The 143,981-nt window shown below is 38.1% G+C and overlaps 4 protein-coding genes across 4 annotated transcripts; 3 read left to right on the top strand and 1 right to left on the bottom strand.

Annotated features, from left to right (window-relative positions):
* Window positions 1-10,496: 10,496 nt before the first annotated feature.
* LOC139708416 (xanthine dehydrogenase/oxidase-like) lies at window positions 10,497-54,801 on the top strand. The gene is made up of 33 exons (XM_071620366.1): window positions 10,497-10,523; window positions 17,006-17,117; window positions 17,922-17,979; window positions 19,044-19,137; window positions 19,844-19,952; window positions 20,453-20,641; window positions 21,654-21,731; window positions 24,349-24,426; window positions 25,496-25,637; window positions 26,055-26,222; window positions 27,176-27,252; window positions 30,234-30,333; window positions 31,266-31,372; window positions 31,867-32,057; window positions 32,622-32,787; window positions 33,232-33,321; window positions 36,723-36,840; window positions 38,320-38,371; window positions 39,261-39,390; window positions 39,704-39,823; window positions 40,463-40,684; window positions 41,757-41,890; window positions 42,462-42,636; window positions 44,799-44,990; window positions 45,649-45,794; window positions 46,809-46,890; window positions 47,842-48,066; window positions 50,272-50,346; window positions 51,294-51,346; window positions 52,161-52,341; window positions 52,557-52,745; window positions 54,042-54,209; window positions 54,751-54,801. Exons 2-33 carry the CDS (start codon window positions 17,058-17,060, stop codon window positions 54,799-54,801), a joined length of 4,020 nt encoding a protein of 1,339 aa, XP_071476467.1. The 5' UTR covers window positions 10,497-10,523; window positions 17,006-17,057.
* Window positions 54,802-63,785: 8,984 nt separating this feature from the next.
* Window positions 63,786-92,502, bottom strand: LOC139708415 (retinoic acid receptor RXR-alpha-B-like). The gene is made up of 5 exons (XM_071620365.1): window positions 92,085-92,502; window positions 72,621-72,878; window positions 68,769-69,012; window positions 67,624-67,808; window positions 63,786-64,030 (listed from the first exon to the last, which is right to left on the bottom strand). Exons 1-5 carry the CDS (start codon window positions 92,500-92,502, stop codon window positions 63,786-63,788), a joined length of 1,350 nt encoding a protein of 449 aa, XP_071476466.1.
* Window positions 92,503-100,447: 7,945 nt separating this feature from the next.
* Window positions 100,448-103,821, top strand: LOC139708413 (uncharacterized). Its single transcript, XM_071620364.1, has 3 exons — window positions 100,448-100,624; window positions 101,673-102,865; window positions 103,796-103,821. The coding sequence occupies exons 2-3, from the start codon at window positions 101,713-101,715 to the stop codon at window positions 103,819-103,821; spliced, it is 1,179 nt and encodes a 392-aa protein (XP_071476465.1). The 5' UTR covers window positions 100,448-100,624; window positions 101,673-101,712.
* Window positions 103,822-108,511: 4,690 nt separating this feature from the next.
* LOC139708412 (uncharacterized) lies at window positions 108,512-133,840 on the top strand. Its single transcript, XM_071620363.1, has 20 exons — window positions 108,512-108,523; window positions 109,327-109,493; window positions 112,080-112,171; window positions 113,090-113,163; window positions 114,062-114,172; window positions 114,539-114,730; window positions 117,169-117,291; window positions 117,755-117,880; window positions 119,215-119,272; window positions 119,802-119,857; window positions 125,039-125,230; window positions 125,604-125,726; window positions 126,179-126,304; window positions 127,573-127,630; window positions 128,183-128,253; window positions 129,545-129,736; window positions 130,292-130,414; window positions 130,857-130,982; window positions 132,626-132,948; window positions 133,532-133,840. The coding sequence occupies exons 4-20, from the start codon at window positions 113,130-113,132 to the stop codon at window positions 133,838-133,840; spliced, it is 2,343 nt and encodes a 780-aa protein (XP_071476464.1). The 5' UTR covers window positions 108,512-108,523; window positions 109,327-109,493; window positions 112,080-112,171; window positions 113,090-113,129.
* Window positions 133,841-143,981: the final 10,141 nt, after the last annotated feature.

The following is a 143,981-nucleotide window of genomic DNA, read 5'->3' as shown; positions in this document are numbered from 1 at the left end:
GCTGACAAGTTGTCAGTCTCTGACAATTTCAGCAAAATCCTTGGTTTTGATTGGCTGAGATGCTCTGGTCACTGACTGTTACCATGGTGATTGTCAGAGACTGACAACTTGTCAGCGCTGACTAACTTGATGAAACACCCCCCACGGGTAACACTGTTATTGATATGAGCTCCGCCGGCGGAACGTTTTCAAAAGTGTGTGGGGGGGGGGGGGGGGAGGGGCATAACAAGCAAAAAAAAGAAAAAAGGTTGTCAGCTCATCTTTCTCATTCCATATCTGGGTTTCTTCAGCTGACAAGCAAAAAATTAAAATAAAAAACATTAAAAAAAACACAGAAAACAAAATTGATAAAGATAAAAGTAACCTTACCGAGCTCGCGCTCACACTTCGAGGTTTTTAGTGCCACTTACGCACTTCCGGTGTAAAAAAAAAAAAAAAAAAAAAAAAAAAAAGTTGGGGCCAAAATGGTGACACCTTATGTATTTGTCTATATGCTGCAAAAAAAAAAAAAAAAAAAAGTGCGGCGGGGGCGAGCCTCCTCCCCCCCCCCCCCCCCCCGGCCCACGGGTTTCGCTGGCCATGATGAGTATATAGCTGAATAGTGTACAATTTAGTTGGAGCAAGGAGGTACTAGGCGAGCTCGCCTAGTACCTCCTTGGTTGGAGATGATTTGAATATGAAACCATCAATCAGTTTCACTAAATCCATGATTACAGATTTTGTTCAAATTTCAACCCTCTGTACAAAATGAAATTTACACAGGTACCATGATGTGTATGTCACTGTCAGTGTGTGCTACAATGACCCGGGAGAATAGACATGAATACCACGAATACCATTTCTTCAGAGCTCTGCTGAAAGGCTTCTGGTCTCTTGCTCCAAGGCACATTAATGCTTTATTAATAATTCGTGATAGACTGCCCTGGGCACTGCTAGTCTGAATTCATGGTAAAGGGTAAAATGCATGCACATGAGAGAAAAAAAAAGTAAGCACATGATTTCACGTGCTTGCACACACTACATTTTAGGATGAATAGAGACTTGCTGGGAAAGTGAAATTTCTCATGAATATGTGATAGAGGATTCAGACCCTGTCCATTGTTCAGGACTATTATTGTCTGGGTGTGTCTAACCACACACTCTCATCATGGACCTAATACTAGTATACATGGACTGTTCACGGCAGTCTTTCTTTGATGTAACCATCGTCACTGACACATGATTATGTGCATCTTAAAGGACAAGTCCACCTTATACATGTGGATTGAGTGAATGCAACAATATTGGGTAGAACACATCAGTGAAAGTTGGGGGGAAATCGGGCAATCCCTTCAAAAGTTAGGAATTTTTAAAGTATCTGCACAGTCACTGCTGGATGAGAAGACTACTAGAGTGTATGATGCACACATGCGTACAACGATATAAGGAAAATACCAAGAGAACTTCCCAAAATTTTACTTTTTGAAAAAGGAGCACATTTCCTCGACTCATCACTGACGTATTTTAAGGGCAATATTATTCCCCTTGCCTTCTGAAAGAGGGAAGTCAAGTATTCTTTTATTATGCGAGAAAAGTGAAAATATTTTGAATTTTCCTTATACTACTGTTTATATCGTTGTACACTTGTGATATCACAAGCCGTAGTAGTCTTTTCATCCAGCAGTGATTAAGCAATAACTTCAAACATGCATAGCTTTTAAACGGATTGTCCGATTTCCCTCAACTTTTGCTGATGTGTTATATTAATATTGCTGCATTTACTCAATCCTCCTGTCTATGAAGGCGAACTTGTCCTTTAATGAGTTCATTCAGGTGTCTGGACAATAACGATTGTATGATCATGTATCGTCACTATACGAATAATAAAAGAATCGTTTCCCTAATTGTTTCGCTGATGTGCTGATGAGGAGCAGCAAAACCTGGGATCATGACAAATTTTGTGTCAAAAGATGTGTAATTGCTGATTCGCACATTTTCGCACACGCATAAGACCTTGCCTAATGGCAAGATATGTTTTGTTCTCTACCATTACCGTCCCTTTTTGCTCTGGAATAAGATGCGGAAAAGTGAGAAATTGAGATCACAAATGACAATCATTCTGCCAAAATGTTAGCTTTCTTTTAAAAACTGCCTGCGTCTCAGAAATGAAATTGTTTGAGGCATGATTTCACAACATACACCACAACTGCACATTCACTTAACTTGATTTATTGTGAGTTATTTTCTTCTGCGCACATAGTTTTAGATTTCTCGAATCTCCGTCTTGTTCTTCTCCCGGCTTGCTGGCGGTGATGATGGGATCAAAGTAGCAGTGAAGCATGATAAAATGTCTTTGTGACGCTTTTGAGATGTACAGGGGCATGGATTAATTAATGATACCATGAATGTCCTTGTATATTAGGTCCATGCTCCCATAGACATCAATTATTGAGCCCTGTGCAAAGTTCAAGTTTTGTACAGAGAGGGGTGAAAATGAAGCAAAATCTGAACCCTATAACTTCAAGATATCTCTTAGATTAAATGAAATTGAATTAAGATTTCATTTTGAAATTACCTTCAACAAAATTGCACACTATTTATTCAGCTACATGTATTGCTCACATCAATGTCAGTGTTATCTGATGTATAGTTTTTTAAGGGTCAAAAGTGGGATTTTTTAGTAACAAATCACTTTCTCGACGTGAAAAAACAAAGCTGGGGCCTGACGCTGGAGTGGGGGGCTCGGGGAGGGGGATCTTAATAACTTCTTCTGGTGGAATCGAGAAACACCCCTTCCCCTTCCTCTTTACGTGCCAAAGAATTACGGGTTTTGTGATTTTACATTCTTTGAATACATTGCAGGTAATGAGGGTGTTCTGTTTTGTCTTGGTCAACACTTTTTTTAACTATAGAGTAGCATCTCTTAAGACCTATCAATTAAAGCTACAATAATCTTAAAAGCAACGATATTTTCTTTCTCAAGGGAATAGTCTCTTCAGTGTTGTCACAACCAGTGCACATGACATTATAGCAGATACAGCTACTTGATTAATCTGTCTCTTATGCACATTTTGTAATTCTGGTGGAATCGATTCAGTATAAATAGCTGAATAGTGTACAATTTAGTTGGAGATGACTTGCATATGAAAACATGAATCAGTTTCACTAAATCCGTGATTAATCTTTAAGTTAAGTTCCAGATTTTGTTCAAATTTGAACCCTCTGCAGGCCGTACAAAAATTAATGAACTTTACACAGGAACCAACGATGTGTATGTGAGTGTGTGCTACAATGACTCGGGAACAATAGACATGAATACCACGAATACCACCTCTTCAGAGTTCTGCTGAAAGGCTTCTGGTCTCTTGCTGCAAGGTACATTAATGCTTTATTAATAATTCGTGATGGACTGCCCTGGGCACTGCTAGTATGAATTCGTGGTAAAGGGTACAATGCATGCACATGATTAAATTAGTAAACACATGTTTTCATGTGCTTGCATACACTACATTTTAGGATGAACAAAGACTTGCTGGCAAAGTGGAATTTCTCATGAATATGTGATAGAGCATTCAGACATTGTCCTTTGTTCAGGACCATATTGTCTGGGTGTGTCTAACCACACACTCCCATCATGGACCTAATATACATGGACTGTTTACGGCAGTCTTTCTTTGATGTAATCATCGTCGCCGACACATTAATTGTCATGATTATGTGCATCTTAAAGGACAATCCACTTTCATATACATGTGGATTGAGTGAATGCAACGATATTTTGTAGAACACATCAGTGAAAGTTGGGGGAACATCGGACAATCCCTTCAAAAGTGTTGAATTTTTAAAGTATCTGCACAGTCACTGCTGGATAAGAAGACTACTAGAGTGTATGATGTCACATGCGTACAACGATATAAGGAAAATATAAAGAGAACGTCCCAAAATTTTACTTTTTGAAAAAGGAGCACATTTCCTCGACTCATCACTGACGTATGTTAAGGGCAATATTATGGGGGGGGGGGGGGGGGTCCCACGAGACCGACACCCACGAGTCATACGGTCCACGAGACCGACATCAATATTAGGTCCATGAGTCATGCAGCCCACGAGTTATACGGCTCAGGAGTCATACAGCCCCTGAGTTCGACACTACGCACAAAAGGCTCACTAAGCAATAAAGGCTCATGAGACCGACACTAAGCAAAGAAAGCCCACGAGGCCGACAGTAGGCAAAAAAAAAGGCCCACGAGACCGACACTAAGCTAAAAAGGCTCACGAGACCGACACTAAGCAAAGAAAGCCCACGAGACCGACAGTAGGCAAAGAAGGCCCACGAGACCGACAGGATAAACAGCGCCATCTACATGTCAATCACCTGTACAGGGTGTTCCATGAACGGAAAAATAACATACTGGCGGGTGTAATTTCGTAACGCTATCATTGAAAGATGTTGACCATCTTTATGAAGGTCATCAAATATGTATTTCTACATACTTCTGGGGAGGGGGGGGGGGCAAGTGTGTCAGGGAGCGACATTGTTATCAAGTAGAAACATTGAATTGTATTCTTCATGCCCCCGGCCCCCCCCCCCCCCCCCCCAAAAAAAAAAAAAAATAGAAGAATTTATATTCCTCATCCCCCCAAAAAAGAGACAAAAAACACAAATGGATTTGAAAGAGGACAATAACGATGTATGGATTAATTTTAGAGCTTTGATAATGCCATCGTGCTATTTTTAATAGGCTTTCCCAGTTTTTAACTAGAAGATGGACAAGATATAAATTTTACCTCTTCTCTTTCCCGATTCACTAGTTGCTTATTCTATTTTAAATATTCTACCCTCCTGCTTTGACGTTTTGCAGTAAGATCTATTTGTAATTTTCTCTGTAACTACAAGTATAATTTAATTCTACTGATTAAAACGTTTTATATCGCAGGGATTCACCTCAATTTTGTGGCTTGTGTTATTCTCCTCCGAACAGTACATTTTATCGTGAAATACAATAGCTGCTTTCATGGATGCATCTGGTTTTTTCCCGAATCCCTAACGCTACCTTAATAGACGATTACGTTATTTTTTTTATTTTTAATTAATACTAAATCAACACCCTCGCAGGTTTATTGTGGAAAGATCTGTTACACATTTTTACTGTACTTTGTTCATTTTTTTTTCCCACAAACACACACCCATGCAAACACAATTAAAGATCCTGATCATTTGGGGGGGGGGCAACTGATGGGGTAACCCCCTGCCGTTCTTTTCCATCTCTCATATTTTCCTATGCTATTATCAGGACACCCTATATAATTTATTGGTCTATAGGTGGCGCTGTTCATCCTGTCGGTCTCGTGGGCCTTCTTTGCTTTATAGTGTCGGTCTGGTGAACCTCTTTTGCGTCATGTCGGTCTCGTGAGCCTTGTATGCGTAGCGTCGGTCTCGTGGACCTTTTAAGTGTAGTGTCGGTCTCGTGGGCTTTGTTTGCTTACTGTCGGTCTCATGAGCCTTTTGTGCGTAGTGTCGGTCTCGTGAGCCGTATAACTCCTGGGCTTATTTTACTTGATGTCGAACTCGTGGGCTTTAATTACTCGGTGTCGAACTCGTGGGCTGTATAACTGGTGGGCTGTATGACTTGTGAGCTGTATAACTTGTGGGCTGTATGACTCGTGGGTTTCGGTCTCGTGACGTGCACCCCATATTATTCCTCCTGCCTTCTAGAAAGAGGGAAGTCAAGTGTTCTTTTATTATATGGGAAAAAAATGAAAATATTTTACATTTTCCTTATATTGCTCTTTATATCGTTGTACACTTGTGACATCACATGCCGTAGTAGTCTTCTCATCCAGCAGTGACTAGTATAAGCAGAAACTTCAAAAATGCATAGCTTTTAAACGGATTATCCGATTTCCCTCAACTTTTGCTGATGTGTTATATTAATATTGCTGCATTTACTCAATCCTCCTGTCTATGAAGGCGAACTTGTCCTTTAATGAGTTCATTCAGGTGTCTGGACAATAACAATTGTATGATCATGTATCGTCACTATATACGTATAACAAAAGAATCGTTTCCCTCATTGTTTCGCTGATGTGCTGATGAGGAGCAGCGAAACCTGAGATCATGACAAATTTTGTGTCAAAAGATGTGTAATTGCTGATTCGCACATTTTCGCACACGCATACTTGCCTAATGGCAAGATATGTCTTGTTCTCTACCATTACCGTCCCTTTTTGCTCTGGAATAAGATGCGGAAAAGTGAAATATTGAGATCACAAATGACACTCATTCTGCCAAAATGTTAGCTTTCTTTTAAAAACTGCCTGCGTCTCAGAAGCGAAATTGTTTGAGGCATGATTTCACAACATACACCACAACTGCACATTCACTTTTCTTGATTTATTGTGAGTTATTTTCTTCTGCGCACATAGTTTTAGATTTCTCGAATCTCCGTCTTGTTCTTCTCCCGGCCTGCTGGCGGTGACGATGATGGGATCAAAGTAGCAGTGAAGCATGATAAAAATCTCTTTGTGGCTCTTTTGAGATGTACAGGGGCATGAATTAATTAATGATATACCATGAATGTCCTTGTATATTAGGTCCGTGCTCCCATAGACATCAATTATTGAGCCCTGTGCAAAGTCAAAGTTTTGCACAGAGAGGGTTGAAAATGAAGCAAAATCTGAACCCTATAACTTCAAAATATATCTTAAATTAAATGAAACTGATTTGAAATCACCTTCAACAAAATTGCACACTATTTATTCAGCTACATGTATTGCTCACATCAATGTCAGTGTTATCTGATATATAGTTTTTTAAGGATCAGAAGTACGATCTTTTAGTAACAAATCACTTGCTCGACGTGAAAAAAAGAGCTGGGGCCTGACGATGGAGTGGGGGGGGGGGGGGGGGCTCGATCGGGGAGGGGGATCTTATTAATTTCTTCTGGTGGAATCGAGGAACACCCCTTCCCTCTTTGTATGCCAAAGAATTACGGGTTTTGTGATTTTACATTCTTTGAATACATTGCAGGTAATGAGGGTGTTCATTTTTGTCTTGATAAACACTTTTTTTTTACTAGAGTAGCATCTTTTTAGACCTATCAATTAAAGTTACAATAATCTTAAAAGCAATGATATCTTCTTTCTCAAGGGAATAGTCTCTTCAGTGTTGCCACAACCAGTGCACATGACATTATAGCAGATACAGCCACTTGATTAATCTGTCCTTTACGCACATTTTGACAGTGATTTGTATTAACTATAGCTCCAATAATTCTGGTTGGTGTCTTGCATGGGCGTAAAACGGCCATGACTACAAAAGTCAGTCGTAAGAATCATGATACATCTTCTTTTGATCTCTTGTCAATTTCCGAAAAATATTTTAAGAAGTGATTTTATGGATCAGTTACCATCACAGTTGAATTCTCTAGTTTGTGTTAGTACCCTATCACTCATCGCGAGTAGGCCTAGTATGTCTATCCCTGCATGGGTAGAATCAGGACATGGAGACGACAGGTAAAATATTATGCTGACGTCACCTGGCAACCCATCTTATTCTTCCCTCATCAGAGCGTCTGTCAACTTTTGCACAGCAGTATAAGGAGGAATAACAATTTCACACTGGGATGGCTCGTCCTAAGGCATCCATAATGGGTGATAATAATCTTATAGTTCGACATGTATCAAGCCTGCAGGCTGGTCATGGCAATTGCTTCATCACACCATAAGTCTGAAGAAGTTTTGTTTAGGCTTACTAAAGGTTTGCGACTGTGAGATACTCTCTTGCTCAAAGGTCTCTCTTCCGCCAGTCCTAAGTTTGTGGTGAATGGCGGCGCTTTTCATGAAAATCATTGTCAAGTGTTCTATTGCCTGTTATTGTGCATGTTGTCTTTCTTCTGGCAGTAGGACATAATATTATTATAAAAGAGTGTTTTTGTTCATCGTATATACAGAGGGGAGAAAAAAGGAACAAAATCACAGACAAGAAGAGGAATTAAAATAAGGAAGCATCTAATCAGCATGCGATTATTTTTTAAATCAGCATCAAACATCCTTTACTTGCCATCACTATTTAAATCATGCTGTTCTCTGATAGCTATGGCTTGTCTACTACAAAATAGCGTAGACAGGTAGAAAGCAAACAAATATATATATATATATGTGTGTGTGTGTGTGTGTGTGTGTGTGTGTGTGTGTGACACACATACACACACTATAGCTTCTGACCACACGAGCAAAGAGAATTAAGGGTTTGGGACGAATACCGATCTAGGGCTTGCAATAGCTCAGTCGGTAGAGCACCGGTCTAGTAATCCGGAGGTCTCGGGTTCGAATCCCGATGAAAACCCATTTTCTTTGCTCAAAGTTTTCGCCATTTATTATTTGTTTCTGGTCAGTTTTCCCTCTCTTGTTTCAATTTATATTACAAAAAAAATAAAAAGCTGCATCGCTTCGGTGATCCCTCGCATTTATTCCAAAGTTGATTTACGTCCTTTGGGTCTATGTCAGGTTAACGTGTGTGTGTGTGTGGCACACATACACACACTATAGCTTCTGACCACACGGGCAAAGAGAATTAAGGGTTTGGGACGAACACCGATCTAGGGCTTTCAATAGCTCAGTCGGTAGAGCACCGGTCTAGTAATCCGGAGGTCTCGGGTTCGAATCCCGATGAAAACCCATTTTCTTTGCTCAAAGTTTTCGCCATATATATATATATATATATATATATATATATATATATATATGTATATATACAAAAATAAAGTGAATACATTACACACTTGACGGAACGACTGTATTTATGTAAAGGGCAATGATGGAGTAACACTAAAAAAGAGGGTCTGAACCAAAAAGATAATACAGATGAAAGATAGAAATTAAATGACAAGCATAGAACAAACGGTACAGCGAGATTTAATTAGCCCTATAATAAAAGCATATGGAAAAATCATTCACACGCACATCATGACACGAGATTTCATAGAACATCGGGCAAAATTTCACCTCTAAATTGCAGCAAAATGTCGCAATCACGCCCCCCCCCCCCCAAAAAAAAAAATAAATAAATAGTAAATGAATAAATGAGTAAACAAAGTGATATACATTGTCGGTTAATTTCTGGACTTCTTATTATGAAAATTCAGGTATAACCGAACACCGTGAATGATGGATCGAGATCGGCGATGGCTGATGCCAGTGACATCACCCATCACATTATTGAAATCAACAACTTGCCAAAAATGTTGGATCTATATCAGCTACTCGCTGCTCCATTCTCTTGTCGACATGGAAAGTGTCATCTTCAACAAATCAAGTTGGGTTAGCCAGCTACGAAATTTCATTTCCTTACCGTCTGCAGGGGCGACGCAGCCGTGGGGGCCGTGGGGGCTCGGGCCCCCACACTTTTTGTGCACCATACAAAGGAATACACAATTGGGACACATCACTTTGGGCCCCCAAACTTTTTTTCAACCCGAAAGTACGTAAGTGGTACTAAAATAGAAATAGGTAGAGATCTTGGAGAGAATGACATGAGGACTTTTTTTTTGTTTTTTTTTTTTGCTTGTCAGCTGAAGAAACCCGGAAGTGGACGGGGAGAGATGAGCTGAGGACCTTTTTTTTTTTTTTTTTGCTTGTTAGCTGAAGAAACCCGGAAGTGGACGGGGACGGGGAGAGATGAGTTGAGGACCTTTTTTTTTTCTTTTTTTTTTTTCTTGCTAGCTCATGAAACCCGGAAGTGGGCCCCCACACTTTTGAAAACACTGCGCCGGCCGTGGTCTGTAAATCTTGTTACCTCAGTGATGTTTTCTATGTTACGCGGATTCTCTGCATTCATTATTACACTGTGCGCGCGCACGATTGATTGCGCTGGTCTAGAACATCGCCGCCTTGTATTGCGTCCAAAAACTATAGATGAAGAACGAATTACCTATCTGAGGTTTTCTCAAAATTTCCCAGTCTCCCATTTGACTTTAATTTCTCACTCTCCAGCATACATATGATCTTTTGATATCCCACAATGATTATTTTGGGAAAATTACAGTAAAGAGACTTCCAGTTTTTGGGGGGCATATTCATTTTGATCGCCATGATCGTCAGGTCCCCGTTTCATAAAACTTGTTATCAGTGAAAACTGCCACATTTCTATGACAAATTTGCTCTCAGCCAATCAAATGCAAAGATTTCAGTAGCTTGTAACAACTATGACAACTTGTCACTGATGACAAGTTTTATGAAACGGGGCCCAGATCGAACATCATCTGTATACAGATTGGGAAGGCGAAGTATGATAGGAAAGGCTAAATGTCAGTTCTCGAATCGTCGGAATTTGATACTTTGTACCCGCCACCGCACATGCACTCATGAACTCTCGTGAACACTCCGGGGACCTTGTGTAATGCATGGGCACGAGTTGCACCCACACTTATACACATAAGAACTTTAACCTGACGCCACTGTAAACATAGGACTCGTGCAGCTGCGAGCACGGCTCGTCGTACACAGGTTGACAACTGTTCTGAAACTGGAAGGAAAGAATTGGGGTAAGAGAGATCAGGGTTTCTTGTCCGTGAGTAGACCGTCTCTGACTAAATTTGTAACCTATAGACGCCAAACAATATAGACCTACTCATTAATTGACATTCATAGTTATAATGATCTATGGGTTATCCCGAGTTCAAGTAGCTACTGCTGAAATTAGTTCATGTGTGATTGGCTGGATTATCTTTTTACATCTTTTCCCTGAGGCATGCATATTTAACTGCTAGGTCCTAACACAGGAGAAATGACTGCTAACAAAGTAAATAAGGTAAACATAAGGATAACCTGGATTGCACATGCACTGAAGCTCAGTTCGAGAAATAGGGGAAGGGATTCCCACTGGCGTTATGTCAACAAAATTTAATCGCAGTGTAGTTGTTTCCGAAGCAGTTATCTTATTGATTACTTTACTCTGTTTATTCTCTTTCGTACGTTCAATTGATGATACATGATGTTCAGCCAGAGATTCCATAGCCCTTCTAGAAGGCCTTCCGCTATTGATTGCTGGCGTCGACAATCGTTTTGATTGTATACATAGTACAATGGCGGTTATCATGATTATCTCCCACTGTGACTGTTAAAGATAAACAACACAACAATCAAAGTGAAAAATAGCCATCATCTTTGCCATCACCATCATAAACTCAGATTGGCTGTCAATCATTAATGTTCAGCGTTTTAGATATCTCTGTAATCATAAGTTTAGTAATTTTGTTTATCTTGTCATTATTTCTTTTTGATATATTATAGACATGAAGATGCATCGGATTTGGTACTTATCAGTAACAGGAAGCAACGTAGATATCTTAGATAATACTATTCAATTCAGGTATACTTTTTCTTTATAGTGTGTATACCTTGTGCTTGTATACTTTGTATACTTTGATCGCGCATTTTCTATGATTATGGAAATAAAGAATTTAAATTGAAGAATATGTAATTCTTAGCTAATTCATGATAATTTTGTAATCTTGTCATTTATTGTAATATGTCAAATGCATGAAGATGCATTGAACTTGGTCTCTTGCAGTAACACGAACCAATACTTTTCATATCCCCACCCCTTAAATGAATGGTACAGTAAATTGGTTTAGAAGGGGTTGCAGGTTTCCAACTGTCTGTGTGTGTGTGTGTGTGTGTGTTTGTTTGTTTGTGAGCTAATGATATATTGGTAGATGCTTTGAATGAGGCTTTTGATAGGGGAGTTATCAAGTTCACAGAAGGAAGGGGTAATAACACTTAATGAAAAGGAAGGTAAAGATAATTTTCAGAAAAAGAATTATAGACCAATAACACTTTTAAATGTATAGGTTATAAGATTTTGTCTAAAGTGTTAGCTAAAAGGCTTAAAGAAGTTCTCGGAGAAAAAAAAAAAAAACATTTTGATCAAGTAGGATATATTCAAAATAGAAATATTGAGGAGGCAGTACGCCTGAAATTAATAAATGTAGACATTTTGAAGATGATAAAAATAACCCTATTCTTTTTAATAATAGACATATTTGTATAAGAAATAGGATTGTAATTTGATGAGGATTTGTTAAAGAAGGGGGTTGTTCAAATAGATAGTGGATGGAATACATATGAAACCGTATTCTTTATTTTTGGAATTTAGGTACTGAAAGCAAAGGATTATTGATATTTAATGATATGTTTAACGTTAGTCCAAATGATTGGAAAATGAGAGACCATCTGCAGATTGGCGTTCAAAATTCTGGTATTAGATTAAAAATTGGGGTCAGATAGGCACATTGTCTCATTCGAATTCAAAGTAAATATATGATTACTTTATTAGACATATTAGACAAATTTTGGAAGATTATAATATACAAATACGAGATGGGTGCAATCAATATAATTTGGCAAGGAAGAAACTAAGGAAATATTTTTGAGAATAAGACGTCCAGTAATTTGTCGTAAGTACAGGGAATTTCAATACAAGTCACTACATGGTGCCTTACATACTAAAGAACACCCAATAGATTTGGATTTGTGTTTAATAAATCATGTTCCTTTTGTAAAAAAGGAGGAGGAGACGTATTCGCATATATCTCTGCTTTGTGAACAAGTTCAAAGAACTTGACAAGAAGCGATAGATTAGATTTGAGGGAAATAGACATCAGTGACTGAAATTTGATTTTATGGGGATCTAGGAAATTCTCATAGAATCAAAATGTGCAATTCCTTTATTTTCATGATAAGATATATCATGTATTTTTCCGGATCAAAAAGGAGTGCTTCCTTCAATGAAAGAAATTTTGATGATGATTATAGATTGTAAAGATCAAGAAAAGAAATTAGCGATTAAAACTGGTAAAATAGGGCTGCATTTATTGAAATGGGAAGAGTTGAATATTTAGGGAATCTATTTGTAGTACTTTGTTGTTATTGAACTTTTTTTTATTATTTTGTCTGGCAGGCTGTAGGATGTAATTGTTTGGGTTTATATTGTTGTTTCTACTTTCTTACACACCCATAATTAATGCTTCCCTGGCAGTATCAGCACTGTAAATGTGTAATTTAAGCATTTTATTTATGTTGTTATAATGAAATTTATGTTATCTTGTCTTGAATTAATTTATATATTGTTTTATGAAAAAAAGATTGACCAAGAAAATCTTATGAAATATGAAAGAACATGTGATTATTAGAGGAATTCAGATTATTTGATGAAATTGATCTTTAAATGGATGAGATATCCAGAAATGCGATTCTAATAAAATGTGACAGACCACGACCTTCATTAGGATCTATTTCTTTTACCTTTTTCTTTATTTTTGGATGTCTCAGTCATTTCAAAACCGATTTTCATCAAATAAACTTTCAATTCCCATTAGAATTGTATGCTTTAAGTGCATTTGATAGAGTGGTTTATAAATATCTCGCAAAACGTTGAAGCTGATTCCTCACCTCAACCAATATTATACCATCCCTTTTATTGGCCCCTCCCCTTTCGGCTAAAATCCCTTGATTCTTTTCCTCCCATGCTGTCGATATGTGATGCACATCACAGAAAGGGGACAGCTAATGACGCATTATACAGCGTCTGTCATTGCAGCCAATTTATATGGCACTCCGTCGATCCAAGGGGGTGGAGGAGCTCTTCCACCGGCCTGGTTGAACAACATTACCAAAAGGCCTTTGCCAACAACCATGAATTGAGAATGTTTCTATCGTTATCGAATTCCTGAAGTACAATTACTGTAGAATTTGGGAAAATGAACAATGACGAAGAAGACAGAAGTGATAACCAGAAATACAGAAGCTAAAGGAGAGAGGGAATCAAAAGGAGCATTAGATATAAACACGGAACGAAAACTGATACATGTACTGACATTGCGGCGACGCGAGGGGCTATAATATAGAGAATATGTGACGATTGTTTGTGAGGGACAAATAGAGAGAGCTTGAATATGTACACCATTTCAACAACACCCCAGTTTATCTTCAATGCCTTGTCCTTCTCAGCTCCGTTTCATTCCTCCAAAATAAAGGTATTGTAGGTCTCCGAGAAGACACAAAAAGCTTTTCTGCCTCCCTGCACATCAATTCCATATCAAGGTCCAATGCTCAGACGCCACTCTGGGAACATACTTATAGCAGACAATCGCTCAGTAGGACAATGATGAAAGAATCCACGGAAAGAAAGTAACTGCAAAATTGAGAATGCTAATGGTGTGCTCAAACAGGTGAGAATTTCGTGCAAAACATGCAGCGTGCCTCTTTTCAGCGACACCTGCACCTCATGAAAGGCACACATTGGGTATGCGTAGCTTCAAATTCTGGTAATTCTTTAATAGACCACGTCCATGTTTACAAAGCTATATTGTTTCGGGAGTTTTTTGTTCTTTCAACAGAATGCACCGAAAAATACGTAAATTGGACATGCATTTCAAGGAATATATACCTAGGTATAGCAAAGAATAACATGTTCATGTCTGTAGACATTACAAAATAAAGCATTATTCATACAAACATATTTATACATTCTGTGAAAAAAAAAGTCGTCCAAGGGAAGATCTCTCGATTTCTACTATATTTTTGAATCTCTCATTCTCATTATTTCTCTCTTCTTTCCTTTCTCTCTCTCTCCCTCTCTCTCTCTTTCAACATAGTTTATCTGAGAATGCTCGTCTAACCCGTGATATATTACACCAGAATTTTTTTAAACCAATCTTAGAATTGTCCCGTACATCAATCAGCTTTAGTATTAAAGCAAAAAGTCACAGTGTGTCGTGACGGGTGCACGTCACGAGACCGACACCCATGTGTCATACAGCCCACGAGTCATATAGCTCACGAGTCATACAGCCCATGAGTTTGTTTGTTTGTTCATTTTCCATCTGAGAAGATGGCTGGATAGCCCATATTCAGCTTCGTTAAGCTGGTCTTCCATGGGGTCCAGCTGGATTTAAGGTGGGACCACTTCACCGGGTTAAACACCCTGCTCTTTACGATGAATGAATGAAGTGGGATCATTTACGTGCATGAGTTGTTACTCTTTCGTACACGGGACCTCCATTTTATGTCCTATCCGAGGGACAGAGTGTTTGCCTCTTTCTAGAGGGGACGGTATGCTTACACACAACATTGCTCAGTCCAGACTCGGGTTCGAACCCGGGCCGAGTGATCGTGAGGCAGACGCGCTACCGACTGAGCCAACTCACCGCCCTATGTTATACAGCTCAAGTGTCATACAGCCCATTATTTCGACACTATTAAAGCTAATAAGGCCACAGTACTGACACATTAAGCCCCGTGTTATATCTGTCGAACTCATGGGCTGTTTGTGTCTAGTGTCGGACTCATGGGCTTTATTTGCCTGGTGTCTCTTGGAACTCATGGCTGTATGACGCGTGAGCTGTATGACTCATGGACCTGTTTTCAATGTCGAACTCGTGGGATGTATGACTCGTGGGTGCCCGTCTAGTGGGATGACCCCGTCGTGTCTTGTGAAAAGAAAATGAAATAACGAATTCAATAAAGTGTGATATTAAATCATATACCATTAGACGAGATACTAATGAAGTATTTGATAATTCAGCTAATTGAATGAATCCGTATCTCTTCATTGATGATTTTAAAGTCGTCATGACGTCATGATTATAGTCATGATAGCAAGATGGCGAGAAGACGGGATCTCCTAACACGAATTCTCTATAAAGGGTTAGATACGTTTTCTTCCGCGATAAGGGAAAACTTATCGTGATATTAAAGTGATATTTACGGTTGAATGTTTCGTCTATGTCGATTTATGCTGTGATCTTAAGTAGCTAAATCTGCTAAGCACTCCTTATCAGCTGTTCATCTGTATTTTGATACTAGTATGTGGAAACTCTTTGTCACGACAAACAAAACCAAAGTGGTTTCTAGTGGTCGAGTTCGCAGGTACCCAATGGATGATTCCATTTACCTTGAAGTGTTTTTTTTTTTTATTTCAATGGTCTTTTTTTTAAGTTATGAGAAAAGAGATTAATCAACCTGGCTTAGTTTCGTGTTCGCAGGTAGGGCCTACCCAAGGGAGTTATGTATGATTGAATTTACCTTGGAGTATTTGTGTTTTTTTATGGTCTTTTTGTTTTCAAATTTTTTGAGAAGAAATGAATCGATCACACTGAGTTAAAATATCATTATGTTTAATGTGAAGAGCAAAGCTCGTAAGCAGTGGTAAGTTAACTTTGCAAGTTGATGAGCAGTGTGAAATATTGAATGTCCTTGTGGTTCCGATTCTGCTCAGTGGTTGTGTGGATTGGGGCTATGAGAATTTACCTTACATTGGAATGTTTCATAGATGAAAATTAAAGAGATCGTTAGGATTTAAAAGTTTATTAGCATTAAAAGATTACCTGCAGACTAGTCATTCTTTCATCGTTGTGTATTCATGTCTCTTGTCGTGAACATCATTGGGCCTAAGCATGTACATGACTGACCTTTGCGCAATCTAAAATAATTCCATGTGTATCAATATTTCTTATTTCGCTAACAGTAGGTGTTGAAATCAAGTCAAAGATATTGCCTTGTGGTAGTTATGGTTGAGATGGGGCTTCAGATTTCCAACTTGTGTGTGAGATAATGAGAAACCTCTTGGGAAATAATTATGAATGAGCGTGTAATTCTAAGAGGGATTCAAGGTGTATTTGATAAAAATTGGCTTTGAAATGGCTGAGATATCCAAAACAAAGGATCCGAATAAAAGATGGGACCCAGCTTTTAGAAGGATCGATTTTTTTTTTTTACTTTGGTTTTTTTGATATCTAGCCATTTCAAATCCCATATTCATCAAATAAACTTGAATTCCTATTAGAATTGTATGCTTTGTAACACTCATTTCATAAGTGGCTTTTCAGTATCTTGCAAAAAAAAAAGTCAAAAGCTCAATCTCATTTCAAACAATACTGTACCCATCCCTTTAATCTTACAGATTAGAAATGTCGTGTGTGCATAAGTTTTGTTGATAGCACATCACTATACGTTTTGACATCAGAATCGGAAAAACTTTGAGTCAAGCTAGTCTCCTCTTCAGACCGCACAACTGCATGGTCAGCATGATGAATGAGACGAAGGATAACCTTGTCTTCTTCTGCAACGGAAAGCAGGTAGGAATACATTCATCGTATTACAATGGTTGATTGCAGCTAGTAGATCAATATTTTATCTTTAAGTACATGAAAATAGCATACCAATCGCATACCATCTGAAATTACTTTTTGAGATAATCTGGTGACTGATTGTTGCGGCCTATCACCCGCGTCGACCCTACCCACGCTGTCAATACCTGTTTTAATTGAATTATTTTTCCCCACTTGTTTACAATTTGCTTGGTAGATGTGTGCTTGTAGAATATTGTGAGATTAACTATTCTCTTTCCCCACAGTGGGATTTTTAAACAAAAGGTTCTGTCTGTCTGTTTGTCTGTCTGTCTCTCTGTCTGTCTCTCTCTCTCTCCCTCTCTCTCTCTCTCTCTCTCTCTCCCTCCCTCTCTTTCTCTCGGTATGTCTGTCTCATATTACAATAGATCTTTTTCGTGATGAACTCGCCAACCTTTCGAATAGTGTCTCTGTTGTGGCTTTGATAAGTCTTTGTCAGAGGCATCTGACTGTTCTGCACAGAGAAATGAAAATGATTGATACTTAATATTCGTTTGATCATTGATACTCTTCCATTAATTAGCCCTGCTGGTGCAGCCACTTTAGGTCGTAGTTTACATAACAATTATACATGCCATGAGGATGTAAATCTGATTATCCTGTGATGTTCTCCACGGCTAACACAGTAATATTTTAGTAAAACGTAAAACGACGTTGTGTCGGTCTTAAAGTGTTTTATCGGCAGCTACTGACAATTTACTAAAGGAATAATTACGAAACTGAAGCACATAAAACTCTTCCTCCTATATGCAGGTGGTTGAAAGTAATCCGGATCCGGAAATGAACCTTCTTTACTACCTGCGGAAACACTGTATCCTTTTCCATGTTCTCAAGATTCCATTTACAACAGCACTAAAACTAAATGGGGAAAACACCGTTTAAACTAAACTAAACCGTGATGGTAAATTGTCCTTTATATTCAAATATGGAAAGCAATAAAGACGTTAACACGAATATCATGTGTACAAAAGATATATTAATGTCCACCACTGCATGCATGTATTAATTTACAGGGTGTATACAGTTGAAAGAAAACAGAACAAAGTAACGTATCAAGATGAGACAATGTATAGCGCTAACGTATGACTACCAAACAATGCCTATTATACCATTGTGTTTACTATTGTGTAATAAAGTGAGAAGTATACTTGACCATCCGGAAAGAGATATAGAAAAAAAGGGAAGTAACAACAACAACAACAACAACAACAAATGCTTGAGCATCCCATAGAAACCGGGCTTCGGTGCATTTGTGAAAATAAAACATGTTCTCATTCTTCGATATATAGCTGGCCAAATAATGGGACGTTTTGTAAAGAGAATTGAAAAGAGAGTTGTGATGAAAAATTAAAACACTAACAACAAAGCTATCCTGACTTTGATAAACCGGATGATGTTCCTTATTATATTCGGAACTTTCGCTATTTCAAAAATATAATAATGTTTGTTATTCCGAAACACAATTTCCCTGTACCTTTTAGAAGTTTGTCAATCTGAAAATAGAAAAGAGTTCGTTGAGCCGACACGAGCATTATTTTGTGGCGTTATTCCACAGGTTCATTATTCCGAAGGTTCGTCAGTCCTAAAATAAAATGATGTCCGTTAACATGGTTAATCCGAAATGTAAAAACATTGCGGACTAACCACTGCTAACGCACCCTAGAATTTCGAACCTTATGTCATTTTTTAATTAAGGAATCTTTCGATTAACGACTCTTCAGAATAACGAACCTTTTGCCTTATTTCATTTTCGTATTAACGAACCTTCGGAATAAGAAACCTTCGGAGTAACTGCAAAACCATCAATGGCTCACCACCAAAAAGGAGTAGAAGTGAAGATTTTTATATCCTTGACGGCGATATGTGTACCATCAGTACGACTGACCGGAAGTAAGCTGAGCTGTTCTGAGGGAGGCTGCGGGGCGTGTACTGTGATGGTCTCCTCTTCCACCCCAACAGGACATGTCACGTAGGAAACATTCACTATAAAGACCCTATTATATTCATGTCCAGCAGCTATAGGCCACACGCTGCTATAGTTGAAACAAGGAGGTATTCCAATAAACACTTACTAACAATCACTCAAAATTATACTCCATCCCAACCCTCTCCCCCGTTTCCCTCTCTCCCTCCTGCTCTCTCCATCTTTCCCTCCCTCTCTCTCTCTCTCTCTCTCTCTCTCTTCCCTTCAACTTTGTTGTCAACAGCGTAAGACGCAAATCCATAATATCAAAGTGGAAGCTTGTAATTTAATTCAATTAAATTCCAATCTATATTATTTTTTCAACAAAACATAAAAACATACAATTCACCGGGTTTTGTGTAAGAAAGTGATGATTTAGGTGATACATTTTTGAACTGCAGAGAGTAATCAGCAATAGCGAAACAATATTATTATAGAAACATTGTAATGAAATAAAATCGGACTCTTGTATAACATAATCACCATGTCCTTTTAGTCCAACTGTGGATAAGAAATTTGTATAATTCAAATAGATAGATAGATAGGTAGATAGATAGATAGATAAAGATAGATAGATAGATAGATAGATAAATAGATAGAGTAGATAGATATGTATACATATATATACATATATGGCTTTATAGACTGATAATTAGAGAAAGAAATATGATATGAGTTGTGATGTAAAAGCTTGTTGCATTGACACATGCAGCCATCGAGCGGTGAACGCCTGTCTTGTCCCAGTCTGTTCGGTTCACGGTACTGCCGTCACGACGGTGGAAGGTATCGGGAGCGTCAAAACGAAGCTACACCCTGTACAGGTTAGCAAGAATAGATGTGACTGGTAAATAATGATAATGGAGTTGTTTGATAAGCCATGTCTGTCACACAGTGACACAGACTGGGTGAAAGCTCTGTTGTCCCATGAATGATGGATGGGGGGAACTCGAAGAAAAAAGAGAGTAAAGAAGAAGAAATAAAGTTCTTTGTAATTGATAATGATTGTTGATGCTTATTCTGATTCCTTGTTATGTAAAGTTATCAGTGTTATGTTTTATTTTACTATAATTCATCGTTACGTGGAGTCCGAGATCTGAATTAACAGCGCCCCAAAGGAAAAAAAAAAACAAAAGTGCTTGCCCACATTTTATTGAATATACTATTATGTTATCTACCTATGTATGTTTAGTGGCTGTTGTTGTTGTTGTTGTTTTCATGTTAGACTTTTAGATGCGTCTTCTTCGTAGTCATTCATGACATTGGTATAATCATGTTGATACGTGCACCTCTTCTATACGAACTTTGACCCTATGATACCCAGGAGCGCATCGCCAAGGCGCACGGATCCCAGTGTGGTTTTTGCACCCCTGGTATGGTGATGTCCATGTATGCCCTTCTGAGAAACAACCCCCAGCCGACGATGGAAGACATTCACAGCTCACTGGAGGGTAACCTGTGCCGCTGCACGGGTTACCGACCCATACTGGAAGGTTTCAAGACATTCACTGGGGTAGGGAATTCCGTGATGATGGTGATTGTATCTCATTACCAATGTAGAATGGAAACACAAAGCGGACATTTAGTAGATATACAATCTGACAATACAAAAAAAAAAAAAAAAATGATACAGGTATACAGTATGCTGTCATATTTTCTTTTAATGATTTGTTCAAATTGCTACGAACGCCGTTTTTAGACAATTTCGTAACATCTTCTTAAGAAGACCGTACGGCCTTCTTACGAATTTCGTACGAACGCTTTTTAATTCGCAAGAACAACTAAAGACCGAAGAGAGGGTTTCGTACGAAGTTAAAAAAATCGTGGACAAGACCATCGACCAGGCTACGAACTTACGAACGGTCTACGAATGGTCTCCGAACGCTGGTTTCGTACGGCCTTCTTAAGAAGATCTTACGAAATCGTTTAAAAATCGTTCGTACGGCGTTCGTAGCAGTTCGTAAAGGCATTTTTGACCGAGCCTTAACTCAAGGCATTCTTACGAAAAATGTACGAATTCTACGGCCATTGTATAACTGAAAATCATTTTGTTTCTCTAGGAGGTCTGTAGTTGTTCTTGCGAATTAAACAGCGTTCGTACGAAATTTGTGAGAAGGCCGTAAGAATCTGTGCCCCATCTCTACGAATCTCTACGAATTCCAGAATTCGTACGAACAGTCACATTCGTACGAACGCATCGTTCGTACGAAGCTTTGTGACCGTAGCTTAAGGGAGATATAAGTAGAAGCATGGAACACTTTGTAATAGCAGTTACTTTTAATAGTTTATATATAGGTTATGGAGATATAGTGTGCAAGAATTCTTGCAGAAATATCGATGGTGATTTCTTACAGAAATATCGGTGGTGATTGACATTGTATAGCATCATGTCAAAATTGTACTGATCTTTTGGAAAATTGCTCTTAATATAATATTATGTCATCAGACAAAATTTCATACCCTCACTATGATTGGTCAATAATTTTGTGTTGCTTGTTTGCTGTTTTCGTTTTATCGTTTCAAAGGATGGCTGCTGCGGAGGAAAGTGTATGACAGATAGCAATATCCGAAACGGAGAACAGGCCACAGAGGATGAAAATACGGTATGTCGACATAGATTAGGTGCACAAATAAAGTGAGTATGCAAAATGAGTAACGTTCGAGTGTAATGAGAAATTGCGTATACTGCTTTTCAATGAAATATCACTGCGTTGAAGTGGACATACACACTTATGATTATGAGAACTTACATGAAGGAAGACATGTTTCACATGATTTCTTTGTTTTTCTTCAACTAATGATTGGAGTGAGTATAGGGAATCAAGATACTTTCCATATTGTATACTTCAGCGATGCAATTTGAATATTCACACTTTTTAAAGGCTTTAAATACACTAAAATACATTGGTATGCCCTATCTAAAGTTCAGTTAGCATATACATGAACACGATGAAAGTTTTAATCGATGTCATTCTTCACTGCAGATTTCACGGTAACGTTCAGTCACTTATCTTCAGTCACTCACTTCAGTCATCATGAATACCCACATCCCATAAAGCACGACGAAAGTACAGTCACGCATTATACACCTACACACTTCTTACACATAGACCACAAGCACTGGGCCCCGTTTTATCAAAAGATAAAAATCGATTTTTATCTTTTGATAAAACGGGGCCCAGGTGAGTTCACTTTTCTGAAACTTCTGGAGTGTTTGTCAATGTGCAAAGAGAGGAAAAAAGGTGATAAATAATTACAGATACCTATACAATAATCTAAGAGTCTAGTTTTTCATTTCATTCGAGGTGATTTCAGGGTCGGCAGAGTGTTCTACAGCCGTGAGCTATATCTGGCACCACTCAGTGATCATGACTTGTTTTTCTACCCCTTTAAACTTAGACGTACTGTTTTAACTACCGCCTTTCTGATACTGACAAACTATAAAGTACCAGTTTTTGCATTTTCTACCGCAGAAAGAACTAACATAAGGATCTCCTCTTACACAAAAGCAAACATTTTGCTTTTGCTGTGGGATATAACCATTGTCCCTACTTTGAAGGTCTCCGAGGCGTCAAAACATTACTATGTGGATTATGAATATGACCTACATTTAGTGAGATGAATACTAATTGATTGCATCTGAACTCTTGCAGGGATCATAATACATACTCTACGAGGAACGTTTGATAACTCATCGCCATTGATAACACATAGTAGTGGAGTCGTATTGAAATCACGCTCTCCGCTAGAGGACATGAAAATAATGACCTGCATACACAACGTTGCTTTGGGAATTGTATGTGTTTATTCAGTGTAAAGAGACTCTGGATGAACTTTGAGCAATGTTTGCCGGTTGGCGCAGTCGTTTACCCGAGACAACACACAAAACAACAACAATAAGCAATAGATAAAGCTGAATAAAAATATTTGGCAAAAGAATATACAAAAAGAAATGATCCTTCCCCCCCCCCCCCTCCCATAATATAGACATGCACTTTGGCTAAAAACCAAGACCGGATAAAGAAGCAAGAAAAAAAAAACAGACAATAAGAAAACCCGTTACTTTCGTGGGTTCCAGAAGGGGTTGGGGATGGGGGGGGGGGGGGGGGGGGTGTCCGCCTCCAGATTTTTCCATAGTGTGCGTGTTTGCTAGTCTATTATTCAGACAGTCGTGGCATATCATAGATTGTAAATGAATGTTACTTTAGATATCTAAACATGGGGCACTATATAATATGAAATAGCTCCATGATCACAAGGTCCATGCAGGACCCTGTTTCATACAGCTGTTCGTAAAGTTACGCATGACTTTACGACTGGAATATGAAGTGCCAATATTTGTGTTCCCATTTTCTTTTCCTCAGGTTTTAACAAAGTACGACTATATGTCAATTTTCATCTACAATACATTGGGGCAAAAATATACTTTCAACTGAAAATGTGTGTTAACATGTCAGAATAATCATTATCATCTGCGATTTTCAACTTTAGCTATCGAAATTAACAATGACTAGGAAATCCACTTGGCTTGCCATATCTATAAGTCGTTCGTAAAGTCGTGCGTAACTTTAAGAACAGCTGTATGGAACAGGGCCCATAACTGGGTACTGTATAACAGTGCAAGTGTTGTTAGTGATTTATAAAGAATTCGTAAGATAACACGATTCACCAAATCCGTTCATGTAAGTGAAGATGCATTCATTGTTCGCCTATCGTTTTACAATTATGTCTATATTGATCGCTGATTGTTGCTATCAGTACAAACGACCGCGATAAGAAAAGACATGATTTGGGGTCACCGTTGCGATAAGATCATATAAAGCAATCTTCCAGAGTTGGGTATATCAACTATTACCCTTGAAGCATCAAAATCCTTTATAAGGTGCAAAGCGTGAATAAACTGAAGCATTTTGTTTTTTACATGTTGGCAAAGAGTAGATAGTGCAGATAAAAATGTTCGTTATGGAACGGCCCTGTGCTAATATGGAAGGAGTTGCAATAGCTTTGAAAATGTATTTAATCCGCGACTGTAAAAAAAAATAAAAGAAGAAGAAAGAAACCTGTCCCGGGGTAGCTTCTCCCACCCACCCCCATCCTTTTTTTCCCTTTTTTTTTTCTGGGAAGGTGGGGGTGGGGCAAGAGACAACTGAGCAATTATTGTACGAAGCATTCAGTGAAATCTGATAGGCGTTTGTCTTTTTGTGCCATTCTCCTGTGCAGGCTGCTGTGCTCTTTGATGAGAGTGAGTTTGCAGAGTATGAACCAACCCAAGATATTATCTTCCCGCCAGAATTGATGGTAAGGACGGTTCTAAGGAGATAAAGATATATAAATATTTATATATATATATATATATATATATATATATATATATACATACATATAAAGGAAATAAGTTTAGTGAAGGTTCATTGGAATGTGTCTTCTTTTCATTTTCAGACCCAACCTTATATAATTTTAGGAGTAACAAACCTTAGGAATAACGAACCCTCGGTATAACAAACCCGTCCTCATTTTCGGATTATTAAACGAAACTTCGGAATATAACGAACCTGATTTCGTTTTCGGAGTTGCAAACCTTGAGAATAACGCCACAAATGTTTGGACGAAGTAACTCTTTGAATACGTGTGTTTCGGAACAACAAACCTTGTCTCATTTCGGGTTGACGAACCTTCGGAATAATAAACATAATCCCTTATGTAATCGCAATGCTATCAGGGAATGCAGCATGCCGCCAATTGGTTGGGAAGCTGAATCAGGGTCTCTTTGTAGAAATATACATAGAATGCATGTAGATATTAAACTGAACCACCTCAGCAATAATGTTTGGGGGTTTGTATACAAGATCATTTTGAAGTTAAGGTTGAATTCTCAAAGCTCGTGTAAAAGAAAAGTATAACATGGCAATATCACGAACTATTTCCTGTCGTTTTAACATTCAAAAGCTGATAAGTGAACCGCATAATGAGACTTATGTTGCATCACTAATAGCGCAACATTGAAGGGAACATCGGAAGTCTTTAATTATATTCAGTTGATACGCAAACGTTCCCATTAAACACGTTAGATTGTGTGTGCCGAGAATACATCGGAATGTACTTATATTTTCATTACATAATCTTGATCGTGTGGGCCCCGGCCCCGCCTAAGTTTCTGTATGTTAGTATTGAAGTTAACGTGTTGCTTGCTGTTTGCCTGATGAATCCATCAATTCCAACAGAATTATCAAAATATCAATTTCAAGGGAAAATCGTTGAAAGAAAGCTCTAGTAATGTTGTCACGAATACCCATTGAATATCACCAGGCGCTTCCAAGATCTAGTACAAGGTTAGTATCAGCTGGGCCAATATGATTTGTCTTTTCAGCTCGCTTCGAGCCAACCTCCGCAATCTCTGACGTTCCGGGGTGAGCGCGTCACGTGGTACCGACCAACCAGCCTCGCCGAAGTACTAGCCTTGAAGGCCAGGTTCCCGGATGCTCGCCTTGTGGCGGGAAACACTGAGATTGGTACCCCTTCACTTTAATATAGTTACACAATTTGCATAGACCATGTTGGTAGCATGACTACGAAAGACTACTGGATTAGGGCATATTCACGATTTTTACAGGTCATGTTCGTAGCACAATTACTAAGACTACTTGATTGGAGTTACATCGTATTTGCATAAAAAGAGACGAAGAGAAAATGCACACTGCTCTGTACATCCATCATGCATGAATTATTTAAAGAGAAACCTGTTCTTTTTTTTTTCTCACTCATTTCATATCAATAAGTAATTATCATGGTATGCATAGATAGTGTAACAGCGTTGTTGTATACATCTTGCATTCCGTGAGGCACAATACAGTCTCCAATGAATATAAATTATCAGCTTTCTGGCAGCAGACGCACATCAGTGTTGCTATCGATATCTCCTTCGACAGGTATTGAAATGAGGTTCGGCAATCAACTGTACCCAGTCCTAATCTGCGTGACTCACGTACAGGAGCTGACTGATATGGAGGTCAAAGATGACGGGATCGTGGTGGGGTCGTCGGTCACCCTTTCTAGGCTGGAGCAATTCCTCAAGACCCTCATCTCGGACCATCCAGGTTCTTTATGCAATATATACGGTCATCTCCCTACTGGCGATAATGAGTTTTTGTTTTGTTTTGTTTTGTTTTGGTTTTAGGAGTGAATTCCTCAAAGGCCTCCTTCAACTACACTCTCTTGCCCTTGTACTTGTACGTTTCTAAATAATTTAATCACTTTGGAGCGTTAAGGATAGGATCAGTGTAAAATTAGAGCTAGTTCATCACAGCATAAGCTCGATTTGCCTTCGATGAAGTTTACACGTCATCTGCCTACAAATAAAGTGTGGCAGAAGAAATTTAACAGCTTTACAAGTGCATAAAAAAACAACTGGTACTAGTAGTTCTACTATAGACAGAGGAGACAGAAAAAGGTATATGAAATACCATGTATCTAGGCCCTAAGAAAAGTAAGGAGCTGATAATGGTGTTCAAATAGCGATAACGACCGTGTAGTAAAATTGATGATAGTACTAGTTACTGAGAGGAGTAGTTATACAGGTATTTTGTGGTGTCGTGACTTGCCTTGCCCGCAGTTTGCCTATCAGCTGATGATGGGTTAGAGACCCACGGACAGACTGACCCGGAATTCAATACGGACGCTTTTGGATGGCGTGATTATATCTGACATCTTCAGTACGAAAATAAGACGATGTAAATCTAGTTAACTATGAATCAAATATGGGTTGCAGGCGCGTATTGCGTGAACTTTCTGTTGTAAAGATTACATTGCTGTTATACGCTGAACCAGACAGAAACAACAGCCGAATCAAGAGAAGAACTGATCAGCTGCTGATATTGAGGTTATTGTGATCAATTTCGAATACTCAGGGTACAAAAGGATTTTATTCGGACGTTTGGAATATAGCAGATGCCTAATGCGTCCTTCAATAACGCCCTCTCGAATTCCTGGTCCCGATACCTTAAATATTTGTTACTTCAGTATTTTTTTTTTTTTTTTTTTTTTTGCGTAGAACACAAAACCCGGGTTTTCTCAGCTATCGTGGAAATGCTCCGATGGTTTGCCGGTGCCCAGATCAGAAACATGGCGGTGAGTTTGAGTTTCATCTCGCAGTCATTATGTCGACATGTCATTTCTACAGAGGATAACTTGCCCGTGAATACTTATTATGAAAACAGTAATTTGTCCTTGAATATTAGTGATAAAGACGCTAAATGCTGTCAAACCTAATAGGTCAGATGTTGCAGCTGATTTAGACATGAATACCATGTTAATACGTGTTGTTACTGGGGTCAACATGGTTGTGTTTTGTTTAGTTTTTGGGGGTGTTTGTTTTGTTTATTGTTGTTGCTACTGTTGCTTATGATGATGTCATTTCATGATGGTGATGTTTTGTAGATTCACATGTGCTATGGTTAATTTTAGATTAAATTGTCTTTTGATTATTCCTACTAGACAATGACGTGTTTTCGAAGAGGAAAACATTAGTTCAGAATTGGACCCAAACTACATGTATCCCAATATGCCAAAAGGGCACTGGCGTAGCCAGGGGGGGGCGATGGGGGCGGTCGCCCCCCCTAAGATTTGGACCGGGGATTTGGGAGGCGGAAAAAAAAATGCGTGTATACTGTATGCATGCACATGAAGCGGGTCTCCTTTGCAACCTTTCATCAAATAAGATATATTTTTTTTAATATTTCACTCAAAGTGTGCACCAGATCGTTGAATTTCAATTCAAAATATGCAAAATCTCTCGTGCTTGGGAGGGGGTATCCCCCTCCCAAACCCTCCCCCTCTGTGCCTCTTTCCCTAGCCAAGTACACTTTTTAGATTTACAAAAAATTCTGAATAATTCTGAGTGCACAAGACTTATCACTTATATTCCGAAAACTGAAGGTTCCCTCATGTATCTTAAGGGGAATTTCCCCTTTTAATCGACCCGTTCCTCCCTCAGCCCCCCCCCCCCCCCAAGGAAAAAAAAAATCAGTTTTTTTTTTTTTTTTGGTGATTTCTCAAATGTTGATTCCATCAAATATGCGTATACGAGATATCTCAATTTCAACCTTAAAAAGATAAAAGCTCCATCGGAAGGGAAGGGTGGAGATAACACTCGCCCACGCCTTCTCCCTGCTCGCCCCCCCCCCCCCGGCCATGCAAAGAAGTAGACTGTGGCTATACCCAGATCGCTTTATTTCAATTCTAAAAACGCAAAAGCTCCGCGAGCGGGAAGGGGAATCCCCCTTCCCCTAAGCTCTATACCTCACTAGACTTTATACATACGCACAGATGGTGCACATTCGGAATAAGAGCTAAATTCCGTGATTTTAATTCTTCGATGAAAAAGTATTGCACCAAAAATTTGCACCAGATCGCTGAATTTCAGGTCTGAAAACGCAAAATCACCTTCGTGTGGGAGGGGATATGCCCCTATCTACACCCTCGTGTGCATGCTTTTTCTGTTTGATTGCTGAACAGACAGCGTTCATGATATTCAGTGTAAGAATTAATACAAGAAGACTAGTGTATCTAAATTATACCATTTTATGGGCAAATTGTTCAATAATAATCTACACTAAAATATACTGCAACCTTAAACAAGTGGGACTGTTTCAACTCGTTAAAACACGCAAAAACATGCATCAAATTGCACCATTTGCAACATCAAAATGCAAAAAGTTCTCGCCGTGGGAGGGGGGACACCCCCCTCCCACACCCTCCCCTACCCCCTCGCTCGATCCGCTCGCTCGGGTTCAGTCGCGTTCATGATATTCAGTGAAGAGAATTAATACAACAAGTGTATCTAAATTATACCATTTTATAGGCAAATTGTTCAATAATAATCTACACTAAAATATACTGCTACCTTAAACAAGTGGGACTATTTCACGTCGATGAAACACGCAAAAACATGCATCAAATTGCACCATTTGCAAAATCAAAATGCAAAAAGTTCTTACCGTGGGAGGGGGGACACCCCCCTCCCACACCCTCCCCTCCCCCTCGCTCGCTCCACTCGCTCGGGTTCAGTGGCGTTCATAATATTCAGTGATAAGAATTAATACAAGAAGTGTATTTGAATTATACCATTTTATAGGCAAATTGTTCAATAATAATCTACACTAAAATATACTGCTACCTTAAACAAGTGGGACTGATTCACGTCGATAAAACGCGCAAAAACATGCATCAAATTGCACCATTTGCAACATCAAAATGCAAAAAGTTCTTACTGTGGGAGGGGGGACACCCCCCTCCCACACCCTCCCCTCCCCCCTCGCTCGCTCCGCTCGCTCGGGTTCAGTCACGTTCATGATATTCAGTGAAAAGAATTAATACAAGAAGTGTATCTAAATTATACAATTTTATAGGCAAATTGTTCAATAATAATCTACACTAAAATAAACTGCTACCTTAAACAAGTGGGAATATTTCACGTCGATAAAACGCGCCAAAAACATGCATCAAATTGCACCATTTGCAACATCAAAATGCAAAAAGTTCTTACTGTGGGAGGGGGACACCCCCCTCCCACACCCTCCCCTACCCCCTCGCTCGCTCCGCTCGCTCGGGTTCAGTCTCGTTCATGATATTCAGTGAAAAGAATTAATACAAGAAGTGTATCTAAATCATACCATTTTATAGGCAATTGTTCAATAATAATCTACATCAAAATAAACTGCTACCATAAACAAGTGGGACTGTTTCACGTCGATAAAACGCGCAAAAACATGCATCAAATTGCACCATTTACAACATCCAAATGCAAAAAGTTCTTACCGTGGGAGGGGGGACACCCCCCTCCCACACCCTCCCCCCCTCGCTCGCTCCGCTCGCTCGGGCTCGGTCGCTTCGCTCCCTCGCAGACTAACCGCCCCCCCTAAGATGAAATCCTGGCTACGCCGTTGCAAAAGGGATAGGTCAATGTTGAGTCAGATCCTTTACCCGTATATGTGCCTGATACTCGCTAGCTCTTGAAGACGCCACCTTTTTAAATTCCGCCAAAATATATAGTTGTCAGCATTTCAAAGGTTGTCACGTTCTCTATCCAAATGTTTTATACTGTGTGAAAGGCTGTCGGTGGGAATATTGTGACTGGGAGTCCAGTGTCCGACCTCAATCCAATCTTCATGGCTGCAAAGTGCACAGTGGAGCTGGTATCACAGTCCCACGGTGAGAAAGATCATGTGACGTTAGAAAGCTGTGAGAAAGGTGTGACATGTATCGGGAGAGAAGCGAAATAGACACATGAACAATGAAAAAGTTCTATTGCGCGTTTCATTCATGTAAATTAGTAAATTGTCAATCAGTTGCAAATCATATATTGTTTGTTTTGCAAATGCTTTGCAAAACATTGAAAACATGAATTCATGAGCCAATAGTCACGCTCACACGACGTGTCTGCGCCACTCTTATCAAGTATATATAAAGGTATAAGCGAGATACTGTATAATAAATATTGTTTGCAATCTTATACTGAGTGAAACATTCTATGAAATATCGAGTTTATTAAGTTTATTGTGTTTATGTTTTATGATGAGTTGCATCATGTATTTTGTTGTTGTTGTTGTTGTTGTTGGGAAATACAGTCCTTGTCTATGCATTAAAAGGGCCCAATCCAAGGGAACCCCAAATGGAATGATATAAAGGATGATGTTACATGGTCAAGCTAGATTGAATCAACTGATTTTTTAAATGAAACACGTGCTCCCACGCCAGCGTAGACTAAACGACACAAAGAATCAAATAACTGAGCGAGAATATGCCAGACATTAAGTCAGACGAGTTTAAAGGAATAATTCTCCCAATCGCTGGTTTGAAGAATATAGCACCTGCAATTTATTGTGTATAGTGTGTGATGTAAGACTGCTAGAATGACGAAATAGCATGGCTGTAAACGTTCTGTGTTGAAACATGAAAATGTGAGGATTGCTGCATTATCCATCCAGACTGCTAACTTGAAGATTGAACAAGGAACTATCAACGGCTCTTTACAGGATCATTGTCAGTCGTCCGGACAGGTCACGTCCAAGAGTTGTTAGCTCCGTTCTTGTCACGGACTTATCAAGAAAGGAATAAATATGATATTTTACTTCTTCTGACAGGTTCTCGTTTTGTGACGATGAACGAGGATTTCTTCACGGGCTACCGCAAGAACATCTTGATGCCGGACGAGATTCTCCGGAGCATTACCATTCCCTTCACTCGCCAGGTTTGACTTGGTCTCAGGTCACTTCATAAAACAACGTTATTTCCACAAAATCCTGCTTCCTTAGAGAAAGTCTTTACTTGGTCTATGCCCTGTGCGCGAAATAATTTACGATTGTGGTTTCCTGTCACTTTAATAGGAGTGGGGATTCACAAGTTAGATCCGAGAACATTTTCAGAAATGTGGACAATTAGAATATGGAGATTTTCTGCCATATCATTTGGGAGTTCGGTCATCTAACATTGATATGAAAGTGTTGAAGATATGGGTAATACAAGTGCAATATTTCTCATCAAGGCAATATTTCTAGCTTCCCTTGCCTTCTGCTGCGTCACATGGTCAGAAGTGTTTTCAAATGATGTTAACTTTGATGTGAATATCGAACAGTATATCTTGTGTTCTCGCAGGTGTTGTGACTGCAAAATAGATACATAGGATCTAAGGAGTGAAGTGCCCCTTCCTTCCTTTCTTCTTTCCTTCCTCCCTTCCATTCTCAGAACGAGTACGTCTTCGCCTTCAAGCAGTCGCCTCGTCGAGAGGACGACATCGCAGTGGTCAATGCCGGGATGAGGGTTCTCCTCGGAGTGGAGGCTGCCACCCCAGTCATCGAAGACATCACCTTGGCGTTCGGTGGAATGGCCGCTACCACAGTGCTGGCTCTCCAGACTATGGGTAGCCTGAAACGAAAGTGAGTTAATTCCTCGTACGGACGTTCGTTCCTCGTGCTCCGAGACAGATGCTTCCACACATTGTTATGGTCAAATCATGTCGAAATACAACGTAGTACAATTAAGCAAACTAGCCAGTGATCACAAATATTATGTCAAGTTAGATTAGCCTTTTTGTACTCAATTAAAAGGCAAAAATCAAATAAGTGAGACTTTGTTGTCACATATCTTTTACGCATTCAAAGTGAAGTTTAGCAGGATAAAGTAGTGTGGTAGAAGAAATCCTGTTAAATTTTCAATGTTCCAGCTCATACATTTTACCTATCATATCGATGGTTCCATGACATTTTGCTCCTGCGACGATTACTGCCGTAAAATATCTGCGCGCTAAGCCAAATATAAGTTCCACCAACAAACATTACCCTAACCCTAATCCTAATCCTCACATCAAACTAGACCAAAAACCCTAATCACAGCCCTAACACTAACCCCAGGTCCGTGGAGAAAATAAGACCGGAACAAACTTGATGTCGGAGGAGCAAATATCAGGTAACACAAATCGATATTCATCTTTTTTTTTTCAGATCATGGGACAGTAACATGCTAGAGAATGCTCTGTCAGCCCTAGAGAGAGATCTACCTCTCCCAGCCGGCGCCCCAGGGGGAATGGAGACGTACAGAAAGTCCCTGACTCTCAGCTTTTTCTTCAAGTTTTACCTCATGGTCTTAGACCAGCTTAGCATGTGTCAGGTGGGCCCGATTGATACCCAGCGATCAGCCGCTATCGCTCAGTAGGGGCATCGGATTACTTTGTCATTTAATTATTGCATGATATGGATATGTATATATTTGTATGCATAATGTATTTTAAAAAGTACAATTATGTTTTCTTCATTTTCTTACTTTCTTACTTCATTACCACATCTTTTTTTTTAATTTACGTTTTTGCAGTATGCTCTTCTTATACATTGTATATATTTCTCACTGTTTATTTGATGGAAATTAAAATAAATTTGAACTTTGAACTTTGATATCCATAGAGTGAAATATGGCGCATCGTTTTCATCTATTACTGCTAATTACAAGGAGGTAGGCCTACTATCCGCCTAGTAGGCTAGTGTAGTACCTCCTTGCTAATACTAGTGCACCTGTCTGAATCTTATTGGTGTCTTCTTTACTTTTTTGTCACAACAGCCTGACCTCAACGTTTTTGTGTCATCTCGCGAAAAGAGTGCCACTTCCTTGTATCAACTTTTGCCTGTCCGCGGTGCCCAAGTGTATGAGGTATATGATATGATGGTTATCTTTGTAATAGAAGTACGGTCTTGTTTACCCAGGGTGTTTCAGCCTCTTCAGTGTTAGCACTGTCCCTCTTCAGGGACCCGTAACAATAACCCTCAGCATTGCAAGGTACCCATTTTTACACGCTGGTAGAAAGGGAGGGACAATATGGATAAACATCTGGCGCAAGGATTATTAGCACTGGGCGGCACTGGCGTAGCCAGGGGGGGGGGGGGGGGGGGCGATGGGGGCGGTCGCCCCCCCCTAAGATTTGGACCGGGGATTTGGGAGGCGGAAAAAAAAAATGCGTGTATACTGTATGCATGCACATGAAGCGGGTCTCCTTTGCAACCTTTCATCAAATAAGATATTTTTTTGAATATTTCACTCAAAGTGTGCACCAGATCGTTGAATTTCAATTCAAAATATGCAAAATCTCTCGTGCTTGGGAGGGGGTATCCCCCTCCCAAACCCTCCCCCTCTGTGCCTGCCTCTTTCCCTAGCTTAGTACACTTTTTAGGTTTACAAAAAAAATTATGAATAATTCTGAGTGCACAAGACTTATCACATACCTTCCAAAAACTCAAGGTTCCCTCATGTATAAGGGGAATTTCCCCTTTTAATCGACCCTTTCCTCCCTCAGTCCTCTCCCCCCATCAGTTTTTTTTTTTTTTTTTGATTTCCCAAATGTTGATTACATCAAATAGGCGTATAAGAGATATCTCAATTTCAACCTTAAAAAGGCAAAAGCTCCATCGGAAGGGAAAGGTGGAGATAACACTCGCCCACGCCTTCTCCCTGTTCACCCGCCCCTCCTCCCCCCCCCCCCCTCTTCCGCCATGCATATAAGTAGACTGTGGCTATACCAAGATCGCTTTATTTCAATTCTAAAAACGCAAAAGCTCCGCGAGCGGGAGGCGGAATTCCCCTTCCCCTAAGCTCTACCTCACTAGACTTTATACACTGACACACAGATGGTGCACATTCGGAATAAGAGCTAAATTCCGTGATTTTAACACTTCGATGAAAAAGTATTGCACCAAAAATTTGCACCAGATCGCTGAATTGCAGGTCTGAAAACGCAAAATCCCCTTCGTGTGGGAGGGGATATGCCCCTATCTACAACCTCGTGTGCATGCTTTTTCTGTTTGATTGCTGAACAGACAGCGTTCATGATATTCAGTGTAAGAATTAATACAAGAAGTGTATTTAAATATAGGCAAATTGTTCAATAATAATCTACACTAAAATATACTGCAACCTCAAACAAGTGGGACTGCTTCAACTCGTTAAAACACGCAAAAACATGCATCAAATTGCTCCCCTCCCCCTTCGCTCGCTCCGCTCGCTCGGGTTCAGTCACTTTCATGATATTCAGTGAAAAGAATTAATACAAGAAGATTATTCAAAATGATATACCATTTTATATGCAAATTGTTCAATAATAATCTACATCAAAATATACTGCTACCTTACACTAATGTTACTGTTTCACGTCGATAAAACGCGCAAAAACATGCATCAAACTGCATCATTTGCAACATCAAAATGCAAAAAGTTCTCACCGTGGGAGGGGGGACACCCCCTCCCACACCTTTCCCTCTCCCTTCGCTTGCTCCGCTTGCTCGGGTTCAGTCGCGTTCATGATATTCAGTGAAAAGAATTAATACAAGAAGTGTATTTAAATCATACCATATTATAGGCAAATTGTTCAATGATAATCTACATCAAAATATACTGCTGCCTTACACTAATGTTACTGTTTCACGTCGATAAAACGCGCAAAAACATGCATGAAATTGCACCATTGCAACATCAAAATGCAAAAAGTTCTCACCGTGGGAGGGGGGACACCCCCTCCCACACCCTCCCCCTCCCCCTTCGCTCGCTCCGCTCGCTCGGGTTCAGTCGCGTTCATGATATTCAGTGAAAAGAATTAATACAAGAAGATTATTCAAATTGATACCATTTTATATGCAAATTGTTCAATAGTAATCTACATCAAAATATACTGCTACCTTACACTAATGTTACTGTTTCACGTCGATAAAACGCGCAAAAACATGCATCAAACTGCATCATTTGCAACATCAAAATGCAAAAAGTTCTCACCGTGGGAGGGGGGACACCCCCTCCCACACCCTCCCCTCTCCCTTCGCTCGCTCCGCTTGCTCGGGTTCAGTCGCGTTCATGATATTCAGTGAAAAGAATTAATACAAGAAGATTATTTTAATGATACCATTTTATAGGCAAATTGTTCAATAATAATCTACATCAAAATATACTGCTACCTTACACTAATGTTACTGTTTCACGTCGATAAAACGCGCAAAAACATGCATGAAATTGCACCATTTCCAACATCAAAATGCAAAAAGTTCTCACCATGGGAGGGGGGACACCCCCTCCCACACCCTCCCCTCCCCCCTCGCTCGCTCCGCTTGCTCGGGTTCAGTCGCGTTCATGATATTCAGTGAAAAGAATTAATACAAGAAGTGTATTTAAATTATACCATTTTATAGGCAAATTGTTCAATAATAATCTACATCAAAATAAACTGCTACCTTAAACAAGTGGGACTGTTTCACGTCGATAAAACGCGCAAAAGCATGCATCAAATTGCACCATTTACAACATCAAAATGCAAAAAGTTCTTACCGTGGGGGGGGGGGACACCCCCCTCCCACACCCTCCCCCCCCCCCTCGCTCGCTCCGCTCGCTCGGGCTCGGTCGCTTCGCTCCCTCGCAGACTAACCGCCCCCCCCCCCCTAAGATGAAATCCTGGCTACGCCGTTGCTGGGCGGGATCTCCGTTTCAAAGTCCAGAGTCTTATCCACTGTACCACAATGAAAAAATACCAATTTGCAGTTGTGTACAGAATCTTTCCTAAAGCTCTAGAGGATTTTGCCATCGCATCGCCCAGGTTTTGCAAATGGGCCTACATCCTTTCGAAAAGTCGTCTTCCCCACATAAAGTAATTGTAAAATGAAGAATTTAAAGAAACTGTTTTGATGTCCAAGCCTACTGTTCTCTTGACCATTGGAGTTCAAGTTGTACAACTTTTGAAGTGAAAATGATCCTATATGCCCCCGTCACACACACGAGCACAAGCACAACACACTCGCGCAAGCACACACAAGGGTAGGTCTATACACACGATGCTCACACCAGGGAAGACTTTGCACCTCCCTACTCACGCGCTTCTATATCAGGTATTAAAGTCCGTTATTCTTCACCATCCATATATTCTTGTATGATTTCATTGCCTCGCCTAGCCATCTAAGAAGGTGTGTCTTAAAGCCTTGAAAGTTTCGACCATCTCTACCAATTTTTCCATTTTGATTTTAACCGTGCTCGTTGGCTAAAACGTCTTGACTGTTATATCCCATGATTCTCACACTCAGAGAGTTCCTTCCGGTCAGCCGAGCCGAGATCCAGTAGGCCGACCCATACCTCACAAGGCCTCTCTCCAGCACGCCACGGGAGAAGCTGTCTATGTCGATGACATGCCAAGCGTGGTCGGTAGGCTAAACAATGCGACTGACTCCATCAATAAAGAAGGAAATTTCGTCTGAAATTCAACTGCTCTTACGTTATTGAATTACATTATCTTTACGAAAGTATCATGGCTACATCTGCTGTAATTACAATGACAGAAAGATCCATGCTTTGATATCAACCAGCAGTTAGGTTACTTTGATTATGTTTGTACGGTGGTAAGACAAATGCAGCCAATGAACATTAGTAGCCCAATCCAAGGCACGTACATCTGCCGTACTGTATAGGAGGTCCTATTGTCAACACTACCCTAACTAGTATTAGTCCATGGGCCAAGACCCGAAAAATGGGTTGTTGGTACCATCTGAGGTGGCACAACCTTTTTGGTGTCATTTTGTTTGTCGGGCATAGATATGCTTATCAAGCTATGATAGCAATTCCAAATGAGTAGCTTAGTCATAATAAATGATTTTTTAACCAATTTGGTCTCGTATTTATATCCCTATACTTCTGAATCGAAACTAAACCGCGATAGAAAGAAGAGCACTGCCTTCTGTATGTCCACAGGTGTTCTGTTGTAAACGCGGTGCGCTTAGTCTTTATTCAAGGCAGCGAAGGGAATATCCAAAGGGTTATGATGTCCACAGCTGTCACGCGGTGTGCTTAGTTCTTTATCTAGACCAATGTACCGTTATCATATCTAAAGTTCCTCATAAAAGGGATTATCTATACTGTTTTTATACTACCCTATCAACAAATACATCAATTTTAAACAAAAATCAATCTGTTCATTTACAATATCATTCATTATAATGTATCGTAGTGTACCGGCACATTGTTTTTGCATTATCTTATATTGTTGGAGGGAAATAAAGCGACATTGGCGTGGTATCAGCGTTTTCACCGTAGCGTTTTCACCGGAAAATGATAAATGATTGAAAAATACGGTAAAATTCACTAGGAATTGCTTTTGTTGTTGTTGTTGTTTTTAGATAAAAGGATATACACTGTATCATACGCTTTGGATATTCCCTTCACCGTCTAGAATAAAGACTAAGCGCTGTGGACATCATGACCTTTGGATATTCCCTTCGCTGCCTTGAATAAAGACTAAGCGCACCGCGTTTACAACAGAACACCTGTGAACATACCATAGAGCTGCATTTTACAGCTCTATGGAACATACAGAGGACAGTGCTCTTCTTTGTATGGCGGTTAGTTTCGATTCAGAAGTATAGGGATATAACAACGAGATCAAATTGGTTAAAAATTCATTTACTATGACTAAGCTACTCATTTGGAAATGCTATCATAGCTTGATAAGCATATCTATGCCCGACAAACAAAATGACACCAAAAAGGTTTTGCCACCTCAGATGGTACCAATACCTGGTCTGGCCCATGGATTATATATCTGAAGTTCTTAAACTGAAACTCACTTGTTATGTAACATTCTCGCTAACATTGATATTATTTTCTGTTATTCTCTTTAACCCTTCTTAGGGGAACTCTACATGTCCTTTGTATTGAGTCAGCGAGCCCATGCGAAAATTATGTAAGTACCTATAGGATCTTCTTTCTAATAAAGACGATATACAAATTACGGGGAGGAGCATAAAGCTGAAGCTACTTTAGTTACAGAAAATCAGTTAGAAAAGAAAGTATTCCTTGATTTGTTTCTGTTATTTGCCCTCTTTCATCACCTTTGTTTGGTGTTTTGCAACATACTGGCCACCTACCCTCACCTACATGCTCTCGACTGCAGTTTGGAGCATTTTCAATGTAACACGGTGATTTTAATCTAAATACATAAACTCCACTGATACTAGATCTTCTTTGGAAAGATACTCTTCAGTTTTGAAGGGGTAAATACGACGGGTAAAGGGGCTTTAAAAAGCTAGGGTAGGCCAGTCTGAACTATCTCACTAAGATTTAGTCATCATCGAAAGTTCAAACGCCTTCTTACGTGTCTGTACAAACTGAAAACAAATAACTCAATAGGTACTGTTGTACTTTTTGTATCAATCTTCTTGTAGAGAATAAAGATAACACACTAATGGAAGCTAGCGTTGTTTACAACTCACATCATTGTCATGACAACGATTTAAAGTTTTTGAGTAATATGAGGCATACTGTTGATTCTCTCTTTGTGCACGCTGAAATGTGAATTCTTAACAGATGTGATAATCGTTAGGTGTCATACCCACTTTATACTGATCAGGGATTTCAGGGATAGATGATCAATTATGATAATTTTGAGTTTAAATGCGCGTGACAGTACCGCAACGCCAACTGATATCCAATGACGAAAGCACGTTGAGGCACGCATGTGCAAGGTACAAGGTACGTCTTTATCGCATTTCGTGTCACTAAGTTTCCTGCGCAGGAAGTATACAGGAGATAATGCATTCTCGTTCACATGCATGGGCTTCTCATTTCAACAGCTCTGTAGATGCTTCGCCGGCCTTGGCGCTAGATGGCGTCCTTGATTTTGTGTCAGCCAATGACATTCCGGGCATCAAGAAAGTGGGCGGGCCGATAGTTGCTGATGAGGAGCTGTTTGCCACTGAAGAGGTGAAAATGCTTAATCAGATGCAATTTGCATCAGTGCACTGAGTCTTGCTTCGCAATGATTAATAATGCATACCATTAATTTTTAGGTTTTAATTTTAAAATGTCTGTACTCTTCTGACTGCTTCTATGGGAAATCTTTCTTTTCTATCGCAAAGCTTATGTGCTTTGTGCAGACAATCTTTAGCCACCCTTTGACAGTATCTTCGTCCAATTTCAAAGTATCTTGGCTTGCCTGGGAATAAATGATTGCTGAATTCCCTCTGAAAAAAAATACGGTTACATTCAATGCAATCTATCTTGGAACGACTGGTAGGTTTTTCACGTTGGACAGCGGATCGGAGTCGTCCTAGCTGAGACTCAGGTTCTTGCACAGAGAGCCGCTAAACTTGTCAAAGTGGAGTACGAAGACCTCGAATCCATCATCACAATTCAGGTAAACTGTTAATATTGTACTCTTGAAGAATCCATTACTTATTTCAAGCACATGAAATAGACGAATTCAGTGTGACTTTGCCCCATTTGTTAGTTTTATTCTTATTTGTTTGTTCCAGTTTGATGATTATCTATTTACGCTTTCTATTCATGGGACATTATGATATCACTACTCGTTATCCTTTTTATAGCTTCTTAAACACACGTTTCTTGCTTGTTTTCTTTCTTTCTGAAGTCCACCCCCCCCCCCCCCCTATTCATCTTTTAATTCTTGCCCGGGTCAGATTCTCCTTCTCCAAATTCTTTTGGGGATAAAGAAACAAGATTTAAGACAGAAAAAAATTGCATTGTACACAACATTCATTCATTTCTTCTTTGTTTATTTTCATTTCCAAACAATCATACTACAGTGCACTCCCGTTATAACGAACATGGTAATGACGAAATTCCGGTAACAACGAAGTAAAAATTCAAGCCACAGCACTATCCGTTCTATGTTTTTTGTTTTGTTTTTTAATTGTTAATTTGTTCGGTTATAACGAAATTCCGATTATAACTTAAGAAAACTGCCGGTCCCGAGGACTTCGTTTCACGGGAGTCCACTGTACATCATACGATTCCATCCTTACTTCTGTTTCAGGAAGCCGTCGAGAAGCAGTCTTTCTTCGGCGATGCGGCCGTCCTCCAGCGGGGCGACCCTGAGGAGGTGTTCAGCACCTGCGATCACGTGATCGAGGGTGAACTCAGCATCGGAGGTCAAGAGCATTTCTATTTGGAGACGCAGTGCGCCCTCGTCGTCCCTAAAGGGGAGGATAGCGAGCTGGAGGTGTTCGCGGCAGCCCAAGATCCCACCGCAGTGCAGGTAAATGGCCATACCCTGCAGCAGCTGGCCACAGTGTGAAGCACAACATAGAACACAGTGTGAAATCTCTTCATATGTTAAAGTCGAGCGTTTTGATTATGTGAACACATTGTAAATCATATATTCACAGTGTAAAAGTAAAAACAGCATCCGGGCAATTACCCCGAGAGGGCAATTACCCCCCGGCTAAATACTGGTTAGTGGTAAGGTTAGAGTAAAGATTGGGGTTAGGGTTAGGTTTAGGGTTAGGAGTTTGGGTTAGGGTTAGGATTAAGTTCAGGATCAGGATTAGGATTAGGGCCAGGGGAAGGGTCCGGGGTAATTGCCCAGGGGGTAATTGCCCTAGACCCAAAACAGAACATTATACTGTGTTAACTCTTTGTGAAAAACCACACCACAGTGTGGAAAAATCTTCACACTGTTAAATTCTAGCGTTTACACAGAGTCGACTATGTGAACACATGTGAACACACCGTGAGAGACTGTGTTCTTTCCAGCAGGGTAACTACTTGATAAAATACAACATTCCTAAATTCACCTAACTTTTAAGGTAATCTGTGTGTTAACCTCCTGTACAGAGGACAACCTGATTATATTTCTCCCTTGAAATGATAAAAACATAAACACATTGGAGAACAGCACATGTCTTTTTGCGTATCTATTGAAAGCTGGCAGTGAAGTCGGCACAGCACTTCATGAGAGCAACTGAAACTTATTCAAGCAGACAAAGATACAAGGTACGCGTTATCATTGAGCTGGAAGGTAAAGTAAAGTAGGCTGCTATGAAAGCATGAGTACAGTGAATGTAGGAATGACCGGTAAAATGTCTCACCCATCTGCATACTAGTATCTGATCTTGAACATACTAACACCAGTCACTTTGTAAATTATCATGGGTCAGGTTCGGGAAAAAAAAAGTACCTGACATTTTCGTACAGTTGAAGACGTCTTAACAACTAATGTACTAAAAGAACGTGACGTGAACGTATTTACGTAGACCGTCCTATACTGACAGAATAAGTCAAGCCCTAGAAAGTTGTGACATTATTATGATGATCGTTGTCTCTAACAGAAAATGGTGGCTGGTGTTCTGGACGTGCCGAGAAATCGCATCACTTGTCGAGTGAAGCGACTAGGAGGAGGCTTCGGGGGCAAGGAAATCAAGGCGTCTATCGCCGCGTCAGCCTGTGCCGTGGCAGCTAACAAGTACGGGAGAGAAGACGACTTCGATTTCTGTATCATCATTGATAATGAAGTGATCACTTAAGTTGCACACTGATTACGGGTAATATTAATATAATAAAATCAGAAGTAATAGTAGAATGTGTACCAAGGTAGTAGGCCTAAGGAGCTCATTTCGGTGGCTACACTGTTAACATCATTGAAACTATACATAGAAGTACACACGTATAGTAAGGGAATTATTGAAATGCCGTCACTGTTATCATTACTGATACCAAATATTTCAGTCAAAACATTTGTTGTAGAAAGAGAAATATAGAAGCGCCACACAAGTAGGGAAAGCCATGGAGGAAACACTCGATTAAATTCAACTTTTCTTCTTTTTACCAAAGCGAATTGTGTGTACAGTGTTTGCATTCAATACTCTTGCCATTCAACTTGGAAAACACACTGCCTATTTCAATGTTTACTCAAATTAACAATAAATGGCATTGAATTCAAAGTCTCCTTATGACCTACTATGCCAGCTGATTGAGTACAGACTACCATTACCCAATTCGAAAGTATTATTTGTCATCTGTTTGACTATAACCAGACTACAGCGACCAGTTCGATTCATGCTGGAGCGAGAAGACGACATTCAGACAACGGGAACTAGGCATCCTTTCCTCGGTCGCTACCGGGCTGGCTTCACCGGGGATGGCAAGCTGCAGGCAGTAGACATCCAGCTCTACCTGAATGCAGGCTTTAGCGTCGACCTCTCCCCAGTGGTACATTCTTCTCTGCCATTATTTACCTTTTCCTTTTATACTCTCGCTAGCTGAACATGACGTGAAATTGGGAGGTTCCGATCAATGTATAATTAATATACAACAACCACTTTGTCAGTCACTCCCATTTCGCAAATTGATGTGTAAGCGAATGTAATCACGTAGATAAAAGAAATAGTCACGGTAGCGCAGTTTGAAAGAATATCAGGATAATAATACGCCACCACTCAGTGGACAAAGTTTTATTTTTATGAACTGATACACACACACATACACACGCATGCACGCACACACACACACACGCACACGCACACACACACACACACACACACACACACACACACACACACACAAGGTTTTCTGGTCATGAGAGCTGCGGAATGGGACCATTCACAATTTCCACAAAGGAAACGCACAGGCTCATAAAGATACATGCTGTAGAAATTTGATCTATCCCCGATATCTTTCTACTCCATGTTTAGTGCTAATCAGTCTGCTTTCACAAAATCGACTTTTTCGGTTAAAGTTAGTAAAACACACACACACACACACACACACACACACCCACACAAACTGACTGCATGCATGAAAATGTTAACGCTATAGTGGATGTAGCTGTCACGAGTTTTTTTATACCCCCGCCACACATAGTGTGAAGGGGGTATATAGGATTCAGCGTGATGTTGGTCGGGCGGTCGGTCGGGCGGGCGGGCGGTCGGGTGGTCGGACGGTCGGGCGGTCGGTCGGTCTGTTGCAAAATCTTGCGTCGCGAACTCCTCCTACAGTTTTGAAGCTTGGTTAACAATTTAAATAAAACTTAGGTTAGTAATGATTATATTGAGGTATAGATGTGCAAGACATGTTTTTTGTGTTTGTCGGACAATGCGTTGCCATGGTAACCATAATTTTACCAAAACCTTGTGGATTGAATAATTTCCAAAGTATTTGAGCAATCAATTTCAAAATTGGTATCTATGATGATCTATAGGTGTAGTTATGCAAGACACTCTTTGTGTTTGTATTTGACAAAGCGTTGCCATGGTAACCGCATGTTTTCTTCGAAATCTTGTGGAGTGAACAACTTCCACAGTTTTGAAGCAATTGAAATCAAATTTGATAAGCATAATGGCCTTGAGGCATAGATGTGAAACACATAAATTTTGTGTTTGTCGGACAAAGCGGTGCCATGGTAACAATAATTTTACCAAAACCTTGTGGATTGAATAACTTCCACAACATTCAAGCAATTAAGGTCAAATTTAGTATGTATGATAATCGGGAGGTGTAGTTATGCAAGACACCAATGTGTTAATAAAATAAAAATGTGTTGCCATGGTAACCACTCATTTTTGTATCAAATTGAACCGTTTAATATTTGAAGGTGAAATTTGGTGTGTATGATGCTCTTTAAATGTAGTTTTGGAAAATGTCCTTTGTATTTGTATTAGACAATGCGTTGCCATGGTAACCGCGTGTTTTTTTTAAAATCCTGTGGAGTGAACTTCTTCCACAGTTTTGAAGCAATTGAACCGAATTTGGTGGGCATTATGGCTCTTAGGTATAGATGTGGAACACATAGTTTTTGTGTTTGTCACACAAACCGTTTCCATGGTAACCACAATTTTACCAAAACCTTGCACATCGAATAACTTTCCATCATTCAAGCAATTAAAGTCAAATTTAGTATGTATCATGATCTAGAAGTGTAGTTTTGCAAGACACCAATGTGTTAGTTCAAGGAAAATGTGTTGCCATGGTAACCACTCATTTTTTTAATCAAAATAAATCATTCAAGCTATGAAGGTCAAATTTGGTGTGTATGATGGTCTTTAAGCGTAGTGATGCTGGGGGAAAGCATGTTTCTATTTGCTTTAAGTTTTATACTCAGTGTCAACTCTGTAATTGTACAGTACACTAAAATCATTCTGTTTCCAATTCGACAAGTGCACAAACTTGGTATTAACGTCATTGCTCTTACGACATCACATACTATAAAGCAACACTAGGGGCGGGGGTATTAATCACCTTCAGTGATAATTCTAGTTAATAAAATGGTTATCCCAGTGATCATTTTGTGATTTGATGCAAAAGAATACAATTTCTAACATTTAACTACCCTGCATATGAGCAATCCTTCTGAACCGAAATTGATTTTATGTCAGGTTCGCCACCTTGCGATGCACTTGTTCGACAATTGCTACTTCATGCCTGTGGTTCGCGTGGAGGGGCACGTCTGTCGCACCAACCTCGTTTCGAGTACAGCCTTCCGGGGCGTCGGGGGTCCGCAGGCCATGCTGATAACGGAGTCCATGATAACCCATGTGGCGTACACGTGCGGAATCTCGCAGGAAAAGGTTTGTCCTACAGGGGATTTCCCACCCACACCCACCACGCCCACACCCATACCCACTGAAGGGGAAACGCGCAACCGGGTGGCTGAGGGCTCGGAGCTGGGGCTGCACTCCCACATATACCCATACATACACTTTAGACTCTTTGGTTAAGAAAACCATAACTATTTTCGAGGGTTCCGCCCGGGAACTCTCTGTCCCCCTCCCTCCCCCCACCCACCTGACCATTCCCCTCTTGACCCAACGTATAGGTTCCCTTTCACTTTCTCTGACAGCCCCAACCCACCCACCCGCCCACCCATCCACGCACATAATATGCACAAACATGATAAAAACGTTCCGCGGTCCCTGACAATGTGTATTCATCGTTACACCAAACGGAAAACTATTCATAGCAAAGGTTATAATGCATAACGAACAGTGAACAATCTTGCCTTTTTTTCAGTGTACAGACTCTATTTGATAACCACGGCTGGCTAATGTTTCCATTGTTATTCTCTCGTTAACCAATGTTTTCAGCATGATGTGCAGTGTGGATGAAGTCCTATAAGAAAAGCAGATAGGGAGAACTATAATGGTTTGGATTGTCCTATGATGCTTTTTAAGAAAGGGTCAGCGATAGGCTTAATTGTGATTACATGTTAGCATCCATATCGCTCAGGTGCGCGAGTTGAACTTCTACCAAGATGGCGACATGACGCCAGCGAACCAGAAAATCGAGAAGTGCACCGTCAGACAGTGTTGGGAGCAGTGTCTTGAGAACAGCGACTTTTACACAAGGAGAGCGAATCTAGATTTATTCAACAGGTAAGATTTATGCGGCGGCCTTCTTTTCCCTTTCATGTATGGTGGAAGTATAGCATTTAGATTATGTAATCGATAATGTTGATGATTAATGAGGAGAAAGTGATATCTAGTCAGAATGATCCCAATTTTGTTACGATGAGAATGGCTTCCGTGATCCTTTGCATTACCATGACAAACATTTTGATGGCTGGTTAAGGCATTCATTACTTCTTGTGACATGTCTTAAAGGCATAATTTATACAATTTGCAGATGAAACAAAAACCCATCATTAGTGCTTCAAAATAGTTCTAAAATGTGAGTTAGGGGTAGAAACAACCAATGTAAAAAATTGAACCAGTATAGTCAATGTTAAGTATTGTTAAATATACAAAATGCGAACAATAGTTATAATAAAAATGCTTCCAGACTCAACCGTCTACAGTTATGGTTTGATAAGAAAATAGTGATATCTCCTTATATTTTAGGCTTTATTGCCAAAATTTTATGCGGTAGGATGTTCTGTGATACATACAACTTATTTGATACACATATGCGTCAAAAGTGATATCTTGAACATTTTCTAAATCACTGCTCCCAAAGGTAAACAGTATCTTTCACTTGGGTTGGCCTTTTATTTGCCATTGGTGCTATCATCAGAAAATAGTGATGTTGTCTCATATTATCATGACTGTTTTATCATCGTCAAGGTTATTCTTTAGTAGTGACCTGCTTTCGTCATAATTATTTTCCATCATTCTTTCCTTTCAGGGTACTATCAAATACAATACTCTGTATGGAGTGGAAGTGACGAATTCCATTCGGTCATTTCACGTGCAATATAATTATGCTGACATTGCTCAATGACGATCAGTAAGGACTTGCTTGTTTATCTTTGCAGAAAATACTTTCGATCGTTTGTCACTGCATAAGCGACTGAACATTTACTGCTGTAACAAAGCACTTCGGCTTTCACAGGGTCTATCTCGGTTTATATTACCATCGAGTGTATCTCCTCTTCTTCTCAATAAACACAGACAAAACCGATGGAAGAAGCGAGGATTAGCAATCATTCCAGTAAAGTTCGGTGTGGGATTTCCCCTACTTCACATGAATCAGGTACGAGCATAATTATTATGCTCTGTTTGTTTTTAAGACCTGGTATATTGTTCGTCTACAGTATTTTGGCTGTTCCAGTACAGTTTATTTTCAAATTATGAGATGATTTTAGTGAATGGATGACTCGATAGAAATTAATGTTTCGAGCTAAAGAAGACAAGCGTCACTGTGTAACGTTTTGCTTCTACTGTGGTCTCCTTTACAGCAAATGAATAAAGTGTACATTTTACACGTCAGGAATATCAAAGATAGATCGGTAGTATCATGAAACCACAACTTTAGAACAACAATGCTTATCTTCGACTTTATCAGCAGTTGATCCACAGATTGGAAAAAAAGATTGATTGAATAATTCATGGATTTGGTAATTGATTTGCCCGGCCATGTCTTTGTTGTGTCTATGGTGTGTCTTTACTTTTCTATTTGCACACAGATATCTCTGTTTCCATTATTTCATCCATCCATACGTCTATATAAACTTCCTCATGAAAATAATGATAATATGATAAAAATGATAAGCCTGCTCTATGTCCGGACATCCATTATAACAGATTCAAAGTGTCATAAGTCGTAGTTTTACGACGGAACTATAAAATCTACTGGCACTGCCATCATAACAGATTCAAAGCGTCAGTCGTAGTTCAACAATGGAACTGAAAAATCTACTGGCGCTGCATTTTCATCCATCCATACGTCTATATAAATTTCCTCATGAAAATAATGATAATATGATAAAGATGATAAGCCTGCTCTATGTCCGGACATCCATTATAACAGATTCAAAGTGTCATAAGTCGTAGTTTTACGACGGAACTATAAAATCTACTGGCGCTGCCATCATAACAGATTCAAAGCGTCAGTCGTAGTTCAACAACGGAACTGTAAAATCTACTGGCGCTGCATGATTTATGAAGTATTTTGTCTATACGAAAACCCACTTTTTGTTTGAAGGGAGCGGCCCTGGTGCATATTTACACAGACGGGTCAGTGTTAGTGACCCATGGTGGGGTGGAGATGGGACAGGGCCTGCACACCAAGATGGTCCAGGTTGCTGCCAGGACTCTGGGCGTTCCCGAGAATCGGATCCACCTGTCGGAGACGAGTACAGGGACCACGCCCAATACCCTGGCGACCGCGGGCAGCTTGAGCTCCGATCTCAATGGTGGCGCCATACTGGTGAGTGTGGATAATCCGTTCTGGACAACCCCTTGGACAATTACCCCAGAACCTTCCCCTGATCCTATAACTCTAATTCTAATCCTCACCCTAACCCAAACTCTGTAAACCTATAAACTTGACCCTAAACGTACTCTTTACTCTAACCTTTTCACTAACCAGTATTTAGTCGGGGGTTATTGTGGGGGTGGGGGGAGGGGGCAATTGCCCTAATATGTGGATAATCATGTAACAGCATATAAATATATACAGAAATGCAGAATGTAACAAACAAACATATAGGTATATAAATATACAAGTTGACAAACGACCAAATAAAGTAATAAAGGGAAACCGCTGATACACACAAATTCAATCGGAATAACCGACACCTGTGTGGTGATATACACCTTGACAGGTTGAGGTGTTTTGTCGTGTATATGATGATATCCCAAGTGAAACTATAAAGTGGAGAAAGTACGAAGACAGCGGGCATCTTTCTTACATCTGCCGAGAATCCCATCCCTGGTTGATACCGTTTATCTCATCATCATCATCATAATCATCATAATTCACACAAGGGACATTTACCACATTCTTTAACGCAATATTATGAGCCAATGAATCATGCATACAGGACTAGAGGCAAAGATTATTTCATGCCTAGACTCCCGAAATGTAAAATGACACATGGTACATTTTCTATATCTTTAATCGGGTCAAAGTTCTGGAATAGTTTGCCCCAAAATATTCAAGAGGAAAGAACAAGATCTTCATTTCGAAGAAATCTAAAAAAAAAAATCACTTGTTCAATAATGTTTAGTGATGAAAAAAATGTAAATGTTTAGTTTAATGTACTTTTATAGTATAGTTACTTTAGAAGGGCAGACCTTGCAATGAGCATTTTAAATGTAGCTATAATGGGAGAACCATTCTCGACTAGCACTTGTGCTAACTTTCGGTTCCCCCTTTATCAACATCATCTTCTGTTTGTTTGTTTTTTGTTCAGAACACCTATGCATTTACACGCTGTATGTCTATATTACATACCTATTCATTCTTTTTGCCTTTTCAGTGATAAATATAATATCATAATGAAACTAAATCAATTACACCACATGTATTCTTATGTAAGATAAATAGAATAAGTATGTAAAATGTACGCATGCATAGCTATACGTATCTTGTATAATATTATTGTATTCCCATAAAAACTTTCATGTTATTGTATCTTATCCTGATGCAATTTCACGTTACCATGTTATCATATCCACATGTATATGTACGTTGTACAAATATGTTGTTAATAAACTCAACTCCACTCAACTCATAATACGTGATATTCATTTCGAAATATGTCGATGCACTTTGTCAAAATGAAAAGAAAAATAATTTTCTTTCAGCCACTCAAGTCTGATTTTTTTTTTCGCTCTGCGGAGCATAGTAACGTGTAATGGGGTCTCAAGCTGTCTTAAGCCCTTTTTACACTTGTGTTTCTTAACCCCGGACTTTCTCTGACCCAGGACTATCGTTAGTCCCGTACAAATTTTTTCAGCTTTTTACACTCGCCAATTAGTCCCGTACTATCTCTTGTCCGGGGCTAAGGAGAAAACTGACCTTTTTACACTCGTATTTCTTAGCCCCGGACTTTCCAAACCACATGAATATTCATGATTACGCTGTGTACTGTACACGTACACGCACGCACCGGCAGCACTTGATTACCTCGTTTCTGATTGGTCAGTGGGGGTCGGACTTCGTCTCCGTCGCTTAGCCCAGGATTATTTTTTCGTTCTGTTTACACTCACTTGCTTGGCACCGCACTTGCCAGGGCCAGATAGTACCGGACTATCGGTGGGGCTAGCCCACTTTGGCAAAAACGAGTGTAAACAGAAAGTGGGCTAAGGATAGTCCCGTACCAACGACGGGGCTAAGCCCCCCCCCCCCCCCCCCTTAGCCCCACCGTTGGTACGGGACTAAGCAAAAATTTACAAGTGTAATTTTATTGGCACGTATAAAAGCATTCCTCTCCTAACTTGGATGAAAGACGAACCCATTCGAGTTAAACAATCGGACAGTCCATTATTCATAGAGTAGTACTTCGCGAGCTAATTATTTGATCTTATATTGACAATGTATGGGCCTATACATCGTCTAAAGACGGTACAGTGATGATGGGGCAGCTGGTTTCAGGTCTGTATTTCGCTCTTTTTTTTTTTCTTACAGAATGCTTGTCAGATTCTTCGGCAGAGGTTGGAACCTTTCATGTATTCTAACCCAAAAGGAACATGGGACGAATGGGTAAGCGTATTATATGAATCTGAGTCTGGGTGCGACTTTAATCCCGCTAATATTCAATAAGCGTACAAGCAAAATGCTTCCATATGTTCAGTTTAAACTCACTTGAAGTACAATTCTGATGTTGCTGTTGACGTATAATATCCATGATAACTATCTCTCACATTGTATATGTCTGTTCTTCATTATTGCATGCAAAACGAAACGATCTTCTGGGTCACAGCTTTGAGCAATGTCTAAAACATTATGCTTACAGTTGTATAACCAGTGGCGGATCCAGAGGGGGGTGCAACCGGCGCACGCCCCCCCCCCCCTTTATTTCTCGTCAAAAACAAAAGAAATAAAAAGAAAAAAATGAAATGAAACCCGGAAGTGCCACCAGAAATATTAGTCACGCCCCCCCCCCCCCCCTTTACAGAATTTCTGGATCCGCCCCTGATAACGGTGGCATCATTAGCCCATCAAATCCCAAGACCTAGAGAATGATCAATATGTATCTCTGGCAATCTGGTGCGGTGCTGTTAATGATTATTTGTAATTACCCTTCATTGTTGGTGTTTTATAGAATCCATGTTCATTTGAGCCCTTAAGTGTTCAAATATAATTTTTTTTATGTTCAAATGGCAGATTTGTCAATACACTCTTGATCGCTTGCTAAATTTGTTATTGGAAGATATAAGGGTCATGTTTTCTCTCGTAAATGTTGATGTAAGTTTGATCTTTGTACAGATATAGTGACCATCACTCAAGCATCGAAGCTGTCTCCAGTATAGAAAAAAAATGCAAAGAAATCCAAAGATGTCAATATATTTATGACAAGAGGACAATGATAGTAAAGGAAAATTCTTCAAGACTTGGTAGTTAAGCAAATGACTGTAGAGATAAGAACGCAAAGGCTGTATTGTCTATATAATCCTCAATTGCGACAAGTCTTTTGTTTGTCATTAAAGGTTGCTGAGGCTTACACTAACAGAGTCAGTCTTTCTTCGACTGGCTATTACAAGTGAGTGGAACCATGTTTGATCTGAACGTTATATAAACATAAAACCGTATACTGTTACAGCAGTAAAGCATAGACTATGATAGATATTAGACGTTATTTCATTCCATTGTAGCATGTTCCTGCCGTTTTCAAGAGAACATGCTTGTCGAAACGTCGGAACTGGGTAGGCCCTTTTTAGTTTCACTTAAATACCCAAGAAAGAATACGTGGTGTACCAGTAAAGCCTTCTACCACCCAACGTTCTACCGCCACGGAAGCCTTCAAAGATTTCTTCGCAATTTTCCTTGTCTAAAGTTCCTTGTCTAGTCATTGTATTGATTATTGATTATTGATTATTGATGACTCTTGCCTGACGTATTGATTATCTTGTTTATCCTTGGATGGTGATTCATTGCTGTATATTGAACACAATGGTCATCATGATGATCATTATAGTATTTGTATGGTCTCCGTTTTCAAGGGGACATTAAGGTAACCTGACCCTCGATTCGTTTTGTATGACAGTCAGGATATAATCAGGTCATTCTGATGTGTATACCTAGTCACTTTGACCAGTGAGGTAGTAGAGAGAGACTCTCCTACCTCCCTGCTAATTGTGGAATGGAGTTTTTTTTTAATGATAATGTTATTCGCTATGTATGGCAACCCTTTCTGTTTTAATTGGTCTTATCTTTGTTTTGCTCTGTCGTCTTCTTATGCCATTATTGTGTGAACGATAATTGAAATGATAGTGTTTTACGAGCCTTTATTTGGATGAACAGAAGAAACGGGGCAATATTATTGGATTCAAAGGCTCATTGTTTTCCTTAACCAGGACCCCAGAGGTTTCATACGACCTGACGACACAAAAGGGGAAGATGTGGCTCTACGTCTGCTACGGTGCCGGCGTGTCGGAAGTGGAGATCGACTGCCTGACAGGAGACCATCGCGTGCTGAAGACCGACATCGTTTTCGACGTCGGACAGAGCATCAACCCTGCCGTGGACATCGGTCAGGTAATGAAATATAAATTTGTTTGTTATTTCCTCTGTCTTACATAACTTGATGAATATATTCATGTGTTTCGCATTTTTTCTCATTCAGCTTCCACTTCGAGAATTAATTCGAGAATTTATATTAGTATGAATATTCTCCTTAGCATACCTCCATGCCTTGTCCAGGCCTGTATGTTGCAGAAAAGTAAGCAAATTATTTTTGCATATTTTCTCAGATTGAAGGTGGCTTTATGCAAGGCTACGGTCTCTTCGTACTGGAGGACCTCCGCTGGACACCCCAGGGGAAGCTGCTGACCACTGGACCTGGTTATTACAAGGTTCCAGGTTTTGGGAGTATTCCTGCCGAGTTCAACGTGACACTCCTCAAGGGCGTGCCGAATCCGGCAAATATTTGCTCCTCCAAAGTAAGCACATGACGTCGAACTTACAACGCCTACAATCTTGAGCTCAACTGGTCTCTAAGTTCTAATGTGCAAATAATTTGAAACTTGCCGAATATTCGAGGGGCATTTCATGAAGCGTTTTAGTCGGATATTTTTCTGAAAAAAAAAATGTTTCAATCTATTGAAATCCTTGCATCTGATTGGCTGAGAGCAAACAATGCTTCATGAAGCGCCCCCAAGATGTGAATTTCGAACAAGCGTCGATTAAAATGAAACTCGTCATTCAAAAGAATTTCTTACAATTCGTCTCGACAATCCATAAAATTGTTAATTCCGAAAGCCATTATATGAAATTTGCGATACGATTTCGCTTCAGATGGCCTAATGGAAAGAAAATGTGATATGCATTTGGCATGGAGAGTAGACTGATGCCTGCATGTTTCAATCTCTATACATGGCATTATCATGTGGAAACTGCAAAGGTGCCCTCAGGGCATGGCATGCAAACTTACTGTAGCATTGCTGACACTGTTTGCACATAAACTTGGCAATAAGCGAAAACCCTGAATGCTGATTTGCTGTTTTCATTGCAGTTACTTGCTTTGTTTTGGTTGTAATTTTGCAAGTCCTGTATTAATTCAATGTACCACAGAAAAGGCTGGAACTCTGGAATTTGGCGACTTTACCACAATATTCTGAAAGAAACTCTTTTGAAATGTGATCTCTCTCAATAATTATTGAAAATATGGCGGAATATTATGTTATATGCACGCTTCCTTTTCTCCTTTATTGCGTCACTATCTACACGTGCGTATACGTAAAAGAGGTAGGTAGGGAATGAGACGAGAACTGAAAAACAGCCTGACAATCATTCGATTACAAGAATCATTGGATTAATCAAAAATTATCACGTAGGAACACATAAACTTTTTGCCTATGCCTTCGATATAGAGAATGTAGCATTAAAAAATACCTCATTAGTCAATAAAATCTGAATTTGTACAAAATTGCCACCGTAAAAAAGAGAGAAGTGACAATTGATTGATTGAAATCGTCTTTTCTGGAAATACAAAATGAACTTACAATCATGTTATTGTGATGTCATACAAACCGAATGCATATGGAATTTCTTCCAAAACACATCACAAAAAATGTTCTTGATATTGGTGCTTCTTAAAATCAAAGGAACACAGACAAACAATCAAGCTAAATGAAGTGCCTGAACTCCGGCGGCCCTGTGACCTATTGTTTGGATGAAAATGATACAGACATATTTCACAATATTGTTTGATGTTATGATTGTAAATCTCACCCAAGGCCATTGGGGAGCCGCCTCTCTTCCTAGGATCCACGGTGTTTTTCGCCATCAAAGACGCCATCAAGGCAGCAAGAGCAGAGGAAGGGCTGACGGGGAATCTCCGGCTCGACTCGCCAGCCGTAGCGGAACGAATCAGGCTAGCGTGCGAAGACAACTTCACCAAGAGAGTGAGTCCATGACTGTGCTTTATCCTTATTTGCATGCGCAACTCATTTGCATAGATGACGTGAGGTATTCTTATCACATAGCAACTGATGTAAACAAACTCGTTAGATTACTGCATTGTGTCTAATGAAATATGTGTTTGTGTGATGAAGAAGAAGTCTTTGCCCCTTGAATTACAGTATATAGCAGTATCATGAATTAACATTGTGGAAACTACATCAGCCATCAATCCACATTATGTCTCAGAACTTCAGATAAACCCTTTCTTTTCAAGAAGGTCGTCTGTATCCTCATTTAATAGCAGGGAGGTGAGTCTCACCTCCCTGTTTAATAGCGTGTAGGCCTACATAGCTTTTCGGCGTCTATCAACTACTGAAAACGATTAGCAATGCGCTTATGTTCTTTTTAGCTTCTACTTCACCGAAATTATCTCGTCGAATGTGACAAAAGATGCAAATCTGCTAGGATCCTATAGTTTTATATTTTGTATGTACTTTACAGGACCTAACAATATGACTGGTATTGTCTCGTTTTTCCCCATAGTTTCCGGAACCTGAACCTGCCACTTTTCAACCATTCTTTGTCCGGCCCTAACCTGGGAGGTCCATGCATCGCGGAACGTGTTATCGTTCAGCGCGTTATTGATTCGTCGTTTTGTGTTTGTCTGATTTTAGGGAGGTTTGTTGTTGGTAGTGGTGTTTCGGTTTTCTTCTTTCTTTGTCTGACCCCAAGACGGGCGTTCTGGCCTTTAGTAGCGTGCCTTGGTGTCGGCACATTCTATTAAGTACATGTGAAAATTAATAATCTATTCCGTGCACTTCTCCGTATTCTCATCGACTCTCTTCCCCACATGGAAAAAACCGAGCGGGGGGGGGGGGGGGGGGGGGGGAGAGACAGAATTCTGCGGTGATTGTGGGAAACTACATGTGCATATCACAAAGTGAATCAAGCAAAAGGTGTTTGCTGCATTCAAGTATAACGAATTTGAAAGGATGTTGAACAGTTGTGCTGCAATTCTCCACCTGCTTTGTGATTATTTGCGTTTATAAGTATTTCATTAAAAAAAAAATTGAGTAATAGAAATTGTAAAGGATATTTCCGAAATACAGTAGTTGGATATGACGTCATCAATATAACTTAACGCAAAATAGTGCACCGTAAATTTACTCCATATAAGACATGACAGAAAGCTAGGCAACGGTATAAATCTTTTTTATATTCTAATTTCGGCTTTCGCTTATGTATTATTTTTCAATTTCCTGTTATAGTAGTTTGGTGTTTTAAAGATATATTGTTTTAAAAAAAAAACATCTTTTGAATTGTGCACAGCAGGTGTTACGCTGAAATATAAAAATTTTCGGCCTCGTTGAAAATTTCGACATTACTTGAACTAACGTATGGAGTGTCGTACGTGTTCTGAATTGAGTTTATATGACTGGAAAGATATAATCGAAATATACCACAAAGTCGATTTTTAAGGGACTGGTACTGGAGGAACACAAGAAGAGGAAATCATCGCTAAGTAAAATGGTCTCTAACATTTTGTAAGGTCAAAAAGCTAATTAGGTGGTAAGATGGTATTCGAGAAACTCTGAATAGTGTATGATGGCAAGATCTTTTAATCTCATACTTATTCACAAAAATTATGCAAAGTAGTTAATGATTTGTGTATAATCTTATTTCATCTTGACGCTTGTTATCGCTATAATTACGTAGCTGCAGTTTTCTAATCAGTAGGCCCTATTGCTTTTCTCGTTTATGTTCAATGATGCATTTTAACTCTAACAAGTCCAGCATACAAGTCATTCGAAAATACTTTCTTTCTTCTAATACCAACATATGAAATCGGAAAAAAACGCTATTCAAAAAGTTGTTATTCAGTATTTTTCTATCACTTTAACTGTCATACCTGCAAATGAAATCATTTTGAATGTATTATATTTAATGAATATACTAGTATTTGATTACAGGTGCACTTTCAATAAGGGTGTACAAATGAAGAAATATAAGATATCGCTTTGAATTGTTTATGCAATTCCTATCATCTAAAATGAATAGAATTTAATACTGTTATTGCTGGGAAGAACTGAAATATTACACGAACAGATCAGTCATGAAATATACATAGCAAATGTAGTCATTTAGTATGTTACTAATTTTGTTTTTGTAAAATGTTCCTGGGTGATTCTAGACGTGCACAGTGTACTGCAGTGCCGTCATTTCATGTATAGATTCCGTCATCAATATTTATCTTCCATTATTGTGGGACTATAGGTACATAATGATCTAAATACACTAGATGCAACACATTTTACTCTCCTCAGCCACATAAGATACGTTTAAAAAAATATCTAAAGGATGGATATATGAGTTGTAAATATAATTTCAATCTTTCTGACAATGGTCAATGCCAGAGTGAGTAAGCTAAGTAAAGGCATACATTCTATTCAGAACAGCACATAAATATCTTCCGATGAACAAATTATTATGAAATAAAATCCGTTCACCGACCACAGTATACAGACGGGTCATGTAAACAAGGTATGTGCTAACAGATAGGGCATCCACGTATTCACAGCTTGCCTCACTCCTTATTTGTGTCCATGTTCATACACAAAGTATATCGTGCTAGGTATATACAGTATATATATATATATATATATATATATGAGATTTTGATAGTTTATGATTGATTAAATGAGAACGAGTATACAGTATATATATATATATATATATATATATATATATATATATATAATCATGGCTCGACACTAACTTTTTTGTTTGGTGGCCCGATGGGGCCACCAAAATCCTAAATTTCAAATTTTTGGTGGCCCGAGAGAAAAATTTGGTGTCCCGAAAAAAAAACAATAAAAAAACATTAAAAGTCCTTTTTTTAATGAGTCAAATATTTAAGATTTATGATAGTAAGAATTAGAAGTTGGACATATCTATTCATAAATAAACTTCAACAAACTTGCAACACTCACTCTCAGGCATTCATTCAGTCCTTTTCATCCATCCTTTGAACAAATTTAACTGCTAATTTCCGGCGCAAAAAGTTACGAATTTATTGACATACTTTTCAAAAAATTTTGGTGGCCCGAGGCGGGCCACCAAATTTGCCTTTTTTTAAAAATTTGGTGGCCCGACTTTCATTTTTGGTGGCCCCGGGTCACCGGGCCACCGTTAGTGTCGAGCCCTGCATATATATATATATATATATATATATGAGTATTGGTAGTTTATGATTGATTAAATGAGCGAGCCTCAGTACAGAAACGCCCCCCCCCCCCTCATAACTTTCACCCGACCATAACTTTCACACAGACAACGTTACAAGAACACACTCAGCACCATCACTGTAAGTTTTGTTTTTAGATTGTATTTAGTAACAGTATGTTGGTTTGTTTTTGTTATAAAATGCGCTGAATTGAGGTATGTTTTATGTTGAGTATAAATCGAAATGTATAATATATAAGGTTACTTAAGTTTAGTATGATTTTACACCGAGGCTGATTTTGCCTATACGTTGTTGTCATTGACCCTGACTCCATGATATGCCTCAAATCTTGAATAGAGGCATGTCACATTCACACTTCGTAAATGTTTTTCGCCAACCATGCACACGTGCCTTTTCACACCACGTGACAGTCAAACATGAATAATCATGATAATACGACTATTCTTCAGTTCACGCCCAAAACCCAAGTTAATCATGTTAATGAAAGAGAAGGGATTGATCAAATCGGTAAGTGGGATACTTCTCGATCACCTCTCTCTCTCTCTCTCTCTGAAAAAAAAAACAAAAACACCGAGATTATATATATATATATATATATATATATATATATATACATATACCTGTATTTGATCTGGTACGTCACTGCCTGGATACTTTATACATTTTCAAAGAAGATATGGCATTCATTTAGTATGCGGTATGTATTCATGTATGCTTATAACCATGAACATAATTATTAAGTGCTTCTTTTACATACAAAGTTACACACTTTACCAAACATACTAGTATTTTTGTCGAGCCCACCGGAGGTGCGGGGAGACTAAGGGATCGCCTGCAGCGTCTGTCCGTCCGTCGTCCGTAACGCTACAAAATTTGAATAACTCTCTACTGACCACTGTAATTTCAACCAAACTTGGAGGGAAGAGTGGTTATACAAAGTTACACACTTTATCAAACATGAAAGTCACCTCAAGGTCAAAGGTCACAGGTAAGAGGCCAATGAACAATGTTAAGTTTACGGCGCGTTTCGATTATGGCTCAAAACATTTGATCCATATGTCTGTTTGTGACCAGACTTGGATGGAGATTTCCCTTGGGGATTTGAAGGTTATCACAAGGTCAAAGGTCACAGACAGGGGTCAACGAACTTTTAGGGCCCAATGTTAAGTTTTTACGGCGCGTTTCGATTATGGCTCATAACTTTTGATCCATATGTCCGTTTATGACCAAACTTGGCTGGTAAATGTCCCTTGGGGAGCTGAAGCTCACCACAAGGTCAAAGGCCATAGGCGGGGTCAATGAAGCGTTATTCTCATATCAGTTAGACCATACAGAGTGCGATCATGTCTTATTGTCACCCCTCTTTGACAAACGATATAAATCAGTGTATGTGTGTATGTCTGTGTGTGTGGGCTATTATATCGAATAAAGAATGGCGTTTCATATACAAATACCCCAAAAATAAAAGTTGCAGCAAGCACTAAAAGCCAATTTACAATTAGTTCATTGAACGTTGGTACAAAATAATGTCGCTTTGAAAGCGAATGGAATGCCTGACCCACACCGAGAACAAAAAGAAAGGTCATTAACTTGTACCAATTAGCACGTGAGTTATTTGTAAATCAGCTTATAGATATTGTTGCAACTTTTATTTTGGGGGTATTTGCATATGAATCAACATTGTGCTCACATTATTTATTCGATTTTAATAAATAAAGTGTTAAAATGTTCGGAATTAAATTTTCTTCCAAACTCTGTTCAAAGTTTCCAATACAACACCCCATATTTGACTTTTTATCCAAAGACGAAGTGGTTAGTTGCTTTCTGTAGGTGTGTATGCAATATCATATTATATACGTGTAGATCTATACATAGACAGATATATAGATACACCTGCTGTAGATGTATTCATTCATTATAAAGACCGTTTTAACTGTCAAACAGCAATGATGGCCTAAAAGTAACCGATATGTTTTTTCTCTGACGATGCGCGTTCTATACGAGGTATATTTTTTGCGACTCAAATTCGAATCTTGTGATTATATGGTTTTGTGTGGGTTATTTCCCAGTGTTATTTTTTTTTAAATTTTATCTTATTTTTTTTTTAGTTAACGAAGAATGTAAAGGGAGATTCCGGCCATGACAAGAAAGATTGATACACCTTATTGAACTATTTCCCAGATAGATTTGAAAAGGAAACCCTCAGTTATGTATGTACGTTTTCGGACTCTTTCCTAACATCTACATTAGGAATTGGAAAATTAGGACTTCTAAACTGATTCAATACGTGATACTTTTATGAACATATACTGATGCACTACTGTCACGTGACTTGTACTGTATATACACTTGTGGGCAGTACATTCCCTTTTAAGCCAATCAATCATACATTGTCATCAATTAAGTCAGTCGATCAGCCAAATATATAAGAAACGAGAACTGAATATAGTTATGGGGGGTACGCAATTAAAGTGATGATTGCAGTCATCTTTTTTTAGAAATTATGGTAACATTTCTTTGTGTAAATTGCATTAAAAAATTTTTTATTCAAATCTACATCACACCTGGCTCATTCATGTTAATTATCTTTCACATTACCCACAACGAGATACATTACATATACCTCACTAACGTCTCTGATAACTTCGGTAATATCATAAGCCAGTGGAACAAAATCACGTACGACAATCGAGTGCGCACATGAAATTGTGCGAATTTATTTCAAGGTGTTATTTTGTTTTCCTTTTACACATAGCGTAGTAAAGAGGTTTTTTCCTTCTTACACTTATATGCATCACGTCGCTTAAAGGCACTATTTACCATTTGCAGATGAAACAAAAACCCGGCTTTAGTGCTTCAAAATAGTTCTAAAATATGGGTTAGGGAAAGAAACAACCAAAATTGTAATCAGGATAATCAAAGTTAAAGGGATCATATAGTTTTGGTTGAGACCTAATTTCAGGTTTCTAACATTTTTTGGTGAGATAATGAGAAACCTTTTATGAAATATGAAAGAGCATGTAATTCCATGAGGAATTCAACATTTATTTGATGGAAATTGGTTTTGAAATGGCTGAGATATCCAAAACAGAGCGATTCTAGTAAAGTGTGAGACCCACACTTTATTACAATCGCTTTGTTTTACTTTGTTTTTGGATGTTTCAGTCATTCCAAACCCGATTTTCATCAAATAAACTTTGAATTCCTCTTAAAATGGTGTGCTCTGTACTATTTCGTAAGTGTTTTCTTGGTATCTCGCAAAAAGTTAAAAACCCAATTCTCATCTCCACCAATACTGTACTATCCCTTTAAGCATTGCTATTGTACACAACGTGAACAATACATTGTTTGAATAAACGTGTTTCTAGACAAAACCGTCAACAGTTATGGTTTAGTGAGAAAAATGGTAATATCTCCTAATATTCTAGGTTTTATTGCGAAATTTTTATATGGTATGATGTTTTGTGATACAACTGACCTACACATAGGCTAATTATGTATCAAATGTGATAACTTGAACATTTTTTTAGAATCACTGCTTCCCATGATAAACTGTACCTTTAGGGTATTGTACAAATTGTTCACGGGTGATTCTTCTCAGAACAATTACTCCCAGATTTGATGAACCGTAGTGTTTTTCAGACCCCAGGCGTATTGGCTTTTTTAGCGTAAGTATCACTCGTCCTAAGTGTCTTTACCTGTTGTTTTTCACATCGTTATCACTACTTTTCGAAAATAATCAGGTATCTACAGTCCAAATAAATAATTACAACAGAATGTGTAAAAAAAAAAGCTCGTTTAAGTTGACCTCGCTGATATTTTGAACAGATCCACAGGCTAACCTGTCCAAAGCGCTTTAGATTTTTTTTTAAAGTTAAAAGTGTTATTTTCAAACGACATTGCTGCATTACTTTGTTTTGTCATTTCCTTTGCAGGAATCATATCGAAGTACATCTTGCTGCAGAGTTTCACAATCGGTGAATTTATGTGTCACTAAATCAGATCTGCCAACATTCCCACATCCAAATCAGGGAGATATCTGTGTGATGTATGCATTTCAATGGGCGGAAATAATTCCAAAATCAGGGAGATTTTAATTTTCTCTTATTTAGACATGAACAGATTTTGACATTTTCATGGAGACTCCTGCAGAATCAGGGAGACTTGGCAGCTCTTCTATATCGGATCAACTGAAGAGCATTAAAAATCAATATCCTGTTTAGAATTCAAACTTGTCCAACTAGCGATCATGAATGTCCGTGTCACATTGTGTTTCATACGTTCATAAGATAACATCCAGATATTCTTATCTCATATAGCATCATGATACAGAACTGAACAGCTTAAGACATCTTCTTTTGATTATCCGTTTTCTGTCACTTTAATATCAGTGCTAAGGTAATAGTTCCACAATCGGTAAATATTCATATGTTACAATATACAAAATTATATCGGATCAGTTGGGGATCAGCAAAAACAACAATACATGTATTAAAATTCAAACTTGTCCAAATATAGCGATCGATGAATGTCCGTGTCACATATTGTGTTACATACTTAATATCCAGATATTCTTATCTCATACAACATAATGATGCAGATCTGAACAGCCTCAGACATTAATCATTATTTTGATTACCCGTTTTCTAACATTTTGATATCAGGGCTAAAATCGTAGTCCATTCTCGTTTCCGATTGTTAAAAAGGTGATCAAAATGAAAGAAAACAAATTTCTCATGTTTGTGCAAACTAAGAGTATTAAGTGCATGCGATTACGACAGTGGTATGATCAAAGATATAATCATAGGGTGTAGAAAGAAAAGACATAACAGTATTTAGCCACAAAACTATAAATCAAATGATAAAGTTCTTATGGAATACTCTTTTCTATCAAAAAGGTAATTAAAGCTAAGAACAGAGACAGAAACAAACTAACACACACACACACACACAATTTCAAAGATTACGTGTTGGGTGAGAAGAAGCCTTTCCCAGATGTATAAGCATAATATATAATACACATGTGTATAATGTAAAAATATTTGCAAGTGGTCTTACTTTCTCTAGATTAGATTACGTAACAATAATTGTTTGCCTGATTTAATGAGTACATGCTTGGAATTCTTCATTTCATAATTGCAATACAAAAAATGTATTAAAATGTTACAATCTTCTATTATTATAATTACTTTGGAATAATGTGTAGTAAGTCTTTAAATCAATTGAAGAGACTTTATAAAAAAAACAATTGTTTGATAAAATTGAAACTTAGTTTAATCTATGAAATTGATATTAGAGATTTCCTTCTTTTCCTTTTACCGTACTCTTCATATTTTGTATGTTTTAATTTGAATTTCATTGACTATTGTGTGCTTTCTGTGATTCCTCCACTATTATCATATTCGTATGTTCGGTATTTCTTTTCTTATGACCAATGCTGCTGTTTTAATGCTTCATGTGGAAATAAACTCAATTCAATTCAATTTAATTCAATCTAATTCAGCTGAGTTTATAGTCATTAACTTGACGCCATATTCATGTACAGATATGCATAATTTCAAAAACATCGACGGATAAGAAAATAGTTGTTAAACATCATATAGCTAAATTACAATGCAACACGAAAACAGACAAAAAGTCAACACCAAGAATTACTTGAGGGTTCTCGGATGACGTAACGTCGTTGTCAATAATACACAGTTAACAACAAAATCATTCATACCCCTGAGAAATTATTAGTTATGAGCAGATTTGTTACAAGTGAAGGATGGAGTGATGGTGATTGGGTGTTAACTTGTTACTCTTATTTGTCCTCTACAAATTGAAATTAATTCCAGTTTCACCTCATTTGCATAACAATAGAAATGTTTGGATATAACACCCAATCATCATCACCCCATCCTTACTTGTAAGAATTCTGCTCAAAACTAAAAATTTCCCAGGGGTATGAATAATTTTGTTGTTAACTGTATATGTAAAGGGTTCATAATAATCAAAAGGTAATCAAATAAGACTATGGAGCTAAATAACGTGCATTTCATATAGAATGATATTAATAGAAATATTTCAGAGTCTGAATGCCAATCATTCTCCGGAAATAAAATTCTCCATCATTAAATGTTTCTTTTTGTATGAATGATTATTTTTACATTCATGCCACAAGTTTGCATGTAAAGTCTTAGCAGTAACATGACATTTGAATTATTGTGGGGGTCATACTTTTTCATAAGATATAATATGAGGCGACTTTGCGCATGAGCAAAATAATGTTTGCTATCTGAAAAACATTTTGAACTCCAAATAAATTCAATTCGAGAAGGATCCTTTTCTTGACCTATATGCTAAAATTCATCATTTCCTTCACCAAACCGTATACGTCGATCTTGCCCTCTAGCTTCAAGCGCAAGAACTGCTCCAAGGATCTGGCGCTAACCCTACGGAGACTTGGGAGGCGCATGAGCAGCTTGCCGTACCTCGTGTTATCCCCGGGGAAGGCGCATTGCTCATGCTTATGAAGGCATTCCAAGTAAAATTTCTGCAGCGCCCTCACGCGATCTATCTCCTTTAGGCCAGTGGCATCTGAATGAAAGAGATATAAAAATAATAATTACATAAATAAACAAATAAAAGAATTCATAAACTTATGATAAATAAACTGCAGTGTGTTAATGGCAACGCGTTGTTGCAATTTTCAAGCGTAGGGCCTATTTCTATGATTTAACACCCCCCCCCCCCACCCACACACACACACACACACACACACAATTTATTAAAGTGGGAACCTATAGTATTGAATCGAGGTCCCTGAAAGTCCTGCTCCTCTGGATTGTTTTTTGCCATCAGTTTGGACTTGCAACCCGCATGCCTCGACTCTGCTTTTTATCATTATGAGTCGAGACAAGGCGAGGTCAACCAGGAATCGTGCGAACGGGAGAAGGGTCACTCTTAGGTTTGTGTATGGTACTAGTATGTGCTGTTCGCGCTGAATTGTTTTTGCAATTTCGGCTTTTCATACCTAGGCTAGTATAATTAGCGCATCAAACGTAGCGATGATTGCGTGTAAATGTATGCGCGCGCGCGCGGAATATAGTAGCGTGATTTTCGGCCTTCCATAATGGGCTAGAAAGATGGCGCACGAACCGACGGTTAGCTCGTTCGTGATTCTAGCAATTATGCAGCAAATATGTAAGATTATCTCACGATAATCACAGAATTCCGGATGAAAGTCCTTCATCTGATGGTTCTGCCTTGGGACAGGATCACAATCCGAATGCGTCGATCACAAGGTTAAAGCTTCTAGGCTTGGAAGAGCACAAGTCTTTTTACCGCTCCCTTTCACGTTCGCTCGTTTGTTCACTCGTTCGTACGTTCGTCATAGGCCTACATACATGCGCACACGCACATGGGCTTGTAATTGCGCATGCGCACGCACAGCAAGAAGGAGAATTCAACAAAGACAAGAGTGCAACGTTCGACTCGACTGTCTGCAATTTTATTCTTGTTGTATATTGTGTATACGGCGGTTAGCTGACTGGATAGGATCTAGTTGTACTTAGAAATCCGAGGCCAGCATAATGGCCATGTGAAGCTTGGAAACTGAGGTTTTTGATTAATGTCATATTAAGAGCTCACAGTATAGCTTGCCTTGCTTGCCTACATTTTGTTGTTTCTCTGCATTCGCAAACCTTCAATCCCTGTGAATAAACTTCTCAAGTCATTACATCTTTGCAGTCGAAATAATAAAATCTACATTATGAGTAGAATCATCTACGTTTCCCTGCCTCAAAACAGACATCATTGTTACAGACCTGCATGCATGTTTCTCGGTTGACGCTGCCAACTATCATCAATCTTAATTCAATTCATTTATTTCATTCTCATTTCCTTCCAACAAAACATAACACAAAGTAAATCAGGAATTCTATCATAAGCATAATAGGCCTACATTACAAAGTACGAAAAATAAACGAGTCAACAAATTGATAAAGATAAATTATGTATACATACCGGAAAAATACAAAGTTATACCGGAAAATACAAAGTTATAGGTAGGCCTCTTTAAACGGTCGCAGTGCTTTAGCTGTTTAGGGTAGGTATATACAGGTATGGTATTACCGGACAGCATGGTAATTTCGGACACGCACATTTTTGCGTACTAATGACATTCAGTACGCGCGAGACTTCGTAGATTAGCCTCACAGAACGTTGTGTGGACCGAAATCGTAAAAAAAAAACGCGACATAAAAATGTAAAAACGCGAAGAAATTCACATTTTGCCTCAAATTTATAGTTGAGTGACCCGCACCTCGTCATAGTTAGATCATCTAATATTCATGCATGTTTGACTCACATTTCGTAACTGAAATTCTATGAAATCCCACTCACATACCGGAAAAATGCTGAAGATTCCAATAGAATCACAAGTTCACTGATCGATATCGGAAATTTGCAGCTATCGTCATCAAACGCGAACGATGCATTAGCTGTGCGCTAAGGAAGGGGCCCGCAACTCGTCACCCGCGCTCCCATAGACCATGCATAGACAAAGCACGTAAAATAGAAGTTGTCGATTTTTTATTGCGTGACTGTTCGAAATGTTCAAGATAGACATTTTACCGTAAAATACAAAATTTGAGCCTCATTTGCCGATTTTTTCTTTGTCGTCCGCTCGGTAAGAATGTGTGCGGTGATTCGTGGGGTGAATTGTGATTCTGCTGCAAGGACAAGGTGCGAAAGACGTCGATTATTTCATTACGAGAATCGTGTCCGGAATTGCAATGCGATTTTACACCGCGCAAAAAGACAACTTTTGGAGAGGGGTATTATTTGAAGTCTATTTTCCCAAAATCGTAGTGAATGATTTTCATAATTTTGCCGAATTTGTAATTTGCAGGACTTTATGAAAGTGGTGACACCTTATGTATTCCTTTGTATGGTGCAAAAAAAAAAGTGGGGGCACCCCCCCCCCCCCCCCGTTCCGCCGGCCATGCACATACACACAAAAATAAGAAAGAGCATATTAACAATATTGCTGCACATAGTCATGATGAGCTTGCACCATAATATAGCTTTCACCTGAGCCTATTCTAAAAACGTCAGTAAAGGAGCAGTAGCTACCAAATGTTGAAAAAAATGCCAAGCACTGCATGAGTCACTATCACAGGAGCGGATCCAGGGAGGACCACAACCGGCGCACGCCCCCCCCCCCCCTTTATTTTTTGTTGAAACAAAAGAAATAAAAAGAAAAAAATGGGGATGGGGTGTGTGCGGCCCCCCCCCCTTTAATTTTGTAAACGCGCCCCCTCTTTACGGAATTCCTGGATCCGCCCCTGCTCGCATACTACTTTGCAAAGCCCCATACACCGGTTGACATAAGGAGCTTTAGATTTGCGACGCGGACATTTGAGACGACGATTGCGCTTGACGTTCTACCCAGTCTCTCTCTGGGTCGAGCTGAAAAAAGGCAGCTTTAGATTACGAGCAAACTTAAAAAAAAATAAATGGCGCCGTCAAATGATCAGCGCATCAAGCAGCTCTCTGCGTAGAAAATAAGCGTAAAAATAGCCAGACATTTTCTCCTCCTTCTCACAGTCATAGAGTTTATTTGTTTGTTTATTTGTTTATTTGTTTGCTTTGTTTTGTTTGTTTGTTTGTTTGTTTGTTTGTCCGTTTGTTTGTTTCCTCTGAACGTCCCCGTCGCAAAAATCTTTAGCTCCCTATTATGTTTTGGTATTAACTACCTTACAGACGCTAGTAAGGAATCGCTGATCACACAAAGAATTTGTCCACTTAATCTGTAGTGTTGACGTACCAAACACAACCAAATCATAGTGTATCAATACTTATGTCTTAGACCACAGCCCATGTCGTCGCTTTCGATAATATGTGACGGATCGATATTGTAACCGCAAGAGACTTTATAGTATTGTTCTGATCTGGTCAAGATGGCGAGGGTGGGGGAGAACGCCCCCGTTTGCGATCAAAGTCTGTTTGAGAAAAAAAAAATCGGCTTTCATTTGACTCGGAGGTCATTTTTGTTTAATATAATGATTATGAAAATTTATCATACACACACACACACACACACACACACATATATATATATATATATATATATATATATATATATATATATATGATCATGGATGATAGAGATACTTAAATCCACGTACCAGGAAAGCAGAGAACCAATGCCTGCAAAATGCTGAATTCGAGGAGATCCAATTTGAGTTCCACGAGGGTGCAGCAGAATCGGATGGTTTCCTCGCAAGCTTCGCCCCACCCCAGCTCCTTGCTCTCAGCCTCCGTCAGAGTGTTCTTATCAGAGTAGCGGATGAGCGGGTATGTGTCTATTGACCTTTACGAGAAATTTATAGGGAAGGAGGCTTTTTGCGACTATAATAACATGATTTCCTTTTAGGTGTTATAATAGAAAAGATATTGAAATTATCATGTGTTTGGGTATCATATCTCGAATATTAGAATGTGCTTATTTTTCCCCTTCAAGTTTAAACTTACGTTTCCTGCAATGACAGTAGAGTGGATTATGACATTGTGGGCAAAAGTACAGCATAGAGTGTCCAGTACTTCCAAAAACGCATTCGAGTCGATATTCTAAACTTGTAGTTGTATTTTCCTCACGGGATAATCATTGCTCAGTAATGTACGTGCATATTTTCACTGTTTTCTCTAGGTGCAGAAAGAAAAAAAACGACAAGAATATGACAATGCAAAGTGTGAAAACACATAGACGTTGATCAATCAGTATAATCCACATGCATTAAATGCCATGTCACAAGTATAATGTGAGTTTCAAGAATACATCAGTCAAAAAAGTAAAACAAAACCACAAAATCCGTTCAAAGGCTATGCACTTAAAAAAAAATGTTGAGATAATGTAAAGAAAGTCGAATATATTATACCTTCACTTTTGATGTATAATGAAAGAACATTCAACTTACCTCTTTCAGAAAGCAGAGAACGAAAATGCTACGCTATTTTCGTACACTAGCAACATACTGTGTGTCAGTAAGAAATCGAGGAAACAAAGTCATGACCTAAAACCTTATAATCTATTTTTTCTTGTACCGTTTTCCATGTGTCGTTACAAAGTGAAGTTATCTTCTCATCAAGCGATGGCGACACCAAAACTGAAAGAAAATATTAAAAAAAAACAGAAAAAAACACAAATCACCTGATTGTCCGATTTCTTAAAAAACAAAAAAACAAAAAACAAACAAAACAAAAACCCTTAAGCTAATTATGTTCTACTTTGATTTTGTTTTATGCCATTGTGACGTAACGACCCCGGTAGTACCTGTATGCCACCCTCATGACCTGGAGATCCATGAAGGAGGATTTTAGTAGACACATTTGGTCTTCCAGAAGAAGGCTGCGGAACCTCCCGATGCCCTTTGCCCACTCGATGATCATTAACAGCTCGTTGTATCCAACCTGTATCACCTCATGCTGACTTAAACCGCGGGTGGACGTCACCGGGATGCCGGCGCGTTCCGTCGATGGGCCCAGCAAGAAGTCCTCCTCCGCTCCAGCAATGCCAGCTATGGACGAGGTAAGGGATATCAACGCATCTAAAGAGGCCAATCACGTGTTCACAAACAAAAAAAGTGAATAGTATAGTGCCAGCAAGACTTAGTTATATCATCGTTTTAAGTTGTGTCATCGTTTGTATTTTACTTCTTTCGTTGGAAGTGCGTTTTGTCGCAACCAAAAATTTCCGAAACAAATATTATGAATAATAATTATATAATCACGAGTTTCAGAACCAACTGAAACATACTCACACTATTATGTTTGTATTGTGCAATCAAAGTAACAGCCATGTACTAATGCTGATTTTGATACTCACTCAATCACATTACTATACGGAGGGAGCACAATTATGTAATGATTAAGAAAAACAAACTCAAGACACAGGAAAAACAACACAAAGAAAGAGAATAAGGGGTGTTCGTTTGGAAATAAGATCTTACATAGAGTGGGGAAAAGCGCAGTTGTTATTACCATATGCTTACCTCTCGATCCTCGCTTTCCAAAAGATCTATGTAATGCTGACTTCTCCTCGCTTTCCACACATCTATATGTAGGCTCGGTCACAAATACCATTAAGAACTGCTACGAACGCCGTACGAACGATTTTTAGACAAAGATCTTCTTAAGAAGGCCGTACGAAACCAGCGTTCGTAGACCGTTCGTAAGTCTGGTCGATGGTCTTGTCCAAGATTTTTTTAAAAACTTTGTACGAAACCCTCTCTTCGTAAGGCGTCGTACGAACATAGTAAGAACTACACAAAATTTTGTAGGGTCGAGAGACAATTCTTGAAGCCTTAATATAATATACCCCCGTCACACTAGAGGCGGAATGAACCAGAATGCCGTTGGGAACGGTGTTGCACCTCAAATTCTGTCAAAATATCTCAAATGCTCAAATGCTCAAATGCTCATACAATTACCCTCAGTTAAATACTGGTTAGTGAAAAGTTTAGATTAAAAATTAGAGTTAGGGTTAGGGTTGGAGTTAGAGTTTGGGTTAGGTTTGGAGTAAGTGTTTGGGTTAGGGTTAGGGGAACGTTCTGACCGCATTTGAAATCAGTTTGTATAGACTGCATTCGAGGCGCTTTCCGACCGTCAGACGTCGAGCAGCATCGAACGGCGCTCGTGCGGCATTCGAAGTGCTTTCTAAACATTCTGACCGCATTCTAACAGCATTCTGAATATTCCTACAGCGTTCCAAGTACATTCGAGCAGCATTCGAGAGCTAATTCATTCGGAATGTGAAAGAATGATTCGAGAAGGGTTCGAAGTGCATTCCAAGTAATCGAACAGCATTCCCTAACAAGCTGTTAGACTTTGAATTTTTCTCCCGAATGTGGCGCGAATTTTGAATATCCTTAATTCCGGCTGGTTCTGCTTGATTCGTGCTGATTCCGACTTAGTGTGACGGGGGTATAAGAACGCCTTTTGCTTTAAGTCGTTCATAGAGGGCTCTTACGTCTTTCGTGAGGATGCCTTACGAACGGAGATTCTTACGCCGTTGTTACGAACAACTCTTCGAGTTTGTAAGGCGTTTGTAAGGGACTCGCAAGGCGTATAGGTACACAATTTGTTCTTGCGAATTAAACAGCATTGTACGAAATTCTTGAGAAAGCCGTAAGAATCTCTACGAACTCCAGAAGTTGGACGAACAGTGACATTCGTACGAACGCATCGTTCGTACGAACCTTTCTGACCGTAACTTAACTAAAGCTACGGTCGCAAAGGTTCGTATACATACGAATCTCCCTGTTCGTACGAATTCAGGAGTTCATAGAAGTTCGTACGAACACCATTTCATTCGCGAGAACAACTTACCTTCTTGAGAAACGAAGTGAATTTGGTTTTTCATGAGGAATAGAGTTCGTATGTTTGTTTGTTTTTTTCACAAGAATATCTCGAGTTCTCATAACGTCAAGCTTCCGGTCATCTTACGATTTCGTTGTTGTTGTTGCTGCTGCTGCTGTCGCAAGATTGCCGTACGTGCAGCTCACGGCATTCTCAGGTCACTAGTGAGAAGATCTTACGATTATTTTTTTTCATATTTTCTTCGATTGAAAAAAAAAAAGAAAGTACTGCCTTGTACTGTCAGCAGGTGTATGACTGTTGAAAGTACCATATTTCTTTGACAGAAAATGCTCCTTCGTCCCACACCATGAACAGAATGAGGACAAGAACTTCGCGCGTTTGGCTTCATGCTCCCTCTGATCCAACAATTGCACAAATTGTATATACGTACTCCTTAAACGAGCAGCTTACGAACGTCTTCACGAAGGCTATGAGTCATTCGTATGAACGTCGATCAGGCTAAGAACTTACGGTTTAAGAAAGGTCTGGTCTCTTCTTATTTGCATGGAAGATCTGACGAAATAGTCTAAAATGTCGTTCTCACGGTGCCCTTAGCAGTTCAGAAAGGCGTTTGTGACCGAGCCTTGAGGCAAGTCACACTGAAAATGTCATACTTACTGTATGAGAGTATGTGAAATATCTAAGTGAAAATTATGATCGAGTAAAGGGACAAAGCCAAAGGAAAAAAAAAAGATAAACGAATGCGCCACTTGAGGATCTAGCTGTGCGTGCATTGCAGATCACAGTGGCGGATGGGGGGGGGGGGGGGCGCACCGAGTGCGCGCCCCCTTTAAGTTTTCTGAAAAATAAGAGAAACAAAAAGAAAAAAATGAAACGGAGCGCGTAAGTTCCTTCCCCTATAATTTGAGATTGTAGTGACGCCATATAATATTTTGCTTGTCAGCCGATGAAACCCGAAAGTGACACGAGAAACGAAAACAAAAAATTAATAATAATGGCAGCCTTTTTAATTTGTTTATCTTTTGGTTGTCAGCTGATTAATCCCTGAAGTGGCACCAGAAATATATATATATTTTTACGCCCTCCCCCCCCCCCCCCACACCTTTATGGAATTCCTGGATCCGCCCCTGAGATCATAATCCTGGTCCACTCACATAGAACAGGTGATTGCATAAAAATAATTGGTGCTGGTTATCGACTGCCAGCATACTTTACCGGTAAGCGAAAAGAGGGCATGGGGAATGCATTCGCGGAGCTTTATGATATCATTGGAAAATAACAATCCTTCAATCATCATTCAAACACGTCTGTAAGGTATCGGGTTGCATAAATCAATGATGAGACCAGTGTCCCATTTGCCATTCGCATTACTTGGAATTATATTACTCAAGATCACCACCAGATAGTGATATCCTATAGTCATTAGTGTTAGTATAATCTCAATTATCAATCATCATTCTCATTTTTCATAATATCATTATTTTGCATTGCCATCAAAATGTGACGACTTAGTTCGAAAAACATTTTTAAAGAATATTACATTATAATGTAATAGTCAGGAATGATTTATCGACCACTTTATGGCACAGAAAAGCAAAGGTTTTGCATCAAGTTGTGTCTATCTTTAGTTCTCAGACGCTGTACAAAACATATTGCCTCATAAATATAAACGGAATAGTGGATAGCCATTCACATGCATAATTATTTTTCCCACTCTATAATGCACATGACGTCATTAGACGTGTGTATAAAATCCCTACAGCTCTACTGCCAACGAATAGAGTGAAACAATTCTGTGTGGACATACCTTTACCGACTTGTGGAATGGACTCGGGTCTCGACTGGATGAGTTCGCGGATGGCAAGCTCCCAGGGCTCGGCTTCGTCTGCATCCAGGGACTGGTAGTAAAGAACGCCCTTGGAGCTCGTATCGACTTCTGGCTGCTCCGCGTCACGTCGGGGCTGGCGCCAAGAGGAGGTTGCGGAGGGTTTTTCGGGGCATTGTGTCTCCTCGTGAAGCTCCTTGGTCTTTCTCTGGCCTCCAGGCCTTCTGTCTGGCCTTACAACTGTATTGAGATATATTGTAATAAGGTCAAATCCATATAGCGGCCACCCCAAGTCAGACGAAAAAGCGGCCGTTATAGACAAGTGGCCGCTATAAACAATTTTTAACATGCTTTTTCTCTCGGAGGGAATTGTTTTTAGCAGTCGTATACGACAAGTGGTCGCTATAGACAGGTAGTCGCTAAGGCAGGTTTGACTGTAGTTGGTAGGCCTACATGATTATGAACTGCCTACAGAAAGAGCACACGCAATTCGTACTACAATGAGTGAGTTCTATACCCAAGGATTTGGATCTTTTGAGGCCTATAGCAATATGATGTTATTTTGGATCTTGATTGATTCATTTGCTGGTTTTGAGAGAACTTATTTAGGTAGGCAAGTACTCCTTGCGTGTACAAAACTTACAACATTTTCAATGAAAAGTCGAAAAAAATATATTTTCTCCTCTGTGATATTCTAGTCTTACCCAGGTACCTACCCTCAAAAGAAAGATACGACTTCTCGGAAATGCGTCGTTTACTATACCTACGTGTATATGCAATGGCTATATACTGATGTACAAGGGGCTGTAATTATGGGTTCTGAGAAGTTGACTGGTTACTCCGGCATGACTACCAGGTCACTTTCAAATTGACTTACTACAATCCGTTTGCATTCTCTTTCTTTATGTATCTGTGTTCACCCCAAAGTTCCTATAGCTTTCATGTTCAAAGCTGATATCTTTCTGAATAACACTGCTACCACGCTTACATTACTAATGTAGTTATAAATTTTGTATGAAGGCGCACTGGCATTTTGGTATATTATACAGAAGTCGAGTGCGTCTTAACTGTACATGTTATTTCAACGCATGCATGGGCTATCACCAACTACGTCTGGGCAACTTGGACCCCGTTTACAGTGCGGGGCTGGGCCGCGCCGCGGCCGAGCCCAGCCTCAATTGCGCGGCCGAGCCCCGCAATTTTGTCCGTTTACACTGCCGGGCTCGGCCGCGCTTTTAATTCAAACCTTTCAATATTTTGTCGTAGTGGCGCTCTGCTTGTAAACAAACGCAATTTGGTACAGTCTGGTTTTCAGACCCTTTGCTAACTGGATTCCGTGGCGACGAAGTCGCCGTTCGGGCAAAGGCCTTTTGCCGAAGGAAAAATCCTTTGCAGGACAAAACCACCTTAAACTATACTAGTTTTCGACGTTGAGGGGTTTAATATCCTGAATAGCGAAATAGTACAGGCAGAGGGTTTGGAAGCCAGACTAAATTTGGCCGCGCATTTGGCCCAGTTTGCGTTTACACTGAGAAAAGGCCGCGGCCGAGACCACCTCCAGAGCATGGCCAAATGCGGGGCCAATTTTGGCCTCGCATTTAGCCTTTTGCGCGTTTACACTGAAATGAAGATGGGCTCGACCCATCTGTGGCTCGACCGCGGCCGAGCCTCGCACTGTAAACGGGGTCTTGCTTTGTTTGTACAGGGAGGTTTTGTCTCACCTCCCTGGTTTGCAATACATTCTTTTGAGATTTTGAGCTCATGCTCCCGCGCGCAGGCGTGTGTGTGTGTGTGTGTGTGTGTGTGCCAGTGGTGTTGGTGTTGTTGTTGTTGTTGTTGTTGTTGTTGTTGTTGTTGTTGTTGTTTTGTGTGTGTGCATGGGTGTATGCAAGGGGGGGGGGGGGTCGTGAGTGTCTTACGACCCCCCCCCCCCACACACACACACAAAAAAAAAGAAATTAGAAGGTCCACATTTTTCGCAAAATACAATTTTTTCTGAGGGCCTTTCTACAATGACCTAAATGAAAAAAAAACACACACAAACAAACAAACATTGACCAGGTACCAGCAAAGAGTCCAAAAACCTTCGCCAAATGCGTGACATAATTCTAACCCAATTCCAGCCATTCTGACACTGAGTCTGCCATCCGCTTCAAGCCGGGTTGCAATCGATTTTCGTTGTCTCACAGCAACTTATCGCCACTGACTGAAAGTTACTCGCGCTTCGCCCTGTGCCAGTTGTTTGCCGGAAGTTCGGAACAACACATGATTATTGTTTCAGAGACTCCAACTCTCCCGCTTTCGAAGGGAGATCTCCCGCCGAAAGCCCATTTTTGCAAACTCTCCCGTTCTCCCGCTTGAGATTTAATTTCTCCCGCCCTGGCTCTGTGTCTCCCGTTAGAAAGGATTTCTTACTTATAGCCACTGTATTTTGAAAAATAAGCCTTAGATAGCACGAGAGAGCATCTTGAACCCTATAGCTTCCAGGGCCCTTAAGCGGGCCCTGGACCCCGAACGCAAGGAACTTCACACTTCGCGCATATCAACTGGAGTCTCCGTTTTTTAGGGGTTTTAGGCGGGAGAATCTCCAGATCAGACGGTGCTTGGGGTTGGAGTCTCTGTTGTTTGCACGCGTCGCCTTCCCTCTGTAGGCTAGGCCTATATACTTTGTGATGAACAGCAACACAAACCTCGACATGTCACAAGCAGTTGAACTGCACGCCAGTCAGGTCAGTACTTAAGTACTGTCTTAACTTACATTGGCCACCTTGCGGCTTCGTTCACTGTCAGTGAGCTCTATAGCGTTGTGTACCTCCATAGACTATATACAAAGGCACACACGCGAAAAAAGACGTGACAGATTCCATGTTTTAGCCATTCAGATTGTCCCTCAGTATTCATCTTCTTACCTTTTTTTATTGAAATGTTTCTCAAAATTCCACCAAAAGTGTGCACCAGACCGTTGAATTACATTTGTAATAATGCAGAAGCTCCCTCGTATGAGAGGGGGACCCCTCCCATCCCCTCCCCACCCTCTCCACCTCCGACAGTGATAGTATAGTGACTGGAAAAAACACAATTCAGACACTCTCATTGTGCTGAGTATTTGTTTTTCACTTTTTTAATAAAAAATAATAATATTGTTAATATTCCCCCAGAAAGTGTGCTGCAGCAGATAGGTGAATTCAAGTCTAAATGACATATGTAAAAGCTCCCTCATGTGGAAGGGGGGGGGGGAAACACCCTCCCCCCCCCCGGTCTGTCCATCTCCTCAGACTTGGTACACAGTCAGTGAAGACACGGAAAAAGAGGTGAAAGATACCACATAGATTAGTCTTGAACATTCCTTTTTCTACCTTTTTGATTGACAATTATACAAATATTTCACAAAATGTGCACCAGATTATTCAATTTCAGTCCTAATTATACGAAAGAGCTCTCGTGGGAGGGAATTACCCCTTTCCAAACTACCCCCCCCCCCCCAACAATTTGGTCTATCTCCACTGAAAAAGTGCAGACACACAAGCGGAAAACGCCGGAGGTGGCATAAGACGATATTCACATTGTTCTTGAACATTCAGTTTTCTAACTTTTGATTAATAACTAATTTTTATGAAACATATTCCACCACAAGCGTACACCGGACCGTTCAATTTCAGTTATCAAAATGCAAAAATGTTCTCATGTGGGAGCGACATTCCTCCTCCCACACCCTCCCCCTTCGGTCCATCTCCATATAGACTTTGATAGTACACAGTCAAAGGATGTCACATTGTTGTTGAATATTATTATTGCTTACTTTTTGAGTGAATATATTACTCCCCAAAGTAGGCCTAATGCATCCAGATCGTTGAACTCCAGTTCTAAAAATGCAAAAGCTCCCCTAGTGGGAGGGGGACACATTGCCCCCTTCTGACCATCTCTCCTGACTTAGTTAGCACACAGTAGAGACGCAAATGCGAAAAAAAAGAGAGGTGGCAGTCCCCTCAATTTAGCCAATTTCTTGATATCCTTGAATATCTATTTTTCTTATTTTTTATTGACAATTTTCTAAATATTTCCTCGATTAAGAGTGCACCAGATCATTCAATTTCAGTTCAAAAAATGAAAAATCTTATCGACTGCCAGCATACTTTACCGGTAAGCGAAAAGAGGGCATGGGGAATGCATTCGCGGAGCTTTATGATATCATTGGAAAATAACAATCCTTCAATCATCATTCAAACACGTCTGTAAGGTATCGGGTTGCATAAATCAATGATGAGACCAGTGTCCCATTTGCCATTCGCATTACTTGGAATTATATTACTCAAGATCACCACCAGATAGTGATATCCTATAGTCATTAGTGTTAGTATAATCTCAATTATCAATCATCATTCTCATTTTTCATAAACACCCTCCCCCCCCCCCCGGTCTGTCCATCTCCTCAGACTTGGTACACAGTCAGTGAAGACACGGAAAAAGAGGTGAAAGATACCACATAGATTAGTCTTGAACATTCCTTTTTCTACCTTTTTGATTGACAATTATACAAATATTTCACAAAATGTGCACCAGATTATTCAATTTCAGTCCTAATTATACGAAAGAGCTCTCGTGGGAGGGAATTACCCCTTTCCAAACTACCCCCCCCCCCCCAATTTGGTCTATCTCCACTGAAAAAGTGCAGACACACAAGCGGAAAACGCCGGAGGTGGCATAAGACGATATTCACATTGTTCTTGAACATTCAGTTTTCTAACTTTTGATTAATAACTAATTTTTATGAAACATATTCCACCACAAGCGTACACCGGACCGTTCAATTTCAGTTATCAAAATGCAAAAATGTTCTCATGTGGGAGCGACATTCCTCCTCCCACACCCTCCCCCTTCGGTCCATCTCCATATAGACTTTGATAGTACACAGTCAAAGGATGTCACATTGTTGTTGAATATTATTATTGCTTACTTTTTGAGTGAATATATTACTCCCCAAAGTAGGCCTAATGCATCCAGATCGTTGACCTCCAGTTCTAAAAATGCAAAAGCTCCCCTAGTGGGAGGGGGACACATTGCCCCCTTCTGACCATCTCTCCTGACTTAGTTAGCACACAGTAGAGACGCAAATGCGAAAAAAAAGAGAGGTGGCAGTCCCCTCAATTTAGCCAATTTCTTGATATCCTTGAATATCTATTTTTCTTATTTTTTATTGACAATTTTCTAAATATTTCCTCGATTAAGAGTGCACCAGATCATTCAATTTCAGTTCAAAAAATGAAAAATCTCCTTTATGTGGGCCCACACCCTTCCCCTTCAGTCCATCTCCATAGACTTTGATAGTACACAGTGAAAGGACGCAGACGCGGTGTAAAGAAAAATGTGTCAGACACCACAATTTAGCCTTTCACATTGTTCTTATATCCCTCCCGTACCCTCCCCTTCTGTCCATCTATAACCTGCCTTAGCACACGGTGAAGACGCAAGCAGATGGGGAAAAAATGGTGACACACCCCTCAATTTAGCTATTCTGATTATCCTTGAATGTCTATATTTCTTGCTTTTTGATAACAATTTTCCAAATATTTCCCCCACCCCCCAAAAAAAAAGTGCACCAGATTGTTGAATTTCAGTTCTAAAAATGAAAAATATCCTTTATTTGTGTGGACCCACACTCTCATCCTGCTCATCTACTCCATCGCTTCAGTGTTTTCCATAAATGTTGAACACACTTTTGCCCCCCCCCCCCCCCCCACGGTAATATTCCTGTGTACGGTCTAGCTAGTATTATCAGGGACATTCGAATGCGCGCGCATGCGTCTTACCGTATTTTCTTCGCATATACTATCTTTCATTGCTAAAAGGTCAAAAAAATTCTGATCACGACCCCCCCCCCCCCCCCCTCCGAAAAAATCCTGGATACACCCCTGGTGTATGTGTGTGATGTGTGGGGTGTTATGTGTTTGTCACAAATATCCTTAAACATGCTCTATGAAATTCATTAAAATATTTATGGCCCATCTGACCTTGCTCTATAGGGATTCCTCTTAATCTTACTGCCGCTGTGTTGATGAAGTATATGCAGTATTTTGTCATTATACTGTATGGTTTCGCTTGATTGGAAAAACGAGTTCTTCTCGTGTCTATGGACAATTTTTGATACGTAAATTAGGATCGCATCTCTTCGATGTGGTGGATGACCATCAAAATGGAAATCAACACAACTCTTGAGGAGACTACCTTAATTGCCTTAGGATGATTACCATGTTCAGTTGATACCAAACAACTACAAATGACCAGGATTCCGCTCCACACACATCACAAGTTGAGAACCAAAGCTCACAATCTAATAGATACACCATGACTTAGTTGAAACATTTCATTTTGTCTCATTTTATGTCCACATTTGAAAGAAAAAAAATCAAAATTAAACACAGAATATCGGATTTATACATAAACATAGGAACAATATATAGAAAAAAAGTATACAACATTTTAAAAAGCGACAAAACACATCATGTCAATTATTATTTTGGTATGTGGGGGATTAACTGTTGGTCTTTCTGGAGCCGTTCCCGAGATTTACAACTAAAATTTGGCATAAATGGAATCAAGGAGTTATCTGATAACTCCTTGATGGAATACAAAATATAGAGAACTATTGAAGTTATCGAGTTATCGAAGCGATGTACATATAGGCCTACATTGAATGGAGCTGAAATGTACTATGATAAATGGAATTTTTACGGACAAGAAAGAATCTGCATAGCTCCTTTTGAATGTTGAGAGTCTTCTAGGCAACTGCGTGTAATTTGGCATCTTATTCCATTACACTGGTCAGAGTTAAAGTTAGGAATTTGGAAGTTAGGAAAACAACTCATCTGTTTAGTTTAATTATTATTTTGAAAAGACACATCAAGAAACTTTGGTAAAATACTATTTATATGAATATATATAAGACTACCGAGGAAAAAGGTGTCCTTGGAAAAATAGTCAATGAGTTACATTAGATTAATGGACCTGTGTGAATAAAAAAAGTGTGCTATTGATCATACAAATTGTACGATTTTGCACAAGAAAAAAAATTGCTTGAAGCTTGAAGAGACTTTGCACACCCCCCCCCCCCATATAAAAAAAAAGAACATTAGTCGCATAGGGTATGAATACTAGTATATCTGCCGAGAAAGTGTATTGATAATTCAATATGAGTTGGTAATTTCTACCACGATTTGACAAAGACAAAAAAAAAAAGGAAAACTGCATCCTTTTCTGAACAAAGCAAAACGAACATTGGTTCGTTTTATTTTGTTTTATATCGGTTTGCAGCCTAATTCATTGTTCATTATTCACTGTCTTGTGTATTTTCTGAGGGTCCCATATCGTACAAGCTTTGCTTCTTTCCTTAGTGGGACCCTCCATTTCAATTTCAATTTCAATTTCAATTTCAATTTATTTTCATATTTCTCGATGAAAAAATACATCAAATATAACAAAATTAAATGAAGTACATGATATCAAGCTGGAGACATACATAAAATATTGCAGATATATAAAACATATAGTGGTCGATCTATGAAGTTTGGAATCTGTGAATGAATGCTAAAGAAATATGAAGGAACCTACTTAAAAGCGAGCTTGTTGAGCGTAAGTCCCAGTTAAAATCGAGATAAAGATTAAGATGGGGAGCACGGGTACAACAATGACCGAAACATAGAGGGAAAAAAGTACAATTATACAGTTATATAACAAATTCTTCTCTAATGCAGATTTGGGGTCGGATAAGCCACATGCTGTAGGCAGATGAACCATTGTCGTTCTGGCAATAATAAGAATATGATTCAACATATAGTAACAATGATACGGTTTAGAAAGTATTAGAAATTTATACATTGCGTGTATTAAGGAGGGAACACATGCACCTGCAAATCCCCCCTCCCCCCCCCCAAAAAAAAAGAAGACATTCAACAACCAGTTACAGTGCAGAGAGAATTAAAATACCAGCTGTTATACTAGTACCTCGCCCCAGCTGTCTTAAAGAAGGAGGAATATACAATAGGTCATAAACACAGTGACAGAATTTACAGGGCACAAACAGCCGGTTTAACATGACAACCCTGGAGTAAATCCTGTACAGCACAAAACAGATTTCAATGCGCTGAATTAATGTAATCATTCAATAAATACTGACTTAATTTGCATTTAAAGGATGATAGTGATAAACAACCTGTGAGTTCAGAGGGGAGATCGTTCCAGTATTTACATACATAATTATTGTTTTCATCGCGAATTTTTTTCGAGTACAGTTTTGTACGTGGAAGGTGATAAGCGTCCCGTTGGCGGGTGGGATAATTGTGAACTGAGTAGTTTCTTTTGAACATGTGAAGAGAAACATCAGGAAGATCATTCGTGGAGTATTTATACATGAAAATACCTAAGTTGCAATCAAACAAGTCAGTCAATTTCAGAATTTTATTCTTGTGAAAAAAAAAATCATTTGTATGAGATAGATATCCGGCGTTATTGACAATTCTGATGGCGCGTTTTTGGAGAAGGAAAAGCGAATCAAGCAAAAATCTGGACGAATTACCCCATGCAAGAATTCCAAATAGTTGAGGTAAGGGGAAATCATTGTTGAGTATATAATTTGTAATATATGTATGGGGAAAAAAACATTTCAGCTTATTTAAAATTCCGATGTTTCTGGACAAAATTTTACTTAAATAGTAAATATGGGTTTTCCAGGATAGATCACTTTCAATGTAAAGTCCTAGAAACTTGATACTATCTACCTGGTTTAATTGATACCATTGATCTTAACATAATCAGAAACAGAGTGCAGAGAATTGCTGAACAGCATATAATACGTCTTATCAATATTTAGTGACAACTTATTTGCGTGGATCCTGGACTGAACAAGTTTCAGTTCATTGTTTAACATAATGTATATGCGTGTTAGAGTTACGCTGTGAAAGAAATAAATTCATGTCATCAGCAAAGCATATGAAAGAAAGAATCTGAGACGAAATTTGGAGGTCGTTTACGTACAAAATAGATAATAATGCGCCAAGTAGGGAACCCTGGGGGACTAACCTGTTTACTTTGTATACTAACCTGTTTACTTTGTCCCCTATTCGGAGAATGAATGGTATTTTTCCCCTGGATGTTTGCAATGTTGTCATCTATGCCATTTTTACCCATAGCGTCTAGTAGCTGACTTTCCGTATGCTACTTCGGTTCATATATCCCTCTATTTTCTATTTTCTTGTCTTTCTTTAAGGCGTCAAAATTTCACTTTCCCCAGCAACTATCTTCTGTTTCTCTTGGCATGCTTCTGCCGAAGATCCACATACTACAAGCTCTGTCTTTTTAGTGGGTCCCTCCATTTTTCGCATTTAAAACAACGGTATACATGTATTTCACTTTGATCACTTCTGTTTCTTTCTTGCAATACAATGTATGATTACTATAGGTCCTCAATTGTTGTAGTCTTTTTATTTCACTATATGTTCTACTTACCTTATTTTCTGTTACTAAATGAAGTGAAACATATGTTTTTGTTGAAAAATGAAATAAACTTTGAACGACCACAAGAAGTTTTTTTCAAGAGAGACTCGTAACCGTTTAAATAAACATATTGCTTTCTATTAGCATTAAACCCAATCTATAGAGCTGTCCCATGAATGCCGAAATGGCTTACTTATAAAGCAAAATATCATGGTCTATCGTGTCGAACGCTTTCGAGAAGTCGAGAAAACACCGATGGTATGGGAAGCGTCGTCTAAAGCATGTGCTTTTTTTTCTAAAATGAAAGCTAACAAAGCGTGGGTTGTGCTGTGCTGTTTTCTGAATCCAAACTGAAAATTTGAAAGAATATTACAATTGATAAGGAATCTAAGAGTTCGTTTTGTGAACAAGCTTCTCCAAAATTTTTGAAATTGAAGTTAAAAGAGATATTGGACGGTAATTGCTAACCGATTCTTTAGAACCCTTTTCAAATATTGGAACGACTCTAGCAATTTCATCTTTTCAGGGACTTTTTCAGTTGACAAAGATTGATTGAAGATATAAGTAAGGGGAGTAAATATTTCAGTTGTATATATTTTTTTGAAAGAAAAACGGAAATTCCGTCATCACCAGTACTTTCTTGTTATTTAGTTTGCGAACAATTTCTTTGATTTCTTCTCGATAGTAGGAACAAGAAACAAAGTCTGTGTATTCCTATCCTTAGAAACGAATAAAAAGGTGTCCCGGAGCGAGGTATTTTCTTGGCAAGATCTGGCCCAAGGTTAACGAAGAAGGCATTGAATACATCTGCCATCTCTCCTGGATTGTCTATCACGCGACCCTCGTTTAGAATACGATTTGGGGAATTCGCCTCAGTGCTGGATTTTAAAGCTGTGTTGATCACCTTCCACGTACTCTTTGTGTCAGATTTGCATCTATCGAACAGTCGGTAAAAATATTGTTGCTTAGCTAAGCGTAACGTAGAGGTCAGCGTATTTCGAACATAACGAGATTTAATTTAAACGTATGAGGATTTACATCCCCACCCTTAATTAAATTGTTTTATATGCACAATTTGTGGTCACACACATATATATATATATATATATATATATATATATATATATATATATACATATTTAAACTAGATATATCGCTACGGCGACTGATATGCCTCGCCATAATGCATGGTTCTCCTAATAGGTCTGTAGTACAATGTCTTGACAATGTGTGATGACAGTTTCACACAATTGGCAAAATATTAAAATGACAGGTTTGACACAAATGTGCTGAATGTTCACTTTCCTAGAACTAGGTTCAATTGGATGAATGATTAAAATGTCAGAGTGCAGGTATTTGGGGAAGTAGAACTGATGATTTTTACTTGACTTTTGACCCTTTTATAAGTTTATGCATTGAGTAATTTTCAAGGTATGGAGAAAAAGTATAATTTCAGTATCAAATGGGAAAATAGCATTATCTAAACCTGGCCTTTGACCTTTGACCTCACAGTTTGACCAAGACAAAATTTGACCAAGACAAAATTTGACCAAGACAAAATTGACCAAGACAAAATTTATGGTTTTAAGCAATATAATCAATATTTTTACCGGGTAAGTTGGTTGTAAACGACGTAGAATTGAACCAGGTGGAATATAGTCTGGGTGCCAGAGGCTGAACCTTGTTTTACCGTCCACCCAATGTTTTTTTATGGTTTTACCCTATTTCGGGGGTGCTGAATCCGAATCCGGATGATGCAACTCTTGCATCCTTGAGGGTTTTGAGATATTCAAGATGGCCGCCAAGATGGCCGCCAAAACCGGAAATTCCCACGTATTTCCTTCTAAATGGTGAGATATTGAAAACAAGTGATGGTTTTACCCTATGTCGAGGGTACTGAATCCGAATCCGGATGATGCAACTCTTGCATCCTTGAGGGTTTTGAGATATTCAAGATGGCTGCCAAAATGGCCGCCAAACCGAAAATTCCCACGTATTTCTTTCTAAATGGTGTGAAATTGAAAAGAATTGATGATTCCCCCTATTTGGAAGGTGCTGAATCCGAATCTGGATGATGCAACTCTTGCATCCATGAAGTTTTTGAGATATTTAAGATGGCCGCCAAAATGGCCGCCAATTAAAACCGAAAATTCCCATGTATTTCCTTCTAAATGTTGAGAAATTAAAAACAATTGATGGTTTTACCCTATTTCGAGGGTGCTGAATCCGAATCTGGATGATTCAACTCTTGCATCCATGAAGTTTTAGAGATATTCAAGATGGCCGCCAAAATGGCCGCCAATTAAAACCGGAAATTTCCACGTATTTCCTTCTAAATGTTGAGAAATCAAAAATAATTGATGGTTTTACCCTATTTCGAGGGTGCTGAATCCGAATCTGGATGATGCAACTCTTGCATCCATGAAGTTTTAGAGATATTCAAGATGGCCGCCAAAATGGCCTCCAATTAAAACCGGAAATTCCCACGTATTTCCTTCTAAATGGTGAGATGTTGAAAACAATTGATGGTTTTACCTTATTTCGAGGGTGCTGAATCCGAATCTGGATGATGCAACTCTTGCATCGTTGAAGATTTTGAGATATTTAATATTGCCGCCAAAATGGCCACCAAAACCGAAAATTCCCATGCACGTATTTCCTTCTAAATGGTGAGAAATTGAAAACAATTGATGGTTTTATCCTATTTCGAGGGTGCTGAATCAGAATCTAGATGGTGCAACTCCTACATTGTTGAAGATTTTGAGATATATTATTCAATATGGCCGTTAAAATGGCCGCCCAAAACGGAAGTTCCCATGTATTTCCTTCTAAATGGTGAGAATTTGAAAGCAATTGGTAGTTTTTATCTTATTTTGAGTGTGCTGAATCCGAAGCTCAGGATACAAGTCTTGCATCCTTAAGGGTTTTGAGATGATAAAGATGGTCGCCAAAAATGACCGCGAAAAACGGAAATTCATATGTAGACCCCCTATTTCCTTCTAAATGGTGTAAAATATAAAACAGTTGGTGGTTTTACACTATTTTGAGTTTGCTGAATTTGAAGCTCCAGTATACAGCTCTTACTTCCTTGAGGGTTTTGAGATAATAAAGATGGCCGCCAGAATGGCCCCTAAATGGCCGTCAAAAACGAAAATTTCCATGTAAGCCCTATGATTATTACCTTCTAAATGGTGTAAAATTGAAAACAATTGGCGGTTTTACTCTATTTCGAGGGTGCTGAATCCGAACCTAGTTGATGCAACTTTCGTGTTCTTTTTTAAGGGTTTTGAGATGTCCAAGATGACCGCCAAAATAACTGTCAAAAATTGGTACATTTTATGCCCTATTCAGCACCCTCGAAACTTGGTTGTTGAAATTCGTCAATTCTTTAGGGTTTTTAGACGTCCAAGATGACAGCCAAAATAAGTGGCAGAAATTCCAATGTTAATATATTTTTTCTTAATGGTAAAAAAATTAAAATAAATTGATGGTCTTACCCTATTTCGAGGGTGCTGAAGGTCTTTAAAGGTTTTCGGACATCTATAAATGTCCTGTATGAACGGAAACTCCTTAACATGTTCTTATACTGAAATGGTGAAGTATTGTGCTCCAACGCGAAGCGGGAGATTAAACCCATGCAGGGTGAAAAGCAATAATTCGTATTCTTGAATTCAACTCAGTTGAGCGAATTTGTCAAATCAGCCAAAATTTATTGACAGTCAAAATGACTGTCACAATGGTATTGTAATATACTGAGATATTCCGATAGATTCTATGTCTCAAACGGAACTTTAACACGTACTGGAAAAAAAGAAGTGATATTGACATCATACTGAAACGTACAAACGCAAAGAAAGATACGACTGAAAATGTCTTTATGCATAATTGTTATGAAATAATGCTTGTGGTCGCCAATAATATGGCTCCATAGATGTAAAGTTAATCCTTTTCGGCTATCAATAGAGTAAAATTAAATTATGGCACCTTGGTATTTGGTGTTGAAACTTTTCTTGTATTCTGACGAGTCTCGCCTCGTATTCTTGTGAAACTTGTCGCATATTCTGATTAGGTCATTGGAAATGGTTGCATCCATGACCACTATAGTAGATATCAATAAGGGTAATTTCAAAAACACTCTGCGCGATTATGATATTCGTAAGTACTGGATTATCAACCATTACCTTCCATGTTGTCGTTTGATTTTTATTTAGTTTTTTTTCACGGCTTGTTACCTGTGATTTGTCCGTCCCCTCGTGTGTGTTTGTAATAGATTATATATACATATATACACATACATAATGTTACATCATATTGAAGAAAAAATGAAGCATAACGATAAAAATGTCCCACTCGTGTCTTCAACAATGTCATCAAGACCACCAATATAAACCAAATAACCAATTTGAGTGTTCATGGATAAAGAGATTAAAACTGCTCATGGATTAAGGCAGGTAATGATGGGTAATTTCAGTACACTTCTTTACATCACTATCACAATATGATTTAGATGAACATGTCTTGTCCATTAATTGTTAGTGTTCAAAACTTATCCATCATATGTAGAGGAAACAGTGTAATCTTGCAATTATTCAACCGCATCTGTAGTCTTGAAGGGTTAATTGCTGGCACACTTGTATCGTACCAACTCAAAGATATCCAGTAGAGCTGGTTTCACTGTATATACAGCAAGTTCAAACTGTGCCATTTACGAAAACCATTAATTGTTATCAATTTCTCACCATTTATAAGAAGGAAATACATTGGAGTTTCCGTTTCGGCGGCCATTTTGGCGGCCATCTTGACTATCTCGAGGTGCATCATCCAGATTCGGATTCAGCACCCTCGAAATAGGATAAAACCATCAACTGTTTTCTATTTCTCACCATTTAAAAGCTAATACATAGAAATTTCCGGTTTTGATTGGCGGTCATTTTGGCGGCCATTTTGGCGGCCATTTTGGCGGCCATCTTGAATATCTCAATACCCTCAAGGATGCAAGGTTTGCATCATCCAGACTTGGATTCAACACCATAGAAATAGGGTAGATCCATCAATTGTTTTCAATTTCTCACCATTCAGAAGGAAATACATGGGAATTTGCGGTTTTAATTGGCGGCCATTTTGACAGCCATTTTGGCGGCCATCTTGAATATCTCAAAAACTTCATGGATGCATGAGTTGCATCATCCAGGTTCGGATTCAGCACCTTCCAAATAGGGAGAATCATCAATTATTTCCAATTTCACACCATTTAGAAGGAAATACGTGGGAATTTCCGGTTTTGGTGGCCATTTTGGCGGCCATCTTGAATATCTCAAAATCCTCAAGGATGCAAGAGTTGCATCATCCAGATTCGGATTCAGCACCCTCGAAATAGGGTAAAACCATCAATTGTTTTCAATATCTCACCTTTTAGAAGGAAATACGTGGGAATTTCCGGTTTTGGCGGCCATTTTGGCAGCCATCTTGAATATCTCAAAATCCTCAAGGATGCAAGAGTTGCATCATCCGGATTCGGATTCAGCACCCCCGAAATAGGGTAAAACCATCAAAAAATATTGGGTGGACGGTAAAACAAGGTTAGGCCCAAAAAGTGGCTTTGGCACCCAGACTAATATATAAAATTCTTTGGTCTCTATATTGATTGTAAGTTGACATGGAGAGTTCATGTTGATTCTTTGCGTAAATTATTATCAAAAAATGTAGGTGTTATGTATAAGTTAAAACAGTTTTTTCCTAAACATGTTCTGCATTTATTTTATTCTACTCTATTTTTGCCTTATATAGGTTATGGAATCCTTGCATGGGGAAACTGCTGTACAACTAGACTTAATTCTTTATTATTGATATAGAAAAGAGCTATACGGATAATTAACTTCGCCACATTTTTCGAACACACTAATGTCTTATTCTTTTCCAGTAGAACACTTAAGATCCAGGATTTATATCATTTTAATATCGGGTCATTTATGTATCAATTAAACTCAGGTGGTCTCCCTGATGTGTTTTCTTCGATGTTTGTCAAAAATACTGAAGTTCATTCTTACCCTACTAGACAAAAAGATTCTTTTCATCTTTCTCCTGTACGAACCGTATCTGCTTTAAAAACAATAACCACTACAGGACCTAAATTTTGGAATGAGTTGGATAGAGAAATAATCCAATCTCAGTCTCTTTATTCATTTAAACATAAACTTAAACTAGTTTTTCTGAATTCATATCTATAGCTATTCTTCAATCCTCCTCGATATTCTCTGTTCATACTTCACGTTACTGACATTATCGATTATGTAACATGTGCCTCGCTCGTGATTTCTGTATTATCTCCTGAACTTCCTTTGTACACATTTGGTATCTCTGCTATTGTACACTGCATCTGACTTGTACCTCGCTCGGGTGATCACGCAACACTCAAGAAGTCTGTGCCGCGGACATTGTTTTCATTGTTTTCTTTTTCTTTTTCTTTTTACTTTTTGGCGTTTATATTTCTCCAATTCAGAAATTGTCATTCCTTTAATTACATACCCAAGTAAGAAATAATCTCACATCCGCATCTGGGAATCTACACCCTACAAGCAATGCTTCTATGTAGATTCCTCATATTTCACATGTTTTATTGTCTTATAAGCTGTACGTGACAATTCATCCAGGCTTTTGTATTGTGATGTTTATGTTTTATGTATTTGTTGAAATGTGGAATATGGAACAATAAAAAACAAACAAACAAACAGTTCCAAAGAGAATCACTGTTAGGTTGAACATGCATAAATATGTAAGTTTCATGATGATACCTTGAGTTACTTTTGAGATATGGAGGAAAAAGTGCAATTTAGCACTTTCACTTGACCTTTGACCTTCGACCTTTTGGCAAGAAACTTCCCACAGAATATATATTGGGTAATGCATGTATACATCAAGTAAAAAAAAAACCTTCAGGCATTGCATAAATATAAGGAAAGTAGTGATATTTTGAGGAGTTGACCTTGACCTTTGACTCCCTGACCTTTGAACCATGACCCCCAACTTCCCTAGATAATCACTGCCCATTGGAACAAGCATATATACTAAGTTCCATGAAGATACCTTGAACCATTTGCGAGATATGGAGAAAAACATGAATTTTCAACCTTTTTTTCACAAAATAACCTGAGACCTTTGACCTTTGACCCCGTGACCCTAAAATCCAAACAAAGTATTATCCTCCCAGTATATACCCTCATACGAAGTTTGATGTAAAACCACCACACGGTTTTTGAGATATCGACAAAAACAAAACGGGACGGACGTACGTACGGACGTGCGGACGGACGGACGACCCGAAAACATAATGCCTCCGGCCACTTCGTTGGCGGAGGCATAAAAAACTTGTGTTTTCTCAATCTGTTACTCATTGTCACATGTAATTTGTTAAATCACTGGGGTTTTTTTCAATTATTACAAATATCTTCTTCTTATAAATTGGATATAATTTCTCTGTTTATTTGATGGATCGAGATGAAAATAAATTTGAATCTTGAATCTTAAATCTTAAATCCCTTGTCGTAAGTATAACTGAGTAATTAACGCCATGACCTGGTATGATCATGTTAATAATGTATCAAGTTTAATAGAAATATAGGTATATTATATAAATTGAAAGATTTGTTATCTGTGAAGTCTTTTTGTGTTATATAATGCTTTTATTCTTCCGCATTTGAATTATTGCAACATTGTTTGGGGAATTGCTTTAAAACCAAGATCAAAGCACTCTCGTTATTACAAAGGAAAGCAATCAGAATATGCTCCCAATCCAACTAAAGTTTTGATCACATCACTCCCATTTTAAAAGACGAGAAAGCACTTTACAAAGTTGAGGATATTCACACATTCCAAACAGCCATTTTTACGTTTAAGTATGTCACACACTTACTTCCATCTTCATTTGAAATATTCTTTGCCTACAATACTGATAATCATTCTTACCCCACACGACGATCATCCCACTTTCATATCAATAATCCTAGATCCCTGTTAGCAAATAGACATCATGATCCTGACGTATGGAGCTCATTATCCGTCACTTTTAAATCACGAATAGCACATTATTCTGTCAAGGCAACCATAAAAAAAAAAATAGATATACCAATTGAATTGTTACTGTGTCTGACATCTGAATTTGATTTCAAATATGTCATCTGCATTACGGTTTAAATGCAATTATTTCTGAATCTTTTTCTTTCCAGGTATGTATAGTTATGTGTTATTTTGAGGTTCATGCATTTTCGCGCACAACACGCTGCTTGCACCTTGCACAATTTCAGGCCCAACACTCCGACTCTTTTTCGATCTTTTTTCCGCTACCACGTTCTCAGGCCACTATCACTTTTTTTTTTCAAGCACACGCTTACAACATGTGGCCCGAAGCATTTTACTCCTTATATACATTCCCTTTTATCTGGCTCCGATTATCATCGTTGATAATAGATTTGTAAGTTATGTTTGTACTGTATATTCTCTTGAAAAATATTATTGATGATGTTATTTTGTATTGAAAACATTTAGAAAAATACTATTCATGATGTTATTTTGAATCGAAATGATGAAAAATGCAGAAATAAAACCAAACCAAACAAACAAAATGCTGACTAAATGAGCAACACTCGGATATACAGTATGTCCAAAAAAAAATTACAACGGGGCCCTCCGCAATGATATCTTTAAAAATAGTGAATCAATCTAAACACAAATTCAGGGTATGAAACTATAACTCATTGCCCACATCTTAAAGAAAAAACCACTCGATTTGCTTCAGTGGTCAAAGAGAAATATGGAATTTTGTAGAGGATGTCGGGAATCTCTTCTGTCCAAGTTCACTAAAAATTTAAATCATATTGGGCATTATCAATGCGAAAATCTGATTGTAAATTTTTGGGGGACATACTGCAGTAAGTCGCCCCAAAAATTACAACCAGATTTTCGAATTGATAACACCTAATAATGATAAACCTGTCTAACTGCTACTTCAGGGTCTTAAAATATAACATCTTAGCTCTATTTTGCAGAAAACCCCATTCAACTTGATTAAGCGGTCACAGAGAAATGTGGATTGTTGTAAAGCATGTCATGAGTCCCATTCTTCTAATTTTAGCAATTCAATGCTCTTGTGTGTGAATAATTTAATTTTTAGTGAATTTGAACAGAAGAGATTCCCGACATCCTCTACAAAATTCCGTATTTCTCCTTGACCACTGAAGCAAATCGAATGGGGTTTTCTGTAAGATATGGGCAATGAGTTATAGTTTTATACCCTGAATTTGTATTTAGATTGATTCACTATCTTTAAAGATATCATTGCGGAGGGCCCCGTTGTAATTTTTTGGGACATACTGTACAGTGGTCTTAACTATACTATGTATGTTGAAATTTCAAATAGGATAAAATTTGGTGGGCCATTTTGCTCGAGATATCGACAATGTAAAAGCTTCTGACAATCTCACCGCCTCTCAAAACTTCCCACCTCGTCCCTAAAAGTTATTCCGAAAGGTCAGATACGATCATATGTATTTCCTTTCACTTCTAATTGTACCAGTCCTGTAAATGAGTCATATTTCAAATGCGAAGACTTTCCACATGAACCGTTGAGCTCTGTTGCATTATCAAGGTTGTCGTTAATTTCATGTTTGGCGCCCGTATTTATCTCGATCCTCGTTTTTGTCAATATCTCAGTTAATAAATTTTTCTAATCTACTGATGGAACACTAAACTGAGGATTTGAGTTATCGTAGCAGGATATTCATCAGGTTCAGACCACGGACAACCTCGACGATTTACAGTGTATGCAATGCATTGAACGAAACTTTTTCGGGACAAACAAAATCTTCGTTATTTAAGCTTTAAAATAGTATCCTGAGTTGATCTTTTTTTATTTGTATATTCCAGTCTACAATATAAAAAAAGTGACAAAATGCAATATGCCCTTACCATCTGTTCTCATGCCCACCGACAGGCACTTCTGGAATCTGCAGAATTGACAGTTGTTTCTGTTCGCTTTATTGACCACACAGGATTCGCCAGAACTTGCCGATCCTTTGCAAGTGTACGTAAGACTCTTTTGCACGGTTCTCTTGAAGAAACCCTTGCAAGCTTCGCAGGAAAATGCTTTGTAGTGAAATCCCGTGCCATGATCGCCGCATACGAGACACGACAGGCAATGCTGATCGTCATCGGTGGGTTGGGCTGAACTACCTGCGGATGAAACGGCAGTCGGCTCCGGCTGCAGTGCGGCGCCAGAAAAGATTGAGACATCCTTGCCTAAAATCGAGCAACCGCCAGCTGCAACTTCATCGACCTCCCTACCTTTCAAATCCTCATTAACATTGCCATTGCCTGATGCTTCCATTTCAGCGCGACTGATGGACAGCGTAAAACTCGTAAACTTCACCGCACGGAGTCTCGAATTAAAGTAAAGCTTAAAGTCCTCAGAGACGTCTAATATTGTTATTTGGCACTCACAAACCCGCATCTCCTGTCAATCCTTGTAAGCGCACATGCGTCCAACACAGGTTTATGTAACGAGGAAACAGTATATTAACATAATGTAATGTTATTAATATCATATCTATATTGTCGCAGAGTGTATAAATACCGCCGTATGTCTCTTTTTTGTACTGATCTTGTAGACATGAACATGTTCTTATCCTTGGCTGCATGGTATGTATATTCTCAACGACAGGCATGTCAGATTTTTCATATTTCTTTGTACATTCTGTTGATAAAGGTGACGAAATGGACAGAATTTCTTTATTTCATTCTTTCAATTTAGGAATTTATGAATTCATGAGACAAATTCAAGAACCAAATGATATTTTCAATTTCTTTCATTTGAAATAACATTTCACATTTCTACCATTGTTGTTAATATTGTTTCTTCTCTAATGTGATTTGGATTTGGATTTGACCAAAAATTTCATTTTCCTGCATTATTTTTTGCCTTTCTTTATTTTTGGGTGCTACAAAGACATTATACAGATCAGGAGTTAATTTTTGAATATTCATTTGTTCTTTTTATTGTGTTAAGATTGTCTTTTGTTCTCATTAATGGAAGAGTACGTATTCATGAATAACATCTTGTCAATTTTTGCAATTTTTTATTTTTATGCCTGGGAAGAGAAAAATGAAAGTGTTCACTCGTGCATATGAAAGTATATGCTACCCACAATGAGGCACTGCGTACGTTTGGGAAGGGAATTATCTCTCGCACTATATATATATATATATATATATATATATATATACATTCGATGATTACAGTAAGTTCTGGAGTATGGTCAGATGGGGCTCTGGGTGTGTGTGTGTGTGTGTGTGTGTGTGCGTGCGTGTGTGAACATTTAGACCGCTGGGGTTCGTATGTGTGCAGGTTACATACGCGTCAGTGAAAAGATGCGGGCTTTGCTTGTTTGTTATATACTTTTGATACTTTTTTCGTGTAATATTCAGAATTCTGGTTGACGGAGGTCAGTCTGGACTCAGGATTTTAAGGCTTTAAACGAACTGGCATGCCAGCATATCTCCGCCTATTTGGCACTAAATGCAGGTAATAAAATAACGAAAAATGCTACTTTGGCCGAATTCTCTTCTTCGATATGTTTGATACCTTAAAGCAGTTTTCATTCTTCAATTTGACGAAAATACTTTTTGTCACACACTCTTTAGCGGTTGATAATCAATTCAATTAATTTCACTTTTATAAAAAAATAAATAGAAATTTCACTTGCTTTGGTAAAAGAGAACAAGGTTTCATTAGCAAAATAAAGTTAAGTGAGAAGAGTATAATGATTGTGGAACCAAGGAGGTTTACGAGTTGGAGTTCCAACTGGCTGTAATTATTCAAACAGTTGTCAGATTTCTATTGATGTACAAAAGAATTTCACAGGTGCATTTGTGCCTTTGATGATCGATGTTCGAAGCCGCCGTCTTGCTGAACAATCTGAAGATTCATTTTGAACGTTGATATAATATTGGCCATATTTTGCTTATTTATTTATTAAATGAAATGAAATTTCACTTAATGATAAAGCATGTAAAACAAAAGTCAATCCCGTGCAGAAATTTGTTCAAAAGTATAAATCAGCGCTGTGTATCATGTGAAAATGTTTAAAACCGTACCATCCTGGAAAGCCGGTTTTATCACTTTTCCACTTAATTCCGACAAATGAAATTAGCATGGAATAATCTTCAAGTATAATTCTTTATGATAGATATATCAGATTAGTGCCCGGGTATGCCCAGTCGAGTAATTTTCATCTTTATTTCAGCATTTTTTGCGCAATTTCTATTCGCACATCCTCGTGTCTGTACCACCTATCTTTTATAAGAAGGGATAGCGAACAGTAATTACCATCACAAAGACATATCTTCCTTAGAAAGTGGCTGGTGATTATGCAATGAGACACGAGTCAATAATAGTCTTACTATCTGCGTGGCAGATCCTGTTTGGCATATGCTTCAAATATTTTTGAGCGGCGGCATCGAACATCTAGTAAAGGAAATAAGACGGTTGTGACTCCATTCTCAACGACAGGCATGTCAGATTTTTCACATTTCTTTGTACATTCTGTTGATAAAAAGTGAAAATAGAACTTTAAGTTCGAAGTTTGGTATATTATTAGGAATGAAAAAAGATAGAAACATGGATTGATATGTATATTTACAAGGCATAGGGCCTATAATAATTTGTATACACTCAGCAAAAAAAAAGACACTCTTTCCGGTAATTTTTTTTTTTAATCGTTGTTACATATACCACATCAAAGTTTATTCGATTGGCTATCAACCTGGTAGATTAATACAAAGGGAAATTTTACGCATGAGTAAACACGTCCGTCTTTGTCCTCCAAGGCACAGAAGTAAAAATTACAGAAATTGACATTTTGTCATTCACTTGCAAATGCCCTTCAATATGGCAATAACAACAAAAGATCAATTTTGCACAATTACAGATATAATGAAAACGCAAAAAAAATAAATTTTCGTACCCTTGTACCTCTTTATATCCTCAAACAAACACAAAGCGGGAAATAAAGGGGAAAATAAGGATTTTTTTTTCTTGAAATGAAATAGGGAGTAAGCCGCAAAGGTGACGAAATGGACAGAATTTCTTTATTTCATTCTTTCAATTTAGGAATTTATGAATTCATGAGACAAATTCAAGAACCAAATGTTATTTTCAATTTCTTTCATTTGAAATAACATTTCAAATTTCTACCATTGTTGTTAATATTGTTTCTTCTCTAATGTGATTTGGATTTGGATTTGACCGAAAATTTCATTTTCCTGCATTATTTTTTGCCTTTCTTTATTTTTGGGTGCTACAAAGACATTATACAGATCAGGAGTTAATTTTTGAATATTCATTTGTTCTTTTTATTGTGTTAAGATTGTCTTTTGTTCTCATTAATGGAAGAGTACGTATTCATGAATAACATCTTGTCAATTTTTGCAATTTTTTATTTTTATGCCTGGGAAGAGAAAAATGAAAGTGTTCACTCGTGCATATAAAAGTCTCCCCCTTTTTTAACCTTCCAAGTAGATAGCCAATAAATATTTAGCTTAGAAATGCTATGACAAATATGAACTTGGAGAAGTGTGTACTTTCTTTTTTTTGCTGAGTGTATTATAAAACGTATATAAATATTATATATATATATATACATATATATATATATATAAATATATATATATATATATATATATATATATATATATATATATTATTAGATATACATATTAGATATGATATATATATTTCTTTCAGTATATGCTACCCACAATGAGGCACCGCGTACGTTTGGGAAGGGAATTATCTCTCGCTATATATATATATATATATATATATATATATATATATATACATTCGATGATTACAGTAAGTTCTGGAGTATGGTCAGATGGGGCTCTGGGTGTGTGTGTGTGTGTGTGTGTGTGTGTGCGTGCGTGTGTGAACATTTAGACCGCTGGGGTTCGTATGTGTGCAGGTTACATACGCGTCAGTGAAAAGATGCGGGCTTTGCTTGTTTGTTACTTTTGATACTTTTTTCGTGTAATATTCAGAATTCTGGTTGACGGAGGTCAGTCTGGACTCAGGATTTTAAGGCTTTAAACGAACTGACATGCCAGCATATCTCCGCCTATTTGGCACTAAATGCAGGTAATAAAATAACGAAAAATGCTACTTTGGCCGAATTCTCTTCTTCGATATGCTTGATACCTTAAAGCACTTTTCATTCTTCAATTTGACGAAAATACTTTTTGTCACGCACTCTTTAGCGGTTGATAATCAATTCAATTTATTTCACTTTTATAAAAAAATAAATAGAAATTTCACTTGCTTTGGTAAAAGAGAACAAGGTTTCATTAGCAAATTAAAGTTAAGTGAGAAGAGTATAATGATTGTGGAACCAAGGAGGTTTAAGAGTTGGAGTTCCAACTGGCTGTAATTATTCAAACAGTTGTCAGATTTCTATTGATGTACAAAAGAATTTCACAGGTGCATTTGTGCCTTTGATGATCGATGTTCGAAGCCGCCGTCTTGCAGAACAATCTGAAGATTTATTTTGAACGTTAACATAATATTGGCCATATTTTGCTTATTTATTTATTAAATGAAATGAAATTTCACTTAATGATAAAGCATGTAAAACAAAAGTCAATCCCGTGCAGAAATTTGTTCAAAAGTATAAATCAGCGCTGTATCATGTGAAAATGTTTAAAACTGTACCATCCTGGAAAGCCGGTTTTATCACTTTTCCACTTTATTCCGACAAATGAAATTAGCATGGAATAATCTTCAAGTATAATTCTTTATGATAGATATATCAGATTAGTGCCCGGGTATGCCCAGTCGAGTAATTTTCATCTTTATTTCAGCATTTTTTTGCGCAATTTCTATTCGCACATCCTCGTGTCTATACCACCTATCTTTTATAAGAAGGGATAGCGAAAAGTAATTACCACCACAAAGACATATCTTCCTTAGAAAGTGGCTGGTGATTATGCAATGAGACACGAGTCAATAATAGTCTTACTATCTGCGTGGCAGATCCTGTTTGGCACATGCTTCAAATATTTTTGAGCGGCGGCATTGAACATCTAGTAAAGGAAATAAGACGGTTGTGACTCCATTCTCTTGAACCTCCTCGGTGGAACCCTGTAGCAATTTCACGTTGTCATGAAAACTGAAGAGATGAAGAACTCAAAAATTTTGGAGTGATCCCTGAGGTCACTCCAAAGTTAGTGAAAAAGAACATTTTCACTCAAAATTCACTCCAATTTCACTTGAAACTCACTCTTTTCTGTTATTCACTCCTGAGTCCTTCAAGAGTGAACATTTTCACTCTTCTTTTTTTTTTAGAGAGTAAGGTCTTATTTTCCCAAAGTAGCCTCGTCAGTGTTGCCACTGCTCTACCATAGGGCCCTGCCATTATTATTACCCTAGCGTTGTCAGATACGCATTTATACACCTGGGTCGAGAGGGACATGGTGGGTAAAAATATCTTGTCCAAGGACGTAAGCACTGGGCAAGATTCTAACTCGGGTCCTCCGATCAGGAGTCGGGAGTCTTATCCACTATACCAAAGTGTCCCCACCCACCCAATGATAATATACTAAACAAACACGAAAACAAAAAAAGAAATTGATATTGACACTTTGCTGAAAAAAGAAATATCGAATCAGACATCATAGAGATCAGATAATTTATTTCATTGATTGCAGTTAGTACACTGTAAAAACATCGGTGTTAGATTTAACACCATGGGTGTTAAATCTAACACCGATCAAACTTCAATAGTGGACCACATCCACAGGTGTAGAAAATGTATTGTGACGGTGTTAAAAAGTGTTCACCTGGCACTTCGTGGTGTTAATTTGACACTGTGGCTGGTGATATTTTTGACACTGCGCTAGAGTTAATTCAATAATGACACCGCATGGTGTTGATTTGATATTGGTGGTGTTAATTTCAATGGTATAACACCCGTCCAGCTTCAATAGGGGACCACACCAACTGGTGTTACTGTGGTGTAAATGTGTTTACACATTTTTTCAAAAATCAAGTACTTATCGGAAAATTCTTTATCGTCTTGTTGAAGTTCAAAATTAACAAGAAGTGCAGTAACTAAGAAACTATTCAAAAAACAATTTTAAATTTTGAAATGACATCCGGAGGTGTTAATCTAACACCATGAATGAGCACCGGAAATTTAACACCAGCTCAGTGTTTCATATTGAACACCGGACTTTCTGCAGTGTACACGAGAATGGTCAGGGTGTGTGTGTGTGTGTGTTTGCTTAAGTGTGCTTGTGTATCTGTGCTTGAGTGAGGTATACCTGTGGTGTGCTTAGAGTGGGAAATGTTGATGAGGCGAAGGGCGGGGGGGGGGGGGGGTTAATGTTCTATATAGGTATGGATTATGTACAGACATTGATTTTGTTTAAGAGATTGTATGTAAGTGCTAGTATTTTTTTTTCTTTGTTCCGCATTCTTTATATTTTTATCCATGGGTTTACAAATATAATGCTTTTTGCTTGATCCTTTATCAATAATTGATTGATAATTGATTCCATTATTGAATAATTATTGCTGTGTCGAGTGTAGTAATGTAGTCAATGTGTATCATATTTTCGTAAGTAGAAACTTGACACATTGACAGTCTCGTTATTTCCTTTGTAATAATTGTTCTATTTTATAAAATATTTGAAATGCCACGGATAGCAATAACAATAGCTGCGACTAGTGTATAAATGCTACCAATTAAAAAGTGCATTGTATGTCATATTTTAGGGAGGAGGAGAGTGGGAAAGAAAAGAAGAAGAAGATGATGATGATGATGACGATGGTGATGATGATGGTGATGATGATGATGTTGGCAACGATGATGATGGTGATGATGATGATGATGATGACGATGATGATTATGATGATGATGATGATGATAGTGATGATGGTGGTGATGGTGATGATGATGACGATGATGATGATGCTGATGGTGATAATGATGGCTGATGATGATGGTGATGATGATGACGATGATGATGATGCTGATGGTGATGATGATGGTTGATGATGATTATTATGATGTCTGATCAGTAAGAATGATGTCATTTTCACATGTAGAGTGTACTGCAGGGCCGGCGCACAAGTCGGGGGGGGGGGGGGGGCCTCCCGTGCATGGAAGTGCATGGAACCCAATACTGTGAAGACCTTTTCAGTGTTTTGTGTGCGTGTGTTTGTTCGTTTGTTTGTTTGTTTGTTTGTTTGTTTGTTTGTTTGTTTGTTTGTTTGTTTTTTGCTTGTCAGGCGAATTTGGGAGGGAAGTGGCAGCCAAAACTGTTACGAATGTGAAAACGTCTTTTTTTCTTCTTTCTTTTTTTCTTTCTTTCATTTCTTCTTGCTTTTTATAAGCCCATTTTGGTTGAGAAGTGACAGCAAAAGACCCTCCCCCCCCCCCCCCCCTCCCCTCCATTCTGGAAACTAATCGACGTCATTGTTCCAATGGCGTCGGGCCTCATTTTAGTAAAACAAACACACGAACAAACAAAACAAAACTGCAACCAGCAGACGTACCAGGTATATGTTTTCACTTGCACCGATCTCAAGACCGAGACACTGAGCACTGTAGAGCCGTAAACAGGTAAACGGCTCTGTAAGGCTCATACTGTAAATAAAATGGAATGCATGCCCCTGACCGCTTCACAAAATCGTGCCAAAGTTACTGAAATAAATGAAGAAAAAAATAATTCAAAAATATAAATGCAATTTGGCAAAGAACTGAATAACCGCAGATATTAAGTATGGATTACTCTACAAACTGCATTTTGGTTGGAAGATGAAAGTTTTTCTCATGGAATTTGAAGGGACTACTAGTATTATATTTTTATTGGGTGCATGTACAGAAAATATGTGATTTTTTGAGTGAAAAGAACTCGTAGGCTGGCTTTGCGAACCCTTGGACAGAGTTTGAGCTGAAGAACCTCCCTTGGAAATTTGATGGATGAAAGGGTATACCTCACTTATCCAGGTTAAGGAAGATGAAACATCTCATTTCTCCAAGCTATTTTACATAATTTTTTTGAATTTTGAATTTAACACACGTCTGGAGAGTACCCGTGTGAGCCGTGATACGTACAGTAGTGTCCGTGTTTCAATACAGGGACACTATTGTGATACAGAGTGTAAAACCGCCCTCAACGTCTCCAAACAGTTGCTGGTGCGGGGATTCCCCGCTCCCAGTCGAGGGAAATTTCGTACTGATACTACTACTGGTAGTCGGTTGTGTGTCGGCATGATTTCACATAATGATTGGCCTAACACTTATTGAACACACATCTTGAATCGTTCGTGGACAACATGATCATGATCCAGTCATCTTCGAACAGATGTGCTATGTAGGATCTTCATCTTGTTAAAATCAGCGAGGGAACATCACTGCTATTGCTAACTACACACAGCCCTGTTGCTGTACGTAAGTACGACTTGATCGACAAGTATGTCTAATTCCGCGAAAAACTTCTCATTAATAATAATGACATTTGCTGGGTCAGTTTTTCGCTTCTTTATACAGACACCATTGATACATGTATACGCTATTGCGACAGTTTGAACCGTTCTGGTTCAACGCAACTTCGACCCATTTCCTCCCGCATGAAAATGGTTATTATCATTTTTTCGAGCTTGGTTTTCAAACCAATCTGGAAAAAAAAAAAACAAACATATACAGGATTAATCAGTCAACATTTTGACTCACCTCTTCCACTGTTTCCTCCTGTTTTCTGGTTGTTTCCTCCACTTCTTTGCAGCGCTCCCCAATTCATCGCCGCCTTCATTTGAAAAATGACCGCACGAACGTCTACGGCAAGCCAAATGCTCCATACAATCACTATATCAGTACAGACTGAAGTACTAGTAAGTTGTTTGAGCGCTAAATTTAACTTCGCAATATTACGAAGTTAAATAATAAATAACCATTTTTATGTGGGGGAAAATGGGTCAAAGTTGCGTTGAACCAGAACGGTTCAAACCGTCGCAATAGCGTATCATGTATCAATGGTGTCTGTCTTTAGAGAAGCGAAAAACTGACCCAGCAAATGTCATTATTATGAATGAGAAGTTTTGCGCAGAGTTAGAAATACTTGTCGGTCAATGTAAGTACATGTATGTGTCGCCGAAGCACGGCGTCTGGTCTGGTCGGGCTAATCCATAGTCTCGGTCGCGTCGTCGAGTTACAGTCTGACATACATACATAGAGAATTGTCTTGGGATTCCCCATTCTCAAGTCAGAGCTGCCAATCAGCATGTTTTTGTGATTTAATGCATGTTTGTCTCCTCTATTATTAGGTTAAGAAATATATATTTTATCAAAACTTAAATCTATCTTTCAGAAATATAATTTACCATGTTTGGTATAGAGTCTATGCAATTTTCCCATTCTTGAACCAAAACATGATTTCTGTCCTGACAATATGTTTCTTGATGTGCAGGGATACATGTACATTTTTCTTCTTTTTTTGTAGGTGTTTGTAGCCTAAAGCTGAAGCTTTTTTATCACTTAGAATGGTTGTGCAAGTTGCATGCGGAGAAATAAAAATGGATCCAACTAGGAGGGGGAACTTGCATCGCCATGATGGTGCTGGACGTTACAGTGCGGCAAATGAAGACAATGACCTTCACTATGGTAACTGCTCAAATATGATTTCACCTGGATGTGAAGAGGGCAACAGACCACAACATCAAGAGCTACAGACAGTACAGGACTGGATGAATAATTTGTCACAGCCAGAATCCCTGATGGATGTAGATAATGAAGAGGATCTGTGCTACAACCCAGATAACTTCACATGTAATGGACCATCATATAATGAGGAGGGAAAACTAGAATACTCTCCGCTCGTTGAGGCATCGGACTCCCAAGAAAGGCTGGACATCTGCCATGCAGGAGCTTCATCATCACACACTGAGGATAAGAGTAAGACTTTGCAGGATTATCATATAGCATTGCCAAGTCTGGCTCCTCAGAGTAATGGTTTCCCAGAGCCAGAATGTATTGTAATATTAGACAGCAGTGAGGAAGACACTTCTGATGGAGATGGTGACAGGCCAAGTAGTCATGGAGATGGCAATTACATATACCAGGAAATATCAGCTGACCATAATATGCAAGACGGAGGAGTCACAACCGTGCAAGATTGGTTAGATAACCGGCCACATACTCAAGAAGAGAGCCAGGAAATGAGTAGCCAGCACAGTGGGTACATAGAAGAATCATTCTCCATGCCCCTTCTGGATGACCAAGATGTTCAGGATGACCAAGATGTCCAGGATGACCGAGGTGTCTGGGATGACCAAGATGTCCAGGTTGACCTAGGTGTCTGGGATGACCAAGATGTCTGGGATGACCAAGATGTCCAGAATGACCAAGGTGTCTGGGATGACCAAGATGTCCAGGATGACCAAGGTGTCTGGGATGACCAAGATGTCCAGGATGATCAAGGTGTCTGGGATGACCAAGATGTCCAGGATGAAAAAGATGTTCAGGATGTCCAAGATGTTCAGGAAGACCAAGATGTTCAGGATGACCAAGATGTCCACATGACCCCAGACAGGCTGGAGGAAGAGAATGTATCATTTCCACCAGAGAGCTCCAATCAATCAGCTCTGTCGGTACCAAGCCCCCATTCATCATCTGATTCTGCCCACAATGTGCATGGTAAGTCTTTTCAACTCACTCTTGAATTATATTCTGTTTGTCTTCAGACTAAAATACACAACTTGCTCTATTAAAACTAATCTGGTTTAACTTAAGTTGTAACAGAAAATTAATTTTAAATGAATGCATAAAAAATGAATAATAATTCGGCACTTTTGGCATAGGCCTCAGAAGACTTTTTTTTAAAGTGGGACTCTGGTTAAAGGTTGGGTGGGTCACTTGAGGGTTAACTTGCACTGCCCTTTTGGAACTTTGTGTGACAGGAGGAGATGAAGCATAATTCATCAACTAAACATGAATACAAATTATATTCACTTTTATAAGCGTGTGTTTCAACAAGTAACTTATGTCAGGTGTGCTTGCTGTCCACTGTATCTGTAACAATCACTATGCAATTAAAGGTTTAGAAGTTAAAAAAAGAAATGTAAAAGGATTTTTTTTTATAATGCTGTATCTAATCTAGTCTTATGTTTTGTTTTTTTTTCCTGCACCTGGCTGTAATAATGACATCACAAGGCCTTCAGGGTAAAGACCAAACTGAAATTGCATCAGTATTTCCAGAGTTTCACCTGTCATATGTTGCTTTGCATGTTTTGGATAATTGAATTAATCTTAATTGAATGATTCTTTTTCAGTGAATCTCGCACAAAAAGTGGTTACTCCAGGCTCGGAGAATGATCGCCCAAGCAAAGGAATGACCTACAGTAACCCTGAAGGGGGAGGAGTCAAGAGGAAGGCATGCCCTGGCCCTTGTCAGCTGACAGGAATTCTTCCCGCCTCAAAGAAAAGAAAGGTTTGCTGTGTATTCAAACTGTACATAATAAACAAGACCATAAGCCCTGCCCCCCCCCCCCCCCCCCCATACACGCACATACGTTATAAATGTTCCACCCTTTAGCACATCTGAATTTTACTGCATCTATCTTCCAGACTTGAGGAAGATAACAAGCGACTAATTAGAATTAATTTAATCTGCACAAAATCAGAAAAAAAAAATAACAAAGATGTGCCATTTGCAATAAATTGAGAGAAAAACAAGAACTTTATTTCGTTAAAAGGGAGGCTCATCTTTGATTAAGTTTAATAGAAATTTCTGAGTCAAGAGGCATTTTCAAATCCTGAAACCAAACAAGCAGTCATGAAAATGAACACAAATAGAACAAAAATTAATGAATTTCATAAAGAAAATGTCTTACTCAAACTTATGAAACAGTAAAAATAAGTGGTAAAATCATGATAATGGTATATGGTACATAATTTTGGTTCTTTGGACCTGAAGGATGAAGCAGTTTTCCCCATTTCTTTTGTAATGATGATGTCTTTCTTCATCGGCAGTGTTCGCAGACTGACCCTCAAGTCTTCCCAAGGCCGTATCACTCCAACCTTCAAAACTTTGTCGAGGGTGTGTTGGAGGAAAGTCAGTGGCAGGATGCCCTGTCCTGCATCACCTCCACCATCTCCACGGAGTTTTACCCTCCTCCAGAGATCCTCCACCGCATCATGATCAAAGTCCTCCAGGTAAGTCTGTGGCTGTCTCTTCCCTATGTTGGTTTCCAGACCCTTCATCACTCGAGCCCCTTCTACAAAATGCGCCCCATGCGGTGGCAAAGGTGCTTGACGGGGTCACGTTCTTTACTGTTAAAATGTATGCAGGACCATCCAGCTCAGAATACTATTTCCTATTTCCTATGTAGTTAGGAGGTGTTAATATTCAGGAAAGCAAAATAGTACAGGCATGTGGTCTGGAAGCTGGACTCTCTCTATCAGAGTAATAGATGCAGTAAAATATGTCAGCGTACATTAAGAGAGAAATTAATTCAAGCATGTGCTTAAAGTGAGTTAAGCCTTAAGGAGGTTTTTTTTTCTTTTAAACCCGTTGAAGACGAGTCCGGAGTATACTCGGGCAGGTGTCTATGGGAAATGCATATTGTAGCAATATAAAACTGTCCTCAACGGGTTAAGAGTGCTGCTTTTGATTGTTGAGAATAATTAACTTGTCATCACATTGTGTGAAGCATTTTTCCTTTGAAACAAGTAGATGACATGTTTTTACCATATTCCGTCAAAAGTAATGGCAATTTCTATAAATTACTTTCATTCTAGACTATTTTTTCAAAGTGATCTGTTTCATGAAATGAGTGTGATTGGTGTCTGACATGAGAAATGAATGTTAGGCATCTGGGTTTATCATAAACACTCCTTAACCAACACTGCACCATTTTCCTATAACTTTAAATAGGGCGGTGAGTTGGCTCAGTCGGTAGCGCGTCTGCCTCACGATCACGCGGCCCGGGTTCGAACCCGAGTCTGGACTGAGCAATGTTGTGTGTAAACATACCGTCCCCTCTAGCAAGAGGCAAAACACTCTGTCCCTCGGATAGGACATAAAATGGAGGTCCCGTGTATGAGAGAGTCACAGCTCATGCACGTAAAATATCCCGCTTCATTCATTCATCGCAAAGAGCAGGGTGTCTAACCCGGTGAAGTGGTCCTACCCCACATCCAACTGGACCCCATGGAAGACCAGCTTAGTGTAGCTGAATATGGGCTATCCAGCCATCTTTACAGATGGAAAATGAACAACAACAACAACAATAATTCAGTGCAGTCACACTGTCACTCAAGGGAGCAGTATACTCAGTACATTAGTATAGCAGGCAGTGACCTATTTTACAGAATTGAGAAAGTTGTTGAAACAAGAGTAACATTGATGTACCTTTTAGGGAACAACAGGCCATTATGTACAGAATATTCAGTTGCTAAAGGGTTAATATTCCATATATTTTATGTTCCTCCTCCTTCCACCCAGAGTAATGATCCAACCATCGCTGGCATGGCTGTACACACCTTGAATCAGGTCTTATGTCTGCACAGGCCTGCTAGCCATGCATCTCTGCAAAAAATGTATCTTAATGCTATGGCGCCCTCTGGTGAGGATAAAAGTGGCAACCAGCCCTGGGAGTTCTTAGCCAGTGTAATAAGGTGAGAGAATTAAAGAAAAAGTTCACTTTATACATTTGTGGATTGAGTGAATGCAGCAATATTAGTAGAACACATATCAGTAAAAGTTTGAGGAAAATCGGACAATCCGTTCAAAAGTTCTAAATAATGTATTTTTGAAGTTTCATTTCATTTCATTTCATTTATTGTTTCTGCATGGTACAAGTTATCAACTAAATGAAAATATATACATACATATATATTTTTGAAAATATACAAATTATTCCATTATTGCAAGATTAGAAGACTGCTAAAGTTTGTGATGTCACATGCATGGAATGATCTAAAGAAAAATAGAGAAAATTCTACATCATATTATTTTCACTTCTCCAGCAAAGCTAAAAGAGCACTTGACTTGCCTCTTTCAGAAGGCTGGGGGAATAGTATAACCCTTTTAATAACATACATTAGCAACAAGTCCAGGGAATATGTACTTTAAAAAAAAAAAGATTTGTCAAATTCTCTTTATATTTAAATGTGCATATTGTAAGATGCATCTACAGTTGAACCTCTCTTATCTGGCCTCCCTATATCCGGATCTCTCTATTATACGGACGCAATCTCGACGTGATTTTTTTTTTAAATAATTACGGGAGGAAAGGGGGATTCCCCAACTCCATGAGAACTCCTACACAAACACACATGAATTACATATTACTTCCAACATGATTAACATACATTACATCAAATTTCCTTGCAAATTGCTTACCTTCAGACATTTTAACATCCCCAAACATCCCCAAATGTAACAATGAAAAGGTTGCAGGATACACATTACTACATGTGGTACTACAATGGGCTACATCAGTACATGTGTAAAGCATTGAGTCTCCCGTATCCGGCCAAATCCCTTATCCGGATGAGCCCCGGTCCCGACTTGTCCGGATACGAGAGGTTCAACTGTATATGGCTCACAAAGCCCTTCTATTTTGGCTCTGCCAGGAAAGCACTCAAAGGGAGCCAAATCACAGAGGACGCCCCTGGAAACCAGAATGAAAAGTCTGTCATGGTTGCCAGGAGTACGGCCGAGCAGCTTCTCCACTTTTTGGTTGCTGTAATGGAGGACAATTTCTTGGCAATTGGCTCTAGTAGGTATGTTAAGAAAACTTTGCATGGAATACTTTGTTCTGACTTCAAGATTGAACTTTACATATGCTGATCAAACATTCTCATTCATATCAGAAAATTTTAATGATTATCATAACATTCAGGTCTAGATATACTATATACCATGTAGATGTATTTGATGGAGGAATTGCAAGATTGCAAGTTCAGGACCGTTAATTTGCAACCTCATGTTTCATAAAGAGCAGGAAAAAAACAGTGATTGGTTAGGATGAGAATTTGCCAAGAAGGCTGGTGCACGATTTCTCTCAAGAAGAAATCATATCACTAGAGAGAAAATGCCAAAAGAATAGAAAGAAAAGAAAATGCTCGGAGCCTTAAAGAATATTAAAAAATCTGCTATTTCTTAAACCTTAGGACAGTGAAATGCTCTAGAAGGTGCATTAAAGATTGTAGTTGTTAAATTTACAAAGCATATTGTGATATGTTAACCACACCCTGTGTTGCTTAAAATCTGAATCGTTCTTAGGGCTGAGAATACTGATAGAGCTTTTCCAGCACCCACTGATCCCTGCATCAGTATCCTGACCCAGATCATGTGGCCATCTCGTGGTTTAGAGAGGCTTTTCTCCAGGGTTCCGAGCAACCTGACGCAGCTTCTAGGTTTCTTCGTGGATGCAGTCCAAATGGCCGCCATGTGTCAGGACTGGGTAAGCACTGAAAAAATCTTTCCTTTTTTGATATAAATTGTCATTGTCTTCTTGATTACCCTAAAATTGATTGCCTTTATTACCTTGTCAGTCTTCTACATACCCTTTATTAGTTTTATTAGGGTATTGTACTCATCCATATCACATTATAAAATGTGCAGTTTGTACTTTCCTTGATGTACGAGACACAATTTAGCAGCTGCCTTGTTTAATCACAGATCTATTCCATGTGTAACAAAGGTGCACATGTTGACTTCAATAGTTAAATTCATTCTAGTTTAAGTTCTTATCAAAAAAATAAATGTGAAAGTGTGAAATTCAGATGAAATTTAAATATATTGTTATAACAGATGGTTGTGTTTCACTTTGCTTTGCAGAACACCATCATGAGCATTGAACAACTCTTTGATCTAACATCGGGTGTCCACTGAAAGAAAATTTTCCAAAGTATCTTTATATGCCTTCAAGTAATAGTGAGTGGTTAGCTGTACAGATAGCGCCATCTCTGAACTGAGAACCTGAGAAGTAGTGTGGTACAGTCGCCCAGGCACTAATTATGTTATTCCCCTGTATGCCCATAAGTTGAATATTCTCAGTCAATACATTTCCTCATTCCCGTCAAAATCCACTTTTGCAGACTTGACTGTGTGCAGTACTGGAAACTAGAGTTACACACCTCAAGTATGTGAAAATGCTCGAAATGTTGCTTGTTTCTCTGTCCTGAAGCAGATGTCTGTAGCTGATTTGATAGGCACACTTGTCCAGAGGGCTGCCAAGATATCCTCGAGACTTGGAGAGATGAGATCTGCCAGTAATCCAACAAAGACGAGAGATGAATATCAAAGGGCTTTCGTCAAGAAAGTGGCATCAATTGCCAAACAGAGTAAGTTGCTGTTCATGATGTATCCTAAAAAAAAGAGGGCAGTGTAGACACACAAGTAGATTTTCTTGTCAAGCTTGAGCTCTGATAGTCACTGGTTCGCTAAGAGAATTACTGAGATCTGTCAGACGTAGAGCATCTCTTTTTGTGGAAAAAAAAAGGGAAACAATTAACAACCATTACATTAAATATAAATGGTGGTTTCAGGTATCAGCTGGAAGTGGTACCAGTCTTAACTCAAGACACTATGAAACTCCCGATCTTTTCTTCACCACTCAGCACATCCATGTGGGTGAATTCTTTGCCAGTTGGTACGCTTTACTATATATGTGGCCTAAAACTACAGTCAGTGAAACGGGATCAGTAGGTAACCCATAAGTAGGTGTGTGTGTATGATTTATAAGAGTAAATTTGTTTTTAACCTTTGTCTTGTCATCTCAAAACTACATATGACATGATGTTATTGTTTTAGTGTAAAGATTTTTTATTCAAGAGAAATTAGTATGCCATGTTCAAGGCTGTATTTAGTGAATGATATGAAGATATTTAGGGCATATTGTATTTTTTAGAGGAACATCCAGTGATTACTGAATTACTCTTTTTGCTCTTTTAAGTTTCATTTTCATTTGACTATAATTAATCTTCCCTTCCTTTCCTCACCTTTGTTCTCATTCTTTTCTCTTCTCATTGTATTTATTTCTATAGGATTTCAACCTACCACAAACATGTAACATATAAGCTGTCTCATTAGCCTTTAAAGACCCTGTGATATGATATGAAAATCACTCTCTTTCTATATGTTTCAGATGATATTCCTAAGAGCAAGGCATGCCTGGAGACATTCCTGTCCCTGCTTAAGCCCAGCTGGGTGTGTCAAGGTGTGGCTGAAAGTTTCCTCCAGATCTACAGTGACCAGCTGGTGGCCGAGTCAAGTGCCTTCTGGGCTCACCAGCCCCTCACCTTGAAGAAGATTGTGAGTGCTGCAGATACTTGATTTAAATGACATGAGAAAAAGCAGGACGATGATACAGTTTGCTTGTTAAAGACCCAAGTATGTTTTCTATTGTGTGTGTGTGTGTGTGTGTGTGTGGAAAAATATCTGATAATATTATGTTAATTACTGTAACTTGTGAGAGCACTTTGATAGCAGTTAAAGGACAAGTCCACCTTCATATACATAAGGATTGAGAGAATGCAGCAATATTAGTAGAACACATCAGTGAAAGTTTGAGGAAAATTGGACAATCCGTTCAAAAGTTACGAATATTTTAAGTATCTGCGCAGTAACTGCTGGAAGAGAAGACTACTACAGTATATGTCACATGCATACAACTATATAAGGAAAATAAAAAGAGAATTTCACAAAACTTTACTTTTTGAATAAAGTGCACAGTTCTTCAACTTGCTACTGACGTATGTTAAAGGGACATTCCAGACGATTTCCATAATTTCACACCGTGTAGTACATAAATCGACAACTCCATGTATAGATTTGTGGAATTTATTGTGGATTTTGATCAGAGAAACAATACTTTGAAAAACCTTACACAAATTACACTGAACAAGGATGATGACATAGGAGGTTCACATATTTCAGAAATGTAGCAGTGAAATTCCATTACAATACCACTTGCTTGCGAGTTCACCTGCGTATAATCTATGCATGCCTTCTTCTTTTGTTCTGCTTCCTTGAGCCCCAACTCATGCATACTTATGGTGACTCTGCCATGTCATCATCCTTGTTCATTGCAATTCGTTCTAAATTTTGAAAATATTCCTATTATTCATCCTAGTTAGCATAAAATCTGAAACTCTGTCCTCAGTATAACTAATTTATAGTCGTTCAAATGCAAAAATCTGAAAATCATCTGGCGGTCTCCTTTAAGGGTAATATTATTCCCCCTGCCTTCTGAAAGAGAGAAGTCGAATGTTCTTTTGTTATGGGAGAAAAATGGAAATATGTTAAATTTTCTTTATTCTTTCTTTATATCGTTGTACTCATGTGACATCACAAGCTATAGTAGTCTTTTCACCCAGCCGTGACTGAGCAGAAACTTCAAAAATTCATACCTTTTTAACGGATTGTCCGATTTTGCTCAAACTCTCACTGTTGTGTTCTACTAATAATGCTGCATTCACTCAACCCACATGTCTATGAAGGTGAACTTGTCCTTTAAGTTTATTTCTTGTGAATCTGAAGTTCTAAGATTTCTCCCAATTTGCTTTAAAAAAAAAAAAAGAATAATTCACACCAAAGGAACAGCTAGGTAGCTTTCTTATTTTCTACTGCTTCTCTTCTGTTACATTCAAGCACCATTATTTTTGAGGGACTTGAAACCACTCGTGGGGGGGGGGGGGGGGGGGGCCTTTTTGGCCCCTCCCCCTTCAGATCTCGGTCGTGGATCACGCAATCCTACCGAAAATTTGCACTTTAAAAAGGTAGAAGCCAATGTAAGACTGTATAGTTAGATTTTTCAAATTTTTATTTATGTATTTTATATTAGTTAGTTTATCATACGGTAATTTATACAAAATTTTTTTTTGCCCATAAATCAAAAAATAAACCTCCAAGACTTAATTTTTTGGTGAAAATATTCTTTTCAATATCCTCAACAATAATATTGAACCAAAAATTCGGCTTCATAATTATTTCTTATGTATTTTATTGTTTATTGAATTTCTTATGTATTTCCCTGTTTTTTTACTATTTGTTTTTGTTGATTTTTTCGACAAAATTTGTCGTAGAAACTTTTTAAAGCATAATCAGGCTAGAATAAATCATTATCAGCCATTGAAAGTAAAAATATTTATTTTCATATGAATTGATTGCAAAAACACAATTTACGTTGGATTTGTATCCCAAATCACGTTTTTGAGCAATTTTTGGGTTGACAAATTTTTTTCAAAGGGGCGTGGCTTCAAAACGGTATGCCCAGGAGCAACAAATTTGGTCTCAGATGTTTCGAGATACTTGAAAGAAAAGAGTCATAAAATGTCGCGGCGAGAGCATCACACGTTGCGGAATAATCACGCGAAACATCGAGAGGGGGCCATTTTGCCCCCCCCCGGTTGGAATAGGGTTAATATAGATTTGTAACTGACATGAATTCCTGTGTTCAAAGTTTGTCTTGGTCATTATGAGGTTGACTCCTTATGTATAGATTTGGTTTACTCTCTACTCAGAATGTAGGGGTTTTTTATTCTGATTAAAATATTCAGCCACTATTCTTTAAATGGATGACATAGTGACTCACCCTCTTTCTTTGACTTGAGCTTAACAACTAAGAGTTGGACATATCTTTTATCATGTCTTTTCACAGTTAACATGCCTTGTTTCCAGACCCTGTTCTTTTTTATATTCAGCCCTACATTGTTGAAAAAAAAATATTACCCCACTTGAAAAAAAAAAAATAAAACAAAGGGATTCATCATCATTACAACAATTAAATAGTCTAAGATATTGTATTGTCTTCTAAAAGTAGGACAGAGGAGGCAATTCAAAAGAAAAAAAAAATCAAACAGTGCATTTTTTTCTGTTTTCCATTCTGCACAACCCCAGGTGTCTTACTACTTTTACTTTGCACCATGCCCTGTTCAGTCCATCAATGAGCAGGAAACGACAGGTGCAAGCTTGCCAACCAAAGCCATCAGGTATAATCTTCACCTTCCACAGCATCCGTTGATCCCTTCAACTAAAACTCTTTACCCCCAAGGGGAAAAAAAAACCTTTAAAAGAAATAGAAAAATATTCCTGACAGAATGAAACAAAAATGATAACAATCGGATAAGAAACAAGGAAGATGTGACATTTTGAAATTTCACATTTTTTTTCCGAAAGCATTATTTATAAGGACTGGTCCAGAAATGTTTCTGAAAAAAAAAAATTGAAATTTTAAAATGTTGTATCTTTTTGTCAATTTTTGTCTTTTTTGTATTGTTATATAGGAAATATTTTTCTCTTTCATAAAGTTTATTTATTTTGGGGTGGATTTCCTCTTTGAAGAAAGAGCCAAGTTAGCCTTCTCAAGGAGACTCTTGAATGCATACTGTTGACTATTGAAAGACTATTTGGTTTTGTTGCTGCAACTAGTCACCCAAACTTTTGCGCATACTTTACTTTTCTTTGTGAATTTTTATTGGCACTCAAAAGAAAAGTGTACAAAGTGAAACACACATGGATGTAGTTGTAGCTCTAGCTCTCCGCACGTTTTCAACATCTCACCAAGTCCTTACTACTTACATTCATCTATCGTGATATTGAATAATTCACGCAATATTTCATAATTAAGGAGTAATTATTCATCACCTATTTACATGGTGCAAAGATCAAATATAGTCTAGCTGAACCTTATCATGAAGAACTCAGTAATATATCCTTTTATCCAATATCCAATTACAGCAATTCACATCATACAAAATCTAGTTACAACTTTGTTGAATGCCAAAAGGTCAGAATATTCTAATTCATCTTATATTCTAATGAGCTCAAAACTTAAAAGAGCGTGTTTCCAAATTACTCAGATGTGATGAATCAGATTTTCATATGGCATGCTGCTCTTCCCTTCTCAGCCACAGCCAGAAATCAGAAAGATCCCAGACCACTCCAAAAATGAGCATGAAAGACAAGCAAAGAAATAGAAAAGGTGAGAAGCTACTGAGTAGAAATATGGTAATTACTGTTGTGATAAATGAAGTAAACTTCTTTCATCAGCATACTGCAGTAGCAATATCTGTCTTACTGGAGTTGGCAGGTATGGAGATGGACACCTAATGCTCCAATAGTATTGATGAAAAAGCAATATATTACAGAGTGTGGAAATCTGGTATTCTGATGTTTAGTCTGACATATATTCTCCAAAGTCAATGTACTGTGTAAATCAGACAGCAATATTTATGTATCCTATTCTAACAAGCCCAGAATACTGTGTATGCCATATATTTACAGACTCTAATTTTCCACTTATCAGGACTCTCCGACAGTGTCGCAAATGGTTAAATTCGCAACAGTACTGAACTGGGAATGTATGCATGCACATCAGATTCATGTTGTGATGACAGCTGATATTTTTGTGTGTTTCTAATATTGCGAATAACACCCAACTCGCAAAATTCACGAAAATAAAATCCTTGTGAAATATTCTGTACAGCATTTTAAAGAAAAGGTGATAAAAAATGTTCTTTAATTTTGGATACCAGCAAGTTACAAAACTTATCACTTAATCAAGCATGCATCAATCAATGTTTGACAGATGTTGATAAATCGCAGTGAAAATAGGATATTACTTTCCTTTAAGTGCTGTGCAGCTAAGCTGGAAAACTTTGGAGATTTCTGCAAGTGATGTACTGATGATTAAATGAATGCAAATCTGGATTTCATTTTATTTGTTACCAGCAACTAAAATAAACCCAAATATGCCTTTTCTTCGTGGGGATCATTACACTACAGTATCACCATTTGGTGTTCCAATTCAACCTGCATCAGATCAGTCTGCATGGTCAATATTTTGATTTGGATCTAATTTCTGTCCTGTACTTAATTAGGCCAGAGGTTGGTGTCAATGAAAAACAGCGAGGGAACAGCTGACATGAGGACAGCATTAGAGGGAACTGGAACAAAGAAGATCATGAATGTCAATCGTAGGAATATGAAAGGTGAGTGACTGACTAATAGAATGGTGGTCAAAGTCTTGAGCTATAGGGTAAACTACTTTACTCAACACAAATGCACTGTTTTCTTTTCAATTAATTCCCATAGCAAAAGAGTTTTTTTTTTTTAATTCCTTAAATCAAGTCCTATTTCCTCTTCTTCAAAATTGTTTATTTTCTCAACACAAAATCTCCTGCCTATATTCCTCATGTATCGTGTGTATGATTTACCCTGCAACTCCTTTTTTCTTCATTTCAAATTTTCGTAATTATGTTCACTCCTATTTATATTTATCAGTGGAAAAAGAGTTTTTTGTCATTTTGGTAAAATGGTCTAGATATCCAATCGTGCTGAAAACTCTATTCCATCAGGTGAAACTCCTCTCCATGTAGCCTGTATCAAGAATGATGTGGACAAAGTACGTCAGCTCCTGACCTCTCCAAACATTGATGTCAACACCCGGGACAATGCTGGATGGACCCCACTTCATGAAGCATGTAACCATGGCAACATTGAATGTGTGCGGGAGCTGCTCAATTTCCGTCCTGATACATTGGCATCAGGTGAGAGAAGAAAAAGATTTTCTTTTCTTTAGAGTCATGATCTTATAGCTCACATGATTATCTATGTTTTTCCTGCATTTGATCATCAATACTTTCTTGACATTTGTGAACAAAATGTAATTGAAGATCTCTTCAACAGAGGAGCAACATGCATTACATCTTTTCAATATGGGTGGGAATTACTCGCAATTATGATAAAAGTCCATATATGGAATTTTTTTATGCCTCCGCCATGAAGTGGTGCCGGAGGCATTATGTTTTTGGGTTGTCTGTCCGTCTATCCGTAATGAATTTTGTGGACAGCGTAACTAAAAAAACTTTTTTAGGTATCCTAATGAAACTTGGCATGTATGTGCATTAGAGGGTGAAGTTGTGCCTATCAACTTTTGGGTGCACATGCTCAAGGTCAAAGGTCAAAAGGTCAAGGTCAAATACATAAAATTTCACTATTTCCACCATATCTATGCAGTGCCTGAAGATATTTTCTTGAAACTTAGTGTATACATGTATTACCAAATTAAGATTCTCTGGTGAAAGTTTCGGGTCATGAGGTCAAAGGTCAAAGGTCAAAAGGTCAAGTAAAAAATTAAAACTTCACTTTTTTCTCCATACCATTGGAAATTGTTCAAGGTATCTTTGTGGAACATAGTATAGATATACATGTACTGACTGGTAGTGATTATCTAGATAATTTAGGGTTCATGGGGTCAAAGGTCAAGGGCAACACTTCAAAATTTTACTATTTCCCTCATATTTATGCAATGCCAGCAGGATTTTTTTTTATTACACTTGGTGAATGCATGTATAACCTGATCGAGATTCTCTGAAAACTTCCATTTTTTTTTCATTTTTTCATTTTTTTTTTTTGCCTCAAAGGTCAAAAGGTCAAAGATCAAGGGAAAGTGCTGAACTAACTTTTTCCTCCATATCTCGGAAGTGGCTCAAGTTATCTTGAAACTTACTACATATTTATGCATGTTCTGCCTGAAAGTGATTATCCTATGAATTTTAGGGTCAAGGCCAGATGAAAATGGAAACAATGTACTTTTTAATACAGAAATTGATCTTTTTCTTCATACCTTGAAAATTACTCAATTCATAAACTAATAATTTGGTCAAAGTCAAGCTAAAATCCTTAAATCCCCAAATACATGCTCTCCTATTCATCCAATTAAACCTAGGTCAAAAGGAAGGTGAACATTCAACACATTTGTGGCAAACTTGTCATTTTAATATTTTGCCAATTTTGTGAAAATGTAATCACACATTGTCCACATGTACTATAGACTATCATGCTTAATGGCGGAGGCATGCCAGTCGCCTTAGAGACATTTCTAGTTCAATTTTACAATTGATAAAGATTGGCTGTGTCCCAGCAATTTTACTTCAAAATTAAGGAACTTGATTTGAGAGTTAAATTGTTGCTGTAATGTAATTTCTGGCATAAAAAAAGAGAGAATATCTCACTGTACATGAACATAATTTTACTTGATATTCACAGATACATACAATTAGATCTAGTTCATAAGCTGTACTACAGAGCATGTAAAAAAAAGGTATACCAACTTCGGAGGGGCTGCCATTTCTTAATTGTCAGTTATGAATAGTACAATGCTTGTTGTAAGGAAAGAGATACAATTCCTCATGAGATCTGTCAATGAGAGGGGTCAGATCATCTGGCCAGCCTGCACGACTGCAGATTCGTGTTTTAGGATTTCTTCTAATGTTTTATGGTTCATAACCTTCAACATGGCCACGTTGTTGATATTTGGTCCTTCCCATTAAGGCGAAACCATTATCCGTTTTACTCTCTTCATATTCAAGACATGCCATTGTTTGCTAATGGGACAGTAACAAACAGAGAAAAATTGATTGTGTGGGTTGGCCTCTGTGGGAGCGACCAAATTTTCGGACCAAAGGCCATGTTAAAGGTTATGGACCATAAAATGTTATAGGAGACAACCTAACACAAACCCTTAACACAAAACCTAAACACAAACCTGCATTCATACAGGCTGGCCTATTTTGTAACTTTCCTTGACAAATCTCATCCATGCAGTGAGACACATACTGTACATGCATTGTTCCTTCACAATAATACGCAAACTTGGAAAAAGTGCAATTTGTCATTGTTGTCTTTAAAGTCCATGTTCTCTGTCATGCATGACAATTATTAACATAATTAGATACCAATGGAAAGAGGAAGAGTTCCTTTTTTCCTTATAACCAACATTGTGCTCTTCATAACTGACAGTTAAGAAATGGTAGCCCTCCAAAGTTGGATTATCTTTTTTGTGATACGCTCTGTATATCTTATTTCTTTTAAGTGACAAAAATTTAAGATCATGATCTTTTTTATTTCAAGTTGAGATTTCTAATTAAGCTCTTTGAAAGTGTTAAAAGAATGAAATTGAAAGGAAATATAATTTCTGTTTCAGGATCAAAAACCAGTGTCCCAGAGCTGGATATCTATCTCAATCCAGGATGTGGTACCACTGTTCTTCATGATGCTGTTGCCAACAACCATGTGGATGTTGTCAAGCTGCTAGTTGCTGTAGGAGGTGAGTGAAAGTTTGATTCAAAAATCTCTTCTTGATTTCAGACCATTTCCTGTTGATACAATACACTCTGTTTCAATCTTCTGTATATGGCACGTTCTGAAGTCTTTTAGTTAAATTACTTCTTTGTTTAATCTTATCACTTTATCACTCATGCATCAATCAAAGTTTGACAGATATTGATATATCACAGTGAAAATAGGATATTGCTTTCCTTTAAGTGCTGTGCAGCTATTATGCTAGAAAACTATGGGGATTTCTGCAAGTAGTGTGCTGATAGTTGAATGAATGCAAACCTTGATTTCACTGTACTCATTACCAGCAATATAGAATGAACCCAAATATGCCTTTTTTCGTGGGGATCATTACACTACAGTATTACCATTTGGTGTTCCAATTCAATCTGCATTGGATCATTCTGAATGACCAGTGGTTTGATTTGGATCTGTTTCTGTCCTGTGCATAGGTCAGAGGTTGGTGTCAATGAAAAACAGTGAGGGAGAGACTGTCTGGGACTTCTCCTTGACAGCAGACATGAGGACTGCTTTAGAGGGAACTGGACCATCTTCAGGTCACCAAGAAAATGAAGCAGGTAAAACTTCTGTTTAACAGAGCACTCTACGTCTGATTCTTATATTGGAATGATACCAAAAAAGTGTATGTAGATTGAGTGAATGCACGCAACAGGAGTAGAACATATTAGTGAAGTTTAAGTTGGTGGAACCCACCTTTTATTCATACCATCTTGTTTTACTTTGCGGATTTCTCAGCCATTTGAAAAACATTTTCATTAAATAAACTTTGAATTCCTTTAAGATTTGTCTGCTCTTTAATTTTATAAGTGGTTTCTAATTATCTTGTGTAAAGTTAAAATCTGCATCCCCCATCTCAACCAAAACTATGCCATCCCCTTAACTACATTTGCTTTAGCCAAAAGGTTGTATCAAAGTGGGAGGTATCATTCCTCCTTGTTTGTTTGTTTGTTCAGATCTTGAAATTTCATCAGCATGCATTAGAACATTCTGTACTCTCACATTGAATCCACATTCTCATGTTATTTTATGTTATATTCCACATACTAAGAATCTTGCTATAGGATTGGTCAAGAGCTGATCATGTGATTTAGCGTAGTTTTGCCCATCACATCACCTGAGAAGAAAAATTTGTTACACTCTATGATGATAGTCATTTTGTTTCGCTGATCTCTTAGTCCACACAGTCATAACACGTTATATCACTTACAGTTGTATGCGCAAAATAAAAGTGCGTTGCACTGTGGTCTATCATTTGATCTGGGTCAAGTGATAGACCACAGTGCAACGCACGTTTCTTTCGGTGCGCGATGCACTGAGCAAATTCATTGTTTTGCATCTACACGCATACGTCTAAAGTAAAGTACTGTACGTGGCCTAAGCCCTAAGGATACCTAAAGACAGCTGAAACGGTTTTAGATGTGGAATAAAATGGAATATATAGGACCTTAGATGTGGAATATAAAGCAAATAATCAACTTTTACTTTCAGGCAATGAGACAAACTATCACTTCCTCGGCGATCTGAATGTGCAAGCTGTCTTTCCTCAGCTGCGCTACGGAAAGATGGCTACATCCAGATCACCTCAGAAGTGATAGTTCCTCCCATCACCTTCACCAACATTGATTATTTGCTTACTACAATCATCACTTCACACAGAAAGAAGAGAAGAAAAAAGGAATTCAGAGCATGAGCAATGGATATCATTGAATGATTTGTCTTCCAACAAAAGGCTAGGAGGCTAGGAATTAAATAAAAAATTCTTGAATCAGTATCATTAAAAAATTCTTGAATCAGTATCATTAAAACATTATTGTTTACATTCTATAGATTCTCAGTTAAAAGCAACATTACGTAAGTACATCATTTTGTCCAATTAATTATCTCTTGTCAGCACTATACGTACAAGATGAACAGATGGACCCTCAACCAACTCCTGTAAAACAACCCAGGTAGGCTTATTTTTTCCATGGTTATTTGTTATCCAAACAAGCCTGACCAACTAACTTGGAGCAGAGATGTTAATGATTTCATAGTTGAATAGCATATTTCTACAGAAAGACAGTGCTGTGCAGTACATTGCATGAACATGAGTAGTCTCCCATTAATATCTTGTAATCTTTCTAACAATAATGCAACTTCAATATCCAATCCTCTGTAACTTGTTTTGACTTGAGTAGAAAGGCAGTGTGTTCCCAAATACCCCAAATCATTTTCTTATAACCCATTTTCGTCATTCATGAACCTGTAGGCTATAGTAATGAACAATGAACAAGAAGATATTTCTCTTTATATCATATAAACTGCTATTGTACTGAAATTTGAGCCAAGAGTGAAATTGCTGAATTCTTTAGAGTTTTTACCATTAAAAAAAAGAAGAGAGAGCATGTAGGCTGTAAAACTTGATACTAAAAGTGAGACAAAATATATAACACTCAGACTGATATTAAAGTGATATGATTTCATTCTTGTCAATGTTAGCTCTCAGCAACCAGAAAGATTGCAGACTACACCGAAGAGGAACATGAATGTCAAGCGTAAGAATATGAAAATTAGTAAAGCTACAGTCACTGTTCATACGAATTCTGGAGTTTGTGTGGTCACCGTAGGAAGAGAGGGTTTCGTACAAAGTTTGAAAATATCTTGAACAAGCCATCAACCAGGCTACGAACTTATGGACAGTCTACGCACGGTCTACGAACACTGGTGTTGTATGGCCTTCTTAAGAAGATCGTATGAAATTGTCTAGAATTTGTTTGTACGGCATTTGTAGCAGTTCTTAATGGGATTTGTGACTGAGCCATTACTGACAAATAAACGGTGGTCAAAGTCCTAAGCTATAGAGTAAATTTCTTTTCTCAACACAACAATTTTTTTTTCAGTGAATTCCTGTAAAGCAAAAGAGTTACTTTTTTGTGATCCTTAAAATAAAGTCTTTTTTTTTCTCTTCATCAAAATTGTCTATCGTCTCAAAACACAGTCTCCTGTCTATATTGCTCCTTTATTACTTCATGAGCCCTCTCGTCTTGTGTGTTGTGTGCATGTGTATTTTACCCTTCATTGTCTTTTCCTTCACCTCTTTCCCAGTCTTGTTTATGCCTCTTCCTGTAGGCCCTATATATTTCTTTGAAGTTTACCCTTCTTTTACAAGAGAGCTGCCTCATGTTTGTGTGTGTATTCCTCAAGCCCATGCACCGTAGGTGAGGGGATCAAGGGATCGCCTGCGGCGTCTGTCCGTCCGTCGTCTGTCCGTAACGCTACAAAAACTTCCATAACTCTTTACTCTGGGCCTCAATTGCAATCAAACTTCGAGGGAAGAGGGGTCATACAACCTCAAAGTCAAAGCTCACAGGCAGGGGTCAATGAACTTTAGGGCCCAATGTTAAGTTTTTATGGCGCATTTCTAATTATGGGTCATAGCTTTTGATCCATAAGTCCGTTTGTGACTAAACTTGGATGGTAGATGTCCCTTGGGGAGTGGATGATAACCACAAGGTCAAAGGTCACAAGCAGGGGTCATCAAACTTTTAGAGCCCAATATTAAGTTTTTCATGGCACGTTTCCATTATGGGTCATAACTTTTGATCCATAACTCCATTTGTGACTAAACTTGGATGGTAGATGTCCCTTGGGGAGTGGATGGTCACCACAAGGTCAGTGGTCACAAGCATGGGTCAACAAACTTTTAGAGCCCAATGTTAATTTTTTTATGGCGCATTTCTATTATGGGTCATAACTTTTGATCCATAGGTCCGTTTGTGACTAAACTTGGATGGTAGATGTCCCTTGGGGAGTGGATGGTCACCACAAGGTCGAAGGTCACAGGCAGGGGTCAACGAACTTTAATGGCCCAATGTTAAGTTTTTATGGCACGTTTCTTTTCTGCCATAAATTTTTACCCTTTTATATCTCTTTTTATCTGTTATATCTCTTTTTATGCATCCACCACTAAGTGGTGCCAGAGGCATTATGTTTTCGGGTTGTCCGTCCGTCCGTCCGTCCTTCCGTCCATCCTTCCGTCTGTCCGTAATGAATTTTGTGGACAGGGTAACTATATATCAAAACCTTTTGAGGTATCCTAATGAAGCTTGGCATGTATGTGTATTAGGGGGTGAAGTTGTGCCTATCAACTTTTGGGTGCACATGCTAAAGGTCAAAGGTCAAAAGGTCAAGGTGAAATACATAGAATTTCACTATTTCCATCATATCTAAGCAATGCCTGAAGATATTTTCTTGAAACTTAGTGTATACATGTATTACCCGATAAAGATTCTCTGGTGAAAGTTTGGGTCATGAGGTCAAAGGTCAAGTAAAGATATTAAAACTTTACCTTTTTTCTTTCTGTACCTTGGAAATTGTTCAAGGTATCTTCATGGAACATAGTATACATGTACTGACTGGCAGTGATTATGTAGAGAATTTAGGGTTCAAAGGGTCAAAGGTCAGGGGTCAAAGGTCAAGGGCAACACTTCAAAATTTTACTATTTCCCTCATGTTTATGCAATGCCAGCAGGATTATTTTTTTTTTACACTTGGTGTATGCATGTATAACCTAATAGAGATTCTCTGGAAAGGCTTTTTTTTCTTTTGTTTTTGCCTCAAAGGTCAAAAGGTCAAAGCTCAAGTGAAAGTGCTGATCTAAGTTTTTCCTCCGTATCTCGGAAGTGGCTCAAGTTATCTTGAAACGTACTACATATTTATGCATGTTCTGCCTGACAGTGATTATCTTATGAATTTTAGGGTCAAATGCCAGATGAAAATGGTAACAATTTACTATTCAATACAGAAATTGCACTTTTTCTCCATACCTTGAAAATTACTCAATGCATAAACGTATGAATGGGTCAAAGTCAAGTTAAAGTCCGTAAATCCCAAATACATGCTCTCCTATTCATCCAATTAAACCTAGGTCAAGGAAGGTGAACATTCAACACATTTGTGACAAACTTGTCATTTTAACATTTTGCCAATTTTGTGAAAATGTAATCACACATTGTCCACATGTACTATTTAGACCTGTTAGGAGAATCATGTGTTATGGCGGAGGCATACCAGTCACCATAGCGACATTTCTAGTTTTTAATCTGTTATAATTCGCGTACAATTTCTTGTACACGAATGGGTGAGACACATTATGGCACTTGCCTTGTTATATGCCTCCGCCACGCAGTGGTGCCTGAGGCATTATGTTTTCGGGTTGTCCGTCCGTCCGTCCGTTCGTCCTTCCATCCGTCCGTCCGTTCGTCCTTCCATGCGTCCGTCCGTCCATAATCAATTGTGTGGACAGCTTAACTTTAGAATCATTTGAAGTATTCAAATGAAACTTGGCATGTGTATGTATGAGTGAGTGAAGTTGTGCCTATCAACTTTTGGTTGCACATGCTCAAGGTCAAAGGTCAAGGCCAAATGCTGAAAATTTCACTATTTCGCCCATATCCATGCAATGCCAGAAGGTATTTTCTTGAAACTTAGTGTATATATGTAATACCAAATAAGGATTCTCCTGATAAAGTTTCAGGTCATGAGGTCAAAGGTCAAGGGTCAAAGGTCAATTCAAAATGTTGAAATTGTACGTTTTTTACCATATCTCGCAAATAGTTTATGGTATCTTCATAGAACTTATTATATATGCATAACTGACTGGCAGTGATTATCGAGGAAATTTGGGGGTCATGGGTCAAAGATCATGGGGTCAGGTCAAGGTAAACTCCTTAAAATGTCAGTTCTTCCCTCATATTTATGCAATGCCAGTAGGATTTTTCTTTGAATTTGGTATATAGATGTATTGTATTACCCAAAAGATATTCTGTTGGAATTTTCTTGCCAAAGGTCAAAAGGTCAAAGGTCAAGTGAAATAGCACTTTCACTTCTTTCTCCATATCTCTAAAATAACTGAAGGTATCATCATGAAACTTATTACATATTAATGCATGTTCTATCCTCTTATCCCCAAATACCTGCACTCTGACAATTTAGTCATTCATCCAATTAAACCTATAGTTCAGAGAAAGTGAACATTCAGTACATCTGTTACAAACCTCTCATTTTAATATTTTGCCAGTTATGTGAAACTGTCATCACACAGTGTCAAGACATTGTACTATAGACATATTAGGAGAACCTTGCATTTTGGCGGAGGCATAGGCCCTACCAGTCACCATAGCAACATTTCTAGTTGTTTTTGTGTGTGTGTTTCATCATTTCTCTTCCATTTTCAGCTTATTTGCTTTATTTCATTTGTTCAGTGATTAGCTGTTATTTATGCCGATTACAAACCCTGCTTTTCAGCAATCCCGGCCTCCATCAAATTTTTAACAGTATTCATTCTAAAAGTCAAAACATTCATTCTTTTTCAGTTCAGAGTATTTTCCTGTATTCCATTGTCATACTGAATTTATGTAATCATGCATGTGTATGTAAATATTTTACAGTAATTGCACTTTCGTTAGATATGAAATAAAATTCTAAATCTACAATCTAATGCCTCTGCCTGAGTTGGAGACACTGAAGCATTCTTGAGGGGATTGAGCCATAAAATGACTTATTTACTAAAGTCCGTTGACTATGTAGAATAGTGAACAACATTTAGAGATTTTATATCAAGTCTAATGGATTTTAGGGAAAGAGACACAATAAGCATTTTTTGCTACGATTGTCATACAATAAATGTTTCTGATATGAATAATTTGACTATGCAATGATCTTTTTGATTTTCTTACTTTAACCTTGGGTAATCTCTACAACAAAGTAAGTTTTAAAGTTATGATAATCATGTATAGAATAATTAAGTTCTCTTTATCCTTTCCTATAAGATTTAATATCACTAATGTAATTATAGTATTTATAGCTTTAATAAAGTATGTGAACAGCTATTGTATATTTTGCAAGCTTTTTATTCCGAATTTAGCAAATCAGGTTCTATTCGCGAAATCAAAGACACACAAAAATATTGACTCTGATCCCGATGTGAATGTGACGTACACTTGTACGTGTGTACAGTTCTCCCTTAAAGGTCCAGTTTACCTTTGGGAGCAGTGATTTACAAAATATTCAAGATATCACTTTTGATGCCTATTTGTAGGTCAGTTGTATTACAAAACATCCTACATATAAAATTTTTGCAATAAAGCCTAATATATAACGAGATATCACTATTTTTCTCATTAAACCATAACTGTAGACGGTTTAGTCTGGAAACATTTTGATTATAACTATTGTTCACACTTTGTACATCTAACAATACTTAACATCGATTATACTGATTCAAATTTTTACATTGTTTGTTTCTATCCCTAACTCACATTTTAGAACTATTTTGAAGCACTAATGCTGGGTTTTTGTTTCATCTGCAAATTAAATGCCTTTAAGTGCAGGGCTCCATGATCCCAAATCTAACCACTTGCAAAATCGTTGGGAATTCCCGATTCGCAAAAATTAAACTTTCTAACATATATGACGTATATAGTATATGCTTAGATATTGTCATTTCTGCCTTATGTTTAATGAGATGAAATCTTGTTCCATTATGAGCATCATCAAGCATTATGAACATTCTATTCGATAATGTCGAACTAACCACTGATTCAACTACATTTAAAGTTGTAGTAAATATGATCACTCATACTTATATTCATTAGTGGAATTGGGGGGGGGGGGGGGGGATTTGAGTTAGTCAAATGGTCTGATATCCAAACTTGCTGAAAACTCTATTCCATCAGGTGAAACTCCTCTCCATACAGCCTGTATCAAGAAAGATGTGGACAAAGTACGTCAGCTCCTGACATCTCCAGACATCGATGTCAATGCCCAGGACAATGCTGGATGGACCCCACTTCATGAAGCATGTAACCATGGCAACATCCAATGCATGCAGGAGCTGCTCAATTTCCGTCCCAATACATTGGCATTAGGTGAGAGAAGAAAAGATATTCGGCAGTTTAGGAGTACATAAAGATGGAAAGTCTACATATGAAATTGTTCAATTTCACAATTAGTAAAGATCCACTATATCACTGCATTTTCATATACTGTAGTGTACAATTAGAAAATATTACTTGAATTGGTAATGTGGTTCTGTGTAAAAAATTTGGGGGAAAATCAGTTTGTACAATGACAGTGGTATGATTAGATGTGGCTCATTGTTTGTATGTTAACATATCTTTAAAAAACAGGAAGCCTGTGAGAGTAAAATGTTTTCAACAGGATTTCTAATGAAGTTTTTTGTTTTGTTTAAGTGTTTAAATAAAAAGGAAAATTAAAAAGAAAAAAATATCTTTATTTCAGGATCAAAAAGTGCTGTTCCCAAGTTAGATCTCTATCTCAGACCGGACTGTGGTACTACTGTCCTTCATGATGCTGTCACCAACAACCATGTGGATGTTGTCAAGCTGCTAGTTGCTGTAGGAGGTGAGTGAAAGTTGGATTCCAGAATTTCATCTTGATTTCAGGCCATGCCATATTGATTCAAAATACTTTCTGTTTCAATCTTCCGTATATAGCACCTTCTGATGTCTTTTGGTAAGTAAAATTAGTTTCTCATTTGAACTTATCACTATAGTGATTCATGCATCTATGAAAATGCAACAGATGTTAATGAATTGCGGTGTAGATATGTTGTGCATCTACTTTGGAAAACTTCGGGGATTTCTGCAAGTGTAGTACGTAGTACTGATGATTGAATGACATTAATGCAAATCTTGGTTTCACATTACCTTTTCTAAGCAATATGAAGTAGACCCAAATGTAGTTTCTTTTCGTGAGGATTACTCTGCAGTACGTGTTACCATTTGGTATTCCAATTCAACCTGCACAGAAGGGAGAGTATTTTGATCTGGATCTGATTTCTGTCCTGTACATAGGTCAGAGGTTGGTGTCAATGAAAAACAGCGAGGGAAAGACTGTCTGGGACTTCACCTTGACAGCAGACATGAGGACTGCTTTAGAGGGAACTGGACCATCTTCAGGTCACCAAGAAAATGAAGCAGGTAAAACTTCTGCGTAATAAAGGACTCTACATCTAATTCTTATATTGGAATAATACCAATAAAGTGTATGTAGATTGAGTGAATGCATGCAACAGGAGTAGAACATATCAGTGAAGTTTTAGTTACGCCTCTGCAGAATGCGATGGCAGTACCAAAATTTTAAAAATTTCTAAGTTTTGAATAGATCGTCAGATTTCCCTCAAATTTTGCTGATGTGTTTTTTACTGATATTGCTGCATTTACTCAACTCAGATACATTTGGGTATCATTTTTTCTGAAAGAGATAGTATAGCTTCAGTGGTAATCCAGGGCTGGCAAGATTCCAACTTTTTTGTGAGCAATTAGAAGCTTATGAAATGTGAAAGAGCATGTATTCTAAAAAGAATTCGAAATTTATTTGTTGTAAATTGGTTTTGAAATCTTGCTGGAAAGAACATGTATTCTAAGAGAAATTTGATATATATTTGATGAAAATTGGTTCTGAAATCTTCCTGAAAAGAGCATGTTTTCTACGAGAAATTCGAAATTTATTTGATGGAAATGTGGTTTTCAAATCTTGCTGAAAAGAGCATGTATTTTAAGAGAAATTCGAAATTTATTTGATGAAAAATGGTTTTGAAATCTTGCTGAGATATTCAAAAACGAAGAGGTCATCATAAAAGGTGGGACCACCTTATTTTACTTTGTGGATTTCTCAGCCATTTCAAAACCCATTTTCATCCAATAAACTTTGAATTCCTATTAGAATTGTCTGCTCTTTGATTTTATATGTGGTTTCTCATTATCTTGTGTAAAGTAAGAACCTGCATTCCCCATCTTAACCAAAACTATGCCATCCCTTTAACTACATTTGTTTGAGCTAAAAGGTTGTTTCAAAAATGGGAGGTATCATTCCTCCTTGTTTGTTTGGTTTTTGTTTTTGTTTTTGTTTTTGTTTGATTGCTTGTTTGTTTGTTTGTTTGTTTGTTTGTTTGTTTGTTTGTTTGTTTGTTTGTTTGTTTGTTTAGATCTTGAAATTTCATCAGCTTGAGAACAAGCTGTCCTCTCACATTAAATCCACATTTTCATATTATTTTATACTACGATCATCACTTGACACAGAAGGAAGAGAAGAAAAAAGGAATTCAGAGCATGAGCATGGGATGTCATTGAATAATTTGTCTTCCAACAAAAGGCTAGGAATTAAATAAACAATGCTTAAATCAGTATCATTAATACAGTTAAAAGCAACATTGCATCATTTTGGCCAATTAATTATCTCTTGTCAGCACTATACGTACAAGATGAACAGATGGACCTCGTACCAACTCCTGTAAAACAACCCAGGTAGGCATATTTTTCCCTGGTTATTTGTTATCCAAACAAGCCTGACCAACTAACATGGAGCTGAGATGTTAATGATAACAGAGATGAATAGAACATTTCTACAGAAAGACAATGCTGTGCAGCACATGAACATGATTAGTCTCCCATTAATATTTAGTAATCTTCCTAATAATAATGCAACTTCAATATCCAATCCACTGTAACTTTCTTTGAGTTGAGTAGAAAGACAGTGTGTTCCCAATTACTCCAAATCATTTTCTTATAACCCATTTTCGTCATTCATGAATCTGTACGCTAGTAATGAACAACAAATAAGAAGATATTTCTCTTTATAACATATAAACTGCTATCTTAGTGAAATTCAAGCAAAGAGTGAAATTGTTGAATTCTTTAGAGTATTTACCATTAAAAAATCATTAGAGAGTGTGTACGCCTAATTAAACCAATTAATTTTAATTGTTTTGCTGTAAAAGTTGATACCAAAAGTGAGACATAATGTCCAACACTCAGACTGATATTAAAGTGATATGATTTCATTCTTGTCAATGTTAGCTCTCAGCAACCGGAAAAACCGCAGACTACACCAAAGAAGAACATGAATGTCAAGCGTAAGAATATGAAAGGTGAGTAAGTGACAAATAGAATGGTGGTCAAAGTCCTGAGCTATGGAGTAAACTACTTACCCCAACACAGCAATGCATTTTTTTCAGTGAACTCCTATATAGCAGAAGAGTTATATTTTTGTAATCCATAAAATCAGGTCCTTTTTTTTTTTCTCTTCATCAAAATCGTTTTAAGGTACCATCTCAAAACACAATCTCCTGTTTATATTGTTCCTTTAATACCTCATGCACCCTCTCATATGTGTCATGTGCTTGTGTATTGTTACCCTTCAACTTCTTATCCTTCACTTTTTCCCCATCTTGTTTATGCCTCTTCCTGTTTATATTTCTTTGAAGTTTACCCTTCTTTTACAAGAGAGCTGTCTCATGTTTGTGTGTGTTTGTTTTGTCATTTCTCTTCCATTTCAGCACTTTGCTTTATTTCATTATTTTAGTAATTACCTGTTATTAATGAAAATTACAAACCCTGCTTTTCGGCTATCCCTTTCATATAATTTTTAACAATATTCATTCTAAAAGTCATAACATTTATTCTTCTTTAGTTCAGAATATTTTCCTGTATTCCAATGTCGTACTGAATTTATGTAATCATGTATATTTTACTGTAATTGTACTTTTCTTGGATATGAAATAAATAAAATCTAAATCTGAAATTAATGCCTCTGCCTGAATTGGAGGCACTGAAGTATTTTTGAGGGGATTGATTTATAGAGTGACTTATTCACCAAAGTTCTTCGACTATGTAGAATAGTGAACAATATTTAGAGATTCTGTAACAAGTCTAATGTATTGTAGGGAAAAAGACACAAAAAGCATACAATTAATGTTTCTGATATGTCAATGAATACTTTGACCATGTAATGATCAGTTTGATTCTCTTACTTTTACCGTGGGTAATCTCTACAACAAAGTAAGTTTTTAGGTTATGATAATTATGTATAGAATAAGTTCTCTATATCCTTTCCTGTAAGATTTTATATCACTAATGTAAAATATAATATTATAATATTTATAGCTTTAATAGAGTATGTGAACAGCTATATGGTTAGATATTGTCATTTCTGCCGTATTTTTAATGAGATAAAATCTTGTTCCCCGATGAGCATCATCAAGCATAATGGACAATCTATTCGATAGTTAACGTCCAACTATCAACTGATTCTACTACATTTAAAGTTGTAGTAAATACGATCACTTATACTTATGTTTATCAGTGGAAAATAGATTTTTCGTCTCTTTACTTGGTAGAATGGTCTGATATCCAAACTTTCTGAAAACTTTATTCCATTAGGTGAAACTCCTCTCCATGTAGCCTGTATCAACAATGATGTGGACAAAGTATGTCAGCTCCTGACATCTCCAAACATCGATGTCAATGCCCGGGACTATGCTGGATGGACCCCACTTCATGAAGCATGTAACCATGGCAACATCCAATGCGTTCAGGAGCTGCTCAATTTCCGTCCTGATATGTTGGCATCAGGTGACTGGAGAAAAGATTTTCTGCAGTTTAGAAATAACAATATTATTCATTCCCCATTTTTGTAACAATCACTTGTTCACCCACATTTGTCTTGTGATTCGATAATAACACACTAGGCCCTACTGTAATGACATTTTATAATATGAATATATAAAAGTTAAGTTCTCCATAAACAGACAAGCTAAGTGCACTATCTCCCTTTGATTTGGTACAAATTTGTCATAAAGATGGAAAGTCTACATATGAAATTGTTCAATTTCACAATTGATGAACATCCACTGTATCACTGTATTTCTATATACTGTCGTACCACATACAATTATTATCAGTATAACTTGAATTGGTAATGTGGTGCAATATACAAAATTTTTGGGGAAAATCAGTTTGTGCAATGGCAGTTGTATGATTAGATGTGGCTCAAAACTTGTATGTGACCTGATCTTTAAAAAAGAAGAATGTGAGAAGAAGAATATTTTCAAGTCAGGATTTCTAATGAAGCTTTAATTTTAGTGTTTAAAAAAAGAAAATTAAAAGGAAAAATTATCTCTATTTCAGGATCAAAAACAGATGTTCCCAAGTTAGATCTCTATCTCAGTCCGAAATGTGGTACCACTGTCCTCCATGATGCTGTGGACAACAACCATGTGGATGTTGTCAAGCTGCTAGTTGCTGTAGGAGGTGAGTGAAAGTTTGATTCAAAAATTTCATCTTGATTTCACTAGGCCATGTCATATTGATATAAAATACCCTCTATTTCAATCTTCTGTATATAGCACCTTCTGAAGTCTTTAAGTAAAAGTAGTTCCTCATTTGAACATATTATAGTGATTCATGCATCTATCAAAGTGTGACAGTGAAAATAGGATATTGATTTCTTTTGAGTGCTGTTCAGCTATGCTGAAAAACTTTGGGGATTTCTGCAAGTGTTATACTGATGACTGAATTGAATTAATGCAAATATGGGTCTCACTGTACTTGTTCCAAGCAATATGAAGTAGACCCAAATGAACTGTTTCTTTGTGAGGATCATTACTCTGCAGTGTTACCATGTGGTATTCCATTTCAACCTGTACAGAAGGGAGAGTATTTTGATTGGATCTAATTTCTGTCCTGTACATAGGTCAGAAGTTGGTGTCAATGAAAAATAGCGAGGGAGAGACTGTCTGGGACTTCCCCTTGACACCTGACATGAGGACTGCTTTAGAGGGAACTGGACCATCTTTGGGTCACCAAGAAAATGAAGCAGGTAAAACTTCTGTGTAACAGAGCACTCTACGTCTGATTCTTAAATTGGAATGATACCAACAAAATGTATGTAGATTGAGTGAACTCACGCAACAGGAGTAGAACGTATCAGTGAAGTTTGAGTTACGCCACTTTTGAATGGATTGTCAGATTCAGATTCAGACCAGTTCAGATATAGTACAAAACAGTCTGTTTACCATTTATCTGTTGACAATGCCTTGTCTAGTTTGTGGGTAGCTTACTGCAGATAGTTGTATTGGTGAGTGCATTGATTAATGCATAGATCACATCCAGAAGATGCTGATAGGCTCTACTGTAATGACATTTATGAATATATAAAAGTTAAGTTCTCCATAAACAGACAATCTAAGTGCACTATCTCCCTTTGATTTGGTACAAATTTGTCATAAAGATGGAAAGTCTACATGACATTAGGATATTGACTTATCTATGGTTAAACTGGAAAGAGCATATCTATATGAATGGCATATACTGTGAGTGGCATGTATAAACCCGTTGAAGATGCCTGGGCTAATGATGGGCTGCAAAACATGCATTTCCCATGGACACCTGCCCGATTATACTTGGGCCTAGTCTTCAACGGATTATGGGTAAATTGTAATGAGAATCTGTTGTTATAAACCTCTTGTTTGTTCACAGCAGTGTGAAATGAATTCAAATGTACCATTTGTTCATATGAAGACCAGTACTGTTGTGTTTATGATATTGTTTATAATCTATAGTCACAACAACCAGAGGAGGATGAAACCATATTTCATAATCTAGTATGTTTCTATCTTGCACACAATATAGGCCAGAGGCTTTTATCTTTGCATAGAAATGCAATCAATAGCAGTGATATGCACTCTAGAAGTAGCATATTGTTATCATTATTATCATCATTATTATCATTATTAGTAGTAGTAGTAGTAGTAGTAGTAGTAGTGTAGATAGTAGGTAGTAGAAGGACATCATTATCACCTTCATTATCTGTCTATCAACCTATCCATATATATATATATATATATATATATATATATATATATATATGTATATATATATTACATATATATATATATGTATACATTTATTTGTATAATATATATTTGTATATACATACTTACATATACATATTCATATACATATATATATATATATATATATATATATATATATATATATATATATGTTGATAAGGTAGTCCACGTGTTGGCAAGATAAAAAGATAAGTAACAAAGCTGCAACAAAGTTCATGCTGTATTCACCAACGGTTTATTTCTTCACACAAATTTTCGAGCGTCTCGCCGCCCTTTCTCAAGTGTTGATACTGAGAGAACAATAACAAAATTAAGCCATAACAATATATTGCAACCGTGTTACCAAGGATGCGCGCTTTAACGCATCAATGCTAGGCATCCTAACACCCAGCGCGCATCCTGGCAACAGTGCAATGTTACGTCATAATGAAATTACAATGAGTATAAAGCATACATGAAAAAACTTGGCACGACTGATACAGAAGGATACTGTCTACCCGCAACGACCCATCTACGTTTCTCATTACGCGCCTTTGGTCCATTATAGACTTCTATACTATATATATAGTATATATATTATATATACTATATCTGTTTGTCTGTCCAGCATCAGCACACCTTGTTCCAGACTGTGAGAGACCAAGATTAGCACAGCCAGCTCCAGACTGCAACATCAGAAACAGTGAAGGGAATTACTCCAATAATCTCCTGCCCCATCCGAGCCAGTACTGTCTCTTCTTTAGAACCCCTGGGGACAGCAGCAGCAGCAACAGGGGCTCATCCATCCCCCTGGAGGAGCTGGAGAAGTTTGTGGTGACTCTGATGTTCTTGTTGCAGAGCTACATCAAGACACAAGACCTCCATACTAGGGCCCAGGGTAGAGTGGATCTCTCCATTGTCTTGGAACAGTCCAGGCAGAGGAAGAACAAGGTGAGTTAATCAAACCCTTATCTCTCTATGTAATGGATAGTTTTTATTTCCTGTTGCTTTATTGTGTCAACTGTACGGCTCATATAGCCATTTTCCATGTTGCATAGTCCATGATAACCCATTGAGGAAGGGCTAATTTTGCTACAACATGCATTTCCCATAGACACTCAAGACACTGAGTATACTCAGGATTCATCCTCAATGGGTTAATATAGTTTAATTCAAGTCATACACCGGGTCAGTTCATTCTTTCATATTACCATTCATCTCCTCTTCCTGCAGTAGATGACACATTTAGTGGATGCTATGTTTGAAAAGAAGATGGGAAGAGTGAAAGAATACATGTATTGATAATTACTTGTATCTATAGCCACATACATAATAACTAAATGGACGTATTCTAGTTTTGCTCTGCATTATTAGGACTACTGAGGTTACTGAATGAGTGATGTAACCTGGCGAAACTGACTGTGCCGGAGTTCCGTGTTAATTAAGTAGCTTTTAAAAATCATGATCAGCTTAAAAAGTTTGGTTATCCAGAGAAATAATGACATCGAATATCTAACCCATCTGATTTGACCAGCCTTCCTTCCAGGCAGCTGGGAAGTCAACTAGTTCAGCTACAGCTGGTGGAGGACAACCCTCCAGTCAACAGCACAACAATGCCTTTACCGACAGCACCTCATCACGTGACACCCTTCAGGGGGACAGTGAGGTGTATGCGGACCTGAGTCGGTACATGGAGGGCTTCAAAGCCCACCTCCGTCAGCTTGGACTCGCCATGATGGACATGCCCAGGGCGCAGGAAGGGATGTCTACCCGCAACGACCCATCTACGTTTCTCATTACGCGCCTTTGGTCCATTATAGACTTCTATGCAGGGCACGTGTGATGTACAGCCGATGATTCCCATTATAACGAAGCTAATAAGTCCTCAGGACTAGCAGTTTTATTTCATTCACATCAAAATTTCATTAAATCTGAACAAAGAAAGTGTATTGATATCGAGATGATAATTTTGGACCCTGAAATTTACTTCGTTGTATCTGAAATTTTGTTATTTATAACGGTGTTCGCTTCCAGGATCGAGTGCAATGTACATTTTGTGAATCACGTACACTTCACATCTCATGAATCCCAAGAGAGACATCATGGTTGCATTTTATGTTGTTACCTAATAGGGGCTATAGGATTGTGAATGGTTAATTTGATTGTTTCATTTTATGCTATTCAGGTATCAGTGCTCTGCGTGGAGAACCATCAAATGTCTACAAAATTAATTTTGTACCTGTATATCATATAACACTGCCCATTGAATTTTGCCCATGATAATGTTATACTTGTAATTGTTGGTATTATCCTTTCTAAGAAAGATGAAACCAAATTCCTTGGTATAATACTATTATTCATTTAACTTGGAAAAATTATTTTGATGATATACTTTCTAGTATCTCAGAAGGAGCAGGCATATGCCCCCCCCCCCCCCCCGAAAAATAAATCTTGCTGTATATTATTTAATGTGTGTATCATATATTCATGTACTCTGTATTATTTGTTTGTTGAAATTGTCCCTTGATCGTTTTGTCATTTATATCACGTTATTGCCGAAAACATTCATTCTGAAATAAATGCAGAAATGTGTCTGCATTACTGTGCAAACAAACAAACAAACAAGCAAACAAATAAACCAAATTCTTGCCCACGTACCACACGTGCCATGTTCGATTTCTCATCATCTTACAAGAATCAGTGTAAACATCACAGAGAGTTCATGCATCCTTTATAGTGATGTCACAAAGGGTGTATGGTCTTGAATTGTGATGTATAGCTGAATAATGAAACTGCAGTGTGAGACAGTAAAGTGCTACAACTTAAAATGTGATGGCAGGGTGGCTCAGTTCATAGCATGTCTGCCTTACTGTAAAATGGCTTGAACTATGGTCACTTGCTTCTTGATCAAAGCAGTTGCTTGGCAATGAGTATAGTCTTTCACATATGGTGATATGGATATGATACCAAATTTGATTTCACACAGGGAGAAGTGAAGTATATTATGTATAATCTCTCAGATGCATTTATCGTCATCAATAATATAAAGCATATTTGATAATAGTGAATGTGCCTGTTTATATTTTCACAGTTTACATAATGGCAGTCTTTTGAAGGCTGATAGATTTTATATGTGCAAACTACAGTACTGTTATTGAATTCATTCTTCCATGAACTGATACAGGGTGTACAGTGTAGTTGTAAATAATGTATCGGCTGGACCTTTTAATACATATGCATGTGTGTTATGTACTGCGCAAAATCTATTGTCCAATGTACTTTTAAAACAAAATTGCACTCATTACATACAGAAAGTATATAAGGCACTTGATACATTGATGTTTTTATGTGTAGATTGAAACTATGAATAATGTGATATAGTAATGATTCCTGAGAATGCATTTCTTTCTGTCTTGGGGCAAATATACCTGTTTGAGGGACAGATTGCTGTAGAGATGTAGTTTGATTTGTGCCTGTAGATACCTTACCATATGATCTTACAGTAACTCATTTGAGCATACATTTTTAGAACAGTACAAATCTTTAATACTGACAAAAAAGTGACAGTACATGTGTATTTTATGCCTGTGTGCTAACAGAATGAAATGCACATCCATTTCTTTTGGTATATACACACATCTACTAAGATATTATGTTTGATGCTTTGTGTACATAGAGCAAAGGGATTTTTATGTTTGTGTGGTTTTTTTTTTTCTTTGGGTTTTTATATCTTAGTCTTCTATTACCATAAATAATAAATGGAGAGAACATATAGAATGCTGATTTTGACTCAACTCATCAAGCTCTCATGACTTCATCTTCCAAGAAACATTTGCTGTTATAGTGGAACATGTGCAGTGGCAATTTTTTGGACTATCGTGCTTTCTTGAACAATTAACAAATCAATGTTTGTTGAAAGCAGTCACTCACATTCATCATGGTAGTCAAAGTGTGAACATGCGAAGTGCCTGTTATATAGGACTATCTTGCTTTCTTGAACAATAAATCAATGTTTGGTGAACAACAGTAGGTGACACAAAATGGAAGGAGAAAAAATGAAAAAAGAAATGTATGTAAATGTGGTGTAATGTATTGTAATTTGATCATACAAAAAGAAGTTGACAAGATGTTATTTACTCGGTGCAAGAAGAAATTGTAATATACAGTTTACATATATATCCCAAGATGCTGCACTATAGTTTTATCAACTGAATTCATCAATCCTGTTTGTGATAAAGATGTGTACCAAGTATCAACTACGAACATATTTTGTGTCACGCTACTTTTTTAAAGATGTGATAAAAATGTATACCAAGTGTCAACTACGAACATATTTTGTGCCACATTACTTTTTTAAACATTTGAAAACACATATACGTGCTGCACCTTACTTTGGTATGTTTCATATGAGTGCTTCTGCTGAACTTTTTGAATTATTTGTAGTGCACCTTGATAAGACTTTCCCTCATTTCTAGTTGCTATTCAAGTCCGTTCTTTTTCTCTCTTTGCCTACAAGCCCCCTCCCGTCATCCAAATGCTTATTGTTTAATGAACATTTAGCAATAAACTTTGGAGTTTAAAATCTTTATACTTTTCTCAATTCTTCGTCTTGAGTAGACTCTTAGTGGTATTACTTTTTATTGCCAAACAAAAATTGTTTTATTCCTGTGAAAAAACAAACAAACAAGACAAAGGAAAGAGAATTGGGCATGTTATTTCTCATGATGAGAATTGTGAATAAACTGTGAAAAGTAGACGTAAATTTCTGTGGCGTTTCCTTCTAGCATAATGTCCTGTATTGTAGCCTACATTGTTACGGATGTTTTCTTAATTTTAAGAAATATGAAAAATGATGAATTGAATGTCATTAATCTGCATTTAAATCGGCATCTTTCATTTAAAAATTAAATTGAGTCATTTTCTACCTGATCGAGAGTATTTCTCCATCCAGCTCGGAAGAGCGTGACTTCTTCCACTTCCAAAATGATATTTCAGTAAAAGGGGAAGACGTGCTATAGAGTGTGTGTGTGTGTGTGTTTGATTCTACTTATGTGGAAAAGAAAAGGTTGGGGGCCTACACAGGAACGATATAATTCTTTTGTTACTTCTGTCCAAATTATTACTTTTTTATATAGCAGTAAGCACTTTATTATATGATTACCTTTGTATTATTTGAATGGTAATGAATATATATATTGTGTACCATTTGAAAAAAAAGTGTGTTTGTGTGTGTGTGTGTGTGTTAAGCATCCATTGACATTCATTAAAGTTAGACACAAAACTAATTGGCTACCTCTTTCTGTCATCTCTGTAGGAGATGGCATCACTCTAACAAGTTTGAGAAGAAAGTTGTCTTCTTCTTCTGATTAAGTCTGCCTCCTTCAATAGACTGAAGATTCTTGCAGACTGGTGCTATTTACATTATAATACAATTTATTTACAGATATTTACAAGCACATAGAAAATTTGACGAAAATACTAGCCACTGTGATCAACCGCTAGACGGTTTTTTGTACATCATAATTAGCCTGTCATTTTCTCTGCGCTGTTCCAGAGTGGTCCAATTAAGTTCTTGTAGCATTTTGGTGACACTCGAGGTGTTATGGTAGCGATTTAAAGTGAATCGCGCAGCTCTTCTCTGGACCATTTCCACTTGGTGGATTAGGTTCTTGGTAGATGGGTCCCAAACTGTGGAAGCATCCTCAACAATTGGTCGAACCAACGTTTTGTAAGCTGTGGCTTTAACATCAGAAGATTTTATGCGAAGATTGCGTTTTAGAAATGCAAGCACGTTATTGGCTTTATTGACAGTATTGTTGATGTGTTGGGTCCACTTTAAATCAGAAGTGATGGTTACACCCAAGTACTTCACGGATTCAACAGATTCAAGAGGGGCGTTATTTAGATGATACACGTGTTGCACCTTACTTCTTTTCCTGGATATTGTCAAAACCTTACACTTATCTGTGTTCAAATCCAACATCCATTTTTTCGCCCAGTCACCAATTTTGTTTAGGTCCTCTTGAAGATTTTGCGTATGATGTTGATTGTCGATGGTCATGTAAGAAATTGCATCATCGGCAAAAAGGCGAACCTTTGACGCGAGACCATCAGGCAAGTCATTGATGTAAAGTAGAAAGAGGCAAGGCCCAAGAACCGACCCCTGAGGCACTCCAGATCCTACCGCTACTGAAGAAGATTTAATACCATCCAAAACGACCCTCTGACTTCTTCCATTGAGAAAACTTTGAATCCATTTCAGATTTTTCCCCCTGATACCGTAGTAGTCCAGTTTACGTAAAAGCCGCTCATGCCCAACCTTGTCAAAAGCTTTTGAAAAATCCATGACTATAACATCCGTTTGACGTCCTGCATCCAAGTTCCTATGTAAATCGCTTGTGAAACCAAGTAATTGTTGTTCACATGACATGTTCTTACGGAAGCAATATTGCAGGGGAAAAATGATGTTATTTTCGTCCCCGTGCTTCATAATTTTGCTGGCTAAAACGTGCTCCATTAGTTTACAGCAAATACATGTCAGCGAAATGGGGCGGTAGTTTACAGGAGTAGATCGATTACCTTTCTTGTAGACTGGTACAACATTTGCTTCACGCCAATCATTTGGTATTTCACTTAATTCATATGACAACCGGAATATATTGCAAAGAATTGGAGCCAGAATTTTTGCCAGCTGCTTCAAGACTCGTGGAGTTATACCATCCGGTCCAGGGGCTTTACATGTCTTCAAACCACAAAGCAACTTCTCTACACCCTTTGATGTAAACAAAATATCCTCCATTTCTTCAAAGTCTGAGGTTTCCGGTAGTAAGTCATTCAGCTTCATTCGGTATTGGAGTTTCCTTGGTGAAAACACTTTTGAACTGTTGGTTCAATGCTTCAGCTTTTGCAATTGGATCAGTGATCGTAATACCATCACTTTTCAGTTCTCTTATTCCTGTATTATCAGTTCTGTTGTGTTTGATGAAGCCCCAAAATCTCTTCATACTCTCAAATTCTGTGGTATCTTCATCGATAGAAAAAAGAGATTCCACATAATTCCAATAAGCCCTCCTTAGCTCCTGTTGCAGTGATTTCTTAACTGCTTTCAACTCTTCCTCCAATTGAAAAGGGACTACCCCGTGGTTTCTCAATTTCATGTTCCGACTTTTTTTGTTCAACCTATCTCTCCTTTTGATCAACCTTTTAATCTTGTTTGAAATCCAAGGTATGTCATTCTTTTTGGATGTCATCTTATGTGGAACAAACTCTGTCATTCCCTTCTCTATTCCATTCTTGAACATAACCCAAGCCTCATTCACTGAGCAAAAGTCAAGCTTATCTTCAATTTCCTTGCCTACACCCTGCATGAAATCAGCAAATTTCTCCCAATCCGCTTTGCCGTAGATGTTAATTTTCCTTCTTACTAGCTTCTGGCGAGTTGGACAACCAGCAATCGTGAGAATTGGGCAATCATGATCTGAAATGCCTGGTACAACTGAGACATCAGTGACTAACGTTGGATTATTTACTAGGAATAGATCAAGGACGTTTTCTTTCCTGGTTGTTTCCGTAACTACCTGCGTTAACCCATGGTCATCAAGCATAGAACCAAAAGCATGATGAAGCGCTGGGTGATGACATGCTTTCACCTGTCTTGTTTCCCAATCACATCCAGGTAGGTTAAAATCACCTCCTATGACTACCATATGATCGCGATTCAATTTACAAAGGGATCGTTGAAGCTCTGCAAGACTCTCTTCGTCATTTTCATGAGGCCTGTAGTACGCAGCTATATTATGTAGAGTCTTAGATCCCGCCATATTTAATTTACACCAGAGAATTTCACAATCTGTTTCAAGTTCAATTTCTCTTGTAGCTAGAAGTTCTCTCTTAGTAGCAATAAATACTCCACCATGAGGGTCATTAGGTCTATCTCTTCTCTCAATATGATACTGATCAGTTGGGAATACCTCATTATTATTGACTGATGACGATAACCATGATTCAGTACCAATGACAACTTCTGGATCATGTATTTGCGTCAGGAGATGGAAAGACTGTTTTTTGGCGCGAATACTTTGGCAGTTGACATTAAGGATCTTAATGGATCGGAAGTTAGATTTCCTAGGTCTTACAACTTTTCTACTGGGTGAAGACATATGAAGTGGTGAACCAATATCACTCTGTGTGAATGACGTATTATTGACATCATCTGCATTTTCTTCCTCCTCTTCTGAGCCCGAGTCGAGAGCATCAAAAGTGTTATCGTCAGACGAAAATCCCAAGATATCGCTACCAATCCCTGACGTCATACTCATTCCAATGTTATGCATTCCGCACTTATTGCAAATCCATATAACGGAGCTATTCCCTAAATCTATATATTCATGATAGTTTAGATTAATGCAATGCGGATGAAACCATAACTGGCAATTTCCCTCACACTGGATACCTCCTGTTTTCCCTGTTACTCCTTTTCCACATACGCCACATACATCTTTAACTTTCCCCATAACTGCTAGTCTAGATATGAATAGGCCTATATAGAATTCTACATGAAGAGAATATGGAAAGATCTTACTTGATACATCCTGTCAAGGAGTTATGAATTGTTGAGGAAGAGTCCGGAGGTATTCAGTTCTTTGTTTTGTTCATCAAGTCTTGTTAAGTGAAAATCCAAACCATGTTGGTTCACTATGACTATTTAAAAAAAACAAGCAAAATTTGGTTGCAGAAAATCTCATTATAACCACAAATTTTTAATGTAGGGAAGATAATCTATTGTAGTCATGGCATATTATCATTTCACAACAATTCTGCTACAGTTACATGGACAAATTACAGAACTGGAATATAATAATGATGTCGCCGCCTCAAAAGTCTCCTTAGGTGCTTAACTGTAACTGCAAATTAATCAATATGACCTATTATATATATTTAAAAAAAGCTGGAAAGTTGTGAGGTGGTGACAACATTTCTTACTTTTATCTTAAAGATAGAGAAAATTGATTGTGACCGATATTTTGAAAAACATTTAAGTAGACCCCATGAAAAACCCTTATTCTAGAATGTGATGTAAGTATATATTATGTGTGGGGGTGTGTGACTGCTTTCACTTTTTCAGGAACATTGAATTCTTTCTTGAATTTCTTTCTTGCTTGGAGTTATATGCTATAAGATAACTTATGAATCATAGGAATCTCTATTAATGTGTGATAGTTTTGATCCCTATTTTTAGGACTTTTTATATTTCTTTATTTCTACTTCTCATTTACAATTATAGCCATCGATTCGTTGGGAACATCTAATTTAGAGTTATATTTCTTCAATTATTTAATGAATTAATGCTCATAGTTATTTTTTATACTGTCATCTTTAAAAAAAAAAAACTTTCAAATTACAAACTCAGGAATCTAACTGGATTCAATCATGTGTAGGCCTATTATGTGAGTATATTCTAATTAGGACTTTCATGGATACAATGGATGATGAATTGAAAAAAAAAGTATAAGAATTGATTTCTGTCAGATCCTATAATAGCTCTTAAATTCATTGTATTCAAAAGAGATTTTATGAGAAAAATTTAGACGGACGTTGGAATGATTGATTTCAAATTGATAGAATTGTATGATATATGTGTGCAAAAACTCAGGTCACCCGTTTTTCATTACTTAAAGCATGCAATTTTAAATAGTTTAAAGGGATGGTACAGTTTTGGTCGAGATTTCAATTTTTTTAACTTTTTGCGAGATGATTAGAAACCATTTATGAAATATTAATTAGCATGCAATTTCTAAGAGGAATTCAAAGTTTATTTGATGAAGATTGGTTTTGAAATGGCTGTGTATCCAAAAACAAAGTAAACAAAGTAAAAGTGTGCATGGTCCTGATAAGAATTGGATACCAACTTTTATTAGGTCCTCTTTGTTTTAGGAGTCATTTCAAAGTCAATTTTCATCAATTGAAATTTGAATTCTTCTTAGAATTTGTATATGTTTTTTCATATTTCATGAGATTTTCATTATTTCACAAACACACACAAAAAAATTGAAACCCATCTCAACCAAAACAATATAGGCCTATACATCCCTTTGTAAATGAAAGAATAACCCTAAAACAGAGACTCCAACCCCAATTAGCACCTTCTGATCTGGAGATTCTCCCGCCAGAAACCCCTAGCAAACGGGAGACTCCAACTTGATGTGCGCGGAGCGCACACACGATCGCGAAGTTCCTTGAGGCCGGGGTCCAGGGTCCGCTCAATGGCCCTGGAAGCTCTCGGGTTCCAGATGCTCCCTCGCGCTATCTAAGATTTATTTTTCAATATACGATGGCACAAAGAAAGAAATCATTTCAAGCGGGAGACACAGAGCCAGGGCGGGAGAAATCAAATCTCAAGCGGGAGAACGGGAGATTTTGCAATAATTGGCTTTCGGAGGTCTCCCGTCGAAAGCGGGAGAGTTGGAGTCTCTGCTAAGATATTTGGATTTCTCCTTTCTCCTCACCATATAGCACAATGACCTACAACAATCCCTTTATATAACAAACACATTAAGATTTAGTATTTCATCGGAACAAAGAATTATTGGTTTGTATAAACGTTCTAAATAATAGGCCTAATGTCACTGCACTGGTGGCAGACTAGTTGCTCAGCAACTACAATGTCAATTTCAAATTCACATTTGAGTGAAACTATTGCAGCCCGTTCTCCTATCATTTCATAAAAAGGATGCAGATCATCAATTTGATTTCATCAAGAAAGGATAGAGAGAAAACATAAAGCGAAAATTTGTCATCATCCGAACAGAATCATTTCATTGCATGCATGGCGAGTGTAATCACTTTTTCGTGTAGAAATATAAAAATATAGTTTATCAGCAAATACCACCCCCCCCCCCCCCCCACACACACACACACACATAAATTGTACACACTGCACTTTGGCTTCTTATTTACGGTAGCACGGGATAATACGGGCCGATCATACATCGGGAAGTATACAAATTTGTGTATGTAGTACTATATATACTTAGAAATCCGACTTTCTCGGAACTTTTGATTGATAATTATGTAAGCCTTGTAGAAAGCCCAAGTATTTCTCGATGACCTTTGACCGCAATCAACTTGACGACAGCAGAAGCGAAGCCAAAGAGCTAGAAATCGAAGAAAAGTGTTCCAGCAATATTCATGATAATAGGTGAGGGAAGACTGTTAAATTTTGATTGATATGACTGATTTCGTCCCCTAAAGATTGTTGTTTATTGCAGAATGCTATTAGATAAGATTTAATTATGATTTCAACCGCTATGAGGAAAAGTCCGCGAAGCGGCACGATGGCGCTGCGCGACGAGCGAACACTGCACACGACTACGGCACAGCCACGGGAGCTGCCGGCCGTCCTGGGTGGCCTGGCTCCCTGCATGGTGCCCGCTGCGCGCGGGCGTGTGGTTAGCCGCTGAGTCGTGTGAGACTGCATGTGCTGCAGCTGCAAGTCAAAGTAGACCGTCTAGATCTTTTCTGCTGTGGTGTAGATTCTAGTCTAGTAGGCTCTACCAGAATCTGCATCTAACTGTGAGAAGTAGTAGGGCATTACGACTTTACAAATTGCAAACCGATCCATTTCGGCAGTTGTGCACTTTACAAATTACGTAATGGGGTCGGATCGGGATGAAATATCATGTTATGCTATGGTCATGCATGAACTTAAGAGGGCATAAAAATATTTCAAGTAATTTAACTGTTGTGGCGAGCTGATTTTAGATGTTCAAAAATGAAATCTGTTGTATCACAGACTACTGCCAACTTTTCTCACTTTATCATGGTAATTTTCTGCGATGCAACACTGTAACGTGTCGTTAGTGTTACACTACACTAGGCCTAAATGCAACGCTCACTAATCCTGCACAGCCACAGGATGCAGCGTAGCCCGACCAGACGCTGTAAGTATGCTGCCGCGATGTACCTACGTACAGCGACTGGGCTGT

Source organism: Diadema antillarum, unplaced genomic scaffold (assembly GCF_040938485.1).
Source record: "Diadema antillarum isolate AM-2024a unplaced genomic scaffold, OU_Dant_1.0 seq00001334_RagTag, whole genome shotgun sequence".
Lineage (NCBI taxonomy): Eukaryota > Metazoa > Echinodermata > Echinoidea > Diadematoida > Diadematidae > Diadema > Diadema antillarum.
This window is presented reverse-complemented; position numbering and strand designations above follow the sequence as displayed.

Excerpts from the sequence above, each read along its gene's own strand:
- LOC139708416 (XM_071620366.1), top strand. The coding sequence starts at position 17,058 with ATGGTCAGCATGATGAATGAGACGAAGGATAACCTTGTCTTCTTCTGC. Across the intron at positions 17,118-17,921 it reads TCTTCTGCAACGGAAAGCAG|GTGGTTGAAAGTAATCCGGA; the intron begins GTAGGAATACAT and ends TCCTATATGCAG. Across the intron at positions 19,953-20,452 it reads CGAAGCTACACCCTGTACAG|GAGCGCATCGCCAAGGCGCA; the intron begins GTTAGCAAGAAT and ends TATGATACCCAG.
- LOC139708415 (XM_071620365.1), bottom strand. The coding sequence starts at position 92,502 with ATGGAAGCATCAGGCAATGGCAATGTTAATGAGGATTTGAAAGGTAGG. Across the intron at positions 72,879-92,084 it reads GGTGGGCATGAGAACAGATG|TTGTAAGGCCAGACAGAAGG; the intron begins GTAAGGGCATAT and ends ATCTCAATACAG. Across the intron at positions 67,809-68,768 it reads GTCATGAGGGTGGCATACAG|GTCAATAGACACATACCCGC; the intron begins GTACTACCGGGG and ends TTTCTCGTAAAG.
- LOC139708413 (XM_071620364.1), top strand. The coding sequence starts at position 101,713 with ATGGTTGTGCAAGTTGCATGCGGAGAAATAAAAATGGATCCAACTAGG. Across the intron at positions 102,866-103,795 it reads TTCTGCCCACAATGTGCATG|ACTTGAGGAAGATAACAAGC; the intron begins GTAAGTCTTTTC and ends TCTATCTTCCAG.
- LOC139708412 (XM_071620363.1), top strand. The coding sequence starts at position 113,130 with ATGAGCATGAAAGACAAGCAAAGAAATAGAAAAG. Across the intron at positions 113,164-114,061 it reads CAAGCAAAGAAATAGAAAAG|GCCAGAGGTTGGTGTCAATG; the intron begins GTGAGAAGCTAC and ends GTACTTAATTAG. Across the intron at positions 130,983-132,625 it reads TCACCAAGAAAATGAAGCAG|CATCAGCACACCTTGTTCCA; the intron begins GTAAAACTTCTG and ends TTGTCTGTCCAG.